The 139,189-nt window shown below is 46.2% G+C and overlaps 1 protein-coding gene across 2 annotated transcripts; it reads right to left on the reverse strand.

Annotated features, from left to right (window-relative positions):
- Window positions 1-37,931: 37,931 nt before the first annotated feature.
- On the reverse strand, window positions 37,932-100,721 carry ETV5 (ETS variant transcription factor 5). 2 transcript variants are annotated; one of them, XM_052000069.1, is made up of 13 exons: window positions 100,556-100,721; window positions 97,335-97,481; window positions 97,122-97,209; window positions 96,961-97,008; window positions 96,804-96,854; window positions 71,178-71,307; window positions 70,042-70,386; window positions 56,930-57,174; window positions 54,455-54,514; window positions 46,842-46,910; window positions 46,556-46,728; window positions 41,856-41,957; window positions 37,932-40,403 (listed from the first exon to the last, which is right to left on the reverse strand). In XM_052000069.1, the coding sequence occupies exons 2-13, from the start codon at window positions 97,377-97,379 to the stop codon at window positions 40,182-40,184; spliced, it is 1,578 nt and encodes a 525-aa protein (XP_051856029.1). In that variant the 5' UTR covers window positions 97,380-97,481; window positions 100,556-100,721; the 3' UTR covers window positions 37,932-40,181. The 2 variants fall into 2 exon arrangements, with proteins under 2 accessions (XP_051856029.1, XP_051856030.1); XM_052000070.1 differs by having other exon boundaries at window positions 46,556-46,725; window positions 100,556-100,720.
- Window positions 100,722-139,189: the final 38,468 nt, after the last annotated feature.

Here is a 139,189-nt window from a genome sequence, read left to right on the forward strand (position 1 = left end):
TAAGCTTGAATATACTTCTCATGGATTCTACATTTATTGGAAGTGTGCTCGCTGATTTAGGGATGTTTTGTGTCCATTTTTCTTGTTATATTGCCTAAATAAATTTGTTTCTAAAAGTTAATTAGGTATATTGAACACGTACTGGTCATCCTACCATCTAGGGGAGGGGGTGGAAGGAAGGAGGGGAAAAATTGGAACAAAAGGGTTGGCAATTGTCAATGCTGTAAAATTACCCCTGCATATAACTCGTAAATAAAAAAGCTATAATTTTAAAAAAAGTTAATTAAGTACAGCTGGCTAATTGATAACGATGTTTTTGATAATTGACGTTCATTGATAAGGAATAGGGTTGTATACCGGTGGGGGCTCACATTGGAAAGATAAGAGCCCAAGAAAAAACTCCCAAGAGGAGAAATAGCCATTGTCCTCTGAGTACTCAACCTGTCAGTGTGAATGGGAGTATGGGATTGTTGTGCTCCTGGAGCACATTCTACAAGCAGATGAAGAAAGAGACTAGAATAGATGGTAGGCTCTGAAGATAGTTCTTGATAAGCAAGATAGCTCACCATGAATTTTTCTCTCCTCCAGGTTAATGTTACACCCATACTTCTTTCTTGATCATCATGTGGTACAAATACAAAGCCTTTCCTTATTCTGGTGGTCTTCTGGACCTTCTCCCCAAAGCCCTTTTTGAATAAGACTTTAAGGAGCATATTCCCAACAGTGGTATCATTGAATCAAAGGGTATGATTATTTTTTTATAACGTTTACTGAATATTGCCAGATAGTTCTCCAGAAAGACTATAAATTTGCAATTTCACTAGCGATGAATAAGTCTATCTGTTTTCCACAGCCCCACTAGAATTATTTAAATGGTCTTTATTATTTTTGACAATTTGATGGGGAATGATGGACAGAAGTGACAAAAAGGCTAATTTTAGCTCGATGTCAGCCCAGGTTTCCTAATAACCCAAGCTGTCTCTAAATGCAAGGGCCAGCTTGGTCAGGAAGTAGCAGATTCCCTTTCACTGGAGGTATTTCAGCAGAGGCAGGATGACCAGTGATCTGATATATTGAAGTGGGGTTTCTTGGTGTGGGTTGGCTCTGACAGCTGCTGAGATCCCTTCCAACCCAGAGACTCATTCATTCTGTTCCAAGATCTTCGGTGTAGGACTATTTGTAATCTCAACCTGGAAGCAATCTCAATGTCCAATAATAGAAGACTGATTAAAAGAGACCGAGACCTTTTATATGTAACGGGATATTATAATGTAATGAAAGCATCGAGCAGCACAAGGAAGACTATGAAGAAATTTGGAGAGAACTTTGGGAAGTTACACAAGGTGAAAGAAAAGCAGGATGAGAACAGAGGACTTATCGGGAGCGTAGAGGGAAAAATGAATGGGGTGAAGAATCCTGATAGAAACTTGATTGTTTATTCCACCTAATTGTGTGTGTGTGTGTGTGTTGTGTGTGTGTGTGTGGTGTGTGTGTGTGATACACACACATATTGCAGTTAGGGAGTCCACTCCAAATGCTCACAGGGACTATTTCTATCTGACCTGGGGCAGAGCATTCTGAGCTCCTATCGGTCTGATCAGCCACAGTAAGTCACCTGATAACTCAACTCTAACAGAGTGATGTCACTTTGGTCCTCTTTGAGAACAAAGGAGAATAATCAACATATTTACAATCTATAGTTACATGTGTATGTATATGAAGGCAACTGGGGTTAAGCGACTTGCCCAGAATCACCCAGCTAGTGTCTAAGGCCGGATTTGAACTCAGGTTCTCCTGATTTCAGGATGCGTGCTCTCTTACCACCTAGATGCCGCTTAAATATAGTGACAAAGCAGATATAAGTAGTTAAGGTAATGTTTATCGTCAACCATGATTATAGCCTCTATTCCTACCTCCACTATATCAGCTCATTCTTATTGTTGTTCTTTTTATCAGCTCATTCTTTAACCCCTCACAATCTAAGTCCTTTCCTGCAATGGCTCCCGCTGAGGTTGCCAATGACCGAATTAATAAAATAATGAACTTTTCTAATTCTCTAGATCTTAAGCTAAAAGACATCTTAGAGGTCATCCCTGATTTCTCTTCTTTATTTCTTCTTTGTTCCTCTGGACCCAGGATCACACAGGGGGCAAGGAAATCTCATGATGGACCTCCCTCTGAAAAGCATCTTGACAACCTTTCTGCCAGTTTGAGGCTTAGAGAAGCTTAGGACTCTGTGTTAGGTGATCCAACCCAAATACGTCAGGTTTGAATCTACGTCTTCCCAATTGCCAAAGCCAACTCTTGCTATAGAATGTTGTGGTTCTCTCTCATTTTATAGATGAGGAAATTGACTCCTAGAGAGTCTACTAATTCACCCCAGGACACCCTGGTACCAGGAATCAAAAGTGGGATTTGAACCTGGATCTCTCACTCCAGAGCCAGGACTATTTCCACTGCACTGGCTCCCTCTGTATGACCCTCATTGCTCAAACATGACTGATGTTAAAGAGAGGAGCATGGGGCAAAGAGCTGGAAATTGCAGAGATGGCTAAACAAGCTGTGGTGTGGGATTGTGAAGGAATATTACCGAGCTATAAGAAATGATGAGCTCCTCTTCAACAATGGGATGGTTCAAACGAGTTCCACTTGTTCGATGATGAAGAGAGCCATCCACGCCCAGAGAGGACTGTGGGAACTGAGTGTGGACACAACATGGCATTTTCACTCTTTTTGTTGTTGTTCTCTTGCATTTTATTTTGCTTCTCTGAGGAAGCTGGGGAAAGCTGCATGAGGTCACTTGTAGAACAATACAAGATGGCAAGAGGGATGACGGGGACAGAGCAGTGAATGAAAACCTTAGTCAGAAAAGCTTGAGGAAGAAGTAGAGCCCAGAGAGGGAAGAACAAGCTCTGGCCGGGAGCTCTCCCCTGGGCAGTGCTGAAAGCAACTCAGGGAGTGCAGGGTGTCGAGGAGGTGCGGCAGCTAGGGGGCGCCACAGTGCATAGAGCGCCGGAGTCAGGAAGCCCTGAGTTCGAGGATGACCTCAGATGCTTATTGGTTGGGTGACTCTGGACAAGTCACGTCATCCTGTGTGCCTCAGTTTCCTCATCTGTGTGTTGTGTGACATATATACAGGGTGTGAGTTATGTATGTGGGGTGGGGGGGTTGTGTGTATTTTGTGTGTACATGTATGGTGTGTGTGTTGTATGTATGAGATATGTGTATTGTGTGTGTTTTGTGTATATGTGTGCAGTGTGTGTATGTGTGTTTTGTGTGGTGTGTATGTGTGGTGTGTGCATTTAGGGTGTGTGTAGAAGAGAAAGCAGAGACAGTGAGACAGACAGAGACAGAGACAGAGAATGAGAGAGACCAGAGACACACACACACACAGAGAGTTAGAGAGAAAGAGTGAAACAGAGAGAGGGAGGGAGGGAAAGAGGGAAGTGAGAGACAGAGGGAGAGGGAAGTTAAGCCAGGAAGGAAGAAGATTTTAATCCAAGTCTGAGGCCGTCGGTCTTGCCTAGGATCACTGTAAGGAAACCACTGGTGGCAGTATTTAGCCTGGGGAGGAGTGGGGTGTGAGGCTCCACACGGCACAGCCCAGGAAGCCCCGGATGCCGGCCGGTGGTGGGCTCTTCCCGAGAGGGCCACCCGTGCATCCAGACCAGCGGCCATCACTCTACGCCATCACAAGGAAGAGCCGGCCACGACGAGGAAAAGTGAGAGGGAGGCTCCTCTCCCCCCCTCCCCCCCTCCCCCCCTCCCCCGGGTGGGTCTTGGCAGCTTGGGGCGTTAGCCCTGTTTCAGCAGTTTGTATCTCACTGCCGTGTTTTTCAGTTACACTGAACAACTGGGGAGGGCTGTGGGTGTGAGTGTGTGTGTGTGTGTTGTGTGTATGTGAAAGAGAGGCAGAGAGAGGGGGAGGGGTTCAGAACTCCTTGTCCCACCTGTGCATATCAGAGAGCAAGCAGACACTGTCAGTCAAACCAACCAACCAACAAATGTCCATCAAATACCTGTTGTGTCAGTCATTAAGCTTGTTGTTCAGCTGGAGCGATTCGCCCTTTTCTTCACCAGCACATTTTACAGATGAGGAAACTGAGGCAAACGGGGTCACACAGCTAGAAAGTGTCTGAGGTCAGACTTGAGGGAAGGCTCCAAGCCCACCGCCCTGTCCACTCCAGTGTCACCCCACTGCCGCTGTACTTAGAGCAGGCCCAGTCTGGATGGGGCTTACATGTCACTAGGGAGATACGGCCTGGCCAAGGAAAGGAGCGTCGCTCCGGGCAATCACGGGCAACTACAGATTGCCATGTCCTTCCAATAGCAAAGGTCATATTGGTGAGTGTGTGTGTGTGTGTGTGTGTGTGTGTGTGTGTGTCTGTGTTTGTGTGTGTGTGTAATTTTGCTCTTATGGTTCTTATGGTTAACCCTCTTATGGCTCCCTTAAAATGGGAGAAGGCAACGACAGGAGAGCAAGGGGCAAGATTCCTAACTAGCCCCTGTAACTTTGTTTCTTGGTAGAAGAAAAACAAGCCCGTAGAGGCAGCTAGGTGGCGCTATTGTGGATAGAGTACTGGCCCCACACTCAGGAGGGCTTGAGATCAAATCCAGCCTCAGACAATTAATATTTCCTAGCTGTGTGACCCTGAATAAGTCATTTAGCCCCAATTGCCTCACTAAAAAACAACAAAACAAAACAAAACAAAAACAATAAAAAAGTAAGCAAGCCTGGAGAAGCCAAAGTACTAAAATAAAGGTTAGTACATAGAAAAAAATAGAAAAGAAAATCCAAGAATGAGCACAGCAGTGGCTGAGGTTAAAGAAAGTGCCAATTTGTGCCAAAGTGTTTATATATGTGTGTGTGTGTGTGTGTGTGTGTGTGTGTGTGTGTGTGTGTGTATCCTTAAATTTTGCTCCAAATGTGATTCCCTCTTAATGTCAACATGTACAAGAAGGAAAACTCCTACTTGGTCAATATTCAGGCTATCATTAAAATGAAATGTCATGTTTCTATGGAAAAGCTGCTCGGGCAGCTCACGGGCTTTTTATTGGGCTCAGTCTCAGCCTGCGGTCAGGACGCTTAAGAACAAGCAGAGCTCGGAGGAAACCAGGGCCTGGCCGTCTGTTGCCTTACGGCCTTTGGAAGCAGGAAGCCATAGCATAGATTCTGAAAGAGGCCTGCATACCCAGAGACCCTCACTCAGAACCCCACGGCGCTTCTCTTCTGCAGGAGCCGCCCAGATCCACACGGCCCTAACAACCATTTGTAAAGCGCTGAATAGATATCATGAGAGAGGTCAGGGCTGGGCAAATAGATCTGAGAATCTAGAGGAGGCAGGGACTATGCAAATTCTTATTCCCATTTTACATATGAGAACCTGAGGCTCAGAGAGGTACAGGGACTTGCTCAGAGTCATCCAGAACTTCATGATTCTCGGATCAGTATTCTACCCTCCATGTCAAGCTGCCTCTCTACCCCTCATGATACTGTCCAGTGCAGAGAAAACAAATTAACCAATCATTGTTCTAACGTCAAGAGACCCTGGATCTGGAACTGGAAGGGCATCTACGGGTCATCTTAGAGGTCAACTAGCCCAAACCCCTCATTTTACAGATCAGGAAACTGAGGCCCAAAGAAGCCAAGCTAGGAGATTGAGAGGCCCAGAGTTGGAGCTGAGCTGGAGGCAGAAGCTGGAAGAGCTAAAAGACAAGCTGCAAGAGCTCTTGGAACCAAGGAGGGAGAGAGGCCTCTAAGAAAGCTACCCAGGCTATACTGAAGGAGACAATAAAAGATTTGAACTCTTAACACCCGGCTGCATTTGGAGTGATTATTATTCTGAACTGAAACTAAGGCTGCCTCCAGAGAACCTCCCCAAGAAACCTGCTCCCACAGAGAACCATCATATATTATACAAAAGAAGAGAACACCACACTTTTTGATACCAAATCCAGTGCCCCATCCGTGGTGCCGTCTAGCTGATGGAAATAGGAAGCATCTGAGAGACCCCTGAGCTTAACTTTTTGTTGCATGGAGGAGGAAACTGAGGACTAAAGAGGGAAGGGCCCATAGGAAATAACAAAGTCAGAATCTGAACCCAGAGCTTTCAATTCCGCTTTCCTTCCTTCCATTTTACCCCGCCACTTCCAGGGCTCAGGCTGGGACTGGGGTGCTTGCTGATTGGGAGGGGACGCTCCCTGATGCAGCCCCCCGCTGCCTTTCCCTGCACCTGCCTTTTGGGTTTCCTTCTGTATCCCCTCTCACCCCCCTCTCTGTTTCCCCTAAGTTTTCCCTCTTTAGCCACTGAATAGATTCTCCCCCTGCATTGTCCCAGGGGCTGAGCTCCACTCTGCTCCCGGACCAGATGTCTGCCCTGTGTCCCTGCCCTCGCCCCCAACCCTGTCCTCCTGCCCTGGACCCTCAGCTCTGGCCCGGCCCCTCTGCTCTCACCAGGCTTCTTGTGGGTCTGCACATGCACACAGATCACACACAGAGACATACATAACACACGTGCACCACACACTCACACACACACTCACATTCACACACACTCTCACACACACTCACACACACACTCACATTCACACACACTCTCACACACACTTACACACACACACTCACACGCACAAAACACACTCACACACACACTCATACGCACACACTCACACACACTCACACACACGCACACAACACACTCACACACACTCACACACTTTCACACATACACACACACAATCACACACAGACACACACTCACACAGACACACACACTCACACACTCACACTCACACACACACATTCACACAGACACACACACTCCCACACACATGTACTGCTCCATTCCCTCATGCCCCCAGAGCCTCCTAAGCTCTTCCCACCAAACCCTTCATGGGAAGGCAGAGAGGACAAAGGGAAGGACAATTCTAGCTTCTTCTAGCGTCTCTCAGAAGCCATTTTTCTAGATTTTCTTGGAACACAACCCCAGTGGGGAACAGTAATCAGCTTAATTGCTGACTCCAACCGAGAGATTCAGTTGTGGGGTTTACATTCCCTTCTCAAGAAGCATCCACGGCCGATTCCGCCTCCTGGAAGTGAGACTTCTTTCTTTAGCCAGATGAAGTCAAGAAGCATTTATTAAGTGCCTTCTGTGTGACCGGCATTGGGCTGAGCTCAGGGGATACAAAGAAAGAGAAAAAATTATTCCTGCCCTTAAGGATTCATATTTATGTGGGGGAGAGAACATGCAAACAATATGTGTGTGTGTGTGTGTGTGTTTGTATGTGTCTCTGTGTGTTTATATGTGTATGTGTGTGTATGTTTGTATGTGTCTCTGTGTGTGTTTATATGTGTATGTGTATATGTGTGTGTGTCTCTCTGTGTAACGTGTGTTTGTGTGTATGTCTGTATGTGTATAATGGGTATACGTGTGTTTGTAGATCAGATGCTACCACAGATTGGGCACAAATAGTCTGTTTGAACCCGGGGATGGAGATGTCCCTAAGTCTTTAGATACTATGACTGCTCTGCTCCTGGCGCCTTCTCTGAAGCACCACTTGAGGGGTCTTGCGCCTGCGTCTCCCTGTTCACAATCCAGACCCAAGTTCTTCAGTGAGATGTGGAGAGTTTCCTGGAGCCGCCTTGGATCCCCACGGAAGCGCCGCCCCGTGTGTGCTTTTCATAAAAGGGTCTTTTAGGCAAACTTATTTGCGGATGGAACTGTGTGGCCGGCCCACCCGAGCCGTGCTCTCCGCCGTGGAGTCGGAGCGCTGGGCGGTTCATCTCAAGAAGGGACCTCAGCGCCCGGGTTCTCAGCTTGTTGTGGTCAATTCCTACCTCCAATGGTGTGTTTGATGTCGGCCCCCAAGGAGGCACCAGATTCTGGGGTTCATCATGCGAAGAAGTCACAATGGCCACGCTCTCTGGCAAAAGGAGACGAGATTGCAGAGAAAATAGATACAAGAGATACCAGGAAGAGTAAATATGAAAATAGAGTTGGGAGAGCATCTAGTTAGCAAAGAAAGGTTGTTTTTTGTTTGTTTGTTTGTTTTGTTTGTAAATAAAGCTTTTTATTTTCAGAACACACGCACAGTAATTTGATAACACTGACTCTTGCATAGCCTCGTGTTTCAGATTTTCCCCTCCTTCCCCCCTAGATGGCAAGTAAGCCAACATATGCTATACATGTTAAATATGTTAAATCCAATATGTGTAAACATATTTATACAATTCTCTTGCTGCACGAGAGAAACCAGATCAAAAAAGAAAGTAAATGAGGAAGAAAACAAAATACAAGCGAATGACATCAAAAAGAGTGAAGATGCTACGTTGGGCTCCATAGTCAGTTCCCACAGTCTCCCTCTGGGTGTAGATGGCTCTCTAAGGAAAGGGATTTTTAACCATCAGTGATGGAAAAGACAAGTTCCTTAGTGCAACCCACAATTCCCCTGGAGAAGGGGAACCCGCCATGAGGTTGGCGTGTGCCCTTAGCCAGCAGGCTTAGCCCCCCAAAAGAGTTAGGTAGCTATAAAAAGGAGAAAGAATAGAGAATGGTGGGGGATGAGAGGAGAGACATCCCATGGCATGGAGGAGGGGTGAGGAGAAAGGCCCCATGAGTCAGTGGGGGCTATAACCCAAAGGGGTTCAGCAAAGATGGATAGATTTATAGGGGAAGTTTAACCTCAGGGGTTTGACGTAACTGGGATTTCTGGCTGGACGCTGCAAGATGGGACTACCCGGGACCTCCACAGAGGGTGGGGCTATGAGGTTACATGGATGCCCATCAGTGCCCTTCCCTACTTTGCCTCAGAGTAATTTCATCAGTACTTCAGGCTCTCTCCCAGCCCCACCTAGAAAACCAGCTCCTCATCATGGCCAGATGACCTTCAGACAGTCTCCTAAGATAGTTCAAATGGAAATGACTCAGTTTCCTCCCACAGTGCTGGTAATCTGTACAGGTTTCATAGGCCTAGAATTGGTCCAATTTACAGGAGAATTGAATCCTGATTGTAGATAATTAAAGACAAAAGCTCGGTTTTTACTTGAGTTTTTTAAGTAATAGAAACAAAAATTTGTGACATAAGACTAAAGAGATATCATCATTATTACCATCACTACCATCCTCATCCTCATCCTCCTTATACAGTTCTGGGATTCATTGGCGCAGGAAACTCTACCAAAAGAGATCAGCACCCACTCAATGTCCTAGAGAGTTTCATGAGGCCGTGAGAGTGAAGTGATGCGCTCAGTCCCAAAGCTGTATGGACCAGATAGTGATTTGAATGCAGAATTATCTGTGTTTGCAGTCAGCTCTCTAACCATTGCCCCACACAGTTCCTCTCTCCTGCCCTCATTTGACAACAGAGGAAACGGAAGTCCAGAGAAATTAAAAACTTGTTCATGGTCACACAAGTAAGACAGCTAGTTGGTGCCATGGTGCATAGAGCGCTGATTCTGAAGACAGATTCATTCATCTTCCTGAGTTCAAATCCTGCCTCAGACACTTAATAGCTGGGTAATGCTCTGTTTTCTTCATATGTCAAATGAGCTGGAGAAGAAAATGGCAAATGGCCCCAGTATCTCTGCCAAGAAAACCCCAAATGGGGTCATAAGAGTCGAACTCAACCAAAAACAACTGAACGACTCAACAAGTAGTTGAGGCAGAGACAGAAATCAGAGCTGCTGCCTGAGGTCTATTCCCAGGCTCCGAGATCTGGAGCTGGAAGGGATTTCTGAGGCCATTTAATTCAACCCCCTCATTCTACAGAAAGGAACCAAGTGTGATGGTATTAGGACCTGGGTCTTCTAACCCTAGAAACCAGAGCTACTTCCATGGTGCCATTTCACAATCTTCATGCAGCTAGAATTCTTAAAAGAAGAAAATGAGGGTTTAAGAGGCTTTCACCATTTGAATATTCAGTTTTGGCTTCTTCCTAATGAAGTGTATATCATAAACACAGATCTATGGTATAGCAAAATGGGACAATAAGGAAAAACAAAACAAATGGATGGATGGGGCTTCTACCTTCTTTTTACATCTCCTCTCAAGCAATGAGTCAGATCCAATCAGACCGGATGATTCAGAAGGCAACTGTACATACAATGAGTGGAAATTGAAAAGAGATCATTTTAGACTTGATATCAGGAGAAATTTCCTAACAATGAAAGTTGTCCAAGAGGGAAATGTGCTGCCTCCAGAGAGGGTAGGTTCCCCTCCCTGGAGGTCTTTGAGCAAAGGATGACACAGGTTGGGGATGTGATAGGATGGCTACTTATCCACGTCATTGGTCGCACTCAGATTCTGTGAGACAGAGGTGATACTGAACAGATCTACTCAAATTTCCAAGCCGGTCTATTCTTGCTGACAACCATGGAGCCAGACACGGACTGTGAGCCCAAACGGGAAGAAATGAAAACGGCATTCATGAAAATGATATCAGAAAAAGCAGTCTCTGGATCTAACCATATGTATACAAAAGAAAGCTATACTGTAGATAGGTACTTCAAATTTAACGGTGTCCAGGAATAAGTTTTCAAGGGATTTCAAAGGGACAAGATTATTAAAAAATGGAAAAGAATACAGAGTTCAAACAGAAGAATATTAAGACACCAATGACTACCTATCTCATGGCTACTTTAAAAAATCTTTATAAAGTTTTTATGAAAATGATTTATGTTTGCATTAAGGATTGCCTTGATGAAAATATGAGAAGGGAATAATCGGGCTTTTGGAGATCGTTCTATAGAGCAGACTATATCTTCCTGGTTATATACATGATGAAAAAGTGTAAAGAATATAAGATTGTACTAGTTTATTTATTTTTGTTTATTTCTTTTTTTCTTTCTTTCTTTCTTTCTTTTTTTTTTTTGCTAAGCAATTGGGAGTAAGTGACTTGCCGAGGGTCACACAGCTAGGAAGTGTTAAGTGTCTGTGGCAGAATTTGAACTCAGGTCTTCCTGACTTGAGGATTGGTGCTCCATCCATTACGTCACCGAGGTGTCCCTTTTTGTCAATTTCTAAGCGGAAAAAAACCACATTTGTCTTGGTAGAGATTATACAGCCTCAAAAGGTACATTCCACCAAAATATGCATATTGTTATTACCATACAAGATTCCTATGACCTTGTTAGAAAATGTCACATTCAATGACACTCTGAGCATTAATAGCAAAATTAAATAAATATTAAATTACAAAATAGGAGATTTATGTTCACCAAAGGTATTCATCACTCTTATGGAACATGTCCATAGATAGGAAAATTCTTCAGATCCTTCTGCTTTAGAGAACATTGTCCTAATTGCATCCAGCCACACCCTCCTTAATGGCTTCCATGGCCATTCAAAACAAATCAGCTTAACTAACCACACAGGGAAAATCAAGTGGATGAAAAATACATATTTTGGGGGGTATGCATTTAAAAGGCACAGCCTACTGAGTTAGTCTATCAATAGTCTTTCTTGATTAGATAAATCAGCAGATGAATAATTATGTAGGCCTAGAATTGAACAGGGCAGTCGGGTGGCACAGTGGATAGAGATCAGGAAGACTCATCTTCCTGAGTTCAAATCTGGCCTCAGACATTTATTAACTATGTGACTCTAGGTAAGTCATTTCACCCTGTTTGCCTCAGTTTCCTTTCTGTAAAATGAGTTGAAAAAGGAAATGACAAACCACTCCAGTATCTTTGCCAAGAAAATCTCAGATGGGGTCATGAAGAGTCCTGCATGACTGAAAAAGACTGAACAATAATAACCACAAAATTGGACAAGAGGAGAACAGGATGGATTTAATAAAAAAAATTAAAATTAAAAATATTTCAAGCTGCTCCTTGATAACAAAGCATATGCATTTGGTATCAGCATTTCTCCATTCACGCTCTATGGCAGTTTATCATGCAATATCACAATCTAATCCCAAGGTAGATTATTCCAGGTAGCCCCAAGACCAGTGTTGTGGTGGGGGGATCTAGCCTGGATCCTACAATGATTTGCACAGTACTAGTGGTCAGGTCCACAGGAGAGCAGAAGGAATCTCTGTTCTCTGCATTCTCCACATCTTTATGACAAAGAGAAAGAAGTTCAGAGTTGAATAGTCCTGAGATTATTCTATATTTTTTATTTTTTTATTAAAGCTTTTTATTTTCAAAACATATGCATGGATAATTTTTCAAAATTGACCCTTGCAAAACCTTGTGTTCTAATTTTCCCCTCCTTCCCTCCACTCCCTCCCTTAGATGGCAAGTAATCCAATATATGTTAAACATGGTCAAAATATGTCAAATCCAATATAGGCGCACATATTTGTACAATTATTTTGATCTATAAAAAAAAATCAGATCAAAGAGAAAAAAAATGAGAAAAAATAAAATGCAAGCAAACAACAACAAGAGTAAAAATGCTGTGTTGTGATCCACACATCTTCCTGAGTTCAAATCCTGCCTCAGACACTTAATAGCTGGGTAATGCTCTGTTTTCTTCATATGTCAAATGAGCTGGAGAAGAAAATGGCAAATGGCCCCAGTATCTCTGCCAAGAAAACCTCTCTCTGGGTGCAGATGGCTCTCTCCATCACAAGACCATTGGAACTGTCCTGGATCATCTCATTGTTGAAAAGGGCTACATCCATCAGAATTGATCATCCTATAATCATGTTGCCATGTATAATGACCTTCTGGTCCTGCTTATTTCACTCAGCATCAGTTCGTGTAAGTTTCTCCAGGTCTTTCTGAAATCCTCCTGCTGGTCATTTCTTACAGAACAATAATATTCCATAACATCCATATACCATAACTTGTTTAGATATTCTCCAACTGATGGGCGTCCTCTCAGTGTCCAGTTTCTTGCCACTACAAAAAAGGCTGCCACAAACATTTTTGCCCATGTGGGTCCTTTTTCCTCCTTTAAGATCTCCTTGGGATACAGTAGAGACACCGCTGGATCAAGGTCCATTTTGATGCCCTTTGAGCATAGTTCCAAATTGCTTTCCAGAATGGTTCCCAACTCCACTAACAATGTATCTGTGTGCCAGTTTTCCCACATCCCCTCCAACATTCATCATTATCTTTTCCTGTCATCTTAGCCAATCTGAGAGATAGGCCATGGTATCTCAGAATTGTCTTAATTTGCATTTCTCTGATCAGTAGTGACTTAGAGCTCCTTTCCTGAGATTACGCTAAAGAGAAATGACAAAGATGTTTTATTCAATGGCTGAACTTTTATTTTGTTTATTTATTTATCTTTAATGGCTGAACTTTTAAAAGGAGATACATGGTACCTTGTCCCTCTGCCTCTCTCCCTCCTTCCCTCCCTCCTCTTTTTTGTCTCCGCCACTCTCCTTCTGATCAGTGCTGCTGGCTGCAACACCAGGAAAATATTTCAAGAAGGCATCAAATTGCACGAGTCTCAGGCTTCCTACTGCCATCATGTGAAGGTTTTTGATCAGTGAGTTACCTGGTGAATGGCCAGCAATTCAAGTGATTGTTAAAGGATTATCCAGATATTGGGAGCCAGTGAGGGTGAGCTTTCCTCTCTCCACTTCTGATTTTAGGACTAGGCAGTAATGGGAAAAAATGGCCTTTGGATATGTCTGCAAAAGATAGAAGACAGGGTGAGAGGATTTGAAGCCCAGACATCATAAAGAGAGCCTATTTATAGCCTACAGAGATTTGTTGTTGTTCCCTTTTCCATCTATAATACACATCGATCATTAAGACTGAAATCCTCAGGGATTTCCATCCTAAACTCTGCCATTTCCATCAATAACTCATGATCCACATCCAGGCATTTGCTTCTTTGTTGACTTTGTTGGTTGATGTCATAGGGATATCCACCCATGGAGGGCACCCAACAGCACAAACTCAACCACAACTCCCCCTTTCCCCCATTAAGCTAATCCAAAATGCTCCTTCAGAATCCCAGGCTGCTTTGGGAAGGGTCCCACTCTGCAGGATTTAAAAGAGTAACAAGAGACTCTCAGATGAAGCCCTCCTGCCGTGGATGCATTTTATCCTAAAACTATCTGTTCTCACTAGAAAGTCAAATCCTGGTCCCCACAGGGGCTGCTGGCTCTGAGTGATTACCGCTCTTCCCTTTGAGTGATGTTGCTTTTATTTCAGAGGGTCCATCTTCGTGCTGTACACACACCTGCTTTATTGTGGACACCACGAGACTCCTTGACAGACTCCAAGGACCCAGAAAATCATGTTACTAAGTGAAAAAAAGAGGGGGAAAGCCTCTTGACTTACAGAGAAGCCCCTTATTGGGGCTATTTTTACAAAGCAAAGGGATTATGACTTTTAGGCATAGAATATGTCATAAATGTTAATATAATTAGAAATAAATAAAATCAGAGTTTCCAATGAAGCCCTGGTAAATACAATTACATTTCACCAAAGAGGTGTTACACAATAGCTCACAAAACTTGTTTTATTTTCTCCAAGCTAATAGGGAAAATTTTAAACTCTCCTTGGCAAGTAAGGCCTTTTATCATCTGGTTCCCACTTACTCATTTATTCATCTAATTAACAAACATTTACCAACTACTTTTTATGTTCCAGGCACCGTGAAATGTACTAGGAATGGAAAAATCAAAACAGGGCCCGCCCTCAGGGAGCATACATTCTATTGAGGAGAGAGAGTGGGCAATATGCTAGAGTGGAAATACAGCAAGCTTTCAATGGGGCAGAGAATCTAGGCTCGGACCGGCAGCTAGGTGGTGCTGTAATGGATAAAGTGCCAGGTTGGGAGTACAAAAGACCTGAGTTCAAATTTCACTCAAGGATGCCCATCAGTTGGAGAATGGCTGAATAAATTGTGGTATATGAATGTTGTGGAATATTATTGTTCTGTAAGAAACGATCAGCAGAATGATTTCAGAAAGGCCTGGAGAGACTGACAGGAACTGATGCTGAGGGAAGTGAGCAGGACCAGGAGATCGTGGTACATAGTAACAACAAGATTATATAATGATCAATTCTAATGGACGTGGCTCTTTTCAACAATGAAATGATCCAGGTCAGTCCCAATGATCTTGTGATGAAGAGAGCCATCTATACCCCGAGAGAAGACTGTGGGAACTGAGCGTGGACCACAAAATAGAATTTTCACTCTTTTTGTTGTGGTTTGCATGAATTTTATTTTTTTTCTTTTTTCTTTTCTTTTCTTTTTTTTTTTTTACTTTTTGATCTGATTTTCTTGTGCAGCAAAATAGTTGTATAAATATGTATGCTTATATTGGATTTAATATATATTTTTACCATTTTAAACATATATTGGATTGTATGCCATCTAGAGGAGGGGGTGGGGGGAAGAAGGAGAAAAATTGGAACACAAGATTTTTCAAAGGTCAATGTTGAAAAATGATCTTTGTGTATGGTTTAAAAATACAAATTTCAATTTACAAAAGAAACAAAAAAAACCAAATTTCACTCAAACACTTATAGTTGTATGACTTTGGGCAAGTCACTTAACCCTTTTTACCTCAGTCTCCTCATTTGTAAATTGAACTGGAGAAGGAAACAGCCAACCTTTTCAGCAATTTGGCTGAGAAAACCCCAAGTAAAGTCACAGAATCATATAAACTGAAACAACTGGGCAACAACAACAACTTATAACTTCTGTTGCACTCTTCATGCAGAAGGTGTCAGACATTACTCACTGCCAATAGTTGATGGGACTCACTGCTGGAGAGGCAGTTCCACACTGTCCAGACCCTTCCACATCCTGTGGGTACCTCGTCAGGCGTGGCTTCTCCTTGTGATTATGCTCGACAAGGAGCGTGGATAGAGCTGCGGGGTAGCGTAGTTGGAGGCTGAGAACCAGAATATCTAGACCAACTGAATGCATGAGGTTCCCTCTCAGGCTAGAAATACACAGCTCAGGATCACTGGTCAGTCACCTTTTCTCAGGAAAGAATCAAGACAATAAAAAAAGAAAGTCCCAAATCCAGGGTCAGACTGCCTAGGGAGGATCTGGGCTTCAGTTGTCATTTGTTCTAAGCTACCATGCTGCTGAGGTGGGAGAAGGACTTCTGTCCCCTTCCCTACTCTTTCAGGGAGAGGTTCAAGAAGATAAGAAGCAGAGAAGAGAAAAGACAGAAAGAAGATAGGAGAGAGGAAAATGAGGGAAAGAGAAAGAAAGAGGGAGAGAAAGAGTGAGGGAGAGGGAGAGAGGGAGACAGATAGAGACAAAGAGAGAGAGAGGAAGAGAGGAAAAGAAGGGGAGAGAGGAAGAGGGAGACAGAAAACAGAGGCAGAGACAGAGAGACAAACAGGAGAGAGAAAGGAAGAGAAGAGAGAGACACAGACAGAGAAGGAGAAAGAGAGAGAGACAGAGAGAGAGACAGAGAGAGACAGAGAAGAGAAACAGAGAAAGACAGAGAGAGAGAAGAAAAGAGAGAGAGAAAGAGGAACAGAAAGAGAGAGAGAGAGAGAGAAAGAGAGAGAGAAGAGAAGAGAAGAGAAGAGAAGAGAAGAGAAGAGAAGAGAAGAGAAGAGAAGAGAAGAAAAGAGAAGAGAAGAGAAGAGAGGAGAAGAGAATTGTTCTTTTTTAAGGCTGACTGAATTAGCAGCTCTTCTTACTCATCTTAAAGTGAAGAGCATACTATGGGATGGCTGCTAAAAGCGTGTTCCACGGGTTCCATACTTAATTGGATATTGTACATATTATATCCCATACTCAATAGAGTGTAAGCTCAGGAGGGCAGGACCCATATGCTTGTGTCTTTGTGTCCCCAGGGCTGCCACAGAGAGGACAACAGCTAAGTGTTTATTGAGTTGAGGCCAAAAAAAGTGTGTTGACTGTAAGATGTCATCGTGAGGTCCCAAAGTTAAAGTTACAGGACCCCTTAATTTCTTGAGCTCATGGATCAAAACATTACCAACTGTAGACTAACTTACCTTTCCTTATGAAACAGTGAAGATCTGGGAGGGAAGTAGTTTCTTGTCAGGTTTTTACTCAGTTTGGATCTGTTGGTTAGGCTAGGGCTGCATCCTGGCAGATTCAGAACGAGTGGGATTCAAATGAGTCAGATTGGATTACAAATCACCCCTGATTTGGGAGCCCAAATGGCCTGAGCAGGTTTGCCATAAAAAAGCCAGAAGAAAGCTACTCTTTTGCTAGCTCAGAAATTCTCCCTTTCTTGGACAGAAGGGGAGCCAGAGATGGTTCCCGCTTTCGGAATCAATGATTTCCCAGAAATTACATTTAGAAAGCAGCTCTCCAGCCCCATCACACACCGAGGCCGCTAGCTTTGTCTATTTGGTCATCATCTAATAAACGGCACTTCTTCGGCACTGCTTTATCTCTCCAGGAAGCTGAGAGGCCCCAGCAAAAATTCTGATAAGAGGAAATAGGATTGTGAGACACTGAGAAATAAGACCGCCAAAACCCTCCCAAGGCGGGGGGACAGAAGGCATGGAAGGGTTGGACTCTGGGAATGGAGGTAGAGGTCTTGCTTTCTCTTTCCTTCCATTGTCTTTGAGAGAAATCCCCTGGTTCCCATGCAGGGCATGGGAGGAGGCAGCTGTTATGATCAGTGAGATTTGGGATTGTCTGCTTGATGGGTGGAGAACCGAGACATTTCCACCGTCCACATGATGAAAATGACCCACATCTACCTATAGACATGTAGAATCTTGTCCGTGGGCAGCAAGTGACTTGGGGGTTGGGGGAACTGGGCTGGGAGGGCCACAAGCTATTCTGGTTCTTCTTCCTGTTCAGGGTTGGGATCATCAAAGGATGAGCCAGGGCACAACTGGTGATTTGCCAATCTCTGGTTCCCAGAGACCTGGCCAGGAACTGGTGGCTCCTGAAAATTGCCTTGGGTATTGATGAGATGCCAGAGAAGACAATTTTCTCCCTCTATGTTTCCCTGGCTTTCTCTTTGGTACAGTCCCTGCTTCCAAGAGAGGTCCTAATCACTCAGTTCTTTCTTTCCTCTTTTAACATGACCTACACGAGGAGTTCCAGGAGGACTAGAACCTCTGGCGTGAAGGCTGCTGAGCCCTTTTCAGAGCTGCTCATCCACTTTCACCAGGCTCTAAACCTATGGCTCTAGGAAGCTACAACACGAACAGATGCCAGACTCTGGTAAACATGTCTGCAAGATGGGCTAAGGTGGGGTGATTGACAGGCTTCAAACCCTTCAGTGAGTTAGGGGATTGTCTACCCCAAGTGTGTGAAAACTTCCCAAATGTGTGAAAACAGAGAGATGGAGGGGGGTGGGGAGAGGAAGAGACAGAGAAAAAACAGAGACAGAGAGACAGACAGAAGAGAGAGACAGAGACAAAGATAGAAAAATGGTGGGTGGAGACAGAGAGAGAAAAACAGAGACAGAGACAGACAGAGAAGAGAGAGAGACAGAAGAGAGAGACAGAGACAAAGATAGAAAGACAGAGGGGGAGACAAAAACATAGAGAAAGACAGAGACAGAGACAGACAGAGAAAAGAAAGAAAGACAGTGGGAGAGAGACAAAGACAGAGACAAAGACAGGCTGAGACAGAGAAGAGAGAGGGTGGGGGGAGGGAGAGACAGAGAAAAAACAGGGACAGAGAGACAGAAGAGAGAGACAGAGACAAAGATAGAAAAATGGGGGTTGGAGACAGAGAGAGAGAAAAACAGAGACAGAGACAGACAGAGAAGAGAGAGAGACAGAAGAGAAGAGAAACGGGCAGATGGAACAATTTGTTCCAATGGCCATGAGACTGGCCAAAGCAGACAACGTGGAATGATTAGAACTTGGTCAGACATTGGAAAAGCACCCACTGCACTCAGGGCCATTGCCATTGTTCTGTCTCTGGGCTTCAACGACCCTGGGAGAGAGAGTGAGGCTGTTGACATTGTATACCTCTCTCTCACATCACTCCAGGTCGTCCCCAAGTCAAGACATCAATCATGATGACATTGGGACAAAGAAAAAGAACCATGATCCATAGAAAGAGGTAGTTCCTGACATTGGAGGGAGAGTGGGATGAGTTTCAGGATATGCTTAGAGGAGGTGGACCCTATTTTTCCTTTTCCTTTTCATTCTATTGAATAAACCATGACACAATCTATTGCGTTCCTATGCCCTCTGAGTGTGGGGAATCATGGGGTTGAGAGAGGGGATTCTGGATGGGAGACCGCAGCCACAGATTTTCCATTTTTCATATTTTGAGCAATATTTCCTATCATCCCCTAGTTTATATTCCAAACCATCCAGAGCTACTGCTGGAAACCACTCGCCTTGGCTGGGGTGGGCTGGGTACCAAGTTGGCAGGCTGAGCACACTCTGGCAGCCACCGAGAATACTAAGTAGCCTTTTGGGAGGCTGTGCCACGCTTCCTCCGGGGAGGAACTGAGGTAGCTCCCGCGCCGGTGGGCAGGGGGAGAGGTTTATTTGCTTGATGATTCAGATCCATATGCACACAAAGTGACCCATGTCATCCACAAATACTGGTCTGTCACTGTCAGATAAGCAGGGAAAGGCGGTGTGAAAAATGAAACCTCCTTCTGAAGCAATATTAAATGGCTGGCGCAGCGACAGTCATTCGTTCACCTCTCATCCAATGGGCATCTTGTTAAAATAACGCGCAAATATGGCTAAGATGGAAAGGTTTTGTGTGGCTGTGCATGTAGGATCCATATCAAATTGCCTGCCTTCTTCAGGAAGGGACAGGGAGAGAGGGAGAGAATTTGGCACTCAAAATTTTAGGAAAAAATCTTTAGATTTTTCTTTATATGTGAGAACAAAATTATATGCAAGATTTTGAGTAGGCATTGAGGGACAGAGAAAGACGCAGTATATGTTCCTTCCAATGTTCAGAAAATCTATGATTCTGTTATCTGTCCTTATTTAACTTCTAATTTAGGGGTGATATAGACAGCAAGCAGTGAGATTACATGCACCCCATAGCAAACACACACACACACACACACACACACACACACACACACACACACACACACACATGTTCCAAGCCAAAAATGAGGATGCAACATCTGAGTTTTTCCTCATTTGTGAATTTGCTTTTGTGAATCTTTTTTGTGCTCAGCTCTAGGAAGGATCTGTGATTTTGGCAGCATTGGGAACTTCTAGTGTGAGAATTCCCTCTACCAGTACAGATCACAACCCAGCTTGAGCAGCTCAGTCCAAATGACTGCCCTGAGATACATAAGGTTAAGTGATTTGTCATAGGCATCGAGTTACTATCAAAGGTAGGATTTGAACCCAGAACTTTATGACTATCCCTTATACTAGGTTCATGTATAAAAATATTTTCACTATTACCATTTAATTATACCTCTAAAAAATCTTTTTTAATCAAAAAGTATAATTATATGAAAAGAAATGCTATTTATAAAAAGAAGTATCTATTAGGGAATCCAATATCTGAGTTGTCATCTTTATTCATTGCTGAATGATGGTCTGCTCCACTCTTGTTTGAATAACAGAGCTTCCTCACTCAATAATTGATTATTCTTCTTTAGTTTTTAAAATGTCTCCTGGCAAGTCTCTGAGTAATCCATTTGCATTGTCAAACTGGGATGTTACCGTTGGTGCAGCTGTCAATGATTTTTCTGATAACTGAAATCAGCAAAGGGATTGTCTTGATTACAGAGTTCATAATGGGCAGCGAGAAGATGAATTAGACTCCTTTCCTTCATGTTTTCAGGAGAACGCAAACTCCCCGACAGCAGGCCCATTTTATCCTGTCTCTGTCCCCAGTCCCTTGCCCAAAAGAGGCAAAACTATTGTTGAACTGGATTTGGAGTCATGATCTTTTCACGACTAACACTTTTAAATGCATTCAAACATGTCCGATCTGCAAATACTTTCATCTCATTCGGCTTTTACATCTTCAAAGCCCAGGACCCACCCATTAAATCATTGTATGAACACTCTGTTTAGGGAACAGTGGTTAGAAAAATCATCTGTTCTCCCCGAAGAGAGATGGGGAACTACAAGTGCAGAATGTAGCATATGTTGTTGGACCTAGTTGTTGCGATCATTAATTATACAAAACTGTTTTTCTTTATTATAAAGAGGTGTGTGTGTGTGTGTGTGTAATATGCAAAGAAAGGAATATGATATAAAGGAAAAATACAAGGTATTAAACAATGAAATAAATTTTTCTGAGGCAATTGGAATTGAGTGACTTGCCCAAACTGTTAGCAAATGTAAAGTGTTTGAGGCCAGATTTGAACTCAGGCTCTACACACTGTGCCATCGAGCTGCCCCAGTGAAAGAAAATTTTAAAAAAATAGGAAAAGCATTTTTGAAAAGGATGCAAAGTCATAGAATTCTAGAGTTGGAAAGGATCTCCATGACTCCTATGTGAAAGAAGTTAGGGCTCTAATACTTCAACAAGTTGTCATCCATATTCTGTTGGAAGATTCCAAGGCACAGGAGCCATATTCATATTTTGAGCAATATTTCCTATCATCTCCTAGTTTATATTCCAAACCCATCCAGTGGCTACTGTTGGAAACCACTCACCTGCAGTCACTTTGGGAAAATCTTCCTAAATCTATCTTGGTGATTTGGTGACTCAATTTACCTCAAGTTTTTGGCTTCGGATTCTGTTCTCGGCATCAGAACAAGTGGAGCCTTTCCTTCACATGATACCTTCAAAACAACTGAACGTTTCCATTCAGGACTATTGCCCTATTCCAACTTGGATGAATACGTGATATTTGATATAAAGGATCGAGATCTACCTCCCAAATGTCCAGATCTGTCCCTTCTCTGTGTCCTGGCGCCCTTTGATAACTGTCTGCCGAAGACTGCGGACCCTTTCTCAGAATCATATTTTTTAAATGTATAACATAAAATCCACAAAGACATAATTTCTCCAGTATCTAAGCTTTGGAAACTCTCCACAGACCCTAGATGAATTAAGAACTCCATCTAAATCCTGTGAATCATCAACAAGAAACTCTTCCATTTCCTACTGAACCAGATTGAAATAATAGTAAATGCCACCATTAGCTATTTTCCCACTTCTTTTAATTCTATAATAATTTTAGATTTTTTTCTTTTTTGAGATTCTCCTACTATTATAAATATGGTGTGTTCTCATTTCTACAGAGCTGCTGTGGGGTATCCATTCAGCTCCTCCTCTTTGGAAAGAACATCATGGAAATCAGTGGAGACATTTTATGAAGCCCAGGGCCAAATTCTTGACTTTGGTTCTTTGAAAAAGCATTTTAAGCATCAGGGGGACATTTTCACCCGATAAGATGGAAAGATTGTTGCTATTTTTTCCAGAGTGGGCGTCAGTCTCACGAATCTTAGATTGAGACATGATGGTTTCTCTGGGTCACACATTTTGGCAAAATCGCAAAATGTGAATATTTACAGTAACAGCTGTCATGTCAAGTAGAGGAACATCGGATGTGTTATTAATACAACTGCTGCGATTGTGTCATCACAAATGTTGCAACTATCTGACCTCTTTCAGAAAAAGTTCTTAGAAGCTGGACTCTTTGTCCCTCTGAAGTTAGTGCCAGTTTTCTTGGAGGCAGTTGTGACTCGATGGAAAAAGGCACTGGGCTTGGCTTTGCCATTTAGAAACTGTGTGACTTTGGGCCTGTCACTTAAAAACAAAAGGAAAAAAATTAAAAATATTAAGCAAATATTTGTGAGGTGCTGGACACTGTATTAAACTTAACCTCGTTAAATCTCAATTTCCTCATCTGTAAAAGAAAGGAATTGCACTAGATGACCTTGGAGAAGATTTCTCTCGGCTACATGCCTGTGATCCTAAGATTCTGTTTTGACTTTGCCAATCCATACTTTTGTGATCCTGAGTAAGTCACTCTGTGGAGCTTAGTTTCTCATCTGTAAAATAAGATTGGTCTGGAGGGGGCCATTTGAAAGTTCCTTCTTTGAACAGAGATATTATAATCATTTAACTGTCTCATCTTGCAGGATGTTAAGTTTATTTACATTTATTTACATTTACTCAAATCCAGGGGTTCTCAATGTTTCCTAATGTCATGGAGCCCTTTGGCAGTCTGTTAAAGTCTGGGACCATTTTCCAGAATTGTTTTTAAACGCTTAAAGGAAATACACTTAGAGGTTAATGAGAGTAAAAATAAAATTTTTCTTATCCAAATTTGCTGACCTCCTGAAATCTATTCATGGACCTCTTGGTGAAGAGTAGAGAATGGAGAGTACTTAATCTGTAGACACTAGATTAAGACCCCTGCTCTGGTCTTATTAAGATAGGAAAAGTTTTCTGATCTTTGTGGCTTAAAGATTCTGACATAAACAGCAAGATGAGGAAACTGAGACCCAGAAAGATTTAATGAGTTGTCTAAGTTTGCAAAGTTAGTAAGAAACCAAACCAGAATTGGAACCCAGGGCCAAAATCAGCATTCTTTCCACTTGCCATGTTACCTTTTCATACAAAACAACTCAAATTTCTGTAGTGACTTAGCAAGAATATCTTTACTTTTCTTTACTAGGTTACTTTATTTAAGATTCAGAGTTGCTAAGGCAGTGTCATCCTGCCTGGTTCGAAAGTATTTTCTATACTAGTGAATTCACAAATCTAGTCCCTATTGGTCCTCATCTCACATTTCTACGGCACAATGCCTAGCACATAGTAGGTGCTTAACAAATACTTGTTGATTGATTGAAGGTTTGAAACTCAGAAGGCCTGTCAGAGAAGCAGCACAAATATTATTATCCTCACTTTACAGTCAAGGAAACTGAGGCACAGAAGGTTCAGTGACTCTCCCATGATATTACAGCAAGTAGGATTCAAAGCCAGGTCTTCCAACGGGAACCTGGAACCAATAAGAAAAGCAAAACTCCCCTGAATTCCAATGAGCAGACTGGGAAGAATCAAAGCCAGACTCTGTTCCATTTATAAATTCTTCTTTACAGGAAAAATAGAGGGGGGGAAAAACTATCCAAAATATAATCCTATAAACCAAGAAAAGCCAAGGAGATAAGCTCAAATGGCTAACTGGGACCCTAGGGAGAGCAAAAAAAGATTTTAATTCAGATAAATGATCTCAGAAGGGATGATAAAATTTATGAAAATGGAAAATAACACAGAAGGACGTGATTGAATCAGCAAAAAAACAGATGCGATGCAAGAGATAGGGGAGCTACAGACAGTTCGGATCAAACCAAAGAGTAGACCCAGACTGTACAGGAATTGAAAAGAATCACAAGAACAAGGACAGACAATTCAGGGGAAAATGACTGACCCAGACAACAGATTGAACAGATCCCATCTTAGAATTACTGCTGGGCGTCAGGACTCAGAAATGAAAAGAAGGGGGATGTACTGTTTCAAGAAATTAAATTATATATATATATATAAAATAAAATTATATATATAAGAGAGAGAGAGAGAAAGAGAGAGAGAGAGAAAGAGAGAGAGAGAGAGAGAGAGAGAGAGAGAGAGAGAGAGAGAGAGCCTTTTCAGAACGAGCAAAACCTAGCCATACTCTACAAATAAAGAATTCCCAAGTTTCTGAGGAGAAATCTACACATGAAATTGCCAAATCCATAATCAGCCCATTTCATTTCAAAATGTAGGAGATTAAGAAGGTAAATCCATTAAGGCACAAGAAAGTGGGGGGGGGGGGGATCCTCTATCAAAATGAACCAATCAGATTGTTGAGCCAAAGCCGGAGAACAAGGAAGTTAGACTGGGAAGGCATATAAGTCTCCAAGGTGTGAGCTTTGTTCGGTCATAAATCCATTCTTCAACCAAACCAAGAAATCTGTCTGAAGACAGATGATGGACATTTCAAAGCCAAGAAGCCTTCAGAGAATTTGCAGATAAAAATCCTCCATCAAAAAAATCTTTTAAAGCAGAGGAGCTAGCATTCTGGAAAACATAAGTAACTACTACAAAGAGGGGGTATTTAAAGTCTGTGAATTGTCACAAGCTGAGCTAACAAAGTAAAGATTTATAGACCTCAAAATGAGAAGTCACCAGAAATACTTTCTTGTAATGAATAATCAACATATTATTGTTTTGTAGTTGGGGGGTGGGGCGAGGTGGAACATCCCGTGGAGTATGTGGGGGTTTGGGTCTGGATTGTGTGTGTTTTTTCTCCCTGAAGAATAATTTTATGAAGTAACCCATCGATAATTTGTTATATCTATAAATTATCTCCAGTAGTTTTACATAATTCTCCGTTTGTTTTATTCATCCTTTTTTACATTGTCCATATTCTGTATTTCTTTATGTATGCATATGCTAGGGGCACTTAGATGGCAGTGGATTGAGGGCCAGTTCAAATGCAGCCTCAGATGCTTACTAGCTTTCTAATATATAAACTGAGCTGGAGAAATGGCAAACCACTTCAATATGTTTGCCATAAAACTCCAAATGGAGCCATAAAGAGTTGAACACAATTGAAAAATGATTAAACAACAAAAAGTTTACATATCATCTCCCCAAGAGAATGTAAGCCTCTTGAAGGCAGGGCCTGTTTCATTTTTGCCTTTGTATTATCAATTCATAGCAAGTGCCTGGATCCTAATAGATAATCAGTAAATGCTTGTTGATTGATTGACATTTCTGTAAAAATTGTTTTTTCAATTCTTTTCGTTGTTCAGTCATTTCAGTAGTTCCAACTCTTTGTGATCCCATTTGGGATTTTCTTGCCAAACACAGCCAATTTCTTTTCCACTTTGTTTTATAGATGAAAAAACTGAGGCAAACAGGGTGAAATGACTTGCCTACAGTCACACAGCTACTATCTGAGGCAGGACTGGAACTCAAGAAAAGGAGTTTTCTTGACTCTAAGCCGAGCACTCTACCCACTGTGCCACCCACCCCAATTCCAATGTTAAGAAATACAATTTCCGTGTCTCAAAAAACCTTTCTAAAGTTTTTGGCAAAACTTTGGAAAACAAACATTTATTGAGGGCCTTCGAGATTCATAGTACTACAATGGCCACAAAGACAGAAGAATAAGCACTGTGCCCTTCCCCTTGGAATATACATTCTATTAGTAATCTAACATATACTTGGCATACCGTAAGTGCTTAATAAATGTTTATTGACATGTATACATATAAAACCAAAATATAATATGTTTGTATTTTTGTGAATCTTGCAAAAATCTTGGCCTATTAGTGGATTCAATTTGTTACATAACTAGTAGATTTTAAACTATCAAGTGTTTCCTGGTTTCTGTTAGTGATACAGTATATGAAAATATGGGTTTATCTTCTATCCCACTATCTTCCTAATATAATTTATTACTTCAATGGGGTGAGGGGATGGTCTGGTTTTTCATATATACCATCATATTATCTACAAATAGAGATATCACAACCTCTTCTTCGTCACTGCTTATTATCCTGTTATCTTTTTTCTTTGCCTTAGCATTATATAGAACTAATTCTGTGTAAATAATCTTGTAGAATGAAAGCCTTTTCTCCTTTTAATAGAAACGACTATTCCCACTGCATAGGAGGCTAGCACTTGGGTTCAAGGAAATGCTTTATGTTACTCCAGATTTTCCTGAACACACTGGAGCACGTTAAATTTTATTCTGCCTTATAAGGTCAAGTCCATTGTTATGTTCTTTGACATTAGATATATTTTCTTTTGGGAACATACTTTTAATAGTCCATTTTATTCTTTTTATAGGAAATTTCATCTAGTCACACTTAAATATATAATTATTTGACTTATTCTCAACCACTGTTAATTTATTTACTTTGTCCAAAGTGAGCAAAGTCTCCCTTACTACAGAAATTCCAATCATCACCAAATTCAATTTTAAAAATTACTGAAAATTCTTATATTTTTATATTAACTTTGACAAATTTATCAAAACCCAACCTCTTTTTTTTTTTTTTTTGTTTTTTTTTTGTTTGTTTGCTGGGTGCAATTGGGGTTAAGTGGCTTGCCTCCTGTCACACAGCTAGGAAGTGTTACTTGTCTGGGGTCAAATTTGAACTCAGGTGCTCCTGACTTCAGGGCTGATGCTGCCCTGAACCACTTTTATTAAAAATAGGAGTTTCACTACAAATTTTTTTTCTTCCTTTTTTAAACCTTCTTGCCTTAAAAATTAACATCTTATTTTTCATTATTTTTAGTTTCACATTCACCTCTTTAAAAAGCATACTCAATAGTCTCATTCATTCGTTAACTTAAACAATACAACTGTTCTTTTTTCTTTCTTTGAGACTACATTGAGAAAACCATTAGTTAATTATAGTTATAAAATAGCCAGTGTTCAAACTACTTAGCTCAGGGTGTGTCTCAGATCTTTTCCAAGAATTCTTCTATCTGTTCTCTTAAACTTTTAAGCTATTCAAATATTTATTATTTACTTCTGCTGTTTCTCTAAGTCATAAAACTATTCTGAGGCTGTTCTTTTTTCTTTCTTTCAGGATTTGCTTAAAGTCTTTGCATGTTTATTCAAAAAAAAAAAAAAAAAAAAAGCTTAACTTTGCTCAAAAGCCAAGTGTGAGACCTCTTCCTAAACTCTGGGCTATGTATCCTATTTCAGCTTCTTTTGTTTTTTCTCATTCATGTAGAACAATTGAAGCTGTTTTTCTTCTTAGTTTTCCTGTTCCTATATGAGATAGTGCCATTCTTCTGCTTAATCAGGTTCATGATTAGAATTATCTTTGACTCTTCATTTTCCTTCACCTTTGTTAATGAGCTATGAAATTGTATGAATTTTCCCACCTAACGTTCCTCCTGAAGAATATTCCACTGAATATTCATATAGCAGCATTCCCCTCCCCCTTTCAGGGTTATTTATTATAAATTTATTTATTATAAGAATCTCCAAATTAGTGTCCCCTAGGATGTAAGCTCTCCGAGGGCAGAGACTATCCTAATCTGGGTCTTTATACCTTCAGTGCATTTATAATTCCCCCACACAGAGGGAGCTGAATTGTTTAGAATGAAGTGAATCTGAATTGGTCTGCTTTGGCAGGTTATGGCTTTCCTCTTGGATGCTTGCAGGCTTTTTTGTTTTTTTTGTTTTTAATCATTTTCAAATTGACCACAGTGCTGGATGGTGCAGTAGGGATAAAGTCATCGACTTGAAGACAGAAAGACTTACATTTAAATTCAACCTCAGACATTCAATGTCTGTGTGATCTTGAGCAAATCATTTAACCTATCTGCCATAGTTTTTTCAATTGTAAAATGGGAATCATATCACCCGTCTCTCAGGGTTGTTGTGAGAATTGAATGAGATGTTCATAAAATGCTCAGCATGGAGCCTGATATCTAGTAGGTACTCAATAAGTATTTGCTCCTAAATTTTGATTCTTTCCATGTTCATGACTTGTGAAGTGTTCCTATTGTCACATCTGTCTTGTTTTTTGAGATTTCTTTTAATTTAATTTTTTGTTACCTTTTAAGTTCTGAATAATTTCTCTTCCCCACCCCCTACCATTTAATATAGCTATATCTATATTAATTTATCTACATATGTACATATACATATGTATGTATGTATATGTACATATACATATAAAGACATATTTAGGGCACCAGCCCTGAAGTCAGGAGGACCTGAGTTCAAATATGATCTCGGATACTTAATACTTCCTAGCTGTGTGACCCTGGGCAAGTCACTTGACCACAATTGCCTCAGGAAAAACAAAAGACATATCTATGAAAACCATACTATACATATTTCTATTTATTAATATTCAGAATAACCTATGTTGTACAGAGTTATTCTTTAAACAATACTGTCATTACTGCATACAGTGTTTTCTTAGTTCTACTTATTTTATTCTTCATTATTTTATGCAAGTCTTTCCATGTTTTTCTAAAATTAATCAGCTCCTCATTTCTTATATTACAATAGTATTCCATCACAATTATAAATCATAACTTCTTTAGTCATTTCCCAATTGATAGGCATCCTCTCAATTTTCAATTCTTTGCCATCACAAAGAGAGGGCTCTAAAGATTTTAGAACATATAGGGTTGTTTTTTTCCTTTTTCCCTGATCCCTTTGGAAAACAGACCTAATAATAGTTTTGCTGGATCAAAGGGTATACACAGTTTTTAATAACTCTTTGGGCATAATACCAGACTGTTTTTCAAAATTTTTAAATTAATTCACAGTTCCACCAACAGTGTATTAATGTTCCAGTTTTTTCACATCTCCTCCAACATTTGACATTTTCCCCAGTTTTTTTTTTTTTTTTAGAAATGTTTTTGTATAAGTTTGATATATAATGGGCTGATTTATTCCTTCTCCAATTTTTAGGCCTCTACATAACCCTCAAATTTTCCTTTCTTGATTTGCTTTCTAGATCAAACTCTGGACCTTCCAACCTGGGGTTCTACTATCTAGATTGTCAAGATTGGATCTTATATGGTTCACTATATCTCAATAGGCTCCATTTTATATCTCAACTTGCCCATCCCCAGTCAAAATTTTCTTTCTTTTTTAAATTTTTTAAAATTATAGCTTTTTATTTACAAGATATATGCATGGGTAATTTTTCAGCATTGACCCTTGTAAAACCTTCTGTTCCAATTTTTCCCCTCCTTCCCCCCACTTGCTCCCCTAGATGGCAGATAAACCAATACATGTTAAATATGTTAAAGTCTATGTTAAATACAATCTATGTATATATATCCATAGTTATTTTGCTGCACAAGAAAAATCAGATTTAGAAATAAGGTAAAAATTACCTGGGGAAGGAAATAAAAAATGCAATCTGTCAAAAACACAAAGAGTAGAAATGCTATGTTGTGGTCCAATCGAAATTTTCTTGTCAACTGACTTACAGTAATGCATGGACCCTTTCTACCTGCATCTCCACTTACAAATTCTAGGACTATAATAAAAATGAATACTGTCATTGCTACTAGAAAGAGTGTATTAATCTATTCCTTTTCATTTTCTAGACCAAAATAGGCCCACCACTTCCTGATGATGTATTGTCTCCTCCCCAAGAGAATGTAAGAATGCCACCATGGGTACATAGAAAGCTGGCGTTGAGAACAGGGAGTCTCAGATTCAAGTCTCACTTGACACATCTTAGGCTCTGGGGATCCTTGGCATGTGCCATCAATTTTTTCAAATGACAAGACTGCATCAAGAGCCAGCCTGCAGTGTTAAAGGGACTAAGCAGAATGACATATGTTCAGCTGATACACTTGCCACTGCCATGGAGAATTCCTACTCTGAGTCTAAATGGAAGGTGAATGCCTCAGCTGATGAGTGAGCAAGTGCTCGGGATGCTCCTTTGTTTGGGTGATGGTGCCAAATGGCAGCTAGGTTATACACTGAATAGTGAGGTGAATGAAAGAGGAAATGACTGAGGAAAAGAGTTTGAGTCTCTGAGCAAATCGATTTATCCAATTGCATTAAAAATCGGGATCAACACTCCTCAGCTTGGTACTGAACTCAACACCGAAAGAGACAGACTTTTATGCATTAAAAACAATTAATCAAATAACTAGTAAACTAAGATCAATTAATTAAAGGAAACAAAATTAAGAATTTAAACATTTTTAATTAGAGGAGAGATAAGGGACTTTGCAAGTTGTGGGGAGAGTGAACAGATGTAATCCCCTGAAATCAGAAGTAGAGTTGTTTCACTCCCTATAAGTATCTATAAGCATTCAAAGGAACATGGAAAAATAACTTTTTGATCAGTATGGGGCCACTTTTCAAGTAAGATATATGGGTTGCTTTAATCATGAGAAAATTCTTTGCATCAATCTTTAGATCCGATTGGGATTCTGGTCAGCATAACCTAGGTCCTTAGTTAAGGGTCTATAAGCAACAGGTAGAGGTGGTCCAGTTTTCCAGCCCCAGAGGTCTAGGTTCAAACAATTCAGTAAAGTTTTCTCACAGTTAAATAATCTTGTCACAATGAAGAAATTGGACTAGATACATAATTGAATAAAAAGAGAACTGAGCTAGCTTCAGAATTGAGTCATAAGATGGAGTCAGTGTGATTAACTCAATTCCCACAATTCTCTTTTTGATTCATGGGGGAAGGGCCAGATCTTTCCCCTCTGCCTTCCACGGATCTCTTCTCAATAAGCCAAATCCATAAGCTTTTCAATATATTCATAATCAGAATTACTTGTCAGGTAACAAATCAAATTACTGAGACTAATTTTGAGAGGGGAGCTTTATGTCACCAAGGCAACCAAAAATACTTAGCAGAGTAAACACCATGAAACAAAAGGCCTCAGTAATGCAATGATAGTCATCAATATTAAATAACATCAAGTCTTCTTGTATCCTAGTAACCCACCCTCAATGTCCATTTAATCATTACAGTTTGTCTTGAGTCCCAGGTGTTAGTCATCCGGTCTCTGCAGATATCTTCTCTGGGACATTCTGGCAGTGGGTTTCATTCTCAGGAGAGCTCTGCAGGGGGCTCTGCTTCCCTGCTTTCAAATCACTTGTAGAAATTCCCAGATAATTCTGCTAGAATCTGCCAGGAACAGGACTTAATACAATTTAGTACAATCTCTGTACAATCTTTCACTCACCGTCATAGAATGTTGAATCTGGTATAGTCTGAAGATCAGAGAACAAATTCAGCTTCAGGCACTCATTAGCTAGATGAACCTGGCCAAGCCATTTACCCCTTTCTCAGTTTTGTCATCTATAAAATGGATAGCCTATCTTCTCAATATTTCTTCCCTGGATCCTTCTCTTTCTTCCTTCCCAAGATTATTGTAAGACTCAAATGAGCTCATAGTTGTCAGGATCTTTGCAAAACAAAGCGTTATAGAAATACTAACAATTATTACTGTTATTATTAAGCCTGAAAGTGCTATGGAGCCTTCTTAAGCAGATTCACTCAAGAGACTGGTTTAATAATCCATGCAGGAAAAAAATCAAACGCATAAGAATGCCTACTATCTGGATTATGACACGTCCTTTGATGAAAGAAGTAAGCATTTATTAAGTGCCTACTATATGTCAGGCACTGTGTTAAGTGTTTTACAGATATTATCTCATTTAATCTTCACAACAACCCTAGGAGGAAGGGCTATTATTATCCTTATTTTATAGTTAGAGAAAGTAAGGCACACAAAATTTAAGTCACTTGTCTAAGTTCATACAGCTAGTAAATGGGTCAGATTTGAACCCAGATATTCCTGACTCCATGCCCAGTATTCCAATCACTGTATAAACCTAGCTACTTTGGCTATGAGGAAGTCCATGTCTAGGACATTATAAAGTCTCCCTATCACATGGAGAAAAAATCGCTGAAAAAGCAAAGGCACACCTATCCTAAGAAGAGTGGAGGTATTAGAGAGTTGAATGACAATAGAATTTAAAAGAATATTATCATCTGGTTGGTTATCTTGAAAAGATAATTCCTATTCTGATTCCTAAAAGGAGGAAACTTTATTTCATTTCCCAAAGCACTTTAGGAAAACAACAAGGTTACTAGACTGGTAGATGGGGGAATGCTGTCATTACATCTGGATTTTGGCAGCAAGTGACCAAGTATCTCAAGGAGATATATTTGGGGAGAAGATGGAGCTAGGAGATATATGCCAATGCAGTTAGGTGGATTCTCAACTGTTGAATTACTAGATTTGAACTGGGTGATTGGAGGTCTCAGCAGGAGAGTCAACTCATTCTCCTTGGTCTTGTGCTATTTCACATTTTTATCCATGGCGAGGATGAAGGCAAAGACAACATGTCTTATTGGGATCCAAAAAGACTACAAGAAATTTGAATGATGAGCCAAATGCAACAGAATTTCATTTTTTTTTTAATGGATATACTTTCCTTTTTTTTTTTTTTTAACTTTTTATTGACAGAACCCATGCCAGGGTAATTTTTTACAGCATTATCCCTTGCACTCACTTCTGTTCCGATTTTTCCCCTTCCTCCCTCTACCCCCTCCCCCAGATGGCAAGCAGTCCTTTATATGTTAAATACGTTACAGTATATCCTAGATACAATATATGTGTGCAGAATCGAACAGTTCTCTTGCAACAGAATTTCATAAGGATAAATGCAAAAATTTTAAGTGTAGATTAATAATCAGTTATATTCAGCAGAGATTAACTGATATGAAAAAGACTAGCACATATCATTGGCCAGTTGGCTCCACATGAGTCAACAGTATAAATGGGAAGCCAAAAAATGTTTCTCTCAGGGCAATTTTTGCTTGTCCTTTGTACTGAAGAGGACCAAGACTTGACTCATGGATGAATTGGATATAAGTGAGACCCAATTGCACAAAGTTTTCTGCCTCACTCTTTCCTCCAGTCATTAAGTCCAGTGATAAAAAGTCAAATAGTGATGGCCCAGGATGTAGTGGATGACTTGATGCTTTTGATGTCTGACCAAGCTCTAAGCACTCCACGGTGTCTGCTCAAGCTACCTCGCTGGCCACTGGAACAAATTATTCTCATCTGCCCACTGTGCTGAGGTAGACATCCCTCTAATTCACAAACAGGTTTGTCAGTTACTTTCAACCTGGTTTAGCCCACCTGCTGAGATGATTTACTAGGGTGTGGCCACTGTGGAGCGACAGGTGAGAGTCGAGTGCCAGGTAAACACCACAAGTGGATAAGCACCCTGAAAAAGGCTTTGCCAGCCCTCACACAAGAGGTATTAATGTTCCTGGAATACCCTATTCATCCAGAAAAAGACTGTAAGCAAAAAGTTTTTAAAAATTGGAAAATATTGGGCAGTTCTATGAAAAAAGGCAGAGTGGGAATATCTAAAAAAAACAAAACAAAACAAAAAAAATGACAATGGAAGGGGATGTAGAGAGAAAAACAGCTGAGAAATTTCATCAGAGCAATTAGAGGCAATTCCCAAAGAGCAATTAGGTTTTATTCCATGCCAAGCACAGATTATTCTCAACAATGTATTTTCCAGGGCTCCTTTTTTCCAGTCCTGTTTTAAATGATGCACCATTTCCCTCGAAAGGTTTCATCTGACAGTTTTTACTTGGTGTGCCTGATCAAGGCAAACTGTCCCTCCATCCCTTTATCTTCATTGCTGCCCAAGATGCCGGAGCACCTCACTTTAATTTGTTCAGATCCTCCAAGGAGATGGCATAGGGTTCCCTGGATCTTGGAGGATCAGATGGAAAGTGTTTTTGCATTTGTTTCTTTCCCAGCTATATTCTTTCCACTGACAAGAAGAGTAGCTTGTATTAAGCCAATAAAGACATCCCCTCTATCCTAATAGGATATAAATACTTTGAGGGCAGAGACTATTGAATGGTACCTTGGTATCTTCACCACTTAGTCCAGTGATTTGCAGAAAGAGTAGGTGTGGAATATTTGCTGAATGAATTGAACAGCTGTTAGAGCTCAGCCATATAGCCAGAGGACTTGATTCCCCCATATTCTTTAGCTATGGTAATAAGACTTTCCCTCTGCCAGTTCAGCTTGGGAACTTAATTCCAATGTTTATGCAAGGCAGCAATACACCAGACAATCCAATCAAACAAGCATTTATTATGTGTAAGGCCCTGTGCATACAAAGACAAAACAATAACAAAAAACTTCTTAGCCTGTGCTTGCAATCCTCTGGTAGGAAGAGACACAGGCACTGAGGGGGATCGTTTGAGCAGGGAGTAAACTTTAAGGAAAGATTTCCCTTTCGAATGGCAAGGGAACTGAGGCCTGACCGGAAGAAAGGAGGGAGGGAGAAAGAAAGGAGGGGGACAGGAGACTGCCTGTGAAAAGCAGAGCAGAAGGTCGAGTACCACGTCTACAGAATAGATAAAGGGGAGTGATGTGCAATAAGCCTCAAAAGATAGGCTGAAGCCAGATCATGTAGCACTTTAAACAACAGACACAGAACGAAGTTTACCCTTTTTAATGTCTGCTGGCTCGACCAAGCTCCTTCATTGTGACTGATCCGGGGAAAATTCAGAAGTCGTTGGTGTTATTGATGAAGGATGCATTACATTATCCTTTCCCAGATTTGAAACATCTAATTTCTCTGCGCTATAGAACCAACAAATATTGATATGATCAATCCTGGATCTGGTGGATTTGAAGGCGATCCATTTTCTTCACTTTTGTCTCAAGAGCCACACGCAAAGTCCTAAGAAGCCGGGACACAAACTCAGAACCCATTGATGGCCATGCTAAATTTCTGCTACTGCCCATGATCAGTTATTCTGCTACATGAGAACCATTTTGATTTTCATCCTGCATACATTCTTAAATCTGTTTAATAGGGCATAATGCCTTTGCCTCCTCTTTCTAATTTAGTTATTAAAAAAAACCTGAACATTATATCCCATTTGGCTCATTAAGGATAAGGCAACCAGGCGCAGTATAGTGGTCTCCAGGCTGGGGGTCCTGCCTGTGGTAAGATCCCAAAGGTGTACGATCAACCAATCAGAGTGGGAAGATAGGTACCATTTTCTTTAGGAAAGCCATTCACTAACTTATTTCCAACACTCACACTATCCTCATAATTATAATAGCTCAAAAACCCATTTGCCCTGCCTCTTTCCAATTAGGTGTTAGCCTCTGGGGGCAATTATAGCTTAATCCTAACTCAGACATCCATCGTGTGGTACCCCTGAGGAAATGTATTTCTCTCCTCTCCTGCTGAATATACCTACAAAGAAAAAAGTTTTATATAGATTTGGGTGCATGATCAAAAACCATTATGTGATCCTGAACAAATCCTAGTCAACCTGTGTTCCAGGCAACTTTCTAAGACTAAATTGTGGGAAAATGCTGACTTGATATGAATATAAGGGAATATGATTGCTCTATAAAAAAGGATGAATAGGCTGATTTCAAAAAAGACTTACATGAATTGATTCTAAGCGAAGTGAGCAGAACCAAGAGTACCTCGTACATAGTAACAAGATTACGTGATAATAAACTGTGTTAGGCTCAACTCTCTTCAACAGTGAGGTGATTCAAGGCCATTCCAATAAGACTTGTGATGGAAAGTGACATCTATCTTGAGAGAGAACTAAGGAGACTGAATGTGGATCAAAGCATAGTATTTTCACTTTTTAATTGTTTTTTTTTTCTCATTTTTTTCCACTTTTGATCTGCTATTTCTTGTACAGCAGGCTGAAAATGGAATTATGTTTAGAATTGCACATGTTTAACCGCTATCAGATCGCTTGCTAATTTGGGGAGAGGGAGAAAAAAATTCCAAACACAAGATTTTGCAAAGGTGAATATTGAAAACTATCTTTTCAAAAATTTGGGGACAAGAAAATACTATTAAAAGAAAAAAGACAACTGCTGACCTGCATTGCATGGGAGTTTTCTCCTCCAGAAATTCTCGAGATCAATGAAATCACAGGTCAGACCACATCCCTAGGTTCATGAAAGGAGAAACCAATTTTGACTACACAGCCCATTTTCTCTATGCCCTTGTCCTAGTTCAAACGTTTGTAAGGGAGGTGATATATTGAGAGACATCATTAGATTCAAGTTTGATACAGGGCATGAACTGGAGAACCAGCCCTTGAATAACAGGAGTTGTTGGACAAGCTGTTATTATGCCTAGAGCCAAGAAAGCCAAGTGCTGGCATTGTCAGTCTTGCCAGCTCCCTCTTTCCTTCCCTTCAATGCACCTTTTCTTCATCAAATGAAGCCATTCGATTTTTCTGACAGAGAAACACATTCATTCTTCAGGAGCCTTTATTCTAGTGGGTCTATCGGTCATCTCCGGGCTCCTACGGTCACACGCTTTCTCACATTGCTTACTGAGCCCTTTAGATAGTTGGGAGGTGCACGGGCAGCAGTGCCATAGGTCGTGGTATTGTTTCCATTGTAACAGGAGCTCTGAAAGCCTGAATTCATTGAAATCTATGAAGCCAGGATAAGGAGAAGGAACTAAAAGGCAAAACGTCCAAGTCTCTCCATTAGTCCCTGCTGGAAAGAGTGGACAGGTTGGTGTTGCGGCCAAGGATTTCTTTTACAGTTAGGAAAAATTAAAAAGAGCCCCTAAACTTTTAGAACATATTTTTAAAAACCAACTGCTAAAAAAAAATAGAAATGTAAAGAACTTCTAAAAGGATTAATGGAAAATTCAATCATCATGGTGGCCCTTTTCCCACTGGCTCTCCCATAGGCCATTCCACACTAATCTGATTATTTGCTTGGGTCTTACATTCCCTTTAGCCTGAACCTCCTTAAAGATGGGTAGAAGGGGGTCTCCTCTGGAGTTTGTGTGGTGGTGTGTCACTGGGCCAAGCTTCAGCTCTTACCACAATCAAGTCCCAGAACATTTCTAAGTCTCGGATTCCCCCTCTATTACATAAATGTTATGACATTTAAAATGCAGAGTAAAGGAAGTTGTTCCCATTTTGCAGATTGTGGGGTCCTGGCTAGAGTAAAGAAGTTGCCCTGAGGCTCACAGAAGGGGAGGACCAGGGTCCTTAAGGACACAAATCAAGGGAGGTTGAATTGACACACAGTCCTAGAAACCCTGAGTAGCAGAGCTGGGATTCGAACGGAGATCCTGATCACAAACTCAGGGTTCTTTCCACTATGCCACGATGCTTCCCAGAGGGAGGACCTGGAAATCTCTCATTCAGCATCTACCCCCAGATCCCACAGCTGGTAGATATCCAGCTATGGGCTTGAACTCATGTTCCCTGCTTCCTGGATTTGAGAGACAACATGGCTGCTCTGCATGTCCTAAAAATGACTTCCTCTGCCATAGGATGGCTTTTCTTTGGATTGTGGAGGAGGGAAAAGGCTCAGCTGGACTGGAGGCTCTTCTCCAATGCTTTGGAGACAAGGAGAAGGAAATCAAGTCTCTTCACGCAGTCCTGTGGGCTCGCCAAGAACTGAGCCTGTTCTACTGCAACACTGAGGAGGGAGGGACCCCGACTTACTACTCTCCAAATGGAGTGGACCCTATTTGGCTCCTGCCAACATGCCCTTTGACCCAGGCCCCCGGCGCCCAAACATAGGCAAGATAGCTTGTGTTTGCTAACTGAAGTCGATGCTGGAAGAAAGAAAGAGACAGCTTTGCAGAGGAAGGAGAACTGAAAGCAAACGTCTTTATTGTACACAGTACAGAATGTAATGCAGCTTGGCAGGATGCAAATGGCCCTGCTCAGGGGAAAGGCTTCCAAACCGACTCCCAAATTAAACCCTTTCTGCCCTGGAGACTTTCTCCACCTCGAAAAGAACCGAAAGCCATCCAGGAGGTTAGCGAGTCTGGTTCCCAGGAAGGCCACACCTTGGCCACCATTCTATGCCTTGTGACAGACAGGACCGGGGAGGAGAGCTCAGGCTACAAAGAATTAGCGTCACCCTGACTAAAACAGAATAAACCCATCCAAATAAATCCCAAACCAGTGAAAGGAAAAAGAAAGGAAGAAAATCCTATACAGCATTTACAACAAATAAATTTTTAGCCATTTTTTTGGGGGGCGGGGAGAAGGGAAGAATAAAATATGCATATATGTATAGAATATGTGTAGGTTAGAGAGCTATAATTACATCGTCTGGAACAGTTATCTTGATTACAGTATGGCGCTAATTAGGCCAAGGTCACAGGTTGCGTTTATATAGGCTAATTAGCTTTACACAGAGAAACGCTCTATTCCATAGCCAGTCTGCAGCCCTCACCCCAATTGCCGAGCCAGCTCCCAATGTGCTCTCGGGCATAAGGGAGACGCTGAAACAGGGTGACTGGGCAGCCGTGGCCCATCGCCCGTCAATAGAAAAATAACTCAGAGCACATTTTATCGATAAGGGCTCAAAAGCATCACCTTCCCAGACAGAGACCAGTCTGTTCCCTTTTACTCTCTTAGGTGGCCAAGGGAGCCGAGCCTCAGCCTTCAGGTTACGGCAGGGGAGCCCGTCTAAAAACCGAGTCTCTCCTCGGCAGACGCCAACGTCTTCTGAGCCTTGATCAGTTGTTGACACACTGACCGAGAAAAAAAGAAAAACCCATGAATGGACCGGAACAATAGAAGAGGGAAAGATGGCAGGGGATGGTATTTTTTTACCCGTAGGCATCACACGCGCGTCTCAAACCCCATGAATTCTATATGCAGGGTTGCTAGACCGAGGTAAGGAAAAAGGATGAAATGGAAGTCGTCAGCTATCTCCACAGAAATAACCTCAAAGGCTCCCACCCCGTGACCAGGTTCCAAATGAACATGAAATGCGTTATGTACAGAGACTTTGCAGAAAGAGTATGTCAGTGAGTATGGGGAACTATACACAGAAGAGCTAGGAAGAGTATCCATGCTGTCCCATAAGCTTCCAAAATGTACAACACGGGTGCGAAGGTTCCATCGGGTGCAGAAAGCAGAAAGCAGACGGGCTTCAGGCCTGGCTCGGGGGGCGTCCGGAGCAAAGCCCTTTTTCAAGCTGCAGCATCTCGGGAAGGTCGGCACGGCCCCGTGGGGAGAGCGGCGCCGAGCTTCCCACGGGATTTTTGCTTTAGATACCAAAACTACAAAAACCAGTTTTTAGAAACGGCTTCGCCAAAACCACCGTCCCCCCACCCCGTTCCCAAATTCCAAATCGAAAGCAAAACCAAATACTGTCGAGTGTTAATCACCCTTCTCCTAAAAGCAAAGCCATCCCTGCAGAGCCCGGCGGGGGAAGAGGGCAGCTTGTCCCGGTGGTGCCAGGAGAGGCGAGGCTCCAGCCAGAGCGGGCTCCCACCGTCCTGAGGCCGCCCTCAGCCAAGGGAAAAGGGGCCGAGTCTTCTTTTCAGAGGGAAATCCGAGACCGCAGTTCTGGGGGACTCGGGCCTCCCTCCCCAACTGGGCCGGCTAGTTTTCGGTCAGTGTAGAATTTCTTTTTCAATTCACTGTTTGTGCAAATTAGAGCCACTCAAACGGAACACGGAGGTACCTCGGAGCCTCGACCAAAGCGAGCGATTGTCACGACACAGTCCCGGGTCCCCGAGGGCACGTGTTCCCAAGTGTTGCTCTGCACACACTGTCCGGCGGGAGGTGGCGGGCATGAATGCCAGCTCCGCTGACCTCCTCTTCCCCCGGCTTCTTCAGGACGACAGCTGGGGTTCCTGCCACACTTGGGAGCCCCCTTCCTGCTCCTACTGCCCTGGCTGGGGCGCCAATGCAGGCCGAGGCCCACCAGAATAATCAGGGGCAAGCTTTGAGAATGGCGGGAAAAAAACCCCAAAACAACCAATAATAATAATAATAACAATAACAATAACAATAATAATAATCAAAGAAAATCACTGCCTTCATTTGCCTGAATGGGAACTGCTAAATCTGGCACTGGAGCTGTCAACTCAGCCCCTCAGTAAGCAAAGCCCTCTGCGTAGGGGAGGCTGGGACAGCGATCCATGTCGAGGAGGTAAGCGGGGTTGTCCTCAAAGTGGGTCAGGGGTAAGGTCTCCTCCTCGTTCAGGGGGCACTCGGACTCGGCCTTCAGGAAGGGACGCTGATTGTCTGGAAAGGCCATGGAAAAGAGAGCATCTGGATCGCAGACAAATTTGTAGACGTACCGCTCGCCAGCCACCTGGAGGAAGAGACACGTGTCTGTCTTTGGCCTGAACGGCACGAAGGCAGGAAGGTGGGGGTGGGGGAGGGAGGTCTCTCGGGAGCCCCCCAGAAAGGGCAGCGTCCACCCCGTCTAGGCTGACCCCACATTTTGCCTTCTGCTCCTGGTTGACATCTCCCAGCCTTCACCCTTGGAATAAAGACCACCTCTTTTTCCTGTCATTGTTTACCTTTAAAGGTCCGAGCCCACCCATTCCCTCTGGAAGATGCTTTCTTCCCCTGTTCACTAAAGAATGGTCCATGTATAACTTTCTACAGAATGGTCTTGCTTCAACTGCAGCCACCCATCTTTCCAGAATGGAGGGGACTCAGGGGGCCAAGAGGGAGACAGAGGACACTTTTCAAGTTGACCTTAAGCTCCACATTAAAGGGCTTAGGATTTTGAAATGCTCTGAACCCCCAGATCTGAGCGCCTGGGCCTGATGGAAGCACTAGGCCACATCCCAGTGCAAAGGAGAAATTATTTTGTGACCGCCGGACATTGCGCATTTGCCAGGCCATTACTGCCCCACACTAAAGTTAGAAAACAGAAATTATCGTAAAGATTTCTGGGTAACGCACTAGCGTCCCAAACGCTTGCTTATTCAGATTGGACAACGAATAAGCTATGACCTCAAGGTTACCCCCTCCATTCTCTCCTCAGCAGGAGTGTGTACAGTCTTTTGACTCAACTGGAAGCTCAGAGAAGACGAGTTCTGACTGATGGGAGGTTAAAACCTTAAAAGTGACATATTCTATTATCTCTAGACCTCAGTCATTCAGCCTGACCATCACGGTGGGCTCCATTGCACTGACTCACATTCCAGCGAGCGCTCATTTCCATCGACTCCAAGAGCCTCGACTTAAGAAGTTTGTTTATGACAGTGTCGGGACAGAAACAGGATTCTGATCATTCCAAAAGCATCTAATGTAAGGGAAGGAGCACCCTTTCCGTAAGATAAGTTGGATCTGTGAACATGGTCGGCTATGCCCAGTCCTCTCTGGGGCGCCAGACTTTGAGAGTGTGACACCTGCAATGGGCTCCCCTGAGCTACTGACTCTTAGTCGGCAGAAATAAACGACCAGCTCCATCTGTCCTGCATCCGTACTTCCCTTTTCCCTCATCACCTCCAATCCAAATGGTTCTGAGGCATGTACACCAGCTCTCGGGCCTTGTCTACATGTTTAAAGTTCCGATTTATTCCTGGGTCACCTCAGTTCTAGTCTCTAAGACTCCAGTGGGACATTCTGGATTTTCTAGGAAATCTTGGCCTTCCTGCCTTGTTCTTAATCCCTGAGCTGGCACTCCCTCCTTCCCAAGCTCTTGTTCTGGCTATCCTGAGCACTTCCGTTTCAGAGAGGCCATTTTTCAATGAGTCTTTTGTCTTCTCCCATGATCCTCTAGGGCCTAGGGGCTGCCCAGGTCCCTTACCTTCTGCATGATGCCCTTCTCATAATAGTAGCGCAGGGAGCGGCTAAGCTTGTCATAGTTCATCGCTGGTCGGTTCTTCTGGATGCCCCATCGCCGAGCAACCTGAGGACAGAGAAAAGCAGGTGACCAAAAGACCCTGGTCTTGTGTCAGTGACACGCCTTCCTGACGGGAAACAAAAGGGCTCCGTCCCTGCAGCCTGACCCCAAGAGTGGCCCCGAGGTCCAACGAGTACAAGGGCTCTAAGACGGCCGCAGGTTAGCTTAATGTCTCGGCGGAAGCCGACATGCTTCTGTTCTTCCATGTATGAATTATTGACCAATGCCCAGAGCCCATTAGCATGTTGCCGTTAAGTGCTATGGTTTCTGTAGCAGTCAATAAGGAATAATTAGAATGGTCATCCCTGAAACATTAGAAACACACTAGTGAGTTGCTAATGGGCTAAGAGAACAAAAGTTCAATTCTAATAAGATTGGAGAGGGGCCGGGAGACGTTCACTTATTGCAGCTCCCACCGTGAAGGGGAATCAGATGGTTTGAGTCTGCAGCCGTCCAATCCTACGCTCCCGGGAGACTTTCAGAATGAGCCCGAAAGCTTGGAGCACCATTATCCATCTAATGAAAAATTAACAGGGCTTCCCAAACAGTGTGGAAGTGCATTAAATCCCACCCAGTCCACCTGAGGCACAATGATGGAGAGATGTAATCTGAGGCCCGAGCAGACAAAGTGAACCCAACGGCCAGGAAGCCTCTCCAATGGCCGTGATGGATTAGTGGGCCAATCCATTTTTTATCTCCTACACGTACTAATACATGGCCAGATACCCACAAACACTCAGCGTTTCAGCCTTTGCTTAAAAGGATCTCTTCCTACAAGAGTCATGGTGCATAAACCCTTCGGAAAACATCCACTGACAGAGCTCCTCGAGGCAGTGCGGCCAGGAGTTTTCACTATTTTAGGTACGACTCCTGAGAAATGTTGGTCTTCACTGTTGAATTTGAACTTGGAGACAGTTTCTTTTTCAAATACGGTAGCGGTATGAGCCCAAACTGACTTTTAAGTACAGGAAGACACTGTCCGAGGTGCTGGGGCCGAGATTTAAAGGTCATTAAGTCAAGTCACACATAAGTGATTTCATTTTAGGTGAAGAAATATCACCCTAACCTTGGCCCTAATTGCCTGCCACGTCCTGCGGTGTTTCACTCAGGTATGAATTTAACATAAAAACAGTTTAAGAAAAGTTGAAAAAATCAAATGCTACAAAATGAAAATCTTCCTGACATTAATAATGACGTCATTAACCTGGGAGCTCGCTCCTGTGTCATCCCCGTCCCATTACCTCCCCGGATTCTCACCCCATCACTCCTCCAGGAGATCTCTTCATTGGGCCGGAGCAGCCTCTGCCCTAACTATGGTCTCAGGGTGGTCCTAAGCTTGCTGGCTCATGACACACACGGCTGCTCTCCCTCCTTTTCTGATCACCCATTTTCCTGACGGTAGCTCCTCTACAAGCTTCTTGTGCTACTGCCTGCTCACACCCCTTGGGGTCTCCAGAGCTGTTCCCGGCAGCCCCCCGCCCCTCCTGTACAGGAGGCACTAGCACTGAGAGGCCTTCCCTCAGGGGCTGGCCACTATGAGATGCAACCCAAGGAGAAGAAAAGAAAGAAAGAAATCCAAGAGAAATCGGGACAGTGACCAGGGCAGAACCCCACCCCCTACCCCCAGTATGGCGGAGCATAATTGTGGGCCCAGCCCCCAGGACCTGGTGGGAGCATGCGCTCTCTGCACATCCTGCAGCTCTCCCAGAAGCAGAGCTCTGGGCCCTGCTCTCAGGCTGCTGGGGTAGCCATAGTGACGAGTCCTCCTTCCGCACCCACCCGCGCCTGGCTGAGCCCACTCAAGAGCTCCTTGTTCCTCGGGGCCGCCTGGCACCGCAGCCCAGCCCACACAATGGGGCCGCGGGCTCGGCTGCTGGGGAGCCCCGGGGAGCTGGGTTAGGAGTCGGAGGCTCGGCCGGGACCTCCGGGGCCACAATGGGGGGAGGGGAGGGGCTGCAACCTCAAAGGTTTCTTCCAGTTCTATTCTGTGACCCTGGAGGGATGGGTTATTCAGGCTCTCCAGGGTCAGATTTGTGAGCGGGTCCTTTTCACCATGACACAAAGACCCGTTCTTTCTAAGGAAAATTTCTCTGAAAAACTCCCGCTGCCTTTGCCCAAGGGAGAGCTCGGACCTGAGCCCCAGAGAGGACAAATTCTCCCTGACCTTGGCCAGATCACCAAAGCTGGGTTTCCTCCTCTGTCACATGGAGGCCTGACAGGGGGATGGCTAAGGTCCCTTCCGGCTCTCCAGTTTGCGAATCAAACCAGTGATCGGCCACGTGTTCTACCCCCCCCCCCCCAATATTCATTAATGCAGATTCACAGCTAAAATGGTTCCAGATTAAAGCAGTGTCATAATTGAGAGGGGGCTAAGCTGGATGACTATCAAAGACATTTGATTAGGGGGACTGCCAAAACGCAGTTTTAAAACCTCCATTTTCCTGCACAGTGTAATGGATATTGTGGCTAATTACCCAGCATGCACCACTCAGCTCCACAGCTGCCTACAATTACGTCCCAACCGGCTTTTTCCTCGGCTTCACCCTCCAAACTCCTCGGAGCCGCCTCCGAGGTGTTACTTATGAAACCTGGCTTTGTCCCGGGACTATGAAGGGCAGGACCCCCAAACCATGTGGAGAATTTATAAAGAAATGTTCAAAGCGTCACCAGCGGAACCCAAGCCGGGTACGGACAAAGGGGAAAGGACACAAAGAAGCCTCAGTGAGTTGGGGGCAGACGGAAGAAGAGAAGCTTAGTTAAGGTCCAGCACCGTAGACACAGCAGGCGCTTAAGACCCCTGCTCACTTATCCGGGCCCCACGTCCGCCCGGGCCGCGTGGGACCATCCCTGCCTCCGTCCACCATCTTCCTAGCTGACCGGGGGGCTGGCGGAGGGAGGCTCCAGCTTCTGGGGTGGGCCCGTTGACCTGTGCAGCCTGGTCTGTGTGAGTCAGAGCCTGTTCTAACAGAATCTGCTCATCCCTCAGGAAGGGCCGTCCACAGGACAAGGCCGCGGGCTCTCCCCGCTCGGCTGAGGTGACACAGGACACATGGTCCTAGAACAAGTCTGGGAGGAGTCGGCCTCCCCCATTTTCCTCTCTCCCCACCCGAACCCTAATGCATCTTATGTAACACAAGGAACGTACTGGAATCATCCCTGCGGCTCTGGAGCTGGCAACATGACTCATCCCGTCTCAGGATAACAGAGATTAGGGTAACCAGGAGCCTTCTTTAGACCTGGCTTTCCAGGGGGGCTCGCTGTGGAGCCCCTAATCAAGACTCTGAATGACTCGGGGCCCCAAGAACCTGCTTTCCAATGTCCTGTGGTTACCCGCAGTGTGTACAAGTGGGTATCCCTCTGGCCTCAGTTCCTGTTCTTTACAGCGTGGGCCCTAAACACTCCAGAGAGATCGCACCTTCCTCCTCCTCCCCTCCAACCTACCTCCCACGTGACGACCACGAAGGCCTTTGTCCCGCCCTCCCTTCCCTTAGAATGTCCTCCTCCCTCTTATATGAAGCCTTCCCTGAACACTGACAGTAAAGGGGTTCCCTCTGTCCCTCCTCAGGACACTTGGGTCAGACGGTGTGGGGGTGACCTGCCTGGGAGTGCTCCTTACTCTCAAGGCTCCTCAACTCGTTCTGAGCTCCAAGAATCAGGGATTACATTTTAGCGAAAATTTCTAAGTCTCCAAGTGCCTAACACAGCATCCTACACACAGCAGGTGCTCAGTATTTGCTGCGTTGAATTAATTTGCATGCCAGATTTTCCCATAAAGGTGCTAAAATTGTGTTCTATCTTTCTACTCTTCCAGCCCGGCCTAGCGAATGGTAATTTTACACTTCAGGCCACAGAACCCCCAGGCAGAGCGGAGAACGCTTCCATTTCTTCGGCCTAACGGCCTAATTTCTTTCTCCTCGTCTACCCAAACTTTTCTACATTTCAGAATAACTGGGAGACAAAAGCTGGCTTTTCTGGATGGAGCTGGATGTGAGGCCCGGTCTGACTGCTTGGTGAATGCACTCAGGGAAGGGGAGCAGAGCTGCAAGTCCTTTCCTTCCTCATTGAGAAGTCAGAGTCTATTTTGGGGGCAAGAGGAAATGGGAGCGGTTCCACGTGGAGGCCTCCATGGCCAGAGTTTGAGTAAACAGGGAAAAGAATGTGTTATTTACAATGGAGGTTGGTGCTATCTACGGACCCTGTGGAGGCCACAAACCGCTCCAAGGTTGAAGTTCACACGACTGACCAGACAGTTTTGTTGTCCGCTGCCTCTGTGGGCCAGGCTTGCCCCCGACAAGCAGGAGCAGAGCTTCCCAGCAGGCTTGGACAGACAGGGTGCCACAGCCCACAGTCAGACCTCAGAAGGGAGGCTGCTGGGGAAGAGGAATGGGGCAAAGATGGGCTTCTAGCACCAAAACACCTGACAGCCATCTCAACAGGAAGCGTAGGGCACTTAGCTGAAGCTCACCAAGAACTCTCCAGGGAAGTGCTCTATGATCACCCCAAAGTTTCTGCTAGGAAGGGCAGGAAGGGTCAGCAGGGCTCCCAGCGTAGAAACAACAGAACGAACTCAACAACCCGCCCCGACTGGCTGAGGAAACCCGTACCTCTTCTGGTTCTATCAGCTTGAACTCCATGCCTCTGCCTGTCCAGGCAATGAAGTGGGCGTTGGCTGGGTCATCGAGGAGAGTGACCAGGAACTGCCACAGCTGGAGGGAACCTCGTCTCTGGTAAGGGGGCCCTTCCCGGTACATGGTGGGCTCCTGTTTGACTTTGCCTGCTTGGACAGAGAGATTCATGTAAATCTGTCGCCCAATGTGTTAGGACGATTTGGGAGAAGGTTCATCAGCTTGTCTGGGTTCCCTCCCTTCCTCCTTCCCCTTACCGACTTACCCTCCAGTCTTTCTGGTACAACACATGTGTCATCAAAGTACAATCGAGGATCTTTGTCACATGAAAAACCTGGTGGGGAGAGCCAAGAAAAAGAAAATGAAGGTAGACCATTTGCTTTGTAAAGGTCTCAATGTACTTCCTCATTAAACCCTTATTAAACAATCTCCTGAAACGGTCCTGGCGCACTGAGACCCAGCCCGACTTTGAGGGATTCTGAATACTTCTGCCTTCGTGTTCTGAAAGGATGGATTTGGTCCCAGACTTTGGATGGAATCCATTTTTGCTCTAAGACTGTACGGCTTATGGGAGGGGAGAGAGGAGCAAGCACACATTTCCTCACACCTTGCTATGAAATTCAGCAGGGATCAAGCGTGACTACCTCTCCCACACTGTGACTCAGCCTGAAGCTAGCAAACAGACACATTACCCATCTTCTTCCTCAGCAAGTGAGAGCTTCAAGCTTTCTTAGAACTTCCCATGAAGAAAACCACTGTCCCAAAGCTCATGCTTTGGCCTTATTGGACAAAATGTTTTTGCACGGCCACCCAAAAATGAAGAGCAAGCAAAGAGCCATCAAGAGGGCTGAAGCCCTGTAGAAAAGCACCTGGGATTGAATATGAATGAGCCGGGAGACCCTGTAGACCATCTACAGCTGTGAAACAGGAGGCTCAGATGGGTAAATGACTTGTCCAGAGTCTCATATCTCTAGAGAAAGGGGGCAGCTGGTGGCACTGTAGAGACAGCATCAGCTTTGGGAGTCAGGTGCACTGGTCTCTCTCATGTACTATTTGTGTGACTGTGGGCAAGTCACTTAACCCCTATTGCTGAGAGAGAGAGAAAGAGAGAGAGACAGACAGACAGACAGAGACAGAGACAAAGAGGCAAAAAGACACAGGAACAGAGAGATACACACAGAGACAGAAAAAGACAGAGGCACACGCAGAGAAAGAGAAAGATGAAGAGAGAGAGAGAATAAGACAAAGGAGACAGACACACATAGAAAATGAAAATACTTTTCAAGAAAGATGGAAAATTATGGGGCTGGGGGAAAGGAGAGGTTCAGGAAGAAGGTGGGAAATTTCAGGACTTTGGGATTCTCTTTGGGGACACGATGGTACACCCCAACCAGTCCCAGCATTTCTAGATAAGATGAGACTCAAATATGCAAGATCAGAGGCTCAGATACACAAAGGACAGTCAGGCCTCTAGATGTTAGAAACTCCCAGGGTGGGAACTTTCTCCCCTGATGAAGACTGTGACCCTCCTACATTTTGAAACCCCAAGTAAGCACATGGTGGTGCTACCAGAAGGGGGTCAGGAGGGAAGTGACCTTCAGAAGGCACACAGGAAAGAGATGTGAAATGTTCACATTTTCACACAGCTGCTAAGTGTCATAAGTAGAGTGTGAACACTGCAGATGCTTTTGGCTCCAGGAGTAACTTAATTCCATCCCCTCTGACAGGATCAAAGGCAGAAAAGAATCAGTGGGCACATCCAAGGGAACCCGTGGTAAATACCTCCTTATGGACAAGCTCTGCCCGGAGGGGAGAGAACATCCAAGAAGCACAGGAGGGGAAGCTAGGTGGCTCAGTGGATAGAGCACCAGCCCTGAAGTCAGGAGGACCTGAGTCCAAAACTGGTCTCAGACACTTAACACTTCCTGGCCTTGTGATCCTGGGCAAGTCACTTAACCCCAACTGCCTCAGCAAAAAAGCAAAACAAAAACAAAAACAAAAAAAACCCACAGGATACAGCAGCTCCCTCTTTTTGTGTGCAATAAGCACCATGGGCCAGGGACCAGCCCTGGAAGAACTAAGGTCTGAAGTGATGGAGGGGAACAGGGCAGTCAATCCACTCTCAAAAGGAAGTCACTGAAGCAATTAAAAAAAAAAAAAAAAGAGGCAAAAGAACAGAGGGAAGATCAAAAGAAAGGCAAACAAGAAGAGAGCTTGAACTTAGTATCTAATAAAAAGAAATGCCAGTTGTTTATAAAGGACTATAAAGTAGCTTCAGGTACAACCCTCTTTTTCTGCTCTACTGTGTACGTGAAATATCCATCTTACTGAGTTTCAGAATAAAAACAAAAATGAATGTAAAAAGCTAAAGAAATGCAGTCAAGCGGGGGGTAAGATAAAGTCCAGCTGTCCTTTAAGGCAAAGAAGCATTTTAAGAAAAGTCCGTTCTGATGTCTGAAGCTGTTTCATCCCTTGGTTCCAGAGGTTAAGATCGCTCTCAATTTTGGTCACCGAAGCAACTTCTTGTCCAGAAAAGCAATTGGAAACGCTCTTTTGCTTCTCCCCATCAACCACTTAGCATGAGCAATACACAGCTTCTGGAGTTCCTCGGAGCACTGGGAATATGGGAGCAACCCTCAAATGTGGAGTCCATACAAGTCCACAGCAGAAATGCCCTGTTCTGCTGTGGGGCTCTTTTAGTTTAGTTTTTTTTTTTTTTTTTTTTGAATTGTTCGTTGAATTGTTTTTTAAATTGTTCTGGCCATTTAACCACCACCAGATTCTTCTGAAGATGCTATCGTTTAGCCCAAGACTCCAATTTTCATTGGGGAGAAACTCGAGGAGGATTTTGCTAAAAATGACATCCCAACCATCGCTCAGGATTTACCAACTTTGTAATCTTTCAAAAAAGGAAACAAGTCCTGTCACGACTTGGCTTTTGATGAGCCCCTCCTGGAGGAAGGGACCTTCCCTTCCTCTTCTGTACGTTCACTAATCATCTCTTAAATACCCTATTTCAGAATTTCTCCATGAACCCAGGTCAACCCCACCGTAAGGCTCTCATCTTCCTCTCCTTTTTCTGAACCCCGGGAGCTCTGCCAGCACTTTTCTTGCTTTTCACAAGCTTTTATCTATCAGTGACAACATGTGATGTTCCATCCGCCGCGAAGGACTTAGTTCATCTGCGTTAGGTAACCCAAATCTCTCAATGACAGCGAGGGAAGTCGCCATCTGCATTGCTGGGGGAATTTCCTCACCATGGAGCTCCCTACGCCAACAAAACCAGAGCTTCAGCCTGGATCACCCTCCCTCCCCATTTGCTTTCTGTTTTGCCCCTTCCAGTCCTTCTTGGGCAAGAAAACAGAGCGAGCCTAGAGCTCAGTCCTTTCTCCACTGTTGGGGACAGGCCCCCTCGCCCTTCTCTGGACTTTTCCTCTCCTCCCCTGAGCCCTTTCTGGTAGCGCCACCATGTGCTTATTTCTGAATTCATTTTATTATCCACCTTTGCTTCCATCTGCTGCAGGCGCCGGGCCTGGAGCTGAGAGTGCAGTAGCAATGAGCCCTCCCTGGAGAGGAAACCCCACCCACCAATGCAGGTCAGCATCTTCTCTACGTGGTCTCTGAGAGGGCCTGGAGTCTCCAAAGGTTCTATGACCTTCCTCCGGGACACATATCCAGGGTGGGTAACGGGGAACTTGAGCCAAGTGCTCAGGCCGTTGGGACCTTTCCTTCTTTTGGGCCAGTTGGCGGATGAGTTCTCTGGGCATTCACGTCAGCCTCTCGAGACAATTTTCCTGTTTATTCCTCAGTGGGATTGTTTCCTTTGGGTCCTCCCTTGTGATCTGACTTTTCCTCTGAACCCTCTGAAATCTGTGCTCTCTAAGCCTGGGAGGGCTGTCAGACCTCACAAAGCTCTCCTTCCCGACTCTTATCACAGACTCTGTGATGGCGCCTTGGTCCTTTCCCCACCAAACTCCCTTTCTTCACTTCATTTCCTCTAGTTTGAGATTAAACCTTCCAAAGAGCATCCCGAACAGCCACTGGGCTGGGAAACTAGAACCCGTCCCCATGTTCGGGCCATTATTAGCTTCCATCTAAACAACTGTAATGGTTTCTTAACTGCTCCTCCCATGTCCCAGCTCCAAGGCTATACTCCCCTGTCCCATTCCTCTTCCCCCTCATGGTTCCATAGAATTTTTCCAATTTCAGCAACATCCAAAAGGTCCCCTAAATAAGGCTCAGCATTCAGGACCCTCCACAGCCTGGGCCCAAACTACCCTATGTCTTGGAGGACAACAGCACTCATCAGTGCCCTTTTATATCTCAAACCATCTCAACCCTTGTGGCTTTCCTTCCCGATCCTCGTCCCACCCCACTTCTCCATCTACTGTCCCTTTTAAGGTAATCCAAAGCTGCCTCCTTCCCGGCCCCTTCCCTAATGGAAGGGAGGCTCTTCTCCGAGTTCCTGGAGTGCTTCCTCTGGGCCTTTCACACAGCCCTTCTCACACCCTGACTCTTAGTGCGGTCCTTGGGTACTTTCTCCCTCTCCATTAGCTTGTGAGCTTTCCGAAGACAGGGACAGGGCAACTGGCACCTCTTAATATCCTTAACATCTGGCACACGCTGGGCAGTACACACTCACTGGATTAATGCTAAGTGAACAAAAGAAACCGTCTAATTTCTTAGCCTTTCGGAATATAGAGGAATTGTGTCAGATGTGGGCAGCTAGGTGGTGCTGCAGGGGACACAGGGCTGGGCCTGGAGTCAGGAAGACTCGTCTTCTGGAGCTCAGAACTGGCCTCAGACACCTACCAGCTGTCTGCCTCAATGTCCCCATTTTAAAATGAGCTGGAGAAGGAAATACTGGAAAGTCCAGTATCTTTGCCAAGAAAACCCCAAATGGGGTCATGAAGAGTCAAACACAACTGAACAACCACAAATCAGTGATACAGAGTAGAATGATGACCAGACTTGAGTAAGGAAGGGCCTGAGCTATACAAGCAGGGGACGTCACCAACCCCTATGAACTTCAGCTTCCTTATCTATGAAACGGAATGTTTGGGATGGCTGTGAGGACTAAGTGATCTCTTTTCTTCCCAGGTTATTTTTACTTTCTGAATCTGATTTTTCTTGTGCAACAAGAGAACTATATAAATATGTATACATAGATTGTATTTAAGATAGACTTTAATGTGTTTAACATGTATAGGACTGCCTGCCATCTAGGGGAGGGGGTGGAGGGAGGGAAGGGAAAAGTTGGAACAGAAGTGAGTGCAAGGGATAATGTTGAAAAATTACCCACGTCTATGTTCTGTCAATAAAAAGCTATAATAATAATAAAAAAAAGATCTCCCTCTCTCTCATACAGACAGACAGACATACCCCCCACACAGAATGTCTCCAAAGTCATTAAGCTACCGAAGCTTAAGACCGCACTAAGACTTTGGGGACACCCTGTATATATATTAAGTGCTTGGAAACTCTTAACGTGTTATATAAATGTCAGTTATTTGGTCTTATTTTTGTAGTCTAAAGCCACAGGTAGAATGCCAAATTACATATTCTCTCAAAATCTGTTCCCATCCACTAATTTTATGTTTCAGCTCTGAAAACACATCCTCGGATCTAAGTTGGAGAGTCCGATGCCATATTTTAAAGTGTACAGGCCTGCTTAAATTAGCAGGTTATTTTTAGGGTCTTCCTTTCTTTCTCAAAGACTAAAATATGCACAGTATAGAAAGGAAAAGGAGGGAGACTAAATTAAACGCTAGGTATGGCTTCCTGAACTCCTCCGACGCGGGCCTGCCTCTGCCCGTGCAGGTGGTTTCGTGCTTCCTTCTGAAACAGCTGGCGGTCGCCATGAGTTTTGGGGGAAAAGGCAGTTAGATGTGCATCTGCACTTGCCCCGGTTGTGGACAGGAAGAAGGTACTTGTTTTAGGGAGGAGGTGGGGAAGTGAAAGACTGATGGGAAACATTAAAGGGCTCAGAGGGGCTGCCAGAAGGAAAGGTATCTCCGAGCTCGATCGCAGATGCAATCGCGGACACTCGTTTCTCTCGCTGCTTCTACGGGTACCATCCTAGGATGGAAAATTGAAGGTGGTAGATTAGACCGGCCTCTAAGAACACACCTGACTTCTGAAGTCTGCTGGGAATGGAAGCGAGAGGAGACAGGAAGAAAGCAGCCAGACGGAGCAACCCAACGACTCTCCAAAAGCACCATCTTTAGATACGGCCTCTTCCCCTAAATGGGGCCATGCTGTGAAAGCTTTCCAAGACGTTCCCAGCCTCCTTTTCTGTCCATGGCTGTGTTCTGCCAATACCAGCTGATGGAGCTTGGTGGGCAGCTCTTCCTGGCCAGTGACTGGACACTCTCAGAATATCACATGGTCCCCAATGTGACCATGTGTGGGGCTGCAGAACGACACTGTTCTGAACTAGTGGCTCCCATAAAACTCAGTCCCTTTTTGGGACTTTTAGGATCTTTCACTCAGATTTTTTCCAATTCTCTGGAAAGGAGGTTCATGTGAGGGGATACTGTGATCCTACTTGAAGGACACTCCTGAAACAGAGCTGGTTTTCTGTTGAGAAAGGGGAGCCCAAGACATCTTATCAAGAAGCTGAGCTGGATGCAAATACAGCGGCTGTCCTCCCTGGGAGACCACCGTCTCAGCCTAGTAGGAAATGACCCTTAACCTGACAGACAATAGCAATGATACCCGAGTTAGAAAGTCTTCACTAGCATTGGCCGTCAAGGGCCATCCAGCTATGGTCAAGGCCCTCATTACCTTAAGATCGAGTCCTAAGTCAGATATTTTACATTCGGGTCACAGTAATTCATGACCCACAAAGAGAGATGTGCAAAGGCCATGGGCCTCATTAGCGGAAGGAAAGCTCGCACTGATGAAACTGTGGACTCTTCAATGATTAAGGCACGTGATTAACTGACAGGAGATTAGCAGTAAAATCTTCATATAGGAACGACAAGACATTCTGTTCTCTCTGCTGTTTGATCTCATGTTCTACATGTAGGCTCCTCTCCCCTCACTAAGACAAATTATAAATGGTTTGCTCATCAGCACGTGGCCTCCTTCAGGGTGACAGCTACTTAACGAGGCAATGATAAATGCAATTAATTTTTGTTATCCTTAGCCCTGCCTGCTCTCAGATAAAGCTAAGTCAGGATCATAACTCCAAACGTGATCCCCAGGCTTTCCTTTGTCTGCATAAAACTATTTACAGCAACATAATCCCACTCTTTTCAGTTATACTAAAAAAGGTGATGTAATCTTCATCCTCTCCTAATGTCTTAAGTCCTGCTCGGACGCTTAACAATGGCTTCTGAAGCCGTATCACAGTGGAACACAAATCCAGAGGTCCCATCCCAAGCCAGGTCTCTGTATGAACAATGATTCAATTTACTTCAACTTAATATAAATGTATTAAGGAACCTACTAAGTGACCCAGACTCAGTGACACAAAGACAAAAGCCAGCGCACCCCCCCCCCTTTTTTTTAAGGAATTGACATCTAAAGCCCAATGTTATGTCTGGAGAAGTTTGTCAGTCAAGAGTTGGCTCCCACGTGAAGTGCTCTGAAGCTCCAGCTACCCAGGAAGGCCACCGACTAGTGGGCTGTGCGAGCGCAGTGAGCACCGGCCTCTCAGGACACGAGCGTGGGCCCTCTGGAGAAGAGAGGAGGTCTCCGGTCACGTGAGAGGAGGTGAACAAACCGGGCAACAATACCACTCCTCGTGGACCCTACTCAGAGCTTCCTGCGGCCAGCCTTGCACCGTTATGTACACGCAGTTTAGCCTGCGGTGGGAAACGCTCGCCCTGACACGTGGGGGCCACACAGACCAAAGGGTGCGCGCTTACTTACCATCGTGGCTGCTGGAGAAATAGCCTCCTCTCATGTAGGATGACTGGCAGTTAGGCACTTCTGAAAGCAAAGCACAAAGCGGGGTCAGCGCCCGGGGGACGGAAAAGATCGTCTGACAGCTGAAGCCGACGGACACCACGGGCCGGCCTCGGACCACCTGCCGCCCACGAGGCCGGGCCCCAGGAGGGGAAGCTAGCAAGCACGGATCCGAGAACGGGCCGGGAAACGGGAGCAAGAGGGGCCGGGAAAAGCTAAAATCGTCGGTTTGGACTTGGACTTCACCCTTTCCTCCCCATTTGATGGAGCAACATCCTATTAATGCCTGTTACTGTTAAAGTGCCTGACCGAGAGTAAGAGAAAGGAGCAGGCTCGCTCCCCTAGGCTGCCAGGCTTGGGAGGGAGGGACAGCAGCCTGAGAAGTTTCCCCATCTGCTCCATTTGACTAACCATGTTCACATTCAGAGGTCAGAGTATTTTTAGACCTAAAGAGATTAGGGGATTTAAAGCAGGCCTAAAGCCTGCAGTTCTGGGAGATTTGTAGGTTTGGCCGGGATAGTCCACCCACCTTCTAAGGGTATTAAAGTGAACCAAGAGCACACTCGAGGGCCACCTTTCAGGACAGCTCCCGGCCACGTCCATCAGTAACACAGGTGGGTGACCCCGCCCACGGCGTGTGCACCTCCCCACTGTCTAGACCACCACAATCGGACTCAGATCTGAGGAACTGGGCACAGTAACCTGCCTGGCTTACTTTAAACAGTCTGAAAACCCATCTGAGAAACAGGAGTAGCTGGAAATAGCTCCTTCCCAGGTCTCGGGAGGAGCTACTCTGAATATGAGAGCTTGGTCCCGTGAGCTACAAGAGGCATCACAAAGGGCTGGAGGAGAGTGTCCTGGAAATCTGAGAGTGACAAGTGTCCCCTGCCGGCCTTCTGTGTTTTTCTGGCCTGAAGCAACCAGCAATCAAGGTGATTCATTGAGCTTTCCTCCTTTCTGCCCCCCCGCCCCCAACAGCTATCTGATCCATGCTAACCTTGATCTCAGGGAGGATGGCGGAAAGTTCTAGTTTTCCCTCCATAATAAATGAGGTTCATAGGACCAGGTCCCTCAAGGAGAAGCCGCTCCACTTTGCTTTGGGCAGCCTGGGCCAGGAGCGGGTGAAATATTCCCATCCTCCAGCTCCCCGTGACACGGTCTGGATACAAAGCAGATGGATTCACCCCCACCCCCACCCCCACCCAGTTAACTGAGGTAGAAGGGAAAAGTCACAGATAAAATGCCAATTCCAATTCCTTCATCCCTAAAGGTCTCTCTTCCTGCCACTTGGCTTCATTTTCAGACTTGGGACGGTGCTAAAATGCTTGTTTAAGCTGAAGGTTTCACGAGACTTCCTGTAACGCGACCCCAATTTTTCAGTCGCTTTCCCAGGCCATGTTTCTGAGGCCATATAGTGACCGAATCATTCTGAGCCCCGATTGTTGGAATTTTCTTCCAGGTAGGAAGCATCATGATAGACTGAACAGGGGCACTGAGAACCAACCCACACAGAGCCAGGAGCGAGCAGCTCTGAGTTACAGATTCCTCTCATTAGAAAAAGGAGAGTGAATCATTGGATCTCTCTCCTGGAAAGTGCTTTTGAGACCCTCAAGAGTCTGGCGGATTCCTGGAGATGGCCACCGCCCCAGGAATGATAATGACACACATGGTTCGGCTGCTCCCAGGCCTAATCAATTTTGGAGGCCGGAAATAAAAATTAGATTCTCTGTGAGCTTTTATTTGGGAACACAATCTGTCACCATGGCATCCAGCAGGAAGGTCCCCGCAGGCCCTGGCGGAGGCCCCCCTGGGATGATCCCGAGCTGCTTCTTGCCATTTCCTTGCCTGCCGTCTGTCATCGCAATAACCAGGGGATAGGAGGGTGGGGCGGGGTGGAACAACCCGGATTGGAAGCAAGCCCTCGGCCCGGCTGCAATCTCAGCATCTGCCTGCGAACCTGGCGGGGGCCGGGTCAAGAACCCGGAGACACCTGATCTAGACTTGTTGTCGGAACTGGAATTGAGGGTTCTCCATTTTCTGAAATCCTCTGCAAGGCCTGATTAGAATATTTCTTTTTTCATGACAGATGCTGTTTCTCTTCCTCCCTTCCCATCTACTAAGGGGGCCGAAGGAGGGATTCTTGCTCTGGTGGGAATATGGATTAGCCTATTGCTAAAGCTCTCTACCAGTGTTAAGTATCGACAAAAGCCTCCTGTGTGTCGGGGTTCCTTCCCTATTCCTCCAAGCATCCTGTCTCTCCCCCTAGATTATAACCCCCTCGAGGCTATCAGATCTCATCTCTGTCTCCTCCATAAGCCCTCTGAGATCTCTGGTCCTTTTGGAGAAGGAAGGAGCATCCCCCCGCCACCAGCAACGGTTCAGCATCTGGCACCCGCAGTGCTGGGGAGCTGTTCTTGGGATGAAAGGCCACACACAAACCTGAATCGATGCAGTAATCCCTGGGCTCCTGCTTGATGCCCATTGGCGACTGGTAGCCATGCGTTGGCACTCCAGGGATGCCCGGAACGCCGTGCTCGTAGAGAGGGTCAGGATACTCTTGTTTGAATCCCTGAGGTGGTGGGGGAGCTGCAGGGACAATAGGCTCTGACATCTGTCGGTGGTAGCCTGGACGATTGTCACCAGGAGGAAAGGGGTGGCAGGGTTCAGACATCTGTCTCTGAAACCTGGAGGAAGAAGGAAGAGTCATTTGGCTCAATCAGAGCCACCATCAAAGTACCCAGTGGTCCAGGCATAGGAGAGAACAGACTTTAACCCCTCAGACTGCTGAGCTTCAGCACAGGAATACTTAAGTAGGGGGTTCGCCTCTATCCCTTACAAACATGACGTGATGTCCAATTTTCAATCACTTATGCCTTGAGAAGGAAGGATAAACGATTTCTTGACAACCCTGTAGTAACCTCCCAACTTTCCAGGCACCCTGCTCTACAACAGGCCCCCACCCCCCAAATCAGATGCGTCTTCGCATCTGATAAATTTATCAATTCATAAAATTCAGCCTCGGGGCCTTCCAGCAGCTAGTAAGTAGCCAAAACCCAGAGTTTCCTAAAACCAGAGAATATGAAGGAGCTGCTGACCTACTGTGTGCAAAACACTGATGTACACTGTGTACTTAAAGGAAAATAGGTGTGAAGACATGCACAGGGACTAAGGAGTTGGGATGCACAAAATTTGGAAAAGATAAGAGCAATTAATTTTGAAAAAGGTTTAAGAAATTACAGAGAGTCTCTGGAGAAGCTGTCACAAGTTTGAGGAGGAAAGCCATTAAGCAAATTGAATCAGATCAATCAGAGGCAGCTAGTGGCAGTTGCATGAGCACCAGGCCTTGAGTGAGACAGACCCATTTGACTTCAGACACTTACTGTGTCCTTGGGCTAATCTTCTTGCTTAGTTTCCCTAATGGTTAAACTAGAATAACAGCAGCAACTTCCCAGAGTTGCTACTGAGATAACATTTGGGGGAAAAAAGTGCTTGGGACATAGTAGACAGTATATAAATGAGTATCCTCCTCCCTTTCCCTGGGGCTTGGATATGGTCAACATTTTCCCTCAGTGTCTTTAACTGAAAAAAAATTTTTTTGAGGCAACTGGAGTCAAGTAACTAGCTCTACCCACTGCACTACCCTAGCTGCCCCCGCCCCAATGGCTTTAAGGTCTAGATGGCACGACTGACAAATTGGCAATTGCTAATACACTGGAGGAGGCCTGGGCAGGCTTGGTAAAAGAATGGACTGAAGAGAAGACCCTTACACTGAAAAGGGACAAATCGGAAAGTCTACGCTTGCGTTCACATGGAGAGACGGCCCCTCTAGACCTGGGGTCAGCAAGCTACAGTTGAGGACCAACGTTTTTTTCCATCTTTTATACGATAAAACATTTAAACACCTAAAAACCGTCCCAGAGCCATTTGTTTGGGGAGTTCCCTGGCTTGGACAATTTTGTCACATAAAAAAGACTTGTTTGGAACTGACTGATGCGGTAAGTGTGGGGTACAAATATAAAGCAAGGTGGCCCTTGCTCCCAAGGTCTTCCCTTCTCTGGGGGAGACAAGGCAGAAGGAAGGTTCCAGCTGCGAGCCAGATGTTGGGTCCCTGGATCCCGAGGGGCAGCAGGAATGCAGATGGGAACGCCTTTCAGCAGCTTCTCTTCCGATGAAGCTACGGCAGGTTCTAAGAGTGACCCACGTGATGGTGGCAAAGTCTCCCTTCTCGGAGGGTTTAGATCAGGAGTTCCGAACCCAAGGGCTAGGGCCGTGTTTTCAGAAATAGCCTGAGAACTGCACTTCAATATAACTGGTTTCCTGTGTAATCCTCCAGATTTCATTCATTTGAAAAAGGGACTCTGAGAAGGGGGTGGGGTCCATGACCCAGAAAAGGTGACGAATCTCTGCTTCCAAGCAGAGAGGGGGAGGGGGAGTGAAAGCCTCCCCAGTGAGGAGGCCCAGTGAAGGAGCTGGGGAGCAGAAAGTCCCCTCTTTGTCAAAGGGGCAAAGAAGGCCCGATCTGCCGCCTTCCAGGCAGCGGGCCTAGGAGCAATGGATGGAAAACACAGAGGATCAGACTTTGGAACAATAGAGAAAGAGGGGACTAATAAGAGCTAATATTACTAGTTAACATAATACTAATTACCACGTTGTGAGGTAAGTTATTCCCATTTTATAGACAAGGAAACTGAGGCAGACAGGAGTAAAGCTGCCAGATTCAGGGTCACACAGCTAGTAAGTGTCTGAGGCCAGACTAGAACTCATGAAGGAGCTTCCTGACTCTATGTATCATGGCCACCTCAAGATCTAGAACCTGAAGGAGCCTCAGGGGCCCCTGGTCCAACCCCTCATTTTGAGAGACTTTGGTCCAGGGAAGTCAAGGAGCGTGCCTGATGTCATTCGGGGGATCGGCATCCGAGGCACTTTTGATTCCGGTACCGGCCTCTCTTTCCCCTGAGCTGCCCCAAACGGACCCATCCGTCCCGGAGGATCCCCACCACTGAGGGCTGAGCCGGTGAATCTGTCTCTGCCGACCCCTAAGCACCAGAGGAGCCTGGGGTCATCCCCCTGCGGCTGGACAGCCCCGTGCTGGGGGTGAGGGGAAGGAGGCCCTGGGCCGCTCCGGATCTGGCCAACGCCCTTCCATAAGAGCTACGATCTCGCTAAATCGCGCAAGGCCGTGTGGTAGGTTACGTGCTGCCCACGGTCAGATCTAGGCGCACATTTACCCAGCTGAGGGGGCACTGCTCTGGAACACGGATGCGCCCGGGGGTCACACACGTCAGTGGGGATCCGTGCAGGGGGTCCCGTGTGACCACACTTCCCTCGGGGGGTTCACGCCCAAGGGCTGCAAGGGTTACCCGGGTGGGATAAGGACCAACAGGCCTTTCTCCAGGTTGGCCGTGGCTGTCGCCGCTTCCATTTATGGCAGCGTCTCGATGCACTCACAGGGCACATTCGTCTGAAACCCGAGTCTCGAATGTCTGCCACCGACAGTGTGCCCTGGCACAGGGGGCCTCGCAGGGGATTTTCCATCCCTCCCTGGGCCCTTCGCCACTTTGGAGGCAAGGACGTGCCTTTCCTCTCTCTCCCACCCATCCTACCCTCTCCCTGCCCTTCCCCTCTCTCCCCCCAACACCCCGAAAGGCGGTTTCTATCAATCAATTGCTCCTGATAGGCCGGAGATGGCCCCGGGCCGGTGGCCTGTAACCGGAGTCTCTGCAGCTGGCAGGCCCGGATTACTCCACTTCCGCTCCGCGTCCATCTCCCCTTCCAAGATGAAACCCTAGAGCCGGGCTGGTACGGCCCCTTCAGGAAAAGGCATCCGCGGATGGCCAGCAGCCAGAAAGCCCCGAGCACGGCTTGGAGGGGGCTCTGAGATCAGCCAGGGCTCGGGCCACGGGGAGCGACATCTTTGGGGAGGGATGGAGAGACGGGGCAGGGCTGGCTGCCAAGTGCAAGGGAGAGCAGGAACAGCGCCATATTCGGGAGCGAGCTTGACGCCGCCTTTCTTCACGCTCACCCCCGAGCCTGGCAGACCGCACCCTGACCTCCGCCTGAGCTCTCCCCCTCCCCACGTCCCGGGAAGGACCTCCAAGGTGTCCTGTACACCGCACAACGGAGCCTCTTGTTTATGGGGCAGCGACTCCTTTCCAGCCTCAGGCCTCTGTCCTGCAGGAAGGCCCTTCCTCCAGCCCCGGCCCCCCGCCGAGCCCCCACGAGGCAAGCTCCGACTACCCAGATACAGCAAGTGGCAGCCGAAGGCTCCTCGGGTGCCCGTTTATTTAAGGAACCGGTTATTTGTTTGTCATATTTCTATGGTGCCTCCCCTCCCAAGAGCTCACCCACGCTACCAACATTTGGTTTACATTATGAAAGCCGCCAGATGCTTTTTCTGCATTTCCTTTACTCTTATTGCTGCCAATACACACAGTCAACACAATGCTTATGGCAAAAGTGAGAGAAGTGTGCATCAGATGGAACTGTCTCGGGGACACACGAGGGCCCTGGGCCACAGGAAGCAAAAAAGGGCCAGAGGCCACTTCAAGATGGAGTCCGCCAAGAAACCAACAGCACTTAATGCTTTCATTAGGGTCACAAAGGAAGGGGCTTAAAAGGGGAGGGGGGCAAACTTCAAAGCTTGGCAAAAAATAAGGAAATGGAAGAAAAATAACTAATATGTCGACTGCAAGGAAGGATTAAAATTACAGGCACAGGAATGGCAAACTGCATGCTCCAGAATAGAGAAGATGTTCTAGTGGATGACAGACGCCAATGGAGACTTTCTAATATTGTGTGAATTATGATAAAGACAAAACAAAAAAACACCAAAAACCCCCCAGAAAACAAAAACCTCAGGCCTGAACTCCAAAGTCTCTTATGTACAGCCTGCCAATCCCACCTAGATTCAATTTTGCCTTCCCATAAAATATTAAAAGGTTCTGCAAAGAAAACATCCTCCTAAGGCTTAAGAAATGTTTAATCGATTTCTGTAGCTCAAACAAGGGAGCAGCAAGGTGATCAAGGGTATAGATATGTTGACACGATATTTGAAGGCTTAGACATACAATGCGCCTATTGATAAAGGTTGAATAGCAACAGGAAAGAGCAGGGTTTGTTTGAGTTTTTAAAAAAAAAAACCCACAAAAAATAAATTTCTGCTCTCTAGAGAAAATGGAAATATCAAGTCTGTAACAGCAATAAAGCAAATTTAAGCTTCTAAAAGGGAAGCCTATTCATCATTTCAAGGCACAAATGCAAAATATTAGCCATCTTCTGCAGAATAAATCAAAGTTTTTTTTTTAAACTTTGAAAATTTAAATCAGATTTGAAAAAATGCTTTGCAAAAAGTTTGAAAATCCCTTAACACTCAGAATGAATTTCTTAATATGTTGCATTTGAGAAACAATACTGAGATACATTTAAGATACAATATTCATGTATTTTTGTTTGAGAGGTCACAAAAGGTTCCGAGAGGTCTGATTTTATGGCGTTCCCTTTGATTTCTCTAAAGGTTACTTTATACATGTACATATTTGCTGATTTCTTATCCACTATTTTCATATCTTCCAATAACCTAAATGAAATTGGGGTAACACTGTTACCCAAGACCATATTTAAAGAACAGACACATCAACGGGGCTTCTAAAGAAAGGAGAAGACTTGGAATCATACCAAGTGATAATTTGTTGAAGGAGGAACTGGGATTCTTCTCCCAGAGAAGAGAAGGCTTAGATGGGATCACAGATCTTGTTATAGAAATCCTTACCATGGAGAAGGATCAGCAATAATTATCATCAAAATGATCTGGTATTGGCTAAGGAACAGAGTGGTAGATCAGTGGAATAGCTTAAATCTACAAGAAACAGTAAATTAACAAAGTAACCTAGTGTTTAATCCATGTAAACACCCCTAGCCTTTGGGATAAGAAGGTACCATCTGACAAAAACTCTGGGAAAACTGGAAAGCAACTGGAAGACACAAGCTAGGCACAGCATTTCACACTCTATACCAAGATAAGGTCAAAATGGATGTATGATTTAGATACCAAGAATGATGCTATAAACATATCAGAAGAGCAAGGAAATACTCTGTCAGATCTTTGAAGAAAAGAAGTTTTGACCAAAGTAGAAATAGGGAAAGTTATAAAATGTAAAATAGATGATTTTGATTACATTAATTTAAAAAAACTTTAGCACAAACAAAACCAATGCAACCAAGGTGAGATGAAAAACAGAAAGCTGGGAAGCAATCTTTATAGCAAGTATCTCTGATAAAGACATCATTTCTCAAATAGATGGAGAACTGAACCAAATTCTTAAGAATACAAGGATCCCAACTGATAAATGGTCAAAGAATATGAAGAGACAGATTTCAGAAGAAATCAAAGTTACATAAAGACATATGAAAAAGTTTTCTAAATCTCTTTTGATTAAAGAAATGCAAATTAAAACAATTTCAGTATCATCTCATATCTATCAGATCAGCAAATCTGACAAAAATGGAAAATGATAAATGCTGGAAAAAATGTGGGAAAAGTGGAAGATAATGTATTGTTGGTGGAGTTGTGAACTGATCAGATCATTCTGGAGAACAATTTGGAACTACGCCCAAATGGCGATCAAATTGTATATACCTTTTGATCTGGAAATATCTTTACTAGGTCTGTATCCCAAAGAGATTATTAAAAAAAAAGAAAAAGAAAAAAGAAAAAAAAGAGAAAAGGACCTATACATATAAAAAATATTTTAGCAGCCATTTTTTTGTGGAGGCAAAATACTGGAAACTGAGGGAAAGCCTATCAATTGGGGAACAGCTATGGTATATGAATGTGATGGAATAAATACTATTGTGCTATAAGAAAGGGAAAGACACTAACTGATGCAAAGTGAAATGAGCAGAACCAGGAAAACGTACACATTATCAGCAACATTGTATAATAATCAACTATGAATGGCTCGGGTCTTCTCACCAACACATTGATCCAAGACAAATACAAAAGACTCATTCAGATAAAAAACTGATGGACTCTGAAGGTTTTTCACTTAAATTATTCTTTTTTGTGATTTTTTTCTTTTGATTTGTTTCTTCTTTCACAACTGTGACTAATCTAGAAATATGTTCTACGTGATAGCACATGTATAAGCTATATCAAGTTGCCTACCATTTTAGAAAGAGGGGAGGGGAGGGAGAAAAAATTAGAACTCAAAATCTTGTAAAATTGAATCCTAAAAATTGTCTTGACGTGTAATGGGGGGGAGGGGGAAATGCTATTTTTTAAAAGCTGCAATAATCCATGTGAAAGCTGTGTAATAAGCATTTATTACTCATTTAAAAAGGAAAAAAGAACCAGATTTGCTTTATCAGGTTTCCAAGGAGGAAAACACTCCCCACCTCAACAAACCAGAGAATGGGGAGGAATTTCTGACAGGTAGGATTCACCCTAAGAATGAAACAATCACTACTTAGAACTTACATTCTTATATCGAGGATGTATATAAATACATGCAAAATAAAGAGGCAAATGAATACAAAGTCGTGTAGGAAAGGAGAACAGTAATCGTGGAGGGGATTAGGACAGACTTCTTGTACAAAGTGCCATGACCTGTGTCTCAAAGGAAGAGAGGAAGATTCAATAAGATTGGGCTGAGGAAGGATGCATTCCAGGCATGGAGAACAGCCAGTGCCAGGGCTTGGCAACAGAATATGGATATTGCGTCTGAATTAGAGTTATGGTCCATTTGGCAGACAAGAATGGAAAGATAGTTCAGGGCAAGATTTAAAAACTAAACAGAGAGAAAGGGAGGAGTGGCGCAGAGAAGATTAAGTCTCCACTCTGTTGGAGAAAATGGCAGGGGATGGAATGAAGACTACATGTAGAAAGATTGGTTTGGGCAAAGAGAAGGGGCTCCTATATCTCTCAGGCTGGGAGAAAGGAAGAGAGAGTGGGAGATGATGTCAAAGGGTTCTGAGAAGAGGGAGCTCAGGGCAAATGGCCACAACTCTTTTAGTAATGTAAGAGGCAAGATCTTCAATGGGAAGGGATAGGAGGAAGGAGAGGTGTGGGTGGTGGGCTTGAGAGGAAGTTTGGAAAAGCTTTTGTGGGAAGCTGCTGTTTGTCCTTCCGTTAGAGGGATCCAAGAGGACCATGACATCAGGGAGGAGATAACATGCAAGTGAAATAGGGCTGGGCAAGGTCACCTGCCTCACTTTGCCCACGAGAGCCATCTGGGTCCAGCGGCCAGATAGAGATAAGGATGGTGGGAGATGGCCTTGGATGAAATGGAAGACCTTGTCCTTTTTAAATTAAGATCTTCCACAGGTCTCAGTTTTCCCGAGGCAACACCCATTCAGGGATTCAGGATAGGTAGCAATGGAGGCAAAGAATCTCATCTTTCCCGTAGTGCCTCCCCCAAAATCTAAATAAATATATCTGGGAAGAAAAAACTATCAGGGTTTCTGATCAAAGCCGTTAGGGAATTAATTAAAGAAGAATGAAAGCACTGTTTTGCCACAGTGAGGGCCCAGTCAAAGTAGTAGTAAATGAATTTAGCTTGTAAGGTACGTCAATTGACTTCCTCTAACTCTATTCAATAGTGAGTAGAATAGAGGAGAGAGGAGGGAGTAATTTGTCAAGGAATGACCGGCAATAGGATAAGGAGGGATTCAAGAGCAGGGGTCAGAGAGAATTTGCTAAAAACAGGGTGAAGATATGAGAGAGAGCAAAGTCAAAACAGGAGCAATAAATGGCTAGGAAAGAGACATGAAAATAAGCAACATTATCCATCAGAAGCTAGTATTCAGGTAACCTTCGATCCTGACTTCCATCTTCCAAGAGCCTGTTGGAGGTTCCTATCAAATCAATTAGCTCCATTGTCTCTCTGCCTGTATGATCAAGCTCTTTCTTCTAAGACTTTAAAGAATGAAAAATAATTTGGGGATAGAATACAGTTGACAAAGTAAGCAACCTAAAATAAATGTAAGAAGAAAGGAATCGGCAAATAGCTTTAAATACAATACAGCCCAGTTACCCAGTTTGGCGAGACAGTCCAAATAAGTGGACTTTTTCCATATTCTGGAGACTTAGCCTCCTGGGTGTTTTTGTTGTTGCTGTTGCAGATTAGGTGGGAAGAAGATTTTAATCATTTGGAATGGAAATATTTTTTAAAATGCATTTCACTATACTTTGCTTTCATAAACAGAGTTATGTGCACCATGATTCCGGCAGCACGTGGCAGAATCAGGATTCAAATTCACGGCCTGCACTTTTCCCTTCCCATCAGGGGCTTCAGGTACTATTCCCTAGAGACAGATAAGTTACAGGCTTAGAGCTAGAAGGGACCTCAGAGGTCAACTAGTCTGAGCCCCTCATTTACAGAAAAAACTGAGGTCTCACCAGAGTCAATGGTGTGCCCAAGGTCACAAGGGTGGCAGGTGGCGGGCCCTCTGACTAAACCCATCATTCCCCTGCAGTGTTAGTTAGTCCATAAGCCCCTGAGGGCAGGGGTGATCTTCTGTCTCAAGCACCAGCCTAGTCCTACAAGTTCTAAGCATTGAACAAATGTTTGCTGAATTGTTTATGAAGACAAGAGTTGGGTTTTCTCTCCTTCCAGCCCATAAGGGGACTTAGACTTACTCTCTCTGGATCCCCAAAGTCTCGAAATGGAGGAAGGTTTACTTTGGACTAAGGTTTCAACGATCTGAAATCTAATGTGAGAAGAAAAAAAATTGGACCGAAGAGCAGGTCGGGAAGTGCAAAGGAATGTGCTGAACAACATGTGAACCAAGAGTAAGACCCAGACAAATGCAGAGCGGGAGGCGGGGGGATGGACGGGAAGCAGCAAGAAGAGCAGTTAGAGGGCCAGTGAATCCACATATTTAGCCAAAGACCCGGCTGCTGCATGCTCAAGCACTGCAAGGGCTTAATAAATTGCTTAGGACAGTTAAGGCAATAAGGACCAGACTGTGGAGGACCTGAGATGGGAATGAAAGAACCTGACCTTGATTCCACAGCTGAAGGGACCAATGGGAGGTTTTGAGGTGAGAAAGGATGGACAAAATGGTGTTTTAGGAAGATGAGCCACTGCAGACCAACCGAGCCACCGAGCCCAAAACAAGGCTGAGAAGCAAGCCCACACTGGGAGATGGGGGAGGAAGGAGGATAGCCAGAGGACACAGGGGAGTAACCAAAGGAGGTAAGAGGAGAACCGCGGCAGAGTAACGTTCCGGATGCCAAGAGAGAAGAAAATTTCCCACTGGACATAGAGTTAGCGATGTCACACTAAAGAATGTGGACTAAAGGGCCCCTGATCTGGCCACCAGAAGCTTCTGGGTGGCCTCGTGCAATAGAAGGCTGAGGCTGGGAGCCAGACTGCAAGGGTGGTGAATGAGGGGTGAAAATGCAGGGATCCTTTGGAGATTATCTCATCTCAGCTGTCCATTGCACAGGCCCAGGAGGATGAAGGAGGTAGGACGTTGCAGAGTCCAGTGTTGGAACCTATCATCTCCTCTCCTAAGCCTGGGAAGGATCCTTCAGTATCCTCCAGGCAGGGCTGTTGTGCACCACAAAGCATTCTTCCAGCCCCCAGAGTCCACTGGGGAAAATGGGGCCAGTCAGCACATCCACAATGGGCAAAGAGATGAAAGGGAAAAAAACCAAACCAGACTGGGCCAGGAGGCCCTTTGTGTCTAAGACCTCGGGAACCTCACTGTCCAGCCTCCATCTGGGCCCCCAAAATGGTATTCTCCCACCAAGTTCATCATTTCCAAACGAAAACTCCAAAATGAAAAAGATAATCTAAACACTCAGTATTATCTGCTTAGAAAGAGAGGACCACACTGCCGGGTACAAATAGCCTGAATCTTCTCAGCTTTTCCTACATGGGGGATAACAGGTTGGAGCTGGTCCAGCCTGAAGATCCGATGCCAACCCAGAGGGGCAGTGAGGGGCTGACCCAGCGCCAGGAACAGCTGTCTGCAGCTTCCTTTGGCACTCGCTTCTGAAGGGGCTGGGAAACTGCAATCTTGGCTAAATTGGAGAAAGTTTAAAATAGATGATCTCTGGACATTCGGGCCTCCCCCCATTTGGACGTCCTGTTTTTTTTTCATTTCAAGCTGTCAAATCCACTCGTCCTATCCCACTGGGGGCAAGATTTTCCTGCTGACCCGGGCATATCCCTACTGAGCCACCTCCCGGTATTTCTTGCTAAGTCTATGTGTGTCCTTTTCCTTTAGGAATATCGGTGCTATACTTTAAAGCTAGAGAACTGAAATATTGCATACGTGAACAAAGGTGCGTTATTTTAAGTGAACTTCCTCAAGCAGATCTAATCATTTTAATGGCAGGAGGCTTTTGATGAAGTCACCAGCTATTATGGCAGCTGTCTTCTCTTTATTTTGCAGGAACAGTGTCTTGGCCTTTTAGAGGGACCAATATTAATATATGAATAAGGGAAGGAAAGAGTATTTACTACTAGGTGCTAGGGAGAGGGATAGAATTATAATAACCAAGATAGTCCTTGCTCTCCACTGGGTTTCCATTCTCATGTGTGAATATAACATGAAGGAGAGTTTGAACACACATACATGGAAGGGGGTGGTCAGGATATGAGTAGCAGAGCTCTGGGTCCCAGGATCCTAAAGTTTTTTTGGCCACCTTTTCAAAGCCAGGTAAAGGCCTGCTCCGGGGCCCTGTACCCTCCCTATAGTATGGAGTTGGAATTGCTATTTTCTCTTCCCTATTTTCCTAAGTAAAGTTAGAACTAGTAGAGCCTGTGTGCCAGACTCCTACAGTATATTTCATAGACTATACTTCCTTAAGAAGGCAAATTTGAAAGGCAAGATAGTAGATTTACAAACTAAGATGAGCCGGATGTGGTCAAAGAGGAAATGGAAAGATTAAACGTCAACATTATTGATCATCTTGGATGTCAATGAACTAAAATGGATGGGAATGAGTGAATTTAAATAGAGATGATCATTACATCTACTACAATGGGCAAGAATTAATCCTATTACTTGGCAAACAGAGGGAGAAGAATGAAAGCAATGTCAGATTTTATATTCTCGGCTCAAAGATCACTGTAGATGGTGACTGCAGGCGTGGAATTAAAAGGCGCTTGCTTCTTAGAAGGAAAGCTATGGCCAATCTGGACCACAAAGCAGAGACCTCTCCCTTCTTAATGAAGGTCAAAACTATGGTTTTCCCAATGGCGATGTATGGCTGCGAGATTGGACAATGAGGAAAACTGAGGGCCGCAGGATGGACACTTGTATATCGTGGTGCTGGAGAAGACTTTTAAATCCCTTGGATAACAAGGAGATCAAATCCATCGACACTTAAAGAAATGAATTCAGATTACTCATTGGAAGGCCAAATACTGAAGCTAAAGTTTCAATACTTCAGTCACACAATGAGATGATGGGACACACTGGGAAAAACTCTCATGATGGGAAAGATCGAAGACAAAAGGAAAATGGGATGATGAAGGACGAGACGGATGGACAGTGCCATGGAAGCATGGAACGGGAGCCTGGACAGATTGGTTGGGAACTGGTGAACTGAGGTGACGCTGTTTGTGCCTTTATGGGAAAAGGAAAAGAGATGGTGGCCGCAGGGCAGCTTCTGATCACAGTAGAATGAAAAGGAGGAAAGGAGGACCCGAGAGCTTTATTTAAAGCCAAAGGCAGCAGCGTCCCTCCCAGTGCACTCTGGGTCCAGGCTGGCCAGGCTCTTCCCTCCTCAAGCCCAAGGGGAGAAGGCTGCTGGCTGTGACCTCACTGAGCAGGGCCAGGACGGCGGAGCCCAAAGTTGCCGCTGCCCCGGCTCCCATCTCTGAAATGACCTCGTGGTTCCGACCTTACTCTCACTGACCTTCCTATCAGCCAGGGAAGGGAAGGGGGGAGAGGAGAGTTACTAGAGATGGTGCTGGATGGGAGGAAACTGAGGCTCGTGAGGGAGACCACATGGCGGGGGGCCCCCGGCGGGGCATGTATGGCACCCTCTGAGCCCGTCTCACCTTCCTGGCTCCCTGAACTGAGACTGAGCAGATGCACCTCAAGCCCTGGGTTTAGCAGCGGGCAGAGGAGCGGCTTTGGCCAGACGTCTGTGGTGGGACCGAGGGGCTCCCTGAGTCAGGGCTGGGACCACCCTGTAGTCTGACAGATGACACGGGAAGGCCGGGGGCCGTACCCATGGTTACACAGCTTGTGACCGTTTGAGGAGAGACCAGGACCAGGGCTGCCCGCCTCCGAGCGCCCGGCGCTTGTTCACCGCCCTGTGCCCCCTTTGACAAGGGGCTTGGACAATATGAGTCACAAAGCTGTTTCTGGGCCTGTCTCCTGGAGGCCTGGGCCCCTGGGACCAAAAGGCCCTAAGAGGATGCCCGGCAGGAGCCCAGAGCCTCGGCCCGCTGGGAGGGTTCAGGCCAGGCCGGGGAGGGCAGGTGAGGAGTGCCCAGTTCTGTGCCCGCCTCCCATCCCCCGCCGACTTCAGGAGGCGGCTGAAGCGTCCGTCCCAGGGGGACCCGCGGGGAGGGCCGAGCGCGGCCTACCTGGCTTCCGACGGATACTGGTTTTCAGGCATCATCTTTGGCATCGGCATGGGTGGGTGTGGTGGCCGAGGGATGGCGAAGGTTTGCTGCTGCTGTCTGGGTTCATGGAGAGAATGGGGAGCGGGGACGGGAGTGGGGGTGGGGACAGCGACGGGGGCGGGGACAGCAGCGGGGGCGGGGGCCGGGGCCGGACCTACGCCTTGCACGGGGCCTGCGGCGGGAGCATGGGCCGCAGCCTGCACTGAAGCGGGAGGGGGCAGCAAGGAGTTCTGGTGGGTTGGGGACAAGGGGGTGGTGGGAGGGGTTAATGGCTTGAACCCAGAGGGGGGCTTCCTATCGTAGGCACTGAAACAGAAGAAAAAGAAAGAGGCCACGGTGAGGCAGGTGGGCCACTGACACGGACGCCTGGCCCTCGCGCCGCCCGCCTGCGTCTCATTGTTGTCAGGAAGCGAGAGCATTAACACAGTGAGACTGCTGGCAGCCCCAAGGGAATGTTTGTACCTCGGAAAAGTGGCTGCGTCACAGACTTAACACTTGGAGTGATTTTCTCAAAGATAATTTTAGCTCCTGCTTCCGGTTTTTTCTTTTAAATAATCATTAGGGCTTGTTTTGGGAGGATGGGGAAACACAGCTATGCCCCCTGGCTTCTCTTTAATAGATCATATGCGGCATGATGCATTATGTTCTAATTACCTGGGACCAGGCAGGCTCCCTCCCCGAGAGCCGCGTTCTGCTGGAACAGGACTAGAAATAACCCCACTCCTCTCCTCCCATTCCCAGCCCCCTCCGCCGGGCGGATCCACTGCCACTGTATTTAGAGCCAAGGATGATTTCAAGTAACCCCCGTTCCCAGAGGCCCGGATCTTCCTTAAGTAAAGGGCAGCCGCGAGGCCGGGGCGTCCCCTCCCACTCCCAGAGCCCGTCCTGGGTGTTTAAAGTTCACATTAACATAGGATGGAGAACTCTGGGGGAGGGGCCGAGGAGGGGAAGGGACCCAAGGGGGGGGGGGGGGGGCAGCAGGCCTGTGGCTTTTAGGGCGGCCCACGCTCCTCGGCAGCGGGAGTTCTGGATCCTTCTCCGGGGGGTCCCGGGGGAGGGCCTGCCCACGCTCCCGGGGCCGCTCCCCGGCTACCTACCAATAGTTGTAGAGGCACTTCTCTCCATAGTTAGCACCGAGGCCTTGCTCACGGCTACAGGAGGACAGCTCGGCCGAAGGGCTGTGGAGCTCGCGCTTGATCTTGGCGGGAGGCGGGGCGTGAAACACCACTGAGGGCAGAGAAAAGCACAGAAGGTTAGCGGGAGCCCCGGTGGGCCAGCCCCCTCGGAACCGGTCCCGGGACCCAGAGCCACGCCCCGCAGGGAACTCTCCATCAAACCTACCTGGCCCCGTCCCCGGCCTCCCACGAGCCGAGCCCACGGCTGAGAGGCTGAGTTCTGAAGGGCTCAGAGCCCGATGCCAGAGCGGGCCTTCCCAGGCCCTGCCCGCGCCCTTCCCTCTCCCAGGAGGCCGGACCCCCCAGAATGGGCCAACGGCGCCGCGCCGGACTCCGAGCGCTTGGGGGGCCGTTACCGGCACACGCTGTAAGCCCTTGATCAATGCTGGAACCTTCTGAACCATCTTGCTCCTCACTGTCTCAGACAAGCTGGTGGCAGATTCATGGAGCAGGCGGCTTTAAAGGACCAAGAACGCATCCCACTACCTGCTCTGATTTAATGCCGAGATTTCCACCGCATTTTCTAACGCTAACTTTATGCTTCCTGAGGTAACTAGGAGAGCTTCTGCGCCACTGGAAGAACTTGAAAAGTAACAGACAATAAGTATTTGAATAAACACGAGGGTTCAGAAATCAGGAGAAAAAATGGACTTTTCTCTCACTACTTGGGTCAACTGGAAAGATTCCCCTTATCTTCCGAATCTGGGTCCCAAGACAAAGAGACCATACAGGGTCACCAGGAGAACGAGGCTCCTGGCAGCAAGGACTGGTCCCAGGGACCAGTCTGCTGAAAGCCCTTACGAGGTGGGCCCAGGAGCGGGATCTGTCCGAGGGACAGGTACTGACGGAACAGTTCAAGCGCACACCCATCCAACGGCCTCACAGGCCTCGGCAACGGCACCTTCTCCAGCCACCAGCTCTCCTGCAACGGGCGGAGGGCTTGGGCCTGACTCTTCTGAGGGGAAGTGGATCTCACTAAGTATTCCCCGTTAGCTCTCTCTTATGCTACACAGTGGGGGAGGGGGAAGGGAGCAGGTGTGAGCCAAAGCAAAAAGAGATGGGCAAGGGTGGCGGTAAGGTGAGAACGAATTCCAGACCTAGGGTGACAACCAGGAAAAGGCCAAAGGCGGAAGATGGAATAGAAGGGAGAGGAAAGCAGGAAGGTCAATCACAAGGAACGGGAAAGGAAGCAGTGATGCAGTAATAGAGAAAGTTAGGCCGGGACCAAGCTCCGAGGAACTTCAAAGCTGATCAAGCCGCTCTCCAAACCTGGGAGTGACTACTTTTCTGAGTAGGAAGCACCAACGAGGCAGAACCCACTAGCTACTAAAGCAGGCCTTTCTACTTTGAGACAGCTCCAATTTTAAGGCAGCTTTTCCTTATTTCAACCCTACACTTGCCTCTAGGACTCCCACACACTGTTCCCAATTCTGCCTTCTGGAGCCAAGCAGAACAGGTCCCTTTGCCACGAGCCAGCCCTTCAAATAGGTGAAGGTAGCCTCCCTACTTCTTGTCTAGGCTCACCATCCCCAGTTCCTCCAACCATTACCCAGCATGAACTTCAAGCTCTTGGTCAACCCGACACCCTTCCTCTGGATATTCCTCAGCTTTTCCATTTCCCAGACATCTAAAGTTGCCTCGATGCTCCAGAAGCGGCTGACTCAAGGAGGATGCACGGCCCCTCTGCATCCCTTCCTTATCCTTGGGCCTCCTGCACCTCCTAATGCCATCTAGGACCGCAAGTGTGCTCGGGGCTGCCAATTAAGCAGGGCTATTCAATCTTTATTTGGCTTGGTTTCTCTGCCAAGGAGAGTGACCTCTACGGAGGAATGGAAATGAGAGGAGGAAAATGAGTCCTTGGGCTTTGAGAGCTAAAGCAAGTAAGATGAATAAGAAAGCACCTCACTGCCCTTGATGGAATCAAATTCTGGGGCCCAAACAGACCATTTCTTCCAGCACTGAACCAGCACACATAGAAGAATAAATGTGACCTCCCTTTTCTAAAAAGATAAGAGGGCACCATCTGCAAACCACAAGCCAGTGAGCTTCGCTTGGATTTCTGGGAAAATTCTGGTTTAGACATCAAAAAGATTTAACTCTGAAGGGCATAGCAAAGAGGTGGCCAGCCTGGCTTCAGCAAGAACAGGTGCTGCCAGACTAACCTTATTTCCATTTTTTGACAGGGTTATTAGACTTGTAAATAAGGGAAACGCAGTCCATACAGTTGACCTAGGCTTCTAAAAATAACTTGATCAAGTATCCCATATTACTCATTAAGACAGATAGATATGAACTAGTCAACACAATGAGACGGGGGAAAGTGGTCAGCTAAGGGACCGAATGACAGTCATTAAGGACATTCAGCGTCACTATGGCAGGGCCCGCTGCGCTGAAGAGACTCAGGGAATTGTCCTTGGCCCTTGAATCGCTTTTACCAGTGCCCGGGATAAAGGCAGAGTGACATGCTCATTTTTATAGGACACAAAGTTGGGAGGGCTGGCTAACAAACTGGAGGAGAATCAGGATTCCAAGAGGAGCACGAGTACTGAGCTCAATCTAGGAAGATGAGATTCATTAGTGATAATCGTAAGGTCTTATATGTGGGGCTTTAGCGAACACATATGGCCGGGGGGGAGGGGGGAGGAAGCAGGTGCGGGCAGCTCATTGGAAAAAAGAATTGGGGACCGAGGGACCACAAGCTCAGTCTGAGTCAGCAGTTCAACGTGGAGAGTTATAGACTCTGTGGCTGTATGGCCCAGCACAGCTTCTCCCCCGTCCTCTGCTCTGGTTGGGCTTATCAGGAACACTGCTCAATTAACAGTTATTGGTGGGGGAAGGGGGACAATGATAAGCTGAAAAACAGCCACGAGAAGGCCACAAGGATTGGGGTGCTCCAAGTTAACTGAGAACCAGGCCATGGAACTGGGAAAGAGAAGACCTGAAAGGATTTCTTAGCTGCCTTTAATTATCTGGAAGACCATGGAAGAATGCTTGTTCTGTCTACTTCCCCCACCCCAAACCAAGCAAAGACACAGATATAGGTGAAAACTTCCCATCAATCAGTGCTGCCAAAGGGAATAGGTTTCTCTTCCTGAAGGTCTGCAGGTTGCGACTTGACCATCACTTCTTAGGGGAATTCCCTGTACGTGGGGATTACTTGGTGTCCCTGGGGACCCTTCCAACTCTCAAATTCTGCTCCTCCATCGTGGAATTCTAGCGGCCAATAAAGCTGGCTAGAACAGAACGGGAAGGTAAAATTGGAGAGCACTGCGTTTGGGAACCTGGGTCGCATCTACAAGGCTTAAGCTGCTTGCTACCTGAAGAGCCCATCTTTTAAACTCCAATAATGCTCTTAATAGCTCTCTCTGGTTGTGGATCATAAACGAGCAACTACCAAAAAATGTTTTAAAAATCAATTTAACTCTTAGTGAGCCTGCGGAACACACCAGAAGTTTTCGAGTGCAGTCCAACCATAAGGAAGAATCTTAACTTCTACATGGCTGAATTTTTGTGGGAGAAGGGCCTCAAGGCTCATTTGGGCCTTGTTTTAGACCACTCATCCGTATGACTATCAAGAGATGAACTGTTATAGGACACTGTTCCCTTTCCATAGATGTATCGGAGACGTCATGGGGACATACATATACCATTCTCAAAAAACTTGAAATACAAGCAAAGTTGACATTTAGATCAGTCTCTCACCTCCTCTTCGGGAGCTTTTCCACTCGTGTAAGTTTAGAGTTAAAAAGTTCCTGCTTTGATACATGTATCGAGTGCTTCTAAAATGATGCTCATGTATTTCTCCTTTATATTTTGATGAGATCACAAAAGAAATCTCAGAGGCCTTCTTTCTTTACAGATGAGCAAACTGAAGCCAGAAAGGTGGTGTCCAAGGCCACACAGATAAAAAAAGTATCAGAGACATGATCTGAACCCCATTCCTCCAGATTTAGAGCCACACAAGTTCTTTAGCTCTCCCAACTCTTCCTTAAGTTCTCTTTCTTACCTGTTATTTCTACCCCACCTGAATCCTACAAAAGTTTATTAGGTGCTAGCTGAGGAGGCGACACTGCGGGGCAAGGAGCTACAAATACAAAAACCTAACCTCTCCTGCCCTCAAGGATCTTATATTCCATTACAGGGTTGCAACATGTACCCAAGCAAGGAAATACAAAATCATCTGAGTGGAGCGAAAACATTTCTTTCAAGGAAGGCTTCTGCACTGGACCTGAGCCCTGAAGGATGCTAAGGACCCCAAGAGAGGAGAGATACATTCTGGGCATCGGGAGGGCCTATGCAAAGGCACACAGCACATCAATTATTTAAATGCTAAGAGTTCAGCTATAAAGAGGGGTTGGTCTACCATCAATGATGGATGATGTTATGGTGTTGCTATTCAGTTGTATTGATCATGTTCAGCTCTTTGTGGCCTGTTTATAGTTTTCTTGACAGAGAAACTGGCATGCTTTGCCATTTTCTTTTCTAGTTCATGTGACAGATGAGGAAACTGAGGCAAACTGGGTGAGGTGGCTTGTCCAGAGTCACACACTAAGTGTCCTGAGGCCATATTTGAACTCAAGTCCTCCTGAAGCAAATGCTGGTACATCTATTCCCCATCTTGTCTATCTATTGTCTTCCACCTCCTTTTACCTATAAGTTCTTCTGTCTCAGTTGTTATCATGACAAACTTCCTGGAGACTCATTTCCCCCATGCTGCTTTTCAATGTTTAATAAGGCAATATTTCTTGTAATTTTCCAACATCCTTCTCTGTAGGTTTTTAACGAGTGAGCTTGTATTATAAACCAATTTTCTGGCAATACTCTCGTTGCTCACCAAAATTTCCTTCCTCCGACTCACTGCTTACTTCCAAAAGAGTTCCAGGGATTTATTTAATTCGCCATCTCAGCGATTAGCAGAACTAGCCAGGGGAAAATTCTAGTACACAATCTGTCTCCCAACTAGACTTTAGAGATGTTATGTAAAACTCCCAAATCAGAAGAATTCTGTGGCGAAGTCCTGAAAGCCTCGCTCGCCTTTTAAATGGTAACATCTGTTTGGCATTCCCAGATCCGGTTGATTATAGGATCACCGATTTAGAGCTGGAATGGACCTCAATCTAACCCCCTCATTTTGGCGATGAGAATTCCACAGCTCCGATATTAAGTGTTTTTCATGAACCTAAAACACCGACGTTATAATCTACCAAAGTTATTCCAGGTGATCACTCCGCCATTGTACAAAGTAATATTGTTAACTCGGCCCCCAGGAAATTCAGCCTTCTACCAGAGGGGCTCCTGAAGTCTTTCACTGTAACCACAGAGCAAACAAGTATTTGATCTAGTGCCCCATAGGGGCAAATCACTGTACTGGGGCTGTAGTGTGAGAAAAATGAATGGGACTTGCTTCCTATCCTCCAGGAGTTTGTAAACTAGCAAGGGAAAAAAGATGAACTGACAAATAATTATAATGCACATAAATTGTGGTATGAATTCAAAGGAGAGTTCAGAGGTGGGATTTTATCTAAAAGATTGCAGAGTCCCAAGGAATCAGGTCATCAGACAAGCCCACAGAACTATATTTAAAAATAATTTAAGTAAAAAGGAAAATGGTGACTTTTTTAAAACATCTTTTCTAAATAAGAAATCAAACAATATTTTTATCCAACAAATGGCCTGGAGGTTCCAAATAGCATTTATTCTGGCTGGAATGGAAAGAAGCAGAGAGATCTTATAAAGTAAGGAAAAATGTCATTAACCTACGTTTTCTTACTTTTTCCTTCCTTTCTTCTCTCTTCTTTCTTTTCCTTCCCCCTCCTTTCTTCCTGTTTTTAGTCTGCTCACCTTTCAAAGCTGAGAGGCAAAACAGCAGAGTGGCTAGAGGGGCCAGCCTCGGAGTCAGTCAGGAAGCCCTGGGTTCAAGCACTTTCTCTCTATCTCCTGGCTGTGTGAGCCTGGTAAGTCATTTAAATCTCTCAGTGACCCAGACAACTTTCTAAGCTCTTGGCGATACAAGGCACAGATCTGCACCAGAAGAAGAAGCGTCTACACTAGGAATTCTCCACATTTGGAAAATCACAGTCCTAGCCCAAAAAACAAATCCCACCAGTAAGTCTGAGGAGAGTCATCTCTACATAATATCAACTTTTGACTCTTAAGTTTCAGACGTGAGATTTTATTATTTATTTTACTTTTTGCAAAGAGGCATGACGTCCCATGAGAGGGGGCCTCATAACCAGATATCTGCGGGAGTGCAAGTGGCTGGCTACCAAATGAACCTGCTTTAATGAGAACTTCATTTTTCATAAAACAGAAAAATCAGCAAAGGTAAAGTACATTCTGGATCTGTTGGGTTAGTCACGCCAGGGATCGCTGGGAGGAGACAGCCATTCCATCTTAGAACTGACTGTAGAGAAGAAAAGGGAACACCAGCAGAGCCTCCTCAGGGTCTAAAGAAAAGAGATGGAAACAGAGAACTAACTGACCTACTTAGATTTCAAACAAACAAATATCGAAAGCATGGAAGCCATGGGAGGTAAGTGGGGGAAAAAAGAGAAAGGCAAAGAAAATCCTACAAAGATGATGTTGGGAATAGCAAACTGAAGGCTGGGCTGAGACCCACCACGTTAAGCTAAGGATCCCCTATCAGCCAGAAAGGACCTCAAAGGACATCCCATCCAGAGCCTCAATCAGACAGATGAAAAAGTGGGGCCCAGGGAAATTAAGTGTCTTGGCCAAAATCCCTGAGGCGAGATTTGAAACCAAGTCCTCTGACTACAGTCGGCCCTACTTCCCTGTGCTGCAGGAACACTTTTTTTTTTTTTAATTGTCTTGTATCTGAAGGGCTAGCATGACTCAGACCCATAGCCTAGAAAAATATTGTTAAAAAGATGGACCCTAATTTCAGGGAGAAGCTTGGAGTCATTACAAGCCCTGCAGTCTCCCCCAGTGAGTCAAGCCCACTCGCCTTCTGTCCCACTCTGGGCTCAGTCACTCTCCACGTGCAGAGTTTGTTCGGTTTCTAGGCTGCTGCCCAAACAATTAATCAACCAACAATTACTTACCAAGTACCAGACACTGCCACATGTTAGTGGTATGAAGAGAAGGAAGAAGAAGAGGAGGAGGAGGAGAAAGAAGTAATTCTTACCTTCAGAGAGCTTACATTGGACAGGGGAGACAACACACACAGCATCAATTCAAGGCATTTTGGGGGGGGGGAGGTCTCCAGCAGCTGGGGAGATCAGGAAAGGTCTGGTGGAGGAGATGGGAGGAATTCTGAAGATAACTGAAGGATTCTATGAGGCAAAAGAGAGACGGCGGTCCAGACACGGAGGTTAGCCACCAAGCCAAAGGAGAAGTGCTCTGTGTGAAGGAGAGCTCCGATACCAGCGTGGTCTATGGCAAATGCTCAAACACTTGCAAAGCAGGAATAATCAAGACTTAGACAAGCACAGGCAACTGTACTTGATTCTAGAAGTAACTCGGAGCAAGGGGAGTGACGCGCTCAGGGAACCTGGGCTTCGGCAAGTGAGTGAAGGCTGCCTGGAAGGGGTGAGACAAAGTGGGTTCACTAACAAGGAGACTATGGTAAGAGTCCAGGGGGGAGATGACGAACTGGCCTAGGTTGGTGGCCATGTAAGTGGAGAAAGGAGAGATGTGGGAAGGGTGGTGGGGGCAGGATTTATAAACTCTAGCATCTGACTGAATAGGAAGGAGCAGGAGTCAGGGCTGATGGTGAGATTGCCAGTTTGGGTGAACAGAAGGAAGGTATCATCCTTGAAAGAGACCGGCAAGATAAGAGGGCTGGAAGTCTGGGGGCAAAGACGATGAATTCTGTTTGGATCATTGGTTCTGAGATGCCTGTGGAACAACCAAATAGAAACATGCACCAAGCAGGTGGTGGCAAAGAACTGGAGCTCTAGATGGACAGTTCTGGAGGTGGACTTAAGAAGGGATGGCAACTGAATTCATGGGAGCTGAGAGAGAGGGAGAGGAAAAAGGAAAGCAGGTCTAAAACAGTTTTCAGAGACTCTTGGTAAATGTGGATGATGTTTCAGAAGCAAAGGAGATGGAAAGAAATAGTCTCATGGCAGGAGGAGAAATGGAAGGTAGTGTCACAAAAATTCAGCATATATCCAGAAGGAAGTGCCCCATGTCACCGAAAGGCCCAGAAAAAGGAAAACAATTGAGAAAAGGCCATTAGATTTGGCCAAGAGATGACCCGTCTTCAGCTGAGTGAAGAGCCAGAGGTTCCTGAAGAGGCCTAAAAAGTGAGGAAGCCCCAAAGTGACAAGAGTTGAAAGCTTGCCCCTAAGAGCCCTGCTTTTGGAGGGAAGACTGCTGTTCGTCCTTCATACTCAAAGAGAACCTCATCATTGAGGGTCAGCATGGCTGACTGTGGCCAACACAAGGTTGGGACAGATTGGGCGCAAAAAGTCTGCCTTGGGATAGATTTGCGCAGCTTGTGCTTCCTTTTTGCTCTAGGATTTGGCTTCATTCGTGGAGAACATCACTCTCCTGATGCAGATGCACCATGCTCGGTGGTTCTGAGCCAGTGTCCCCCATGTCTCACAGAGAGACCTTGAGATATCCCTGTATCTCTTCTTCTGACCTTGGTGTAAGCTCACATCTAGGTTGGAAGAGGTGGAAATGGAAGAGAGACGTAGCATGCATTTACTTGAAAAATAGGCATTTTTGATGTGCTTTGGATGTTTTGTGGACAGGTTATTATTTTAACTTTTTATTATCCTATCCACAAAAATCCTATTCAACCTAGGCTGGGGAGTGGGGGGCAAAGATCCAGAAAGAGTTCATTATTTGAAAATAAGGACTCTCCTGGGAAAACAACGGTGATGTTGGGCCACTCTACTCCTGCCAGTTTTCCTAAAATCTTCTACCTCTTTTAAAAAACTAATTTATTTAATATTTTCCCAAGTTATATTCAAAATAAGTTTGTAAACACTTGTTTTTAAGATTTTTAAGTTCTAGGTTCTCTCTTATTCCCACCCACAATTAAGAAATCACATGATGTTGTGTAAAACATTTCCATAAAAGTCAAGTTGTGAAAGAAAGAACTAGATCTCCTGCCCTAATGAAAATAAAAATCTTCAAGAAAAATTAAGTTCAAAATAAACAAAGAGATAGAGAAATAGAGAATGCTTCGCTCTATATTCTAGCTCAATCAGTTCCTTCTCTGGATACAGATAGGACTTTTCATCATAAGTCCTTCAGAGTAGTGGCCCCAGCTCTTTCCGCTGATTGCTTATGTCCTGACTATTCATACAATAGAGGCAGGAATTCTAGCTGTTCTGAGATGTCTTTCTACAATGTACTTGGGGGAAAAGGAGTCTGCAAACCCACCTAAGAAGCATCGTAGCTATTACAAATAGGAGTCGGCCCATTTAGAGAAACGATCATTCCTCCTGCCGACAATGTGCCGCCTGCCCCCAGTCCGAGCCTGTAGACATGAACTCACTGACAAGCTGTTGGCCCCCAGTCCCCAGGCCAAGCCTGCCAGCAAGCTTCCTCTGCCACCAATCTGATCAAAACCAGGAGAGCTTTTTTAAGATGAGCGACCATTTAATTCAAAGGGAAAGTTTTTTAAAAGACAAAACAACCTTGTGTCCAAAGCTTCGCCTTTGGTTTTTTGCGTGCAGAAAGCTTTCCCTCCGTCCTAGAGTCACACGTACAGAATCACTTATGTGCGCGCTGCAGAGAAGGCCATTCTTTTTGTCTGTATGTTTTACCTACCTTGATTCTGTTCCCCTTTAGTTTAACTTCTTAGTTCCCTTTGTGAACGTCCCTCAGTTTTCCAAATTATTAGTCTTGCCCTCCCCATCATTCAACCAGCCAAGTTCTCCCTGGCTTCCATGGAAGGAAGTCTGGGGGCTAGAGCTGGACAGAAAATGGCCTCCGGCTTCTCTGGTCTAGCAGGGCTTCCATTACTGAAGCTCGGGGACCACACCAGGCCTCCGGGCTTTGGACAAGGAGTTCCAAGAAACTCCAAACACTTCCAACGAAAGACCCAACCCCCAGAGCCGGACCCTTGTGTCCTATTCTAGAATTGTGGTCCTGAGCGGGCCAAAGGAGACGGGAGGCAGAGATGGCAGAGAGTGAGCCTCGAGCCTTATCCCACTCCACATCCCTTTAGATGAGGCACTATCTCTGGCTGGGAAGAGAAAGCTGCCTATTCCCCCAGTGAGCATGGGCGTGGGACAGAGGAAGAGCACAGCTAAGCGGAGGCAGGGGGACAAACCGAAGAAAGAGTTGAGGAAACAGGGAACAAAAGATGGGAAAAAACAGAGGTTGGTGCAGACCGTTGAGTCTGATTCAGACGGAAGCAGGCCCACGGACCATGACAAGCGTCCCCGCAGGCCGCCCGTGCGCAGGGTTTTCATTTATTTTGCGAACTACTTCCCACTGACGTTTTAGTCTGTGCTTGGAGGCGCAGCCCGCATTGTCACTAGTGGGCAGTGGGTGTGCCCCAAACGGGGCCACGCGAGGCGGGAGATCCTGGCTGTGGCGGTCGGGAAGTCGCTTTGCGACTTCCTGCCTCAGTTTCCTGCTCTCTAAGGTGAGGCCCTTTCCAGCTCTAAATGGAAGTGATGGGAAGAGCGGCGGCAGTCTGAGAGCCCAAAGCATTAAGGGGGCTGGGAGTTAGACCTGTGGGAGCCTTGCTTACTTATGAGGGAGGAGGCGGGGCTGGCAGCGGACGGTGAGCTCGGGGCACCATTTTCCATTTCTAAGACTCAGTTTTCAGTAAGATGAGGATGACCTCTGAACTTCCTATCCTGTTGGGTTTATTGCAAGACCATGCTGTAGTCTCAATACACAATACAGAACCGAGCACTTTCTAAACGTGGTCTTAACTCGTTGAAGGTTTCCAGTTGGCAGGAGCCACGTGTCGGTGGTAAACAGCTCATCAAGCCTTTGAGATGTGGTCACCGCGCACTACGCTGCCCCGGGAAACAAACGAAGAGCAGGGTCCGCTCGGGGCTAACTTGCCCAGGCTCCCTCGCTCCTCACCGGGCACACGAAGGCCTGGGGCAGCCTCGGGGAGGCCTCCAGAGGAAAGGCTTTCCCTAAATCTGTGAGGCAGGCGCCACACAGACCCTGCAGAGAAACAGCCACGGACACCCCTTGAGGATGGAAGTTTTACACAGTGCTTCCTAAACGCCCGGTCTCACCCTGTAAGGGAGGGACAGGTTTAAGCAAAACGGATATGACTTTACAACTCTGGCCGGAAAAGTCTCATCCGTGGAAATGGCTCCCAGGCCATCAGCATATCCCTGGGAGCGCCTCAGTAGCCCCTACCCATCCTCACTGAGGATGTGCCCACGGTGCTCATGAAGGACCACGGAGGGCAGCCGCCCGACCCGGAGGGGCCAGGCGCTGGCAAGGGGAGCCAGCTCTCTGCTCTGGCACTTCAAAGCCAGGAGATGGGCTGAGATGCCTCCTGAATCTCCAAACAAACCATCACAGGGCATGTACAAACTTGTTTGGATGGTTAACGTTGACTCTGCCTGGCAACAGTTTCCAAAAATAAAGCTTTGAAATTTTACCAAATTTAGTTAGGGAGCATAAGTTCTAAAAACGGAATTGGTGCAGGTTTGGGGAATATGCTGCTTCCTTGAATTCCTGCTCTACCGAGACTCTTCCGAAAGAGAATTTTTAAAGCAATATTGGGAATATCCCTGAGAATTGTCAGATCATTAGGACGCACCGTGTTGACATCTTCATCTTTTAAAAACCTTCCACTAAATTTCAATAGCTTCCCCCAGATGTTCCACTTTTCAAACCTCTAACGTCTCCTTCCAGCAGTCAGCCAGCTACTCCCGCCCTGTGCTACAAAGGCCATTTTGGAAAAGCAGGAGGCAGGCCCGAAAGAGAATGGCAAGACAACGCGCCAACAGGGAACTCGGTTCCAGGGATACTATTTAAATGTCTGCATTCAATTTTAAAAATACATTTAAAACAGTCAATAAGGAAGGAATTCTGTCTTCGCTCCCAGTTACACTTTTAATGACTTCCTATATGGAAAGCCATGTGGTTTTTCTACCGATCAATGTCTTGTGGCTGACTGTCCGAGGCCGGCAACTGCGCCGAAGAGCTCCAAAACAAACTCAACATACGGACAAAGGAGTCTGTATTTTAACCCCGGTGACATTAAATCAGGGGGTGACGTGGCCAACTATGGCTGGCAGAAGGACGTGAGCACATTGTACTCCATCCCCTCTGCAACCCTGCAGATTTCAGAGCTATTTCTAAATCAGGAAAATACATGAATGGCAACAGGAGTCAAGTTTTGTTTTGCCCCAATGAACTAACTTCACTTGGTTGACTTGATTTGGTCCTGCGTGCTTCCGCCATTGTGGTATTACTCTCCTCAAAGCTTAGAGCAATATGGTTTCTTTCCTTCTATGTTAAGGCTGTGATTCTTTTATTCTCAAACACCTCTGTGACGACAGATCTTTGGGGTCTCCAATCTTTACTTTTAGAGCGGGGGCTCAGCCTAGGCTCACTGAGAGATAAAAGCTCGGGATCTTTCTGGTGAGTGTCCTTAAGAGATTCAGCTGGGCCTTGGTTAAGGGTTAGGGCAGCGAAGGAAGATGATCTGAGAGAGGGGATGGTGGACAACAATTGGGGGATGGGGAGAAGAAAATACAAAAAGATCATGGGGGGAGGCTGAGTCTGGGGGCCTGAGCCCGAAGACAATAGTAGCCAAAATCATGAAGTGAGGGCCTAAATGCGCTCTAGAAATGGGCCCAGCATTCCTGAGCTCCAAGGGCTGCAGACTGCAAACAGGTCAGACTGGATTGGTGGAAGGAGGCTCCCCACTGGGAGTTCCCTAGCAAAGCAAAGGACTCCCCAGTGTCTGGCTGATCTCTTCCCGGTCTAGCAGAGCATCAGAGAGGGGCGGAGGGTGACAGGAGAAGCAGGGACGCCCAAGAGGATCTGAAGCAAGGACCCGATTCTTACCCTAAAGCAACTTCCCCCTTAAGTGCAACCTCAAGCATTTAATGAATCCACGGCCTCCCTGTCCCCTCACATGCTAAAGTGGCTCCTCCGCTCGCTCCGCACTCCTAGGGCAGGGAGTCAAAGCTGGGGATCGGAGAGTTCCTGCCTCCACCTAAAAAGAGACGAGTTTTCTGGGTGCTTTTTAAAGCATGCTCTCTTCACCTTTTCCCAGGATGCTCCCGGGAGGCTTTCCCTACAGAGAGGCAGCCGCGTTCCCACACGGTCACGGTGCAGACTGAGGTTTCTCCTTTTAGGAAATCACCATTTCACAGTTCGATCATCAGCCCACTTTTATAGGGGGATGTTCGTCCCAACAGCCTTAAGGGCAGCCGAAGACGAGCAGATCTAGATCTTCTACCTGAAGCCCCAGAGAAGCCTGGCCCAGCGACGGCCGACGCTTCTGCAGAGAGAGGCCGGCTCCGGGGGCGCCTCCCGAGCTCAGGACGCAAGAGGGACCTGGTAAGTCCGGAGTGGGGACCACGCACGTGTATCGAAGGGCCGGCAGGTCCCGCAGCTACGAAAGCCCAGGGACCGCGTCCTGTCCGTACTCTGACACACTCGCTCCGAGCTGGCTCAGTCATTTGTCCGTCGTGTCCAAATCTCCACGAGCCCGCCTGGGTTTTTAAGGACACACGGGAGCGGTCCGTCCTTTCTTTCTCCAGCTCCTCTGAGAGAGGAGGAAACTGAGACAGAGCTAAGTGAAGGTCCAGGGTCACACAGCTGGGAAGTGTCCAAAGTCACACTGGAACTCAGGTCCTCACTCCAGGCCTGCAGGTATCCACCGCAGCGCCCCCTAGCTGCAAGTGTATTTGTGGAAGGGGAAGGGGATTTGTGCGCATCCCCCCTCTCCGGCCCCACTGAGCCCAGTCCCCTCATTTTACAGATGGGGAACAGATGGGTTGAAAAAACCCAGGCCATGGCTAGCGCCGCCTCCTGAGGTCTCGGACTCTGAACACCCAGGGAACGACGTTCGGGCCCACTCGCTTTTCCTATTGAGGAAGGGAAAACAATCTTGCTTCCGACCAAGTTTAACAGGGGAGAAGCATTCCAGAGCACAGAGAGCCAGGTCTGCGCACACATGGGGGGGCACAAACGCAGGTGGAAGGGGCCCTCCCAGTGGGGAGGCCTGAGAGCCGGCTCAGTGGCGCGGGACGATCCCTGCAGCGGGTCTTAGTCGCCTGAGGTAACACGGCTAAAAGATCTTTACCCAGTGGCCAGGTGGGCATTTCCCCAATTGCAATGGGTTCTAGAGGTTCTATGTCTCCTCCTCACAGGGCACAGAACCTCACACCCATTATGCGACCGAAGCCAACGGAAAGAGAAAAACCGCGGGCTCAGGGGCCATCCCTAACGCCGGGCCGCCCGTGTAAGCAGGAGCGCGTCACACATTCGCCCCGATGACTTCTTCAGCTACAAGATGAGGACAACGGCCGGACCACCTCTCTTATTATTGCATTATCGGAAGAAAAGAAATGGTAAAAACCAAAGCCCAACCCCCTCTATCCTCCTCTGGCAAGTCTAGCACTTTGCAGTGTGAGAAGGAAGGGGGGTTTCACAGCACACCAAGTGGACTTCCCAAATAGACGAGGGCTGTAGAAATCACTACTCCCATTTCACAGATGAAGAAACCGAGGCCAGAAAGGTGAAGCCCCTGAGGGGGAATTAGAAGCTGGATCTAGCCCGTCTCCTACCCCCGGCCCTTCTCCCATTAAGCCGCCTTGCGATGAGTTAGTGCACGGAGAGGATGGGCACGTCCCAGGGAGGCAGCATATGGTGGGCCTGCCTTCTGGTGACTAATCGGCTCCTCAGCGCACCTGAATTCCAGAATCCGTCCCTAGAACTCCCGCTTCGCAGCTACAGAGACTGGGCTTGTCTCCCCGTTTCCTCGGGATTTCTTTTGGGGAACTGCTGCATTTCCTTAGGCCCTGGAGAAGGGTTTTAGCAGCAAAGGTGTCGAGGGGCCATGTTTGATGGGAAGATCACAGATTTATGACTGGAAGGAGCCTCCGGCCCCACTGAGCCCAGTCCCCTCATTTTACAGATGGGGAACAGAAGGTCCGAGCCCGGCCCCGGTCGCCGCGTCCTCCAGCAGATCTGCAGCCCGGTCTCTGCCTTTGCAGCCCGTGGGGCCTTTGGATGGAGTCTACGGAGAAGGCCGAGAGCTCGCACCTGGGCCCTCTGCACAGTGGTACAGACTGCTGAGACGGGCAGGGCAGGTCCAAATGGAAAACCATGGACAAGCCCGTCAGGTGATGTGGCCCGAGGGCGGGCGGCGGGTCCGTGAATGACCAGAGGAGTCGGGGGCAGGGCTGGAGAATTCAGACTGGCACCAGCCGGAAGGAGTTCAAAGGTCCGATCCGTCCTTCTCTCCCCAACAGGAGAACACTCTTCCCCCTGTAAAGCGGCATCGCCATGGAGACACAGACACTTTCCCTGGCACGGAGGGGGGCGGGGAGCGGGAGCAGCCACAGCTCCCCTCGGCCCCTTCAGGCCTCCTCCCAGCCCGGCCTGGCCGAGCAACAGCAGCAGGGAAGCCAAAGAGCCGAATCCTGGAGCTCCTCCAGCTGCCAATCACAAGCAGATTTCTTTCTAACAGTCTCTGTGTTGTTCAAGTTAGTTGTTTTTCCAGGGGGAGCACAATGGGGTCTGGTTATTCATTGAAAAAGTCTGCAAGTGGGCACCGCCCTCCATTCACAACCAATTTGGAATGCTCCCCTCCCAGGGGGAGGGGAGGCGGGGGGAGGGGGGCCTCTGCGCGGCAGTCCAAGAAATGGGAAATGACACTTAAGATCATAACAGAGACCAGCTGTCTGCAAGGGGAAGCTCACCCTGCATGCAGCGTTTATATAAGCAACTCAAACACTGCAGGAACGGCCGCTCCGCTCCCTGGGACGCGGCCGCCCCGCTACTCACCCAGATCAGGGATGATTGGGCAAGGCAGCTCCCGGGGAGCTCCGGAAGTGCCCTCTGGCGAAGGAAGGGGGCCAAAGAAAAGCCAACTCGGGCAGCTTTGTTCAGAAGTTGTTTAAATGCGACTGTCGGCTACCGACAGGGAGAACCATTCGGCAGCGGTCTGCTCCCGGCTCGAGGCCTAGTTTCCAGCCAGCACCGTGCCCCGCAATCCTTGTGGGGAAGGGCCCCTTCAGCCAGGGCCCCGCGGGACGGGCTCCCAGCAGTCACTGCTTTCTGGATGCTCATTCTCCAAGGTCCCTTCAGCAGCAAGTCAGCCCCAGCCCCTCTTTGAGCTTCAGATTGGTCAAGGGCTTCCTGAACCCAGAGCCCAATCTGAGCGTGGAGAGTCAGGGAGGGGGCGACTCGGGATCCTTGCTGGAGGAGGGCTGGTGGCCTGTCCCACTGGTGACCCAGTGTCGGCAGAGGGGAGGGGATCTTATAAACGTCCGCTAGCTGCTGGCCCTTCTTTCCTGATGGGCTCTTAAACAGCCCTCCTGTCACTGAGGCTCTGACCACTGGCCCTGACTGCCCCCAACCCCCTCTGATGCTCCCATCCAGCTCTCTGGGACAGTCTGTGTCTGCCCCAGGAGCCCACGTCTGAAGGCCGTCCACACCCTACACTCCAGCCCGCCCCCTGCCAGGTCCCCTCCTTTCCGTCTGCCCGCTCTTCCCTCCGTCTGGGGTCGTACTTTGCATCTTCCAGCGAGTCGGAAGCTATGCCCGAAAGGTTCGGCTGTGGCTGGTCCCCGTCCCCCCCACAGCCGCCTCCTCCCCATCTTTATCTTTAATTATGGCTACGGGCTGAACTACGTAAACAGACGTGGCCACGTGTCAACACCCACATCAACAGTTGGGCTCGGCCCGTGGCCCAGTGAGAGGCTCGGCTGGGGCCATCGGGGTCGGGATATGGCCCTGAAAGCGGTCGGAGCGCACCGGCTCCCGGCTCCCGTCAAGGAGCCCAAGGAGTTCTGGAAAAGGAAATTTCCAAACGCAGCCCGTCTGGTCCTGGCAGCAGCAGCACTGGCACTCCACCACGAGATGGGAGCTGCGAACGCGGCGAGACTCTGCTCTCCCGGATGCCAAGTGGGGAACGCTTGGTGCCGGGTCACAGATGGGAGCTCTAACCGCCTCAGGGGCCCGCCGTGGCCAAAAGGGCGCTGCCCCCCACTGCTCTACCGGAGGGTGCTCTACATTAAACAAAGCTGAGGGAACGCTCTCACTACAGAAAGACTAAAAAAAGACTCTAATGTAATCTTTTAGGGACTGGAGTCAAGAAAGTGATAAGGGGGAATGAAAGTGGCAGAGATTTTCGGTGGCCAGATCATAGGACAATATCCATTCCTTCCTTTTTAAATGGTATAAAAGAAATAATGTCAACTGCTCCAGGATCCTGTGCCCTTTGGCACCTGCACTTGGACTTGTCCGGCAGAACCAAGGGCCTGCTTCCCCTTCCCAAGCCCATTCCCCAAATACAGGGAGGTTAGGAAGGAGTCCATTGGATTTTGGGGTGGCAGTAAGAACAAAGAGGGGGGTGAACATTTCTCATTTCCACTAAGACAGGAGATGCCATTCTGTGCCTGAAATCTTACCTACTAGTCTTTTTCCCCCCGAGGCAATTGGGGTTAAGTGACTTGCCCAGGATCAAACAGCTAAGAAGTGTTAAGTATCTGAGGCCACATTTGAACTCAGGTCCTCCTTACTTCAGGGCTGGTGCTCTATCCACAGCGCCCCCTAGCTACCTCTCTACTAGTCTTAATCACTGAATGGGTGCAGCCTCAGCCCAAGGAGACCTGTTGAAGACCTTTGCCCATGAAGGCCTCCTGCTTCCGGGGCCATCCTCCTGATCTCTATCTGGCCACTGGACCCAGATGGCTCTGGGGGGAAAGTGAGGCAGGTGACCCTGCCCAGCCCGCCCCGGCTTAAATCCAATTCATCTGCCTCATGGCATCACCTCCCAGATGTCAAGGTTCTCTTTGAGAACAAAGAACAGACACAACAATTTCACTACGACAAATTAACTAGAATTTGAAGAAAGAGAATTTTGCTAAAGAATCGGTTCACTTAAGGAAGGAGGAAGTCAGATCCTAGAAATGGGAATTAAAAGCCCACCAGACTAACAAAACCGAAACAGCAAAGGACATCACCGGTCGGCCCGCAGTAACTTCGGCATTTCGTAAGGCGAGAACACAAGGACAGAGCAGGTACAGTAAAAAGATCGTCTTGCTTCTAATCCCCGGTCCTTTCCCTTCTCCTCTGCCTTCACAACAGTTCATCGTATGGAAAAACATTCATTTTTGAAAAGGAATAAGAGTCCCGAGTCTGGTTCTCTCACTTAAATGATCGATGGGCATTCTCCCCCAATCTTTCAATAGGGGGAGCCTTGGGGGTGGTCCTTCAGATAAAGCTAAGAACAAGTCTAACAAGTGTCTCCCACAGATAAGAGCGGATCAGAATTCTGGGAGGACAAAGCACAAATCCCACAGGCTACTGCAGAACTCAAATCAAGGCCAGTGAAAAATCAACGGATATTCAAATAGGATTTAAAAACCCTGCTTTACATGTCAGCATTCACACCACAATTAACAGAACAAGCCCATCCCGTCCTTCCCCCAGTTTCTCTACTGAACGCCATTCAGGCCACGTGGTTTGTCAGCTACCTACCTGCAGCAAGTAGTTATGATTCCGGTCATCTCCAGTTGTTCTCTGAGACTCAGATTGCAGAAAAATGAGTCATCTGGCTTTACGACTGTGGTCCAAATTAAATGTTCTAACAACGCCACTATTAAACCCAATAACGGGAAAAACCTCCAAGGCACAATCCTCACAATACCCTGTGAAGGAGTATATCCCATGGTCTCCATTTTATAGATGAGAAAACTGGGTTCAATAATCTTCCCAGAACCCCAAAGCTCCCCACTTTTCTGATGATCGGTCCAATGAATTATTTAGATTATAGCAAGTGATTGTTTAACCTTCCGTTTCAAAACTCAGTCTTTATTCAAGACTCTTTTATAACACCCAGTGACTTTATAAATGGTTGGAAAGACAGTATTTATAGTAATAATTTTTAAATCCTCATTAAAAATAGCCATAGTATCTTTCCTTTTTGCAAAATGAAATCTAATAATTTTCTTATATATCAAAGGGATTGATTAGGAAAAATTCACATTAATCTCTCTCTCCATTTGATTTACAGAGCATATTCTGCGCAAGAAATCTATGGGATAAGTAACACAGATATTCCATCCCTTTGTAGAGGAGGAAACAGAGAGGCTAACTGATATCTCATGTCACACAGCAAGAATCAGAGACATGGTCTGAATCAAAGTCTGGCTAGCACCCTTTCCCCATCTCAGACAGCCTCACATCAAGGGATCTTTACTAGTTAATCTTTCAAGCACCCCAGGTAAGTGGCTTCCATTTCCAGCTCATCAGTGAAAAATGGGCAGGAACCTCTACAGATCTTCCAAGTCTCTGTGTTCTATAACTTCAAAAATAGTAAAAATGGCCCAAAATACAAGAGATTTTTCTTTGAAGATACTTTCCATATCAATTCGAAAAGCTTTTCTGTGAAACAGTCAGATAAAATGACTGTACTTCATTTTTACAGGGTAGTCGGCATTTTACAAAGTTCTTTCCTCCCAACATCTTCCATGCTATGTGAGTGAAAATAGTATTACAGGAATTTTTACAGATGGAGAAACTGAGGCTCGGAGTGAATATCATATCCCTGATCACAGAGGGAGCTAACGCCAAAACTAGGTAGCCTAGACCAGACCAGAGACATCATTTCCTGCTTTGGGGGTAAAGATCAAATGATAGCGTCTACTGAGTTAGGAAGGTTTTGAGTAAAGGCCCAGGGTCGGGTTGTGTATTTCTGGAAGTCAAGGAGCAACCCAAGTAGCGAGAGATTCACCAGCAAGAAAGAGTCACAGCAACAATTCAAGAAACCAGTGTTGGAAATATGGAAGGGGTGCAATATGACCCTATGGAATAAATACACACAACCATGAAAACAGGGGCCTTTTGATATATTCAATATCAAAGTCAACATTCCCTTACTCCATAGATATAGAAATGTAGAAATAATTTCTATAAAGTTACAGAATAAGCCAAGATTAGAACTCCCGACATGAGGACTCCACCTGGGGCTGTATCCATGTATTTGGAACAATTAAGGGCATCGGCATGAGCTAGACAGATCGTGTTCTCTGGCAGTTTGTAAATTAATTTTTTAAAAGCATTTGCTTCTCTTCCTAGAAGCAAAGAACTTTTGATTTGGGAAGGACACCAGAGATCATCTAGGGTCAACTCAATTCTTTTCTCAAAAAGAATTCCTTCCTTCCAGAGAAGCTCTAAAGAACAGGATGGTGGGTATATCACAAAACCTCTCTGGAGTTGTAAATTATGAGATTTACTTATGAGATATTATGAGAATAATTTAAAAGACCTTTTCCAGCTAAAAGTCTACAATTCTTTAAGACGACCCCAAGAGGCCAGGGGCCAGGGTCTGGCTTGACAAGGAATTGTGATATTCACCAGAAATTATTGATGGCTCATTAATATCTATAGGAAATAAGAACATCGAGTCTGATCACAAAGTTTCTATGTGGGGGAACTGTGTGCTAGTAGAACTAGATTTCTTGGATCTAGGTGGGAAAAAGCACAGAAGGGGATGTATTTATTTAAACCATAGTTTAAAAGCAGAATATGAAGTATTCTATCAAGAGGCAGAAAAAAAAGGGCAGAAATACATTTATCCTAACTAGTTATTCTTTGGAGAATGATGATTTGTCATGTTTCCATAATGAAATGCTTCCTCATTGATTAATTTTCCTACTTTTTTGGTGAACTAATTAATATACTAGGGAATCATAGGAAATTTAGCAATGATGGGTCACAGATAAAAAACAGTTAAAAATTCTCATCTCTCTATAATTGCAGCAATGATGACTGGGGAGAGATTTAATTGACACTGTAAAATATAGCACTTATGACCAACCACAGTCAGGTTTCATTAAACTTAAATGAGCCCCTCCCTCACCTCTGGCAAAATCATGTGATCTTCTAAAAGCTAATTCAAGAAGAGGAAGGAAAATCCTGCTCAGACTTTCAGAGAAAAGCTAGCCCGCGGGCCAGGAGTTGAGCTTGCCAGGCTTTTGTGCTTCTGCAATGCTAATGTGAATTGCAATCAAAGTGAATAGCGAAAAAATAAAAGGATCCAGAGGGCAAATGTATAATTTTGCTCCACTCCTTGGCAAATACATGCCCCTTAGCTGCCCTACTTCAAAGGCTAATTCCTAGAAATGGGCCAGAAAAGGGTACATTATAGATAAGTGGGCTTCAAGGCAAAATTCTAAAATGAATTATTAAAAAGATAATGTACAAGGAAAGGAAAATGGTAATCTCTATGAACCAACATGGGTTCATTATTAACAAGTTAAGCCAACTTCGGCTCATTTTTCCTTTCTGAATAGGTCTCAAGTGACCAGAGAATTGTTGTGAGCAAAGGCTGCCCAGATTTTAGGGAAGCATCTGCCAGATGACATCATGATACGATGGTGGTCAAAAGAGAGAAATGTGAACTAGGGGATGGTACAATTAGGCAGACTGGGGGAACTATTGAAAAATAAAATTCCAGAAGTATTCATTCAGGGCCCAATTTAAAGCACTTGGCCATCTAAAGCCAACCTGTCTTTTCAGGCTAGTAGCAAAATAAATAAATAGATAGATAGATAGATAGATAGATAGATAAACCTTTTAAAAATTCCCCTCAAGCATTTGGTTTCCCAACTAAAATAGCCACCTCGCAATTCTCAGCCAAGTCAGTTCATTTCCCACCTCTGTGCCTTTGCAGAAGCTGCCTCCATATCTCAAATCCTTGCCCCAAATCCTTTCTCTCCTTATCACCACCTCTTAGGATTCATAGCTCTCTATAAACCTCAGCTTAAGTATTCTATATACAAAGATGCCTTTCATAATTATCTCAGTTCTTAGTGCCCCGCACTCAGGAAAATTACTTCATTTTTATTTTCAACAATCAACAATCAATAAACAATCACTAAATACCTACCACGTGCCAGACAGATAAGAAAAAGACAATCCCTAACCTCAAGGAACTTCCAATCTAATGGGACTCCGTGATGCACCATATTTATTGACTAAAGACTTTTAATGTCACATATATCTTATATTTACTTCTCTGATAATGCATTGCTCCCTTCTACTCCTGACCTGGAATATAAATCCCTGGAGAGAAGGGACTGTTTCATTTTTTCTTCATACCCAGTATTAGCACAGTATCTGGTAGACATTAGACACATAATAAATGTCCAACTGAATTGAAATTAAATACCCTGTGCAGGGAACCTGTTCCATATTCCCACCCACTCTAGATTTAAATGAAGAAAAGTGGAATGCTTATCAAGTTCATCGATCAGGAACTGAAAATCAGAGGGAAGTCAATTTCAGTGCATTATGAAAAATTCCTAGGAATTAAGAGCTTTCCATAAACAGATGGACTTTCTCCAGTCTCCTATCAAGGGAGGTCTCCAAGAAGCTAAATGACCAATTCTCGAGAATATTACGAGGGACCAATTTGTGGTTTAGATAGTGGGTGCTCTAGCCGACCTCAAAGGTTCCCTTCATCTCTATGATCCTATAGAGTTATCTAATGCTTAATGATAAGCTTCATGCTAAACACAGAGACCTACTTAAAAAATAAAGAGAAAAATGAGAATTCAAAAGGCTTCATTAACAGGAAAGCTGCCCTGTAATGCTCTTGCATTTTGGAAAAGGCATCTAAGTGCTTAAAACTTATTAACCAAATCTACATTTCCAGACAATCAAAACTAATTGATTTTTTTCTTTGTAATTTTGTTCCATCGTGACTGACACCTTGTGACCCCATTTGAGGTTTTCTTGGCAAAGGTATTGTAGCAGTTTGCTATTTTCTCCTCTAACTCATTTTACAGATGAGGAAACGGAGGCAATCGGACTTAAGTGACTTGTCCAGCATCATTTAGCTGGTAAGTATCTGAGGCTGGATTTGAACTCAGGGAGAGGAAGCTTCAGGAACTCTATCTGCTGCAGCGCCACCTAGCTGCCCTTCACTGTAATATAAACTCATGAACATTTCTCCAAATATAAACTGAGCATTTGCTAGCAACCACCTATTTCTCTATGCTTCCAAATGTGAAATTAATTCAAAGCCAGCCCTCTAACTTCTCCTTAGACTTCTTTAGGTTACAGAGAAACACAGTGTCATGAAAGGATTTCAAAGAGTCTCTGCCAAAAAAATAATAATAATAAAATAAAATAAAGGCGCCTCCCACACAGTCTGCAGTTTGGAAAGGCTGAGCCACATCACCAGCACAGAACAAAGTTGGATACAAATCCCCTGCCTTTCATCTTGGAAGAAAACAGAAAATGTGAGTGGTCTTTAGCCATTTAGTGGCAAACTTCCCAATCACTTTAAAGCAATCAAAGAGCAATAATTAACACATATTTACTTTAATAGAGCAAGCTGTGACCAAGCCGAGGAAGCCATTCACCTATGGGCTCACTCCGTTTCCTTTTCAAGTTCCATGGCACCGTGCCTCGGAGATGAGGCCTGTTATTAAAGAATATTTCACTGGTACCTCTGTTCTGACAATTAGTGATTCAGAATATCCCTCCTGAGGGCACGCTGCGGAGAAGCTGCCTCTGAGAGAGAAGGGCTCCAGCCCCCTCCAACACACACTCACACACACACTTTCTCTCTCTCACATTCTCACACACACTCACACAATCACACTCACAGACACTCTCTCACACACACTCTCTTTCACACTCACACACTCAGTCTCTCTCTCACACACACACTCTCTCACACACACTCTCACTCACACAATCACACACACACTCTCTCACATACACAATCACACACTCACACACACAACACACACTTACACACACTCACACACACACTGTCTCTCACACACACACTGCCTCTCATACTCACACACTCAGTCCCTCACACACTCACACAGACACACACACTCTCACTCACACACACACACATTCACACTCACTGACACACACACTCATACTCTCACACTCTCACATACACACACTCAGTTTCTCTCACACACACTCACACACTTTCACACACACACACACACACACACACACACACACACACAAAATCACACACACCACTCTCACACAATCCCAAACTGTGAACAGTTTCCTGGGGAGACAGAGAACTCGTCCCTGCCTGGCTCAGGTGTTTGCTATCACAAATGATGACTAAGAGACTCGATTTTCTCCATGATGCAACTCTCCAGAGGGACACCATTTTCGACCATTTTCTCCCAGCCGTGCTCACTTGCTGGTGACTAATGCTCTCTCGAGCAGCTCTGCACTGCTCAAATTTCATCAGCAAGCTCCGGCCCTGCCGGCCTCTTGGCCCATAAAAGCTACCAAACCTGTTGAGGGCAGTGCTGAAAGACGGATCATCTCACTGTGGACACCAAGTGACCTTGGGCTCTCATCATTAGGCTTTACTGCCCCTAAAGTAATGAGCAATCCGTGCCCCTTTTAAGGGAAAAACTGCAAATGAGAAAACTGGAAAACCTTGCATCTGACAGAGAGGGGGGCAGGGTCAGAAGCGAACACCCACCCGATGTTGGGTCCTACACCACAAGACTGGTTTTCCTTTGATTTCGAGGTAGAAAAGAGACCCAGTGGCCTGCACAATCTTACAAAATGAAACACTGATGATACTGATCCTTCATTAACCAGAATTTCGGGGGAGGGGAGGGCATGGGCATTTGTCAGAGAGAGCCATACCTAGATAAAGAACTCAGGGCAGACTCAATAACGCCCTCAAGCCAGGCAGCTGCCGTGCCAAATGGGCACTTGTATAGTCAATCTGCACTACCTGCCTACGGTTCAACCTTAAGGTTCTAAGCAACCTAAGCAAGCTTCAACCAAGGCCTAAAGCCTTCACGACCAGATGACTCCAGGATACATGCGTTAGAAACAGCTTCAATAAGATCACCTTATTACTGCCCGACCCCTTTGAAATTCGATTGCATCTTTAAGGATTTCCAGGGCTCCAAACCTTCATTTCCCCACCTTATTAGCTTGGATTTGACCCCCAAGCTCATCCTGAAAGCCTTTCTCCCTCCCCAGACTGGGAAAACCCACGAGGGCCCGAATTGGCTCGGAACAGCCTCGGAGGATACAATTTTGCCGCCCCATTACACGGAAACATCAGAGCACGGTTGGGTAGTCGTTTCAGTCAGCAATGAAACCATAAGTGTGGGGGGAAAAACAAAACCCAAGCGTGGTCTGTGTTAAGCAAAAAATATTCAACCGACTCCATTCCCCAAGTACTCCAGTTCTGTTATTTTACTAGAGATTCCAGCAGTCGCCGAAATAAGTGCCATTCACAACACTGATGATATGTTAGACCGCCTAGAAAATGAATAGGGCTTTGTCAACAGTAAAGGACTATACAAAGGTCAGCTAGGATTATTTTTTTGATCACTCTGAGTTCAAATGAGATCAACGAACAATAACGAGGAAGGTGCTTACGGTTATCGGACTGAAAATCTGGGACAAACTGTTCATCGTCCGGAACTTGTGCTGGGGGGAGAGAGAGAGACATTTTAGAACTTTTCGTATAGATGAATGTGTGCAGTTAAAATTTTTGCATGCAAAAAAAAAAAAAGAAGACGGCTGAGAAACTTGCCTTCAGCTAACCAGGCCTCCTGGAGTTGGCTGAGATCCTGAAACAACTCTGGAATTGAAAATAACAATAAAACAAAAGAAGTTACGGGCTACTTGGGAAAAGGAGAAGTTCTCTGTTGTTGTTCGATTTAAGTGACGCTGTAACACAGCCCAGAACACTACCTTCGGAGTCGTGAGCCAGATCCGTGTCCAAGAACTTTCTCTTTCTGTCAATCACAGGCCTTGCTCGAAAGTCCTCAGGGTGAGATTTCTGAAAGAAGCGAAAGAGTCGCAGCTGAAGGCTCCCCCTCGGCACAAGGCTTTGGAGAGAGATGGCACCATTAACTACATATGGAGAAAGCTCCCCAGGCAAACAAAAAGGCCACATAAACTTACCCCTGGGACCATAAAAGGGACTTGCTGATCATAAAAACCATCCATTGTGCTTCGAATGTCTTTAAGATCCCTCGGAAAGGTTTCAGCATCGAGTAATTCCTAGGTGAAAAGGGGTCCTGTTGTTCGGTGAATCTCGAAGATTTCAAACTGAGAAATAAGGGGAAAAAGAAAAAGAGAGAAAGAAGTAAGAAGCAGCTCTCATTTCTTTAAGCTCTCAAGAGAACATTCCCTTTCCTAGTGGCACTCAAAGGTCACTTCCAGCCACTAACCGCTGGGTTTGATTAAGAGCATCAAACAGGCGACATTTAAAAGACAAATCTATTTGCTTCTCCTTCTTTTCCTAGACTGATTTTACTCAGAGGCGTGCTAGCCTTTAACAAAACAGGAATGGAGCCGGGAGGGGGAGGAATAATCCACATTTCAAAAGGATTCATGGAAGGTCATCATGAAATGGTAGTGAGGGTGTTTATAGTGGTTATTTATAGACAAGTAGCATCTTGACAGAGGCCAGTGGAGGAAGAAAGGAAGCTCCCGAAAGGAGTATTCAATGATTACCAAAATGAGAAGCAAATACCAAGACAAAGTATCTCCCATGAACACTTCATGGGAAAATGTTTGCACCTAATTTCTTCACAACCCAACTAGCTCACTTTATTTTGCCTCCCTTCCCACTTGCACTTTCAAAATCGACTCCCAGCCCCGGGTTTTTTTATGTGCAGGGGCCACACCTTTGCGATAGAAACGGCAGACTTAGTTCAAAGAAAGCTAGGGAATGGATGCCAGTGGAGAAACTTCCAAAGGCTTCCTTGCACTTCCAAAGGCTTAGGAGCTGACGTTCCCCAAAGCAAGTTGTTTCTTAAGCAGAATTTTATTTCTGGTTAAGTTTATTCTCCCCCCCCCCCAAAAAAAAAAAAAAAAAAAGACGGTAAGGAAACTCCACTAAAGCTCATGGAGGCAAGTTAAAAGAAGGGAAGATGAGCGGCGGAGAGCTATCCTCATTTGGAAAAAAGAAAATCAAAATTGAAGAGACTTTCTTTCCAATACATTACAGCCCATTTTCCATCCTCCGGGCAGCAAAAAGCAACCAGGAATATTGCTAAATTTTAGCTCTCCCTAGATTAAGGAACCATTTTCCTATCCAGTTAAAATCAATTTTCCAGTAGGTGAGAACGAGGAAATCGTTTTGAACTCGTTATAAAAAAGCATATAAAATGTTCCTAACTGAGGAGATTCCCAAGCTTTCCACATCTCCCTGACTATTGGCAATGGGAATCGGTTATTAATACAAGCCGAGGAAGGAAGGCGGGAGGGGAAGGGGACAAAGCACAACGCACATTTCATAACTTTGCAAGAGAGAAAAAAAAAAGAAAAAAAAAAAAAAAGAAACCCTCTCTCCCTCTCTCCCCAAACAGAGCGAAAACTTGCAGCCTAGTCCTCCCCCCACCCCCACCCCGTCTCCAAAGGCTATGCAAAAATCTCCAATGTTCAAGCAGAACATAAAGGCATTGGAAGGCATTTCTTTCCCACTTTGCACAATCTGCTCCAGTCTCTGGTTTAAAAGTGTGTGTGTGTGTGTGAGCGCGCGCGCGAGGACGAGAGCGGTGAGATATTTTTAGTCTTATTATGAAATACATTACAGAATCCTTCCCCATGAAATACAAAGATTCAGAAGTGATCGCCCTTCAGCAGATCCTAACAGTGGAGCGTCCAGAAAAGAAACTCCAGTTTTTGTTTAAATTAATTACTTAGAATGTAAGCAAGCGTTCATTCGGGAGTTCTAACTACTTCCTTCTTTTTGCACCCACCCAAGAAAAACTTACCAGGCTAGCAGTCCAATTAAGGCCCCCTCCCCCACCGCACAAATCTGGCTTTGCTTTTATGAATGGCAGAGCCAGCAGCAGCAGCAGGTAGAGACTGTAACTGGATCCCTAGCGTAGGGCCCCATTCACAAAACAAGACACACTTCCACCAAATTCCCAGCTTTCCCCATTCAAGAAAACTCCTTCCGATGTGCCCCCGCCCCCACCTCCAATTCACTAACTGCCTTAAGCCACAGCCCCTTCCCCTCCCCCTCCCGGTTTTAGGCAGAAAGCTCCAAGCTATACACACACACTCACAAGGAGGGAGGAGGAGGGAGGGGGAGGGCGGTGTATGGCGAGCAGGAAAAAGAAACCCGCTTCATTCATAAAGTCACCCACATTCATAAAAACTTGCAGCCGCAGCCGCGGCCAATATTCTCCCACGTTCACCTCAACAATGCGGGGTGCGGGGCGCCGGCCCCGCTTCAGCCCCAGGAAAGTGCAATCTCTCCCCGCGGCACCTCCTTCCAGATCTAATTTCGTCTCGAGAGTCCCCAGAAAATGGGGCCTGATACCCAGGCCCCTAAACTCAGCTCCCCAGCCCATGCTTCTGAATCTCTGCAACACCCTTCTCCCGACCCCAAACTCTCTTCGCTTTCCTAAGGACCCTGCAGCTCGGCGATCACCCCAGGCTACCCCTCGCCCTGAAAGCTGCGCACCCCTAAAACCGTACTTCAATCTCAGCTCCTTTAAGCTTTCAGGGACTGCCTCTCAAACCACGTCTGAAAGACCCCAAGCTTTTTTTAGTGGTCCCCAACGCTGCTCCCCCAGACGCTTCCTGGCCCCCCATCTAATTCAGGAATCCCCCATCGCCTCGGGCAGTCCGGGAGCACCCAAACTCAACCCTCGGCCCTCCAGAGATCCCCCCAACTCCTTCCAAGCTGAGAGAAGTCTCCGAACCATTTCCAATCACTCCAAGAACTCCGAAGTCCTCTAATGTCGCCCAGTTCCCATCAGGTTTCTCAGAGAGCCCTCACCCTCCTTTCAGAGCCACTCTGGGAATCCTTGAGGGACTCACAGACTATTTTCAGTCCCCCTCAAAAAGCCCCCAAACAGGTACCCTGAGCGCCCCCAACTCTCCTAGGAGCCCCAAACTACCCCTCGTCCCTTTCGAAGCCCCCCCCACGTCTCCCCGAACCACTGACGCACCCCCGAACTGGAGCCAGGAATCCTTTTCACTTTCCCGTTCCCCCCACCTTACCTGCCCCCCCAGATGCGCTGCGCGCCGCGTTCGAGTCCATGTCCGTGACCGGCAGACGCAAACCCGTTACGGCCCCCGGCCCCGTTAGGCCCCGCCCTCTCGGGGGAGGCGCGGCCCCGCCCCCGCCCCCGCCCGCACCTGGGCGCGTGCCCGGGCCTCACCTGCGCGCGCTCCCGCCGGCTCCTGAGCGCGTTCTCGCCTGACAGGAGCGTTCGGGGCAGGGGCTCCGACCCGCCGGCTGCCCACCTCCTCGGCCCCGGCCCCTGGCCCTGGCCCTGGCCCCGGCCCGGCCCGGCGCTGTCCCGAAGCCCGTCCGCGCCGCTCCGCCGCCTCTCTCGGGCCGCCTAGCCGCCTAGCTCCCTCGGGCGCAGCAGCCGCCAGCCCAGCGAGCGCAGCAGCCGCCCCCGAACTGGCTGGGCCTCCGCAGCCCCCCGCCGAGCCCAGCCCGGCCCCCCTCCTCCCGCCTCTCCGCCTCTCTCATTGGCCCGCGGCCTCGCCCGCGCCTGTCCATCAACGCTTGTTTACCCCTTCTTCGGACCAATGGCAAGGCGCCTGCTCGCTAGCCCCGCTAGGGATTGGGCCTGTTTCGCGTTGCGACCCGCCTCCTCAGCGGGGGAGAGGGGGTCGTTTTACATAATTTATGCACCGAGGGCCCAGACCAATCAGCGCGCTCTGGTTTACATAATGTGGTTCGGACGTTTTTCATTCATAAAAAAACGCGACCTGAGGGAGAAGCTTCGCTGAGTCAGTGAAGCCTTTAAAGGGGCCGACGGAAGGAAAAGAAGTCGGTGGGTGAATCGAACGCAGGTTGGCGTAGAGTAGGATAGAGACCTGGGTGAAACTGACAGACCTTTTCATCCCTGGAGCTAGGCCAGAAGATGAAGATCCCTGAGAGGGATCTTAGAAATTAGTCTCCTCCGCTTTTTACAGATGGGGAAACTGAGATTCTGGTCCAGGTCTGAAAGACAGGCCACTGGAAAAACCAGCGCTCGAACCCCGGTTCATAATCAATCAATCAGTCAAGGAGCATTTCTTTTCCAAGTGCTTCCCCCCACTCCCACCTCGCTCCTCTTCTCCCGAGACCCCCCACTGCTCTTGTCCAGGGACCCTCCTCGCCTCTGCTCCTTGGGAGGGGTGGGGGTGGAGGGGTGGATGGAGAGGATTCTTTTAATTTTCCTCCCCTCCCCCCGCCTTGGAATGGGGGAGGGGAGGACAGGCTGGGGCTGTTCCCTGCTTCCTTTGCAGCCTGGCTTTCATTCACAGCTGCAGCAAACGGTGCAAAGTTAGCTTCTCAGAATGGGAGAAGGAATGGAAGAATTCGTCATTCTAGCCAAAAAAGAAACTCGCTGAGCGGCCTGAGCTTGTGGCCACGGAACCGCACAGGGGGGAACCGAGTCACTTAGCGTCAATAGCTTTTAAGCAGCCCTTTAATCGATTAACCCCGCTTGGGCTGGGCAGGGAGCAGGGAAGGAGCAAGCTCCAAAATCTTCCTTGTGTCTCTCTTTAAGTAAAACTTGACTTCGCAGCTAGATTTTAAGCCCTACTCCCCCGCCCCCCTCTTTAATTTAGCCAGAGCCGAAGGTCAGAGTAGAGTGGGTGAGTAGGTTCCCAAAGCCCTTCCATTGTTTCTATCACCTTTTATTTAACACAGGCCCAAGGAAGGGCAAATGGAGTGGACCGGGCACTGAAACTGGAGGCCTCGGGATCGGGGCTAGGAGGGACCTGGAAGTCTTCCAGTCTACAAATAGCCTCCGGAGAGGGGAAGTGAACCCATGGGTCTGCTCACCTGCAGTGTGACGGTGGCCCAGTCACTTCCTTTCTTACCTTAGTTTCCGCCTCTTTACCCCCCAAATAAATAAATAACTCGAGGGCAGAGAGGGAGGGGGAGATACGTGCTCCTGAGGTCCCTTTGTAGCTCAGAGGGTTTACTCTGATCCTGAAATCTCTGCTCAAGTCACACCATAAAGTCAACCAAGCATGACTCCCTTGGAAAGCAGGCCCAGTAGTTAGCCTGCTAGGCCGGCCGGGCTGTTTGTTTTCAATTTAAGGAGGGTGAGATGCCGCGTTTGGGAACTGGGTCCCGTACAGCTGGGGAAGGATGGAGGACCGCGGGGGTCTGCCAGACAAACGGGCATTAACTGCAGTTGCCTGGATTCTCAACGCCCAGTTCCCTCCAACAAGTAAACAAATCCTCCTCCCCCTCCCCCGGCTCCCTCCCCATTTGGGAGCCCACACAACGGGGCAGAGTAAGAAGGGTACTCTTCCGGCAGAATGAGCCAGCAGCCAGGGCCGGGTGCCGCCTGCTCCCAGAGTGACTTGGGCCGCCTCCCTGACTGGCTCCCCGAGAGTAAGCTAGCAAGCTCCCTTGGGACAGGAGAAGGCCCCAGGAGCCAGAAATGGGGTTTCTTTATTGCTCTCGGGCACTGGACGATCGGTCTCTCTCCTCCCTGCCCCCATGTCCCGAAGGACTGTCCCCTCAGTCCTGCCTCTTAAATCCCTGGCAGGCCCAAGCGCCACCTCCTACGAGAGATTTTCTCTTAATTCCCCTTCTCCTAGCTCGCCCCCAAATTACTTTGTACTTGGCTTTGTACATAGATTTAATTACTTTTGGTCATGGATCACAGACCTAAAATTAGAAGAAGATTCTGAAGTAATCTAATCTCTAATCTCTGAAGAAGGACTTGCGCAAGGTCATGCAGGGCGTAAATAGCAGAGGAGAGATCGGAACCCAGATCCGGTGACTCCAAAGCCGCTGCATTTCCCTCTGATGCAGTGTAATCTTGAAGAAAACTATTTAGCTCTGCCAAAGGAGAAGAAAATGGCTCCAAGAAAACCCCACGGGCCATGAAAAATCCAATGTGACTGAACAAGTGAGAAACAACAGCTACAGAAATTCCCAGGGCCCTTCCTGACACAGGGCCTGGCGCGGAGTAGCGAGGAGGTCCCGGGGAACCAGAGAAAGTCTGAAGAACTGATGGGGATCAGCCCAACGTTACAGTCCCACCCCCTGTGGAGGTCTTGGGTAACCCACATCACCGCATCCGATCAGAAAGCCAAGTGATGACATCAGACCGCCGGCGTTAAATTTCCCCTATAAATCTGGCCATGGTTTCTGCCATCTTTGTTCGCTTGCCACAGGATTCTGCCTCCTGGTATCTTTCGTGGCTTCCCCCTCCCCCTGTGCCTCATGGCTTTCTCTGTCAACCCCACCTCGATGCCCAAGACCTCACGTTATAGCTGGAAGGAGAGTTGAGTTTCAACTCTAGGATCTTCCTAGCTGAATGATGCAGGAAGTCACTTCACTTGTGGAGAAGTGAGAGCACTTACTTCCTGGGACGTAGGTAAGGCTAGCAGGAGATCATTTCTGTAAACCATTCAAATCAGGGTGTAAATGCCAGCTATTGGCGTTAATATTAACTCTAAGGTTAACCCGTTATTCAGAGAATTATTATTGTTCATAATAAATACTTGGCTTTTATTGATTTATTTTTTGAGCCAGTCCCATTCACTCTGATGCCCACGGCTTTATTTCTCAAGCATCTTAACTTCTACCCAATTTAAGAGATTGTAGGAACAATAAATAACCAAAAAAAAAGTCCCGCCGAAAGTTGTACCCAGTGTAATAGGCCTCCACGGGAGCCAGAAACCCCAGCGTCTATCCTACTACAGGCGGGAACAACGATCTCGTTCACGTAAGGAGATCCTGACTGACCACGGGAGGCCCTGGGTGAATCCGAAAAATTCTAGGGCGTTGTCCCTAGAGTTTGTCCAGGTGATCAAAGGTGGAATTCAAACCCAGTACTTCAGGCTGAGTAGAAACAGAGCCCAAATTTCCCCCATTTTCTGTCTCTAGACGGCATCTTTCCCTGTAGTTCCCATTCTCCCCCTGGGGAGAGCCCCTCAAATATCAAAGAGGTAGATGTGGCAGCTTTGTTCACCCCCACCCCCACCCCACTGAATCTTCTCTAGTTTAGTGTCCTGTCCGGCGTCCTGTCCTGCTACATACATTGTCCTGAGATCTCATGACGTCCTGGTAGGGAAGTCACCCTGACCTCCTTCTCTGAAGCCCGAGATGTCAAATGAAGCAGTCAGGCGGGACTGCCCGGCCCTGACGTCCTCTGCTCTCGGGCCCCTTCTCCTTGGGCCGTTCTGCCCCCGCAGTACCCCCTCCCCCCCCGCCTCGGACAGGCCGTGTTCTCTCTCTTCCGGGCTGAGATTCCAGGTTCCAAGAGCTCTCTGGATCCTGACACCTGTGTCCTTCCTAACCCGAAGGTTATCTGCCCTGCCCACTTTCCAAGGAGGCTGGAAACATGCCTTTATTTTGTTTGTTTTCCAGATGTCAAGGATGATAGCACCACATAAAAAGCCTCCCTTAGGTATCCTGGCTTTCCACATGTGAAGTCACAGCCTCCTTTTCTGGTCACTGAGGGGGGTGTCTGTCCAGGTAACTCCCTGTGAGCAAACTCCCTCCACCAGCCACTGTCCTGTCTTTGTTATCGCAGAGAATCAGTTGTCGGGGGCACGGAAAAGTTTAAATGGCTTGCTGGAGATCACACAGACCATATATATATATGTACCATATTGTATTTATGGATAATGTCAGAGGTCAGGCTTCCTTGACTCAGAGGACAGTGTCTCCCTTTGCTCCTGACATTCTGTGTTCTAAGATCCTCTTAGTCATGAGAATCTGTGACTTAAGGACTCTGCCAGCTCTTATGTCCTTCCCAGGTCACATTCTGTCCCCAGAATGGCCTTTTTTGTGGCAAAGGCTTCTGGGTATAGAGAGCTGGAAGGGACTTCGAGATTATTAAGCCCAATCCTTTTATTTTTCATTTATTTATTTGTTTGTTCATTTTTTGCTGAGGCAGTTGGAGTTAAGTGACTTGCCCAGGGTCACACAGCCGGGACGTGTTAAGTGTCTGAGGTCAGATTTGAACTCAGGTCTTCCTGACTTCAGAGCTAATGTTCTACTCACTGCGCCACCCAGCTGCCCCCAATCCTTTTATTTTTATTTTTATTTATTTATTATTTATGTTTATATTATATTATATAGGATTTGCCAAAAGTCCTAAGGCTCAGTCAGATCCTTTTGACTTTAAATTTAATATCGATGGGATCATAGCGTCCTGGCCATTTTATAAGGAAACTTATAAAATCCTCTAGATATCCTAAGCTTTTCATTGTGGGGAAACTGAGAGGTGCCTGGGCAAGGCTGCCTCTTCCCAACGGGCAGATCCTCCCCGTCCAGCTCCTGCCCTCTCTCCCCAGATGCCTCCCAGAGAGCCTCCCCCAAGCCCAAGAAATGCCTTTACTTCCAGAAGATGAAGATTTCCTTTTTTAGACTTTCCTTGTAGGGCACACGCTGAGCCTGGGCTCTGAAGGATATTATATAAACAAGAAATTTCTTCTGCTTAAAAAAGTGTGTAGCACCTTCTCGGAGGCTTGGAAGAGGAAACAGTAAGCTCTATGTGGGACGCCATGTTCTAGCAAAGCTATAAATGTCATTTCTCTTATGTATAAGATCAGTATCGTGGGAGGTTAATGTTTGAAGCTATAAACGTCGTGGAGCCGTCCAATCGGAAAGATTTAAATGCCGGAGGAGCCTGGGAATAAGCAGGGGGCATTGCTGAATGTCCAAATGGTGAGTGTGGGAGTGTGTGTGTGTGAGTGAGTGTGAGTATGTAAGTGTGTGAGAGTGTGTGTGTGAGTGTGAGATAGAGTGTGTGTAAGTGTGTAAGGTTGTGTGTAAGTGTGTATGAGTGTGCAAATGTATGTGATTATTATTGAACTTGGCCAAAGAGAGTATTATACAAGACTGGGCTTGTCTGAGTAACCACCAGGGCTTGCATCTAAGTATGGGGGATCCGGGATATGGGGCGGCACATCTTTCTCCGGGCTTGGGGGCCAAGCGGACCCCCCCAGTTTTTGTGCTTTTTCTGCCTCCAGAAGTGACTTTGTTTCTATTTTGTGTTGAGTTTTTGTGTGCGTGTTGTTTTCTCCCAAGTAGAATGGAAGCTTCCCCAGGGAAGGCTCAGTTTTGGGTCCCCGTGGCTGGCACAGGGAACTTTCTAAATAGGGTTTGTTGAACTCCATCCGGTTGGTGCCCGTACCCACAGTGCGCCCCCACGCAGACCTGGGCAGCGCCTGGACCTTATACCACATGGAAGAGAGAAGTGATGCTCTTGTGGATGCTCAGAGAAATCCCATCAGGCTCCTCCCAGAGAGGCAATGTGGTACAATGGTTAGAGGGAAGCAACATGGAGAAGAGGGTGGATTTGGAGCCGGGGACCTGAATTTAAAGCCTCCAGACACTGTGACTGTGTCATCTGGAACATGTCCCTTAAATCTCTCTGGGCCTCAGTTTACTCACAGTGTATGTGTGTGTGGGGGGGTAAAAATGGTGACATCTGAGGTCATTTTTCAGCTCCAAACAATAATCCTATGATCCCATGGCCACGTCTGCTAGATCAGGGTTTGACCATCAACCAGTAAAGGGAAACCTGAAGTATTCATCGTGTACAAGAGCGTGAGAGTCGAAAAAAAGATGAAACATGGCAAAGAACACTAAATTAAGAATCTCATGTTTATTGATAATCTCTGTCTCTCTCTTTGTCTCTGTCTCTGTCTTTACCTCTTGGTCTCTGTCTGTCTCTGCCTCTGTCTCTATTTATTTCTGTCTCTGCGTCAATCTCTGTCTGTACCTCTTTGTCTTGTCTCTTTCTCTCTTTTTCTCTATATCTGTCTCTGTGTCTATCTCTCTATATCCATCTCTGTCTCTCCATGTCTATCTCTTTGTCTCTGTCTCTGTCTCTCTCTCTGTACTAGACCTGGATTTGAATCCTGACTATTTTACTGTGATTTTGCACAAGCTCCGACCTGCCTCTGTACCTCAGTTTCCTTACCTTGTAAGGACTAATTTATTTCTAACTTCCCTTTGAACTTTAAAATCTCCTAGACACGACCAAGATGGAATTCATCATCTTGGCTCCGTGTTCAAACTCTCCATCTCCTCACTGTGACGGGGATGGGGAGAAGAAGGGGAGAAGAGAAGAGCAGCTGTAAGCAAATCCATATATTCCCAGGACCGTCATGGGCCCGGGAACTAGGTGGCCAAACTTATTAGAACTGTGTGTAAAATAAGAGTAAATGAGATCTGAGCGGCAGCTGGGAGTACAGTGCATCGAGTACCAGGCCTGGAGTCAGGAAAATGTGAGTTCAAATCCAGCCTCAGACCCTTCCCGGCCGGGTGATCCTGGATAAGTCACTGAACCCTATTTACCTCAGTTTCCTCAACTATAAATGAACTGAAGAATGAAATGGCAAATCTCTTTGCCAAGAAAACACCAAGTGGGGACACAAAGTCAGACACACTGAAAGGACAGAACAAAAAGGGTGAGACTGATCTCCCATGTCCATTAAATGAATCCAGGAGCTAGTGTGGCTCAGCTGGAACTGGAGGCCTTGAGTTCAAAGGCCAGTCCCGATTCTCGTTAGCTCCATGACCTGGTGGTTCGGACTCTGGGAATCCGTATGGCCCCATAGGGATGTCAGCCTCAGCCGGTCTCAGACCACAAGGAACCCGGATCATTGAGACCTGAAAGGTTCCATGTTGGACCAGCTTAAGCCGATGAGCCGGCCAGCTCCTTCCCACCCTTCTTTTCAAGCCCAGTGAGTCTGGGAGTGGGCCACGTTTCGGAACAAAGGAGAGCGGAGCCCGCTCAGTCAGACCTTCGCTTCCCGCGAGGTGTAAACCTTTTGCTTCTCCCCTCCAAGTCAGACCGTCCTTTTGACACTTTTATCCCCTCACCCACCACCGCTCAAAGCCAAACAACCACAGCTGGCATTCTAAACAAGCCCTGCCTCCGCCCACGGGCTCCCAGAACACTTGGTTCTAGGGGAAAGACTGCACAGAAAAATGACCCCCAGGCCCGAGAGGACAGAGGCTTTGAAGTGGCCAAGGAAGGGAGCTGGCTGCTCCTAAAGGAGGACACAGAGGCTCAGAGTGGCTCACAGAGGGCTTCGCTGTCACATAGAGAAGGCAAAGGCCTTGGGGGGAACTCTGTAAGGTACACACATGCACAAAAACAAAGAGAGACAGAGATAGAGAGATATACATACAGAGACAAAGAGAAAGATACAAGAGACATACAAAGAGACAGAGAAATAGAGACAAAAAGACAGAGAGAGAAGGTGAGGGAGAGAGAGAGAGAGACAGACAGAGAGACAGAGAGAGACAGAGAGACAGAGAGAGAGACAGAGACAGAGAGACAGAGAGAGAGAGAGAGAGAGAGAGAGAGAGAGAGAGAGAGAGAGAGAGAGAGAGGGAGGGGAAGGTATCCACCCTCCAAGAATGTCACTGGGGTGGAGAACCAGGACAAAGCCTGGGGGACACTTGACTAGAGGACCTCCTTCCCAGTCTGAAGTTAAACCATTAATGATGGTCTTTGGGTCTAACCTTCACCATGTGTCTCTCTCTTGTCCACAAAAAGGCCAGAATAGATTTTGTAAGCTGTTGGGCAGAACCTGGTGCTGTTGTTGAGGTTCACTATCATATCCTTCCTTCCAACCTACCAGGCTGATGAAAATGGAAATGGCTCCATGTGGCATCTTCCCGATGAAGCTGGACTGACCTTTTTTTCTCTACAAATGCTCACAAACTATTTCTCAAATAGAACATCCTAGAATTTTTCTCTGTCTTAGTCAACCTTCGTATTTTTTGAAAAACAAGACCATGGGGTAAGATGGCAGCATCGTAGATTATATTGAGATCCTAGATTTGGAGCCAGAAAGTACCTTCTAGTGTATACCTTCCAACCCCTTTCATTTTACAGATGAGGAAACTGAGGCAAGAAAGGTTTCATACCCATACTAAATATCTGAGATAAATTTGAACTCAGGTCTTCTTCACTCTAACTGCAGTGCTCACTCTATTCATTATACATACCATCTAGCTGGAGGCTTACAGTCAGGAAAATTCTTCCAGGAGTTCAAATCTGGTCTCTGCTACTTAGCAGCTTTGTGAGCCTGGCCAAGTCATTTAACCCTATCTGCCTCAGTTTCCTCATCTGTCAAATGAGCCGGAGAAGGAAATGATAAATCACTCCACTGCCTTTGCCAAGAAAACCCCACGTGGAGTCACAGAGAGCTGCCCACAACTGAAATAAGTGAGCAACAACAAATCTTGTGGCCCATTCCCTCTGACCTTGGACCAAAGACTCAGTCATCTACTAGTTCCTTCTATTCCCTGGGGGATGGTTTATTCAGATCAGTGGCCTAGAACTCTTTGTGTGGGTCTCCATTGCTTATCTTCTCCCTTATCTTGGCTTTCCCCTCCCAGGGATTTAATTTTGTTCTCTCCTTCCTGGTCTGAAGCCCATTGTCCTTGGTGCGGAGAAGAAGCAGAGAGAAGATTCCCGTGCTTTCTCATTAGTGCTGCTTGACCTGGTCTCATCCACTCCGAGCAGTCATTCTACCCCATCTCTTCCATTTGTTTTGGTCCAGAAGAGCTTAAAGACCTCCCCTCTTTTTTGCTGCCCTTACAGCTTCTAGATGTTCTCAGCCCATCGTGTCCCACTGGGCTTCCCGGCTGTCAAGACAATTTTGTCTTTCAAGAATCTGAGGAAAGAAGCTGTATGACTTTTGTGCTTGGAACCCTGGGGCTTCCTTGGGTACTTACTGAATACTTGTATGTTGGTAAGCCAGGACCAAGTTACACAGATGCTCTTCATGTTCTCCATGGAACCATAGAACCTTAGATCTGGAAGATACCTTGCAGACCCTCTAGTCTGATGTTTTTAGGTGAAGAAAATGTAGGGGGTTGCCCCTATATCCCACCAAGATGGAACCAGGCAGCTAGAATCCCAGCCCTGGGCTTATTTGCACCATAATGAGGACACAGGAACCCACGATTGAAGTGGCTCCCTGTCCAGGAGACAAGGTTTCCCCTAATCATGTTCGAGGCCCCTCTTTTCTCCTCCTTCTTCCCCAATCCTGGCAATCCAGTGGAATCACTCTCCTACTCACTTCTCCCGCTATCTAGTGGATCATCTTTGTAGCCTCCAAGGTGATGATCTAGTTCAATCCCTTCTTTTCATAGATAAGGAAATTCGGCTTAAAGACAGAAAATGACTTTCCTAAGTAGTCAGCACCTTGTGGGTAATATGAATTCTGATCCTTTAATTCTAGGTGACAAGGTGACTTATTTTCCTGGCTTTCTACTCTTACTACCTGTGTGACTCTGGGGTAGTCATTTAATCCTGTTTATGCCTCAGTTTCCTTTTCTGTCAAATGAGCGGAAAAAGAAATAGGGAATGACTCAATGACAATCACAACAACCGTTAAGATGCGCTGATGCTGGCGGTCACACTTCTCAAGAACTGGACTTCCGTGGCTGATGGAGAACAGTATCCTGTATCCGGATACTTCAGTCACGAATTCTGCTTATGAGCAGGGAAGATGAAACGAGGAGTTTTATTTTCTGAGTGATGCTTGTGGAATCTTTTCCTGGCGGAATCTGAGTCCGAACCGCATCCCCTACGTGATCTCGGCAGCCTCCACGGGCCCTTCTGCTGTAATCATCTCTACCATCTCCCTCCGCTCCTGTTTTTTCCTGTTCCATAACTAGACACCCTGATTTTTTTATTTTGATTTTCACGCTCTTGCATCTTCGTTGCAAGTCTGGAAGAAGTTCCTCACTGCCTCCTCTGACATCATCTACCTGGTTACCGAAGACTTAAAGGGCCAAATATGGTCTCTCTATCCTTCCTGTCCATACAGGAAACCCCGTGCCAAGGCAAATAACCCCTCATTATGGGATCCATCAGCAGAGCTCATAGTGATGGATTGCATGGACACTCATGACTTACCTCCTTTGGAAATGCTTCCTCCTCTGCAACCCACTCGTTTGTTATTAGAATAGAGAACGCTCGTGCCCGGGAACCTCACACACGAGTTGAAATGGTAATGAAATCAGACCTGCGTTTATAGCATTGGACACTCATTGCCTCCTCGCAACTGATGTTCTCTCCTCAGCTCGAGATCATCAGCTAACTCCAACATTTCGAGCTTCCAAATGGCTTCTGATCTCCCTGGTATATATAATGGAGCTCATTATCACCTTGGTTCTAGACCAGGGGTCCTCAAACTTTTTAAATAAGGGGCCAGTTCACTGTCCTTCAGACGGTTGGAGGGCCGGACTATAGTAAAAACAAAACTTGGTTTTGTGGGCCTTTAAATAAAGAAACTTCATAGCCCTGGGGGAGGGGGATAAACGTCCTCAGGTGCCGCATCTGGCCGCAGCCTGTAGTTTGAGAATCCCTGTTCTAGACCCTGAGAGTCTGAGGAGGGAGCTCAGGAATTAAGTGCCCTGAAAGTCATTGGGAAAAAAATGATGATGATGATTAGATATATATCTATATCTATATCTATATCTATATCTATATCTATATCTATATCTATCTATCTATCTATCTATAGGTCTATATCTATATATTTAAATATAGCTATAGATATCTCCTAGGTGCTTGCGTTCTAATGTACAATTCAATGCACAACTGGGATTGGAATTCAGTCCATTAAAGGCTTCAGAAAGAGAGCAGGATAAAAAAGAAATCCATGAAAAAGCATTAGCGTTTCTACTTAGCAAAAACAAAAACCAGGAGAAAATAATAGAGAGGAAAAAAAACCCATTCAAAATAGCTACAAAAGGGATGAATGGGGCGATTTGAATATCGCCACGATCCGGCCTTGGACTGATGTTGGATGGAATAAATGAGACAGGACTGTTTGTCCTTTAAGAGCTCTGCAGTGAATAATTGACTCTCAGTTCAACACCAAGGAGGAGAAGGGAGGCTGGTTGGAGCTTTATGGCCTTCTTAAAGATGACTCTAAATGGAATGGTCCAAGCTAAACCCAAGTCTAGGGGAGATTCGGGACAAGGTGTCTTATTAGAAGAATTGCTGGTTAGATTGGATGCCTCTGAGGGAAGGATACACTTGAAAGAACGTTGGTGTTGGAGGTCAGGCAGTGGGGTCTGCTCTCGTACCCAAGCGTAGCTCTCTGGAATTTCTTCCACAAGGAAAAGCTCAGCTCTCTGATTGACCCCCCTTTTTCGAGACTGAACCCGAATCGAGTGGCTTGGCCCTACAGAAATCCAAACCAACCAGTTCTTTACCAACGAATGCACCGCCATTGCCACAATCCTTCCCGGCCCAGTGGAAGAGATTTAAGCTCCCGTTACTTTCCAAGTGGAGTCTGTATTTCTTTGCCTGGCGTGCAAGGCCTTCCGCCTGTACCGCGTCAATAAGTCCATTCAACAAGGATTTATTAAACACTTACTAAGTGCCGGGCACTGTACTAAACCCAACCTTTGCAGCCCCATCTCGTATTACTTCCTTCCATAAACTTTGCGTTCTAGACAAGCTAGACAGCATTCTGTCCCGGGACCAAGAGCTGTATTTTTATGCTTCTTTATTCAGGGTGTTCTCATGCCTTATCTTCTCCACTTGAATTACTTCCCATCCTTTAAAGCGCAAGGTAAAAGGTCCCTCCTCCTTGGAAACCTTCCCTGATTGTCCCTCCTCCCCTCCCCCAGTTGGTAAAGATGGTCCCTTTCAGACTTCCCACAGCCTTTCTTTGTAACTTTAATGCAATTATCATATAATATTGCATATTGTCCTTCTTGGAGTGAGTCTCTCATCCTTCTAGTACATGATAAGCTCCTTGGGGGCAGGGACTTTGCCTTTTCCCCTCAATGATTAGTCCTTCCCCTCCCCCCATATCTCTCATTACATATTCATAAACATGTCATATTTTCCCATTATAAGTATCTGATAAGTTTCTATTGGGCTGGAAAGATACAGAATTTAGAAAGTCAACAAACATTTTTAAAACCAAATTTGGGGGAATCTTTTGTTTTTCCGTCACCTGGATTTCCCAGGTAGCCTCTCCCTTTCTGCCTCAGAAAATTATAAAAATTATAAAAAAGAATTAAGAAGAGGATGAGGAAAAATGTTCAGGAAAATGAACCAACATATTAAAAAAAAAAAGCTTTTCTAATGGAATACCACATATAACATTGGCCTTTGGGGATATGTTGGTTCATTTTCCTGAAAGTTTTCCTCCATCTTTTTAATTCTTTATTATAAGGGATGGCTCTCTCACGGGAAGAAAAGGAAAAGATACTTTGGGAAACACAGATGATGTAAAACCAAAAAACAGCAAAAATATTTTTTAAAAATGTTTTTTGATTTCCGAGATTTTATATTTTTGCTACCTCCTGGTAGTGCTCTGCCCACAGTAAGGGATTTCAGTAAACAAACATTGTACTTGGTTGCCCAGAGGATTGTTGAAATGTTTAAAAGAAAACACCAGACAGGACCAGTGATCTTAGTAGAAGGGATCTGGAAGGCCACGGAGTCTGATGCCTTTGGTTTTTATCAATGAGGAAACTGAGGTTTAGGGGAGGTGATGTGACCCAGCTAGGAGAGGTCGGAGTGTTCAGTTCTCCTCTCTGTGGCTCGTCTCTCGCTAAGATGGCCAGTTCTCCATGGAGGAGCTGGGGGCTTGTCAGGGATTGGGAAGCACAGGCCCAACCCCTGGAGAGGAAGGTAGGGGGCTGTTTTCCTACGGTGGCCCAGGCTGGTTTCCAGAATAAGCATTCAAAGGCAGAAACTCTCAAAGCACAGCCCGGAGGGCAGCAGATCACAGGAACCCAGGAAATGAATCTTGCCTTAACTGGGCAACATTTTGGTTCAGTTTGTATTTGCTAACTACAGAGTAGCCAGTCTGCTGGGGACCCACAGCTGCTATTTGGAATAAACTGTTACCAGCTTTAATGAGGGTTTCACAGGATGTCCTAGCTGGGCAAAGTTCGGGCTCCCCGAGGGGAATCTCGGCCCCCACTTAAGTCCACCGAGTGCTGATGGGAAAACAGGCCCTGCCTCGCCCCTCCCCCTTTTCTTCTTTCTCATAGATTTTCCTGGACAGTGAGTGCCACCTTTGTCTGCTGGATTTTACCAGTGGAGAGAGGAGATGGATTCGGGATTTAAATTCCCAGGACTCCTTTATGAGGCTGGTCTGGCTCTGAGAGGCCTTTTTTAAAATGTGCAGGGGTGTTGCAGCCCATGCTCAGCTCAGCTGCGGGGGATGCCAGCTGGCTTAGGGCCTCTGGACATCACTTCCTTATAGCTGGGGGTTGGACTCCTGCAGTGCACACTGGGCACCGAGTTTCAAGAGTCCAGGCCCTCCTGTGGGGGATGGTCCCTGTAAAATGGTGTGGAGATGGGGGAGGAAGCATCCTAAAAACTACCCACTTTACTTGATCAAGTCTGGACACTGTAGAGGCAGGAGACCTAGCAGATCTAGGGCTAAAGTTGGAAGGAACTTCAGTGATCACCTTTTACAGCTGAGGAAACTGAGGCTCAATGAGATAAGATGGGCAGGACCCCAGATTGTATATCTCTGGAGCTGGAAAGTAAGAAGCCAATTTTTTTGGGGGGGGTTGTTTTAACCCCTCCTTTTATAGATGAGGAAACTGAGGCTTAATGAGATAGGAAGGGCAGGACCATAGATTGTCTATCTTTGAAGTTAGAAGGGTAGAAGTCTTTTTTTTTTGGTCTTAACCCCTCATTTTACAGATGAGGAAACTGAGGCTCATTGAGATGGGATGGGCAGGATCGTAGACTGTTTATCTCTGGAGTTGGAAAGTTAGAGGCCATTATTTTTGGTCTTAAGCACCGGGCTGGGTAGGAGTAGGGGATGGGGGTGGGATAACATACATGAGATCACAAAAGTTTTAAGGGGCAGAACTCGGGGTCCCCGACTCCAAAGCCACCATCTGCCCAGTGTCCTACAGATCTACTATGAGAGAAATGGCCGATGCTTTAAGTCAGCAGAGACCTAGGACAGAATCCCGTCTCTGACGTCATTTGGTGTGACTGGGCCAGTTTCCTCGCCTCAGTTTCCTCATCTGTCAAATAAAAGTAATAAGACAACCTTCAGGGGCAGCTGGCCGGCGCTCAGGCTTGGAGTTGGAAAGCCTGGGCCCCTTAACCACATGCGGGATATTCAGCTCCCTTCCTTTGCTCATCTGTCAAATGGGCCACCGAGGCAGGACCTTTGCCAAGAGAACCCCAGTGGGCCGGTGGAATGGGTCCCCAGGGAGACTTGGGAGGGCGTTCGCGTCTCGGTTCCCCTTTTTCTCTGTGCCCCCAGTCTGAGCCCAGCCGTCATGGGCGCTTATTAAGTGCTGGTTTTCAAATCCCATGAGTCGGAGTCTCCGCTGGCGAAAGCGGGCGAGCCGTTCCTGGGGACTCTCTCCCGAGCAGCCCCTGCCTCCGGGAGCGGTTGTTTACGCAGAGCGAGGCCGGCCCCCGCCCCTCCCCCCAGGCGGGAGCCCGAGGCCCGCATTCCTGCAGCGCGGGCGGAGGCCGATCGGAAACAATTGTATCGGACGCGGCTCTTCGGGGAAGGGTCCGGGCCTCCGACAACGCGGGGCCCGGAAATGGGCGCGATAAAGGGCCCGCGGGGTGAACCCAAGAGCGGATCCCAGCGGGGGCCGCCCCCGCCCGGCCTGAGAAACAGAAACAAACCGCTGGGCGGGCGTGGGAGAGGCGGGGCGGGGGCCGGGCCGGGGGGGGCGGGCCACGGGCTTTCAGGAGAGAGATGTTCAGGCCTTTATGGAGAGGAAAACTTAAAAAAAAACCGGTCATTTCTGAAGGGCCGCAATTTGGCCTGGCGTCAGCGGCCGGTGCGTGCCCGTTTCTGGGGCAGCGGCTTCAGTCCCGTCAGCTCTTCTTGACCCCTCCCCCTTCTCTCCCCTCCCCCCAGTCTGGGGTTTTCGCGGCACAGATCCTGGACTGGTTTGTCATTCCTTCCCCAGCTCCTTTTACAAAGCGGGAAACTGAGGCGGACGATTCAGTGACTTGCCCAGGGTCAGACGGTGTCTGAGGCCACCTCAGAAGTCAGGTCCTCCTGATTCCAAGCCTGGTGTTCCGTCCACTGGGGTGCCTGGCTGCCCTGTACACAGTAGGCACTAAATAAATGCTCGGTCTGGGAGAAAAACAGAGAGAAAGCACTTTTTTTTTTTTTGGGTAGAGGTGGGGAATTACAGGTGGGATATATATGTTAAACATGGTAAAAATGAGTTAAATCCAATATAAGCATATATATATTTATACAATTCTCTTGCTGCACAAGAAAAATCAGATCAAAATGAGAAAGAAAATAAAATGGGAGCAAACAAAACAAAAAGAGTGAAAATGCGATGTTGGATCCACGCGCCATTCCCACAATCCCCTCTGTGGATATACACGGCTCTCTCATTGGAACTGGTCTCCATCATCTCATTGCGGAGAAGAGCCCCGTCCCTCAGAATGGGTCATTGTCTAATCTTGTTGTTGCCCCGCACGGTGATCTCCTGGTTCTGCTCATTTCCCTCAGTTCCCGTAAGTCCAGGAGCTTACATTCTAATAGAGGAGCCAACCCATAAAGAAGCTAGGGAGCTTGATGGTCATCTTGTTCCCAGGAGCCCCAGCGGTGGCTGATACCAAAATTCACCGATAATGAAAGAACGAACAAATGAATGAGTGCATCAATGAGTGAGCTAGGTAGCTTGGATTCTATCGATGACATTTCCAGGCTCTCATGGCTGTGAATAAGTGATTTAACTTCTCCCAGCCTCATTTTCCCCCATCTGCAAAATGGGTAGGAGACACAGGGTTATTATGAGGATCCAAGGAGATGTATCCGCTGTGGTTTGGGGGTGTACAAGTTGGAACAGGTGACCTTGCTTTAGAAGTGAGCCTGAGAAAAGCTTTCCCTGGGTCATTCTTCCTTTCCTAAGACGCTTCCCTGAAGACTTTTCACCCAATTTGGATGTTAAAATTGAGTAAATTGGGTGTTAATTTTCTCAGTTGTCTTTTCCCTATTAAAATGTAAGCTCCTTGAGAGCTGAGACTTTCTGTGCTTGTTCTTGTTTTCCAAACATCAGGCTTAGCACACAGCAAGTGCTTAATTAATGTTTGTTGTTCCCTTAATGTTTGAGTGGGAATTTTAGCATCAGTCTGTGAGAAAAGCCCAGCAAGAAGCCTTGGAACTCTCCATTTCTACAGGGAAGGTGTAACAGAGGCAGTCTGGCCTAGTGCCTAGAATGCTACCTTAGGAGCAGGAAAGAGTTCGTATCCGGCCTGGGACATTTAAGAAATGAAAAAAGCCACTTCAAATACTAGACCACTCCAAACCCAGGATACCCAAAAATCACAGATTTAGAACTGGAAACAACCTCAGAGGCTGAGTCCAGTTCTTTCTCGGTAGAGTGGGGAAACTGAGGCACAAAGGGGTTTCAAAGGAAGACAGGACCTCTATGATGGCCTCCAGTCCCACCTCCATTTGCCAGATGAAGAAACCGAGGTTCCAAGTGGAATCACCGGATTAGATCTGGAGGCATCCTTGGAGAGCCTTATTTAACAGTTAAGTGAGTCAATGGTCAGCATTTATTAAGTGCCTACTGTGTGCCAGGCAATGTATACGTAAGATTTATACAGGATATACAGGGGGAGAAGCCAAAGGGAAGGCAGAGGTTGGGTTCGAGATGAGAAAATGAGGGGATTTGTCCAAAGTCGCCCCCTTAATGAGGCCAAGATTAGGACTCGAATAGGATCAGAGCTGGCCCTCTTTACCCAGAAGCCCCCGCAGAGAGGAGACCTTCCTGGCAGCCCGAATGAAGGCCGGCCTCCAGAAGGGAAAGGGTTACTCTTCTCTTGGCCTCTGGCAAACACTCTGTTTGCTCTCTACTTTGAACTGCCTTCAGAGGAATGAGGACCCGGCTGGCCGCAGAAAAGAAGGCAGAATGTATCTTTGCTCCAGATTAGAACATATTAATATTCTGTTTGCTCAAAGAACAAATATTTCTCCAGGAACAAAACTCAGGCTCCGGGAGCTGAGGGCATTAGCCTCCGAGGTCAGCGGGCCAAACTTCAGCGGCCAGGTTTCCAGCAGCGAATCCCTGGGGAAGCTGGGGGCTGCTGGCAAACTTCCAGACTCGGGGTAGGCGCCTGGAGTAGAGTGAGGGCTTGAGGAAGGCCACAGAGCAGGGCTTTAAAGATCCCATATAAGGAAGGGGCTGAAAGAATCCGTTATGGACTCTGATAAAACTCTGGGGACCTCGGTTTCCTATCTGTAAAAGGAGACTGAAGTAGAGGACTAGATTGAAGTAAGATCCCTTCTTTCTAGAAACCCACCTTTCTGGGCCTCCATCTTTCCATCTGTAAAATGGGGGAGGAGGGGTCTCTGGCCTCTGGGATCTCACCTAGTTCTAAAGCTATTAGGATACCTGTGATCTTTAAACAAGCCGCTTAATCTCCCTAGTTCCCCTTGTCCTCTTCTGTAATATGGGGAGCCTGAGGAGGAGAAGTGAACCAGACCACCTCTGAGGTCCCTTCCAGATCAAGAGTGATATCTGTGACCTTTGACCATTTACTTCAATTCTCCGGGCCTCAGTTTCCCCATCTATGAAAAGTAGATGACGAAACCTACAATCCTCACCTCTCAGAGCTGTTATGGGGCTCTTGGCTGGATCTCACCGCTTTGCAAACTTCGAGTGATGGCCGTCTCCGTACTGGGACAACAGAAGGAAGGCACCTGAAGCTCAGCTTCCTTTTTTCCCACTCTCACCCCTGTGGGCTCCGGGCTCTGCCTCTGTGTGCTATACAGGCTACAGGCCATGGTGTCCCATAAGTACTTGGGATCTTTCCCGCCAAGCAAGTTAATTTTACATCATCTCTTATTCAAATGTAAGGTCCTTGAAAGCAAGAGTGCTCTTGCTTGCTTGTATCTGTAATCTCAATGTTGGGCACACAGCAAGTACTTCATAAAAATGGGCTCTTTCTCCTAAGAAAAATCTAGGGCTAAAAGGGAAACATTTCAAGGACGTGAATTCTTGCCTAATATTAAAAAAAAATTGTAGCTGGGCGGCAAGTGGTATTTGTGTCTCCCCAGTTTTGTTCTGTCTTCCCTGCTTCCTCTGTCCCAAGGGTTCTTAACCATCTCTACGTCACAGAGCCTGTTGAATCCTTCTCAAAAGAAAGCTTTTAAGTGCATAAGATAAAATAATATTGCTGTTACTATACACAATGTTCTCTTGGCTCTGCTCATTTTGCTCTTCGTTATTTTGTGCAAGTCTTTCCATGACTTTCTAAGATCATTGGACTTATCACTTCTTAAAGGGCAGTAGTATTCCATTACAACCATACACCACAATTTGTTTAGCCATTCTCCAACTGATGGGAGTCATTTTGACTATTATAAATACACAAATTCTTTCTCCTTTTTTTCTTTTCTTTTTCTTTCTTTCTTTCTTTCTTTCTTTTTTTTTTTTTGCTGAGGTTATTGGGGTTAAGTGACTTGCCCAAGGTCACAGAGCAGTGTCTGAGGTCACATTTGAACTCAGCTCCTCCTGATTTCAGGGTTGGTGCTCAATAACTTCCCCATAAATACACAAATTAAAAATAAAGGGAATATGGAGGTGCTATCTGTATCTAGAGAAAGAACTGGTAAATAGAAGTGTAATTTTATATCTATATCTACATACATATATACAACTGGGTCTAATCCTAGCAGTCTCTAGAGTGAGGGAAAAGGAGGAAAGAAAAAAAAAAAAGGGGGAAAAAAAAGACATTTCCACGATAACTTTGTTGTATATTTGAAGGGAATGTGGTAAATTTGTAGTTTCACACGCAATCATCTTTTTTTATTGTACTGTTATAAGAATGCTTGTTTTGTTTCCTGAACAGAAAAAATTGAAAAATAAACAATTATTTAATTCTCATGAGCCATTCTTTGTGTTATATGCTGATTATAAGATAATTGAGAAGAAATTAAATGCATAAAATATGTGTAAAAATATATAGGAAGAAAACCAGTTACACTGAACTACAGTTAACAAACACTAGGAAAAAACCAAACACACACTCGATTCTTGGAGGTCAGATTAAGAATCTCTACTTTAAACCATCTCTTTCGGCTGCCTCATCAGCTTCCATGGATACAATTATTATTTTAATGCAGATGATTCCTCAAACTATGTATCTAGCTTTCATCTCTCCATTGCGCTTCATTTCTAATCATACATTTCAAACTATATATCCTAGACACATCTTAAAGTCAGCAAGTCTAAAACACAATTATATTTTCCTCTCAACTATCCCTTTGCTCCTCAGAAGGAAAATTATCATCTGAAGAGCATACTAAGAAGCAGAGACATCCTTGTTGACAAAGGCCTGTATGGTCAAAATTGTGGCCATGTATGGCTCTAAGAGTTGGATTATAAGGAAAACCGAGTCCTGCAGAATCAATAAATTCAAATTGTGGTGCTGGAGAAGACTTTGAGAATCCCTAGGACAGGAGATCAAATCGATCAATACTTAGAGAAATTAATTCAGGCTATTCACTAAAAGGTCAAATACGGAAGCCAAAGCTTAATTGTTTTGGTCACTTAATGAGAAAAGAGGACCCACTGGAAAATGGTGGGAAAGATTGGAGACAAAAGGGAGGGGAATGGCAGAGGATGAGATGGACAGAAAGTGTCAGGGAAGCAATGAACGTGAGTTTGCGTAGACTTTGAGAAATAGTGAAAGAGAGAAGGACTTGTCCCTATTTCTGTGGAAAACACATCTTTCTTCCAATCTCCCTTATCCTATATAGAATCAGTTGTCAAATCTTGTCATTTCTGAGTCGCAGCATCTCTAGTATCCATCCCTTTCTCGCTACTCATGTAGCAACTACCCTGTTTAGGTTCTAATCACCTTTCAGCTAAATCAAGGTTCTTTTTTCACTTGTGACCTCTTTTTGCCAAGAAATTATCCCTATACCTGGAGTTTACAGGTGTATAAAATAAGTATACAAATCCAATATTTACTGATAATAATTTCACAACCCCCAATTCAATTTAAGAAGCTTTTGATCTAGACTATTGCAACAAAGGTCTCTCTGCTTGAAGTCTTTCCTACTCCAGGCTATCCTACACAGTGTAGTCAAAAGGGATAAGGAACAAAAGGGATTTTCCTTAAGTGAAAATCTGACCAAGTAATTCTCTTCTCAACCACCTCTAGTGGCTTTCTATTGTCTCTGGGATAAAACACAAACTCCTCAGTTTAGCTCTTAAAGCCTTTACAACTTGGCCCCTGTCTATCTTTCCAGTCTCACTGGCTGTCACTCCCTGTGATACGAGTGTTGGATTTCTAAGATGGTTACTTAGCTGGCTTTTAGCATTAGCTCTGGGGCCCTATGAGGGGTGTTAAAAACTAAACTGACCGCTTTGTGTGGTCACTGAGTGATAGAAGGGATGTGGGGAGTCCCCCGTCCTATCCCCTGTTTTATAGACGAAGCTTAGAAAGTTGTAAGTGATATTCCCAGTGTTCCACGGGGCATAGTGAGCTTCCTGTAGCTGAAAGTGGAGAAGTTCTTGTATTTGGATGAGGGGCCAGATGGAAGGCCTTAAAATCCAACTAGGGAGCCTGCAACCTTTTGCCTCGGTCCCCGGACATCCTCCTCGAGTGCTCCTGGGAGGAGCAGTGGTTTGTGGCTTGTTGCTGAGGACCAGACTCCTGGAAGTCCCTGGCTGAGAATCCAGGCCTCCAAGGTGGAGGCGGCAGCCTCCAATGTGGGGGATTAGATCCGGGTAGCCCAGCTGGGGACTCTCAAGTGGCCGGCCCTTAAGCTGCCGACATTTGAAGAGTGGCTCTGTTAGCTTTTTCAAGGAGTAATCTCAGAGTGTAAATTTACACTGGGGGCCCCCAAGCCAAAAATATCCGAAAGGTTTTCCTCATCCTTTGTCAGTGGTTGGATAAACAGAGCTCTTGTCTCCTTTGAATGGCCGTGGCCTACCTGGGCTCTGGGCTGGGTTTGCACCCACTGAGGAAGACAAAGGCAGCTGGCAGCTGCCGGGCTGAGCTCCCTGGGCTCTCTCCAGCCATTTCCCTCAATCTCCCGGGGCTGATTAGGTCTCTGGAATATTCCCAGCTCTGATGGGAAGTAGGTTAGCCCCAGCTGGAGCCCCTTCCCCACTCCCTTATTTAAAGAAGGCCTTGTCCCCGCAGAGAACTTTTGCTGGGATTTGGAAGTTTCTGATAATGCTCAGCAAACATCCGGGACTGTACAGGAAGAGCTCCCTGTCTTTGCTCCTGGACTTCTCATTCGGTTCCTTTGGTTTCATGGCCAAGCCTGGCAGAGGCTTGGGGGGGAAGGGTGAGGTATGGGTAAGGGGAGTCACCTCTGGGATTCCAAGACTTGTCAGGGCAGGCCTTGGATGAATTAGGGAAGCAAATTCGGCTCCCCCTGCTCTGTCCCCTGTCTTGCTCTGATTTATCCTAAAGAAATCACATGTTTCTTTTTTGATTTTGACATCCTAAATTGAGTGGTTGGTACGCCCTAGTCCAAGGGTCCTCATGACCCTTGAAGAATCACAGGGTTGGAAAAGACCCTAATCATCAGCTTAGTTCTCCTCCCCCATTTTTTTTTTTTTTTTTAATACTTAAGGAGACTGAGGCCTGAAAACTGAAAGGGGAAGTGAAGTCCAAGAGTCTTAACCCTTGAAGAATCACAGGGTTGGAAAAGACCCTAATCATCAGCTTAGTTCACCTCCCCCATTTTTTTTTTTTTTTTTAACACTTAAGGAAACTGAGGCCTGAAAACTGAAAGGGGAAGTGACTTGGAGGCCAAGACTGGAAGTCAGGGGTAGAGCTCTGGAGTCAGAGAATGCCAAAGTTCACTCCCATTTTGGGTATTTTGATATTTTTAATAACCTGTTTGACCTTGGATAAAACTTCATTTCCCAGAAAATCATCTTCCTCATTTGTAAAATGAAGGGGGTTGGGCTAGATTTTGAGTTCTCTTCCAGCTCTAAATCTGTGATCTGTGTGTGACTTTTCTGGGTCTCAGTTTCCTTATCTGTAAGAAGTGGGGGTTGGCCTGAATGGCCTCTGAGACACCTCCCAGCCTTAGATTTATGGTCTTATTGATCACCCACCACCTCGCCTACATCCTCCAGGTCACTCCCCTTTCCAGTTTTCCTTTGGTCACCCCTAGGCGCACTTGCCCTCCCCCCGGATCCTCACCACTCCCCTTTCTGACAGCCCCACTCCCATTCCCAGCGGCAGCAGCAACTGCTACTCACGTTTATGGGCCCTTCCTTCCCCTAGGGACTCTCCTTTTATCCTCTCTATGGCCCTGTGAGATAAGTGGTGAAAACTGGTTTTGATCCAAGGCAAGTTTCTGGCACGTAGTAGGAGCTTGTGGGTTGAATTCATCCTTGTCTGATTATCTCCCGGTGTGGAAATTCCCTGCATCAATCGATAAGATCTGCCCTCCTAGTCCAGCTATTACATTATTTTTGCTCTTTGTGCGTCTGGTGTCTAGCACAGTGCTTGCACATAGTAGGCACTTTAAGATCCCGGCTTTGAGGGGAGTGCCCCGGGGGCGCTGGGAGATTAAAGGACTTTGTCCCTCCGTCCTCCCAGCAGGCTTTTCTCACACTTTCACTGTTTCTTTTTTAGTCTTGCCCCTTTCTTCCTATCTCCCTGCCCCCGCATCCCTCCCACTTCCCTCTCAGCTCCTGCTTCTGGCTGGGTTTGGCCCTTTGTTGCTACTTTTGAGCTTTCTAAAGACAACAAAAATCCTAATAATTGGCCCTGGGAGGGGAGAAAATGGGGCCACGAAGAGTTGGAGTAATTGGAACTTTTGTTTTTAAGGAAAAAAACCAATTTTATTACTTTGGAAAACAAGCAGTAACTTCCGAGTTGGGAAGGAAGAAGGGGGCTATTGTGGCCTTGAACAAAGAGATAAGAATAATTTGTAATTAGCACACTTGCTTTTTGAAATGCTAATGCGGCCCTAAAAGGGCCTGGGCCCAGGAGAAGGCCAGAGTTCCCTTTTTTAACACTCACTTATTAAGTTTTGTGCCCTGGGAAGGAGCAAAATCCCAGGGCCAAGTTTCCTGGGCTTTGGGAATCTGGCCCCAGCAGATTCCCAGCCAGGCTATTTGCTCCCCTATCTACAGAGCAGCCATGTTCCTTAAGGACAGACTGAGAGCCCAAGTGGAAACCGGCTCAATGGGGCAGCTGAACTGCTGGGTTCTAGGTGGCCCTCTCTGTTCCCCATCTTGCCCTTCGGGCAAAACTCTTGATACTTAACCCCTTGTGGCCCAGACTGCTCACCTGGAGATGAAGGAAGCCGTTTAGAACTCTCCTGGCCAGATGCCTGTCTTCCTGGGTTCTAGACTCATAGATAGAATAAGCATTTATTAAGCGCTTACTGTATATACTAGTTACTGTACTAATCTCAGAGCTAGTTAGGGCAGGAAGGAACTGCCAAGTCTAATCTTTTCATTACAGAGAACGAAAAGGAGGGAATCCCCGGGAAAGCTCAGTTGCTGGTCCAGGGTCACTTGGGTCTGGAGCGTTGGAGGCAGGCTCTGAATCCAAACTATCTCCCTCCATCTCTTTGCAGCGTTCCAGGCTGCTTTCTCAGACTGGGGCTCTGGGATTGCTTCTCTTCTGCTCTTAGTGGTGCTTGGATCATTTAAGCCTTTTCTCTTTGCTGCTTTAGCTCCCGGTTTCTGGTTTGTATTTCCCGGCATGCTGCGCCCCTTCTCTGGGCTAACAGCGTGTTATGAAGTCGAGAAGCTCCTGAACCGCGCGCCCCCACTTCCAGCCCTTGTTTCTGGCCTCCTTGGGCACCTCTGGAAAGACATAAAGACCATAGAGTTGCAGAAGGGGCCATCCAGTTTACAGAGGGGGAGGCTGAGGTTCAGAGAGGAAGGGGTTTGCTCAGGGTTACACGCCTACTGTGGGCCAGGGTCTTCTTGATTGGAAATCCTGAGCTCTAACCACTGCTCCGTACCGCTACAGGGGGTGGCTAGTTCTTCCCCGGGCTTTCCAAGGATCAGAAAGTCAGGCAGGAAATGAAGGTGCCGCCGATCAGCAGTTGGCTCGCCCTGGGCCTGATGTTTTTCATTCAGTATTAATGCCAGAGTTTACACAGAAACAGTGCACTAAGTACAAGGCCCAGAGCTTTATAGCTTCCTCCCGAGGCAAGGGAAGCTGGGAAGAAGGGGGAAAGGGATGGAGGTTGGGCCCTCCCCCGAGACAGTTACTGCCAGTAACAGTCACAGAAGCTCAGAATTGGGAGACTTCTCAGAGATTACTTTTTTTTTTCCTGAGGTAATTGGGGTTAAGTGATTTGCCCAGGTTCCCACAGCCAGGAAGTATAAGTGTCTGAAGCCAGATTTGAATTCAGGTCCTCCTGACTTCAGGGCTGGGGCTCTAACCACTGCGCCCCCCAGCTGCCGCTAAGAGCTCCTTGAATCAAGTGCCCCCTGTTTGGAAGCCCCCAGTAGGGGATGCACCTCCCAGGCAGCCTGACTTTTCATATCTCCATGGCTTATCTCTGTGGCCCTCACACAGTAGGCACTTTTTAAATGCTTATTGAATAGAATTAGTCTAAGTGAGGCAGTGATAGAACACTGCCTGAAGTCAGGAGAAGGAGTCCAAATCCAGCCTTCATAATGCTGCGTGACCATGGACTGGCTGCGTGACCGTGGACAGTCACTTAACAGTAATTCATCCTCTTCAAAAAAAAAAAAAAGTCTAAACTTTTCTAAACCTGTTCCGGCCTGTCCGACTCCTTGGGACCCCATGGACCAGAACATGGCGGACCCTTCTACCCTCCCGTCTCTCAAAGTCCCTGGATCCATCTCCTGCCCTGCCGTCCCCCTTTCCTTTCGCCTTCACCATTTCCCAACATCCGGGTCTTTTCCAATGAGTCCCAGAGGAAGACAATCAGTCTGAGAGAGGGGACGGGATTTGGCTAAAGCGGCCAAGGCCCAGAGCCCATCCCGGGCTCTCCCCGAGCCGCCGTCCCTGCCTCCGTGGGGCCCGGGTCGGCTCCTTTCCAAGGCAGCCTAATGGACTGGGCGAAGAAGGGGAGGAAGACATCACTCATTTTCAGGAGAACAGAGAATGCAGTTTAATCAATTCCCCCACTTACCAAGACGGCTTCTTGGAAATTATATTTGTATTGACTTGGCACTTTCTCTGAGATGCCGACATTGCATTCAGTGCCGATGAGAGCATTTCTGTTTGGGACGGGCGGGGCTGGGGGCTCGGGGCTGGGCAAGGGCTCAGCACTGTTCTTCCCATCTGACAGAAAAGACCTTTGACCTACGGGCCTAAGATCAGGCCCTCGCCTTGCCGAGCAGCCCATCCTTCAGATCATCCAATAGGAGCTGAGAGAGACCTCGGAGACCAAGGGTCTCGCTAGTTCAGAGACCAGGAAATTACCAGAGATTATATGACCGGTCCCGCGTAATACTGCTAACGTCCGAGGAAGGACTCGAACTCACGAGATCCTGACTCCCCACCCACTACTCTTCCCACTGCACCCAGATGCTCATCTTCTAGCTCTGAATGTTTCCAGAATTTTCCTATGGGATCGCAAAGGAAATCTGCGAATTTCCTGGGTTCGAATCCTCTCCTGTTACTTACTGAGGTGGGCAGGTCATGATCTCGCGCCTCAGTTTCTTCAGAGAGGGAGTTGGGCCAGATTATTTCTGAGGTTTCTCCCAGCTTGGGGAGATTTTTTGGGAGATTTTGGAGGCCGAGATGGAGAATGGTCTTTGTTATTATGCCTTATAGAGTCTGGAAGCCCAGAGAAGGACTACCTGACCTCTGGAGATGACGGGTCTTCAAGATTTCCTCCAGCTTTAATTTCTGGGATTCTCCTTTTCCTTCCCAGTATCCTTTGGCAACGAACTCTGAAATTGAGGAGAGAAAGAAAGGAGAAAAACTTGAAAATTGGGAGAAAAGGAGAGAGGACATATGTGGTACAGTGAGAATAAATACAGGGAAAGAAAGTCTGAGGGAGCAGACAGGAGGGACTGAATGGACAGGGGGGGAAGCAGGGAGTGAGGAGGAAAACACGAGATCCTGGGATCACAGAGTTCCAGCTCTAATCTGATAGTCTTATTTTACAGATGAGGAAACTGAGGAGGGAAGGCTTGATGAGCACATCCTTCAGAGCAGACTGACACTCCTCCTTGGAAGAGGTTTTCCATTTCTTCAGTGCTGGTTAGAGAGAACGAGAAGGGAAATGTTGAGGAGTGGGAGCAGGGAGACCTTGAGGAGTGGGAGCAGGGAGACGTTGAGGAGTGGGAGCAGGGAAACCTTGAGGAGTGGGAGCAGGGAAACCTTGAGGAGTGGGAGCAGGGAAACCTTGAGGAGTGGGAGCAGGGAGACGTTGAGGAGTGGGAGCAGGGAGACGTTGAGGAGTGGGAGCAGGGAGACCTTGAGGAGTGGGAGCAGGGAAACCTGAGGAGTGGGAGCAGGAAACCTTGAGGAGTGGGAGCAGGGAGACGTTGAGGAGTGGAGCAGGGAGACCTTGAGGAGTGGGAGCAGGAAACCTTGAGTTGCGGGAGCAGGGAGACGTTGAGGAGTGGGAGCAGGGAGACGTTGAGGAGTGGGAGCAGGGAGACCTTGAGGAGTGGGAGCAGGGAAACCTTGAGTTGCGGGAGCAGGGAGACGTTGAGGAGTGGGAGCAGGGAGACGTTGAGGAGTGGGAGCAGGGAGACGTTGAGGAGTGGGAGCAGGGAAACCTTGAGGAGTGGGAGCAGGGAAACGTTGAGGAGTGGGAGCAGGGAAACGTTGAGGAGTGGGAGCAGGGAAACCTTGAGGAGTGGGAGCAGGGAGACGTTGAGAGTGGGAGCAGGGAAACCTTGAGGAGTGGGAGCAGGGAAACCTTGAGGAGTGGGAGCAGGGAAACCTTGAGGAGTGGGAGCAGGGAAACCTTGAGGAGTGGAGCAGGGAGACGTTGAGGAGTGGGAGCAGGGAAACCTTGAGGAGTGGAGCAGGGAGACGTTGAGGAGTGGGAGCAGGGAAACCTTGAGGAGTGGAGCAGGAGACGTTGAGGAGTGGGAGCAGGGAAACCTTGAGGAGTGGGAGCAGGGAGACGTTGAGGAGTGGGAGCAGGGAAACCTTGAGGAGTGGGAGCAGGGAGACCTTGAGGAGTGGGAGCAGGGAGACGTTGAGGAGTGGGAGCAGGGAGACCTTGAGGAGTGGGAGCAGGGAAACCTTGAGTTGCGGGAGCAGGGAGACGTTGAGGAGTGGGAGCAGGGAGACGTTGAGGAGTGGGAGCAGGGAAACCTTGAGGAATGGGAGCAGGGAAACCTTGAGGAGTGGGAGCAGGACATCCTCCCCACCCCCCTCATTCTGGGACCCCGTGGTATCAGAAACTCCGAACGAAGAGCGGAGGAGGACGTGACCCGCTCGGGCAGGGGGTGGAAGTGGAAGGGGAGGGCTGCCAATGCAATTTACCCTACGGACAGTGATTCATTCAGAGTTGCAGTGAAAGATGGCATGAGATCACTGTTTCCTGCCCCGCTAGCTGGGTGGATGGGAAGATTGTGTCAGAAATGGAAAGAGACTGAGTGGGGATTTTGTGGTGGTCGCAAACTGCGAGAGATAGGAAGAGATGGAGCTTTTCCTGTGCCAGCTTCTGTATCCTCCCAAGAGAAAATCAGCTCCTTCGGCCCCACTTTTGTGTTTTTATCCCTCATAGGTGCTTAATAAGTGCTTGCTGATTGGCAGAATTTTAGGGACCTTAGAGAGGAGCTACTTTAACCGATGGGGAGAGAGGAAGTGACTTGCTCAGGGTCACATGACTAATAAGCATCAATAGCGAGAGCTTTTGAGGTGCTCCCGGGGTCGGATCTGAACTCAGATCTCCGAGGCCAGCTGCAGTATTCTTTCCTTTTGATTTGCAGAGATGGGGGATTTAGGAGAGACCACTGGCTTTTGAGTTGGAGAACGTGAGTTCAAGTCCCCCCTCCATCACTTACTGCATCTGTGACCCTGGACAAGCTCCTTGAGCTCTTCTGCCTCCTTGGTGAAAGAAAGGGGTTGGACCCAAAGCTCTCCAAGATTTCCTCCGGTTTTAATCTCTGTGCTTGTCCTTATCCCCCGCAGTGTCCTTTGGCTGGGAACCACGGAATTTAGGAGGGAGAGAGAGGAGGTATTAGGAAGGATGCTGGGCGTCCTTTTACAGGGCATCAGAGAAGAGACACCTGTTCCAGGTGGCCTCCCAGGCAGCTCGGTGGAGAATGCCAGGAAGTGTCTTAACTTAAATGGGGATTTCCTAGCTGGACCATCCCCGGTCTCTCTCTTCCAGTCAGCCTGGAAAACAGTGTTTGCTCCTTGCACTATTTCTTCCTTCCTTTCGGAGTCATTATTAGCAGCCGGTCTGTGTTTGGGGCTGATTCTGCCCCACGGTGCGGTCGTTAGACTTCCTGTGTGACTTGGGGCTTGGGGCTCAGTTTCTTCAGCTGTACAATGGGGGGGTGAGGCTGACCGACTTAGAAGGCCCCCTTCATCTTCGACTCTTCATCCTGACTCATCTCCTGTCCCTCGTTCTCACTTTGCCAGTTTGTAAAATGCTGAGGTTTGACCCTCAGGCCCCTTCCCCCTTTAGGGACATGGTTCTCTGCCCTCTTTCACTCCGGCCACTTCAGTTTCTCCTGTGCCCAAATTTGCCTCCTCCCTCTAGAAAACAGGAGTCTGGGAAAAAGTCTGGCGCGCTCTCTGAGAACATTAGGAGGCAGAATCATTTCCCCGCGGGCACCTACCTTTTTAGACATCTGCCAAATGTCTGTGAATGTTATTTACTGAGAGGAGGGACAGCTCGCTGGGAGGGGGGGTTGCTGGCTGGCTTCCTCCGAGCTCGGGCTGAAGGGCTTTCAGCTCCCCTCAGGGAGCCGTTGCAGGGGAGTATGGGAATCTCTGCTCACCTTCTCGCTCCCTCTTCAGCCCCCTGGCTCCCTTCCCTTCACCGGGCTCTCCGCTGTCCACTGGGGCTAGTTTCACAAGGGTCTTAACCCAGGGGGCACGCGCTGGAGAGCCCCATCCCCGACATCTTAGAACCCCAGCTCTTCACACCGCCCAATGCTACAGATGAAGTAACTGAGACCCAGTCAGGTGAGGTAATGCAAGGATTAAGAGTCAGAGTGGAGTGAATCTTCTCTGGAGTCAGTATAGACTCTCCATCCTCACCTTGCATTTTCCACCTTCTTCCTTATTAAAAAATTTATTATTTTTTATTATTTTTATTTTATTATTATTATTATTTTTTGCTGAAGCAATTGGGGTTCAGTGACTTGCCCAGGGTCCCACAGCCAGGAAGATTAAGTGTCTGAGGCCAGATTTGAACTCAGGTCCTCCTGATTTCAGGGCTGGTGCTCCACCCACTACACCCTCCAGCTGCCACCTTCTTAGTAGATGCTTTTAAACAGAGGAGCCCGGCTTGAAGAAATGGACCCCATGGAAAAGCGAAGGGAAGAAGGGGCAGGGGCAGACACAGCGGCCTCTAAATCCCCTTCCCCGCCTCAGAACCAAGCGGGATTTGGACTTTGGCTTGGCGGCTGTGGGCACATCTGGGCTCCTTCTTCCTTACCTGCGGAATCATGGGTTATTTTTCCTACAGTTTTGTAGATCTTTGGGTCTGCTCTTGGGAGGGGAAGCATCAGAAAACGCTCATTTTCCTCCTTCTGTCCTCGGTCACAGGAGAAGGGCCAGGGGAGAGCAGCGAGGGGCATTTCCGATGGCTTCTCTCTCAAGATATATAGCTTTGATTTTCTTTTAGAGCGAGATCGATGTTCCCTAGGCAAGGCGTGCGAGAGCTCTCCCACATGACGCAGCTAGCCATCCATCTCTTGATGGAGAAGCTGCCAGACCTGCTTACATAAGCCCCGGGGAGCCGACACATGGGATTTTGGGCAGACGGACGGATTCGGAAAGCCCTGGCCAAGGTTCGGGGGCAGGAGTGAGCCTGGAACTGACTGGCTTTACATAAACGCCGGATGGTCCAGGAAAACATATTCCTACCTGGGACCGATGAAAGCCATCGTCAGCCCTCGTCAGTCAAGCAAAGGCTCGTTCCCCTGGCATTGTTTCCTTGGGGCTCCCGGTGCCAGGGAAGAAGGAGGAAATGTTCTGTGCAGCTAATGTACCAAAAGGAGGGAGGGGGAGCTGGGTGGAGAGTCAGGGAAGGGCCGGGGGAGCCTGCTGCCCCTTGGGAAATGAGTTGCTCCGACCCAAGCGTCACCGAGAGCGGATGGAAGGCGAGCAAAGGGGCAAGGAGCCGGCAGAAGCTGTCATGGTGGAGGTGGGAAAACAGGAAGCAAATTAAGGACCGAAAGCAGACTTCTTTAGGAGACCTCATATGCCCTTTCGTTCACCCCCTTCATTTTACAGATAAGGAAACTGAGGCACAGAGAGATTAAAATGACTTCTTCAAAGTCAAACATCAGAGGCAGGAGCTGAGCTTAGGTCACTTGACTCCATCAGCTCGGAGGTACCTGTGGCACAGAGCACCCGGCCCGGAGTCAGGAGGATCTGATTTAAAATTCAGCCTCAGACATTTACAAGCCATGCAACCCTCTCCAAGTCACTCTGTTTACCTCAGTTTCCTCCTCTGGAAAATGAGCCGAATTAGGAAAAGGCAAGTCATTGTGGGTACTTTGCCAAGAAAACCCCAAATGGGGTCATGGTTGGACACAACTGAAAAATAACAAGTATCTGACTTCAAGGTCATCACATGGCTAGGCGGTGAGTTGATTAGACACTTACCAGCTGGAACCACGGGCAGACGCTTGGCCTTTGCCTCAGTTTCCTCATCTGTAAAATGGGGACAGTAGCAGGAGCCGCCTTCCAGGGTTGTTGTGAGGATCCGATGAGATTGTAAGCGTACAGCACAGTTACACGGCAAGCTCTACGTACGCCTTAGCTATTATTACGTTAGCCATTATCTTTCCAGTCTGAATGAAAAACAAAACATGTTTATTAAGTCCTAACTACCTGCTAAACACTCTGCTAAGAGCTGGGGATACAAATAGAAAAAGCGAGACACCCTTTTCTGCAGGATCTCGCCTACAACGGGAGGAGACGGCTCAGAGTTTAAGCTGCAGAAGCCTGATGGTGATTGGAAAGTCGGGAGGATGCAGCAGAGGGTGGATGGCAAGGCCTGGGGGCCTGGAGGATGCATCTGAGGGCGGACGCAAGGCTGGCGATATCCCGACTCCTCCCCCAGATGGCATCAGCCGCCATCTTCTCCCCGCCTTGGTGACCCGGATGGCATCGGTACCAAGGGCCAGGAAGGGGGGGGAAGGAGGCACTTCCATGGGGGGCGGCTTTCCCAGACTTAGTGCCCCCTCCTGGGGGCAGGCTTGCTGCAAGGCAAAGGCATTTAAGCCAGTAAGGAGAGCTGCTTTGTACAGAGGTCCTGATACTTATGAGCTGTGACCTCAACATTTCAATGTGCTTGAGCATCGAGCCTTAGTTTCTTCATCTATGAAATAGGGACGATGATATAGTGTCCGGGCCACCCTTAAAGCTTAAAACTAAGACTTTTGGGACACCCAAACCTCAAACCATTCACTACATACAGAAGAGCCATTATTATTTTGAGGGTTATTGTGAGCAAAGTGCTCTAGGAATGGTGGAAAAGGTGGGAAAGTCCCAGAAAGAAAGAGCTTCTTATTTAGAAAAAGAAAAAAAGGCCTTTTTTAAGGATCCCCAAGAATGAGCAGGTAGTTAGCAGTGCAAGCCACAGAAAACAGAGGAGCTCAGTCTCGGTAAGTTTGGGGGGTGAGGGTCACGCACCAGTGAGCGGCGGGGATCTTGCTGTGGTTGTGCTGGGTCTGGTGCCAGGGAACGGCTCCTGTGGCCCCTCCAGCCTCGTTCACATGACTCTTGGCACTTACTGATGGATGAGACACAGGATGAAGGTTGCTCTCTTTCCTAGAGGAGGAGGTCCAAGGATTGGAGGGAAGCCTTCTTTTCTTTCATTCCACCCCTTCTCCCACAGTTGGGAAGCCATTTTGATTAAAATAACAAATTTGTAAGATGAATCTTACTCCTAAGAAAATTCCTTCAAAATACACCAGCCATTGACTCTTTAGTAATGGTCGAGGGATAGGAACAGTTTTTTTAAATTTACAATTTTTTAAAATCTATTAACCAGTTTTTCTTTTTCTCTTTCCTATTTTCCTACTCTCAGAAAAAGAATAAAAAAGGAAATAAAACCCTTCTAATAAATATGCATAGTCAAACAAAATAAGTTCCCATATTGACTAAAAATGCTCATCCCATTCGACTTTTTGAGTTGGTCGCATCCTTCTCAGGAGATGGGTGACACGCTTCTTCACCCATCTCTTCAGGAGTCATGGCTGGTCACTGCACTGATCAAAATGCTTAGGTCTTCGAGAGCTGTCCATTTTTTATGATATTCTTATTTCACAAGTTGTTCTGGATCTGTTTACTCTGCATCAGTTCATACAAATCTTCCCAGTTTTCTTCTCTTCATCATGGCACAATAGTAATCCATTATATTTACTTTCCATGATTCCATTCTCCAATTGATAGTGGTACCCGTCTTCAGTTTCGAGTTCTTTACTACAAAAGATACTTTTATATATTGCTTTCCTCTTTCTTTGATCTCTTTGAAATGTGGTGTCAATGGTTTAAAGAGTATGCTCAATTTTGTGACAAATTGGGTATAATTCCAAATTACTTTTTCAGAATGGCCAGACTAATTCATAGCTCCATCAACATGGGTGTACCAGCATTAGTTTTCTCCAAAGTACCTCTAGCATTTCCCATCTTTCTTTCTTTCTTCCTTTTTCTTTCTTTCTTTCTTTCTTTCTTTCTTTCTTTCTTTCTTTCTTTCTTTCTTTCTTTCTTTCTTTTTTCTTTCTTTCTTTCTTTCTTTCTTTCTTTTTTCTTTCTTTCTTTCTTTCTTTCTTTCTTTCTTTCTTTCTTTCTTTCTTTCTTTCTTTCTTTCTTTCTTTCTTTCTTTCTTTTTTCTTTCTTTTTTTATTTCCTTTTTCTTTCTTTGTTTGTTTCTTTCTTTCTTTCTGTCAGTTTTCCCAGTTTGGTGGGTGTAAGGTAGAACCTCAGAATTGCTTAATTTGACATTTCTCTAATTATTAATGATATAGCTATTAATAGCTTATATTTTTTATTCAGAAAACTACCTGTTGATATTTGTTGACTATCTATTAATTGGGAAATGGCTCTTATTCTCATAAATTAAAATCAGTTCCTTACATATTTTTGGCAAATACGACCCTTATTAGAGAAACTTGTTGTAGAGATGTCTTTGTTATCTATTTCCTTTGGCTTTCCTATTTTCTGGCTCCTAAGGGAGAATGAAGAATTTGCTTGAAAAAGGAGAGAAGAAAACTAGTGGGCCCCTAGTTAGGAAGCCTTGAGTTCAAATCTAGCCCCACATACATAATCGTAGGCAAGTCATTTCCACTTGAGAAGGAAATGGCAAGCCATTCCAGTATTTTTGCTAAGAAACTCTCATGGACAGTAATGTCCATAGGATCGTGAAGATTAGACACAGCCTCAAAAGGAAAATAAACGATCTAAGGAGGCCCACAATGGGAGAAGGAGATTCAGAGAATACATGGGAGCAAACCCATTTAATTAGTGGAACTTTGTGAGACCAGAATTGTCAACCAAGGATAAAAGGACAAGAAGTAGAACTCCATTTTCTGTCTGTATACAACTAAAAAATCATTAAACTGAAAATAGGCTAAGTCCCTTTCTAAAATGATGAACAAAAGGCAGATATAAAGGTGAGAATCTCAGGAGCTCCCAGCAGAGTGAACAAGCAGAGACAGTTAGCTGCCCTTCTCACAACTTTGCCCTCCAAAGGGGAGGGGAGAGACCAAAGGATTCTAAATTTAGAACTAGAAGGACATCAGACACCATCTAAGAGATACTCATGCATCCTCGCCTCCCCCACCTATCTGGTAAGTTATAGGAGAGAGCTCATAGATCTTCCTATGGCCGTCAGCACCCAAGCCCAGGAAATCAATATCTAAGAAGAGGAAGAGATACTCATGGCCCATGTCTATACACACATGCTCAGAGCATGTGTAATCTTTATTAATAGGGTTATAAAGGCAAGGGGATACATTTGACTTCCTGGGGATCACTGGAACATGGTGGGTTGTGATTTATCACTGGTGGTGGAAGCTATGCCATATTCAGGAGGGATGGAGAAAGCTGGATTGCAAGATCAGAGTGAGCATGTGGAGACCTCAGTGGCCAACGGGTTCTACCCCTTTATTTTACAGATGAAGAAGCTCATTCCTGGGAAGGTGAGGTGGTTTACCCAGGTCACACAGGCAATAAGCCTCAGAGGGCTGATCGGAACCCAAGTAGTGGAGCAACGTTTTCTATTCAGCCTCAGACACTCATTAGGGATGTGATCCAGGGCTCTTCATTCAACTTTTGCCTCAGTTTCCTCATCTAGAAAAAGGAGATAATAATAGCACTTACCTCCTAGGGTACTCAAGAGGATTAGATGGGATAATATTTGTAAAGCATTTGGCACAATGCTGGGCACATAATAGGAACCATACAAATGTTGGCTTTTATTAGCTATTATTGTGGAGCTATATTCTATTGAAAAATGAAATATGAAAAAAAGAATGAATAAGTCAATGAAAGAGAATTAAGCATTTGTTGGAATTATAAACACAAAAGCAAATACAGTCCCTGCCCTCAAAAAACTTATAGCCTAATAGGGAAAAACAACATGGATAGCATAATGGGGATCAGAGAGGATTGTTTTGGTTTTTGGAAGATAATAGAAACTGTGAGTGGAGTCTTAGCGGAATGACACTTTCCGATAGCAATATCCACCCTTCCCAAAAGCAATGGCAGTATTGATTTGATTTTGGTTCCAAAGCGGGAAGTTGGAGGGAGTAACAGGGGATTGTGTGGGTGGAATCAGGGTAGCTTGCATTCTAGAAATGATGGGCCTTGGAACATACTCACCAGTTAGGATCTTGAGCAGGTGTATGCTGGGAAATGTTCAATAACTGGCTTTCTAGGAAAAAAAATGAACTCATGAAATAACTTTTAAAGTTTAATCTGAATGATTAACATCCCATCCATCTCTTTCTGAAGCCTAGAGTGACAATGAACAAAACAATCAAGCCTTGATTTGTCACATTTACACAGAAAATTTGATAATCGTTTCTAGGGAGCTGGTTGGAGCCTACCATCCAGAACCCCCCTGAATGGAACACCAAGGAAATGTGGAGCTGAAAAAGTTAAGTCCTTCAGGATATGGCCTGTGGTCTCAGTGATCAGGTGACTGGTGAGACTATGGATGGGAAGGAAAATGAAGAAATTTGTTAACCAGAAAGGAAGAACATTTCATTGAAGATCCGTGAGAGAAAAATAGAAACTATTTTGGAATAGGAGCACATAACTTAGACTAGATGGTTGCTGGTGTTCCTTTCTTCTCAGAAATTTTGTGATTCTGGGAGTGTACTATATACCACCCAGCCAGAAAAAAGAAATGGATAAAAACTTCCAGGAAGAGATCACAAATCCAGCTTAGAGGCAGGTCATAGTCAAGATGGCGCACTGGCTGTGTTCATCTATTTCAACCTTCAAAGTTAGAGGAAGTAGTGAGGCACCCTCACTGATTGCAAGTTGCTAACTTTGACAGATTCTATCCCAGGGCTCAGCTAGGACTTGTGGGTATGATTTCTGAGTCATAGGAATGACTTTTGAAAAACTGTGAAAAAGAGAAAAAAAAGAAGTGATTCTAGTTTTTGAAAAGGGGAAGCAAAAAAAAAAAAAAATCTTGAAACTCTAAGATGGAAAGCCTGATTCCAATTCCTGGAAAGAATTTGAAAACATATTCTTATATACAGTTGACTGTGAGTACTTAGAAAAAGGAAGTCGTGATCATTGTGACCCATCATGGGTTCATTAGGGCATCATGCAAATCTGGTTTGATTATCTCCATTGAGGATGTGAATTAGAGGATGGTAGGAAATGCTGTACTTGGATGTTAGCATGGTATCTGATAATTGTTCAGCTGTTTCAGTTCTGTTCAACTTGAGGTTTTCTTTTCTTTTCTTCTCTCTCTCTCTCTCTCTCTCTCTCTCTTTTTTTTTTTTGTTAAGGCAATTGGGGTTAAGTGACTTGCCCACGGTCACACAGCTAGGAAGTATTAAGTGTCTGAAGTCAGATTTGAACTCAGGTCCTCTTGACTTCAGGACTGGTGCTCTATCCACTGCGACCTAGCTGCCCCTACCTTGGAGTTTTCTTGGCAGAGATACTGAAGTACTTTCCATTTCTTTCTTCAACTCATTTTACAGATGAGGCAAAGAAACAAGGTAAAGTTACTTGCCCAAGATCACACAACTAGTGAGTTTCTGAAGTCAGATTTGAATTCATGAAGATGAGTCTTCCTGATTCCAGGGCTGGTGCTCTAGCAACTATGCCAGTCCTTCATTATATTCTTATGAACAAGATGCACAGAAACAGACTGGATGACAGATGTGGATGGTATAGAATCACAACTGGATAAATAGCCGATTCACAAGAGAACATCAATGAATTGATGTCCACTGGGAAGAAAGTCCTGAATGGGGTGCCAAAGATCTCTTTTGGGGAAACATGGAGTTAACACATTTTTATCAGTGTTTTGGGCTGAATGTTTTTTTCAAACTGCAGAATAACTCAAAATTGGGAAGGTTCGGCCATCCGTTGGGTGTGAGAGTAAGTATCCAAAAAGATATTAACACCAAATCTAATGGAGACACATTTTTAATTTAATTAAAACTCATTTAGGTTCAAATAATGGAATGACCAACTTGCAGTTGGTTTATCAATTTTTGTGTACTTCAAATTCCACACTGGGTCAGCATTACAATATGGCAGCTAAAAAATAGAATGCCATGCTAAGTTTCATGAAGAGAAGGCATATCCTTCAAAAGGAGCAACATGAAACTCTTAGGGTATTCTGTCCTGGTCGATCTATGTCTGGAGCATTAGGATTGATTCTGGGAGCTAAAGTGAAGGGAAGAAATCACCAAGGTAGAGTGTCCATCCAACAGAGGGCAATCAGTTCGATGGTTACTGGTAACCATATCCAAGAAATTTTCAAAGAACTGGGGATTTTTAGTCTCGACAAGAGAAGATTTGGGATGATCTTGGTGGGAATATAATAATTAAATTCAACTACTTTAAGACTATAATGATTAGACTTGTTTTCCTTGGCATGAAAAATCAGAAGCTAGAGCAATGGGTAGGAATAGAAAAAGGGCAGATTTTGGCTTGAAATGAGGAAAATCTTCCTGATAATGACAGCAATCCAAAAGTAGAGTGAGTGCCTTGTGGGTAGGTAATGAACTTCCCCCTGCCCAAGATTTTCAAGCAGGCTTTGAATGACCATTTGTTGAAGAATTAATTCCAGTTCAGCTACAAGTTAGATTAAATGCTCTCTGAGGTTTCTTTGAATTCAGAAACCCTAGGATTCTAATTCATGACATGCATAACAGGCCCACTGTTTCTAGCTTCTGTCAATGACTGTTTCTCTTGAAAATGAAACTCATTTCATCATTTTTTTTTATTCTCGCATTGCTCCCTAGTGCGCACTTGACAATCTCCTTACCCTGTCAGCCTTTGCTCTTCCTCAGAAAGATCCCTTCAGTCTGGGTGATAAAACATCTGGAGCAGAGTCCTTCCTCGTCTTGCAAATATTAAAGGGAGCAACGATGACCTCAGAAGGGTCAACTTTTGTACAAGGAGAAATATGCTAGATTCGGTGACAGAGCTCTTGGGGGTTTGAATCCTGATTTTAAGAACTTGGGCCTCAGTTGGCTCCTCTATAAAGTAAGGGAGTTGGATTTCCATTTCTAAGTCTAGGATCCTCTGGTG

The sequence above is a fragment of the Antechinus flavipes genome, chromosome 4 (assembly GCF_016432865.1).
Source record: "Antechinus flavipes isolate AdamAnt ecotype Samford, QLD, Australia chromosome 4, AdamAnt_v2, whole genome shotgun sequence".
Taxonomy (NCBI): domain Eukaryota; kingdom Metazoa; phylum Chordata; class Mammalia; order Dasyuromorphia; family Dasyuridae; genus Antechinus; species Antechinus flavipes.

What these genes read in the sequence shown, in the direction of transcription:
- ETV5 (XM_052000069.1), bottom strand. Translation starts at nt 97,379, where the DNA reads ATGGATGGTTTTTATGATCAGCAAGTCCCTTTTATGGTCCCAGGG. An exon ending in TCTGGCTCACGACTCCGAAG is followed by an intron (nt 97,009 to 97,121) that starts GTAGTGTTCTGG and finishes TTTCAATTCCAG; the next exon opens with AGTTGTTTCAGGATCTCAGC. An exon ending in TGTACCAGAAAGACTGGAGG is followed by an intron (nt 46,729 to 46,841) that starts GTAAGTCGGTAA and finishes TCTCTGTCCAAG; the next exon opens with CAGGCAAAGTCAAACAGGAG.